Raw genomic sequence first — 121,896 nt, 5'->3', positions numbered from 1 at the left:
ACATTATTTTGGTACTTTATAGTCTGGTAGTTATCTATTATTTATAGATGATTTTCTCAATTATTTCTATTACCACTGACACCATTCCTAATCTTTTCTGCTATAATTTAAAATTTTTAAATACTAAGTTAATCACTTGGCACTGCATGTGAGTATTTTGCATTATTAAAGTCTTTTATACAAATGAGTACTTGAAAACATATTAGACCCATCAGTGAAACATGGATAAACCAAATAGCACTATACATTTAAGTACAGACTTTTTTTTTCCTTAGATTACTGATAACCACAAAACTCTGTCTCCCCAAACTAAGTGCTATAGGCAATTACTATAATGCATACATACATGTCTTTCAAAGTAAAAGTCAAAAAACAACAACAACAACAACAACAACAACAACAAAAAACTGTTAGGCTAATAGTAACAAAGACTTCATTCCAGGATGGATGAGTGAAATGAGGTCCAGGATGGGGACAGGTGTGTGTGTGTGTGTGTGTGTGTGTGTGTGTGTGTGTTAAGAAAGAATTACTATTAACTTTTGAGGGATTAAACCACAGATTTTATACTCTGTATTAACTGAGGTAGTGTTTAAAATGAATGTCTAAAATATGTCAACCCCATCATGAATGAATAAGATTACTAAATTACCTCCTTTGGAGTTTTTAACCACTATTTGGTCTAATATCTCTGACATTTGGTTTCTGGAAGGCAGTTCAATCGTCCAAGACCAAAGACCAAGGTGACAGGCAACCAACGTTCTTAAAAGTACTGTTAACATTTAAATAAACACTTGGGTTCAGTGATAAATTAAAGTGAAAAACCATATTTTATTGTCACTTGGTTTTACGAGAGCAAATCCGAAGAACCACTTCTGAACGCGAGCAGCAGCCTGCAGCCCTTCTCTGCTGTGACGGTGACGCTGCTGCACGGTGCACGCGAGAACGCACCGGACGAAGCGCGGTCAAGAGGCGTTATGAAGGGAGATGAAGTGCTTCATCCCGGATGGAACTTTCAGTGCCAGTAAATTAAAAAAACAGAAACAAAACAAAACGGAACAAAAAACACAGTATCTCTGTGAGTTACGTTTCCTAGTTCACAGGGTTCTTGACAGAGATCTCAAAGAACAAGCCCGTTATAAAAACAATCTGTAATACGGGAAAATATTCATCAAGGTACTGTGTGGCAAAGCTGATGTGTAACTGTAAAAATGGTATAAACAAATGAATTAAAAAAGGGTCCTAATCAGTCCAGCTGGATTTTTTTTTCTATTATATATAGACCTCAAAAAAGATAATCATTTACAAGCATTCTAATGGTGATGGCCATGCTATTTTTATATACAAATTTGCATATATGTTTAATTCCTGTAAAGATTTCCAAACATCTTTAAACATATACAAATTAAACACACAAATAAACAAAACCTTGCCCTCATCAACTTAACAGCTTCACAAATGTGATAAAGGCAATTGTGTTGATAAACTCACCTATCACCGCATTTAGTTTGTGCAAAACAACAACACTGATATAAAAAAATTAAATTACTGCTGCTTTAAAATTTGGTACTTAAGGCTTTTCACTACAATTTTTAATCATAATTAAAGTTGCATTAATGATTTTTTTTTTTTTAAGGAAATATGGCTCTTCTTTTCCCACGGAATGTGTAAATCGGAGGCAAACTTATCTCTTCCTCAGGAAATCCCAAGTGTCAACTTACTGCTTTCTTTTGCTTTAGGTCTCATTTAATAGTGCTCGCTCTGGTTCCTGTTTCAAATGGTGATATGGGAAGTTGATGCAAATGACAAGTCCACTGAAAACATGTGCAATTCTACAAATGGGAAATACTGAATTATAAAATGATGTTTCGATACGAATCAAGAACTGTAGTGAAAAACCTTAATTGGTTCGGATAGCCTATAACAACACACTGCAACAAAAGTGAAGAGACAGAAAACAAACAAACTGTGATGCAAGTTTAGTAACATCAAAATAACTTATACAAGTTCTGGGTTGTTGAGGCTCTTCTTTTGCTTTGAGGTTACAAACCTCTGAAGTAGTGTTACAAACATTAGGAAAGATGCGGAAGGGCCAAAGTTCCCGCTCTAATACCAGCAGTTCTCGCACACCCCACTGTGGTAACGGAGTGCAGCCTCAGAGACACCGATTCCTGGTTTCCACGAATTAGTTAACAAACAAGGCATCTTTAGATTTACCCTAAAAAAAGAATTCAGAAATAACTGTGTGAAGGGTGCTTCTGCATATCCTATTATTGTTCCACTGTGGTTACGCTCTTAAAAGGAAAAAGTAGAAAACCTACGTAGGTATTCAGTGCTTGGCTCTTGCATATAATGGTAACTAAAATTCTTAAAAGTGTGGTAATGAACAGCGAACCCCCAGAGGGCTCAACAGGGACAAGAGGAAGTTGTTCCGGTTGGGGAAGTCCGCAGTTCCAACTGTGTGTGTACCAGTGATCGCTGGAACAGAAGCTACTCCTGTCTTTGCCGCCCGGTCAGCATTTTCTGAGGCTTTTTGTTAGGAACTCGGCAAGTCTGAGTATATATGGCGTCCATCTATGCACGCGATGAGCACCGAGGTCAGGACTCAGCAGCTGTGTCCACTGCAGGTGGCTTTGGTGGTGCTGCCAGCACAGCCTCTGCTTCTTCATGCATCTAGGAGAGAAGTGGTGACTTGCTGGCGTTTCAACAGATACAATCTGTCCTTTAACTTATCCAAACACAGAATTATTCTCGGAAGGTAAACTTCCTAAGTACGAGTGCTACTTACTTGTAAGAACTGTACATCTTGAAATAATTCTTGTATGAACCTCCGACACGGAAGTCTAAATGTGCAGTGTGAGAGCAAATGAGAAACCTCAGAATAAAGGCAGATGTCATCAAATGTTTGAGGATACTTCTCCTTAATTCTAAAACCGAAGAAAAGATGATGGTGGGATAAAAACTGTAAAAACAACTTACCTATTTTTCCGCCAAAATATCACTTTTGAAATGTTTTTCCTCTAGACATTGATTCGATGGCATATTGGCCTAAGAATATAAAATATTAAATATCCCTAGCTCACACTTAAACTAGACATTTTAAGTTTGGGGTTACCAGAAATACTCTTTTTCACTAGCATGAGAAATTGCAAAATTTACTTATCTGCCTAGGATGACTTAACTATTTTCAAAATTAAATTTTTAAATAGAAATAAGTTTTTGGTTAAGTGTCCGACTCTTGATCTCAGCTCAGGGCATGACCTCAGGGTCGTGAGTTCAAGGCCTATGTTGGGCTCCACGTCCAACTTAAAAAAAAAAAAAAAATAGAAAAAAAAATAGAAAGAAGTTTTAAAAGTTAGTTTGAAGTTATTAATATCCTTAACTGGGCTATCTCCTTTTATCTTCCACCTTCTAACAGTGGCTTTTAACTCAGAATCAGGGGTGGGGTATGCGGGGTAATACACAGGCTAAAGACCCGCTAACTGCTAGAGAGTGTGTGGCCGGAAAGTCTGCAGTAGGACCTCTGTGTTACTGTTTTGTTTTTTTTTAATTTTTGAGAGACAGAGTGAGACAAAGTGAGAGTGGGGGAGGGGCAGAGAGAGAGAGGGAGACACAGGATGGGAAGCAGGCTCCAGGCTCGGAGCTGTCAGCACAGAGCCCGACGTGGGGCTCGAACTCACGGACCGTGAGATCATGACCTGAGCCGAAGTCGGACGCTCAACCGACTGAGCCACCCAGGCGCCTCTGTGTTATGTTACTGTTTTTTTAAAGGCCCACAGGAGACTCTGCACTGTGTTTCTTCTGAAGACCACTGCTTTTTAACAGTGCAGATCGAAGATGGTAATGGTTCAATGTAACTTTTCTTTTATCTTGCTGCTCTGCTTTAGAAAAACAATAAAAATTCTGCAACTTGTACTACGAGAAAGAGGAAAAATAGGGGGGAAGAATTAAACCAAGAAAATATCACTTGTTTTTGTATAGGTCCACTTATCTTAAATTGTTCAGTCTCACGATTCCCACCCTTTCTTAAAAATTATTCAAGACCCCAAAAAGCTTATTTTTGTGTGGGTTACAGTCACTGTTAATTACCATATTAGAAATTAAAATTGAGAAGATTTCAAAATATACATTAATTCTTTTAAAAAATAAGCCCATTACCTGTTAACATAAACACGTACGTCTAATAAAAAGTATTTTCCAAAACTAAAAAGTGAGAAGAGTGGTATTGTTTTACATTTTTACAGATCTCTTCAAGTCCAGCTTAACAGAAGATAGATTCACATACCTACTTCTGCATTCCATTTGTTACTGTAATACATTATTTTGTTTGAAGTACACGAAGGAAATCTAGCCTCACACAGATATACCACGCAGAACTATGGATGTAAGCTAATAAGTCTAACTTTTGAAGTGTTTCAAGGATCTTTTTTACCCTAAAGAGCAGAACAGAGAATACTCATGGTTTACTTACGTTAAAAGCCCAGTTTCATGACATTTAGTTGAAACTGAACTACTCAAATTAATGACTAATCTCAGAACTTCTTTGCGAAGGAGTATGCGGCACATTGGTGTATCATCTGGAATTGTTTTAACACCTGAAAAGGCGATTAAAATATTTTATCTTTATCACAATAGAAAATGATTACAACTCATGAAATTTGTTCTTAAACTAAAGATCTAAGACAGAGATAAACTGCGCATAATCTACTGATCGTTCTGGAAATAAAATTCTAATGCAAGAAGCCAACTAAAAGGATACACCTCAGCAGCTGATTCAGGTGACTAAATACAGGTACTGATAAGGACACCTGACTAAAACAGGCTTGCCACAATTTTGAGATAACATCAATTAACATTATTTATCAACAACAACCACAAAACTAAGTATAGTTTTACTAACCGTGTTTGGATTTGAATCTGAAACTTACCTAACAACAATTCTGTGCTTTTGGTGCTGCTGGCTGAGCCTTCTTGAGACACTCCATCACTGCATCCAGAAATCCCTGAAAACTTAGAAGGAACCACTTCTAAGGGATTATGGATAGTCTGCTCACACCAATCAGAATATGGAATGTCTTGAAGGTCTGAAGAAAAAATGAATTATTGCAATTAAAGTATCATTATAATGGCTTAATTCCTATGCTTGCATTATATACCAGAGAGGAGATGATTCCTTTTAATTTCTTTCCAATTTGCAACATTTTCCATAATGATCTTGGAAATAAATTCAGACTGTTCAGATAGTGAAATTTGTTAAATTCTAAAGATTTTATACATAAATTTTCCTAAATTACAAAAATAACATAAAACTATGTGATTAAAGAATTCAAATAAAGACATATATAGAATAAAACATGAAGGTACCTTATCTACTCCCTCACCCATGACTCCCACCCCCAAACTAAATTCCTCCCTAAAGGGAAATATGGTTAAAAAGTTTGACATATATGTATCTTTAAGATCTTTTGCTATTTTAAATTTCTTTTTCTTATTCTTTGGGTGTGGCAAGATTATGCTATACTATTATTCTATGACTTCCTTTCTCCCCATTTAATAATTACCAGTATAAGAATCATACTTCCCTGGGCTTATCATCAGTTCATTCCTTAGAATTAAACTTACTACCCTTCCCATGCATTGCTAAGGTACTCCTAGATGGGATTTTGAAGTCAACCAAACATCTCAGTGTTTCTAAGATGACATTAATTTTTTTATTTAAAATTTTCCTGAGCACTTAAAGTGATTAGGGCAAATGGAAATCAGGAAGTCTTTGGCTATCCTTTTAGGGAGTAACACGGGTCAACCTATAAAATCATACAACCTTCGTACTATAAGACATACTGGAAATTAATTAAGGCTCTCATCTCATGAAAGAAAAGAAATTCAGAGAAAGGAGACACACACTTAGCCAGAAGGTAAGAGCTCTTGACAGATGGTCCAGTAGTCTTTCTACTATAGCATGTTGTCACAGTACAGAAAAAAAGCCCTATTTTTAAAGCCCAGGAAACCAAACCAATGTCAATCTCCCCCTATGGTTTTTTTCCACAAAACAGATATCACCCCCTCCTCTCACCTCTAAGCACTTCCTAAGATTACTATTTACATAATACTAAGCAGAAAATGCTTTGGTTCCTTGGAAAAGAATAGTTATAAATTGGCATAGTTTTAAAATTCTGGTTATTAAGGAAATCATGTGTCTTTCAGGCACTTAAAATAACACATGCTACTTCATCATTCATGGATTTAAAAAGTAAAACTATTGCCAAAAGATTTGAGAACTAAAGATGTACTTAAAAAGCAGCAGTGCCAAAGGCATCCAAATCGGTCAGGAGGAGGTCAAACTTCACTCTTCGCAGATGACATGATGCTCTATGTGGAAAACCCAAAAGATTCCACCAAAAAACTGCTAGAACTGATTCATGAATTCAGCAAAGTTGCAGGATATAAAATCAATGCACAGAAATCGGTTGCATTCCTATTCACCAAGAATGAAGCAACAGAAAGAGAAATCAAGGAATCGATCCCATTTTTATAATTGCACCCAAAACCATAAAATACCTAGGAATAAATCTAACCAAAGAGGTGAAAAATCTATACACTGAAAACTATAGAAAGCTTATGAAAGAAATTGAAGAAGACACAAAAAAATGGGAAAAGATTCCATGCTCCTGGATAGGAAGAACAAATATTGTTAAAATGTCGATACTACCCAAAGCAATCTACATATTCAATGCAATCCCTATCAAAATAACACCAGCATTCTTCACAGAGCTAAAACAAATAATCCTAAAATTTGTATGGAACTAGAAAAGACCCTGAACAGCCAAAGCGATTTTGAAAAAGAAAACCAAAGCAGGAGGCATCACAATCCCAGACTTCAAGCTATACTACAAAGCTATAATCATCAAGGCAGTATGGTACTGGCACAAGAACAGACACTCAGATCAATGGAACAGAATAGAGAACCTAGAAATGGACCCATAAACGTATGGCCAACTCACTTTTGACAAAGCAGGAAAGAATATGCAATGGAATAAACACAGTCTCTTCAGCAAGTGGTGCTGGGAAAAATGGACAGCAACATGCAGAAGAATGAACCTGGACCACTTTCTTACACCATACACAAAAATAAACTCAAAATGGATGAAAGACCTTAATGTAAGACAGGAAGCATCAAAATCCTCGAGGAGAAAGCAGGCAAAAACCTCTTTGACCCTGCTTGCAGCAACTTCTTATGCAACACGTCTCCAGAGGCAAGGGAAACAAAGGCAAAAATGAACTATTGGGACCTCATCAAAATAAAAAGCTTCTGCACAGCAAAGGAAACAATCAGCAAAACTAAAAGGCAACCGACAGAAGAACAGAGGGTTACTGGAGGGGTTGTGGGAGGGGGGATGGGCTAAATGGGTACGGGGCATTAAGGAATCTACTCCTGAAATCATTGTTGCACTATATGCTAACTAGCTTAGATGTAAATTAAAAAAAAAAAAAAAAAAAGCAGTAGTGCTGAATAACCAGGTAAGAGACGAACATGTTATTTTAGACTCAGTTGATGAACTCCCCAGGGACTATGATGACAAAATATTCCAGCACAAGAACAGTAAGAAATTTAAACTATATTCAACTGACATGTTTCTGAAAACTTATAAACTTTTATATATTTCAGCCTTCCCTTTAGCCAGCGATGATGACTCCTAACATGTCTAACCTGTTAGAATCACATCCTATCTCTGAACATGTCATCCGTTCTCATTTAAAAAAAAAACAAACAACTCATTCTTCTAAGTACACTAGAACTATATAATTGCACGAACATCTGTGAAGGTGGCAGAAGCAGAACAGGATGTTAGCAAATACCCTCTTCCAACAGCCTTTCCTTTGAGCTTTACATGTTTGAACAACTGCCAGACCAGATGTTCTAAAGAATGAAATGAGCTCTAGTCTTGATGTTCCTTTAAAATGGTCATTAAATAGTACAGGGATTAGTTTTTAGTTATCTGCCATGGACAATACGGATGTCTTCTTTCTGATATACAAAATCTTCCAGGTGGCCTACAGGAATGCTTCTGAAACTGTACTGTGCACATGAACAACCTGGGAATCTCGTGAAAGTGCAGATTCTATGTGTGGAGTGTGAGTTTCTGCATTTCTGACAAACTCATAGGTGATGCTGATGCTGCTGGTCCTCTGACCATACTCTGGGCAGCAAGAGATCTGCAGGGCCAGGTCTCTGCCTATCTCTCTAGGTCATACATCCTCTTCCATCTTGCTTTCTGAGCTCTATTCACACAGGTGTCTTTTCAGTCCCTCCTACTTCCCACGTACACTCTCATAAGAGAAGACCTTTGCTCTGGCTGTTCACTCTCTCTTCAAATTCTCTATATGCCAGTCTTTACTTTGTTAGCTTCTATTCATTTTTTAGACCACAGCTCAATAATGACTTCTTCAGAAGTCTCCTCTTTGACTTGGTTGTGTTCTACTTGGTTGTATTCCTTTGCTAATACCATGTACCTACCCTTGATGACACTTATTACAAATGCAGTATTGTATTTACATAATCAATTGATCCAGTGACTGATCAGTCAATCCATTCATCCATTTCTTTCCCCCACTGAACTGAAGCTCAGAGAGTGTAAGAACAGTGTGTTATTTTTTGTTTTCCTTCCCTCACAAAAGTTTTCCTGGCATCTAGTTTAATGTCTGGCCCACGGTAGTGGCATAATAAATATTATGTCGAGGGCATGAATGAATAAAAGTTTGGTGACTTTTTAACCATTTGGCCTTCCTCCCTTCATGCTTCGGAGATGGGTATCAGTAACAAACTGCAATCATTTCCCAGTTCAGATTTTTCCCCTGCTGTTCCCTAGAAACACTTCATGTCACTGGCGCACCAGCCGAGAGGCTCTGACAGCTATGCCAAGGTGAGCACCTTTCTGCTTCCAGCAAGTGTTTCACAAGTCCCAAACCCCATGAGGCTCTCTGCCAATCACTCTCCCAGCTATAGGTCACAAAGGGATTAGAATTAGCTGTGACTATCTTCTGACTAGGTAATTGGAGGGCTGGTTTCCCTATTTCTTGTTTGATAAAATTAAGTAGAAAACAGCACAGTAAAATCCATCGTAACTGTTTCATAAGTGTTTGATGAATAAGTTTATAAATGAAGCGGAATTTGCAGAAACTAAAATATCATAAATGATGTAGAGCCAAATGATTTAAAGCCACACTATTTTCTACCGTGTATAATACATCAGAACAATATTGCCCAAACCTCTCACTCACAGGAAATGAGAATAATTACAGCACACTAGGGCCCTGGACGGCGCTGTTCACAGTGGAAAGTGCCTAGGCCAAGGGTTTGTCCAAACCCAGGCCCTAGGGGGCATGGAAACATTAAGGGAATTAATTAACTTAGCATACCCATATCTTATTTATGGTGCATCAGCATGCTGCAACCCATCAGTTGGAAAGCTCTGAATCAGACTATCAAGGAGAAATTTAGAAGAGTAACTCAGAGAACTTTAGTTATGACCAGGTTTTTCTTGAGTGTGGCTAAATGATATTCACCAAGAAAGGATATCTATGGAAACACTTTAAACGCTCATATAAACACATATTAATTTGAAATTGCTAATACAGATGGTCCTCAACTGATGACAGGTCGACTTTATGATGGTGCAAAAATGATACACATTCAGTAGAAAGTGCTTTAAATTTGGAATTTAGATCTTTCCCTGGGCTAGCGATCTGCGGTATGATCCTCTCTCGTGATGCTGGACAGTGACAGCGAGCCACAGCTCTGTCGGCCATGTGATCATGAGAGTAAACAGCTAATACACTACAACCGTCCTGTTCCCACAAAGCCATTCTGTTTCACGTTCAGCAGAGTATTTAATCAATTACATGACGTACTCAACACCTTACTATACAACAGACTTTGTGTTGATGATTCTGCCCAGCTGTAGTCTAATGTAAGTGCTCTGATCATGTTAGACTAGGGGTGCCTGGGTGGCTCAGCAAGAGTTGAATGCCCAACTCTTGATTTAGGCTCAGGTCGTGATCTCGTGGTCGTGGGATTGAGCCCTATGTCAGGCTCTGCACTGGGCGTGGATCCTGCTTGGGATTCTCTCTCTCCCTCTCCCGCTGCCCCTACGCAACAAGCTCTCTCTCGAAAAACAACAAAAACAAAGACAAAAAAACACTTAAACACAGAAAACAAAATAGTGACTGCCAGAGGAGAGATGGTGGGGCCAGGGGTGAAACAGATGCAGAGGATCAAGAGCACACCTATCACGATGAACACTGAGTAATGTACAGAATTGCTGAATCACTATACTGCACACCTGAAACTAACATAACACTGTACACTAACCATACTGGAATTTAAAAATATTGAAAGAAAACCAGAATTGTTGAATAGTTATATTGTACACTTGAAACTAATAGAACACTGTATTTTACTAACATTAGAGAAAAAAAGGGGGTGTGTGGGAGGCTCAGATGGTTAAGCCTCAGACTCTTGATTTCGGCTCAGGTCATGATCTTGCAGTTCTTGGGTTCGAGCCCCATGTCAGGCTCTGTGCTGACAGCGTGAAGCCCGCTTGGGATTCTGTCTTCCTCTCTCTCTGCCTCTCCCCCACTTGGCTCTCTCTTTCCAAAATAAATAAACATTAAAAAAAACCACAACAACAAAGGACAACAGACAGATCACACAAAGAGTCTTATGTGTTGGGCATGAATAGCCAGTTAAAGAACTGTCAACAGACTAATCCCAGAAAACAGTATGAAAGATGAATTGGAAGGGGCCAAAACTGGAGACAGAGACACTAACACTCCAATAGGAAATGATGAGTGACTGAACTAAGGCTAGGGTAGTAAGAATGGAGTAAGAGGGATGGTCATCAGAGCTGGGACATGACTTGTGACTGGAGCAGACTCAGATGACGTGGAAAAGCTTATAATCACTCACCTGAATGACTACATATTGCACTTAGTTGGTTACTGGGCTGGAAACCCAGAATTTCGATACAGACACAATAAAGGCAGTTATCATCTGTATGTTCCTGTAATCCAGTGTCTTCTGTACTTTCTAAAAACAGAGAAGCATCTGAATGGATCGAATTCATTATTTCTGTAAGACTCATCTGTTGTCGTAGCAAGTGAAAAGAGTTTTTTACAAGACCTCCAGTTCCAGATGGAAGACCTGTGCATAAGTAAACATGAAACAGAATCTGATAAAATCAATGACATCTCTTTTAAGGTACCTCAAACTATGTGAATTTTTGAAGAAGAAAAACTAGGGAAGAAAATCCGAAGTCTTTCTATGACTCAAAATCTAATTTGCTTTAAATTAGCAAATTAAAATTAGAAGATATGCTTATATATTAGTTTAATATGAAATTTTAAATAGAAGATGGAAAATTAAAATTATACAATTAAGGCATCATTTCAATTATTCTCAGTATTTCCATAAAGAAATGTAATAATTCTAAGTCTAAAGAGGTAACTGTTTAAAAAGAATCAAGATTATGAAGCTTTAATCTGTGGCTGATATGCATATATTCGTTAAAATCTTACAGTTCATAACAAACAGAGATCACGTAAAATATATTTTCATCTCTTTTCCCCAAACCTGTTTTTTAGACCTTTTGAAAGAATTAGTGTTGCAAGTTTTTCACGCATAATTTTTAAATCAACTGATCCAGTTTTTGTCTTCTTGAGAGGCTTAGTTGGAAGAACACTTTAAGTCCCTCATAAAAATAAAAACATACTGTGGTTTAATTTTAAATTAACGCAATTATTTTGGTATAATTTTTAAGCTGACCCAAAAGTAAGTATATCTGAATTTTTAATGTCATCCTACTAAAAATATTTTTCTTTAGATCAATTTTGTTTTAAAAACAATTTTCTTTTTAATATAAAGAGGAGTCTCAAAAGAACTTAAACCATGCATTACCTCCTGCATCATGGGCAAACACCCTGGCACCTCGATCATCATGTGGAGGTATGTTTTTTGTCTGAAAATAGGGAATATCCTTTACCTAAAATAGATAAATTATGAAGAAGTTCACTTTATGAATATTAGCAAAATTAAATTAAATGCAATTTAAATAGAATTACTATAGCACATGAACCTACCACAAACAGTTCACTAAAGAGGCTTAAATTACCAACATCTGACAAAATAAAATCCTTAAAGTCTTTATTTATTCTTGGTAATTTCAATAAATATTGAATGATTATTTTAGAATTTATCTAAAATGTCTTTAGACTCCTGAGCAAATGCGTCTTCTTCAGTACCATCTACCATGGAGATGTTTGTGAGTATCTGCTGGGATCAGGGCCACCTTATATACTGGGCACATGTGGCCGCCTTATACAGGATACATAGGTTTAAAAAAACCTAGGAATGTACTGTGAAACGTCCACAATGTTACATGTGAAAAAACACACAAGGGTAAGTCAAATGTGACTAAAAAGCAGTTAAAGTTTCACTAAACTTCTATAGAGAATATACTGATAAAGAAATAAAACAAGATGCTGATTTGGTTTGGGAAGAGAAGGAAGGATCATGTTCCGGGACTTGGAAATACTAAGTTAAAAAGTACAGAATAGTAGAGAAAGGTGAAACAGTTTCCATCATGAAACGTCTTTAAACAAAACTTGCCTTAAAAAATGATCTTCCCCTAAAACAGTATTTGCTCGAAGATACAATTTCTAGCAAGGAGTCATAGAATATGAAATAATAGGAAACCAACTAGTAAGAAAACAAGACGACTTATGATACCTGGAATATGTCATTGATGTCTACTGGAAGAGCAAGACCAATATAGTCATCTGAACTACCATATGTTGCACTGGACACCATGGATCTCACTGATGAGGATCGCTGCAGCGTACTTTGATTAATAGGACTCAGTAAGTCTTCTTTATCTAATGACGCATAACTTAAAGCTTTCATGAACCTACAAAACCGTAAAAAAAAATGCACTTGCATTAGTTTCTTGATTTGTAATATTAATCATATATAATTTATATGAAATTATAATTTATTTTTGTAACTTCACAAAAGATAAGTAGCTAGTCAAGTACTAAACAGTGCCATCATTTATTAAGTGCATGAAAACACTTGAAATTATTTAGCTGTTACAAAATGACATACAAAAGATCATCAGTAATGAGACTGTTAGGAAAAACAACTGCTATGGCCTCCCAGGTAAAAGTGTCAAGGTGGGCAATTAGAACTTTCAATATCTAGAAGCAAAACAAAACAAAACAAAACAAATCTTAGAAGTCACAGGTATGATCCAAGGATTATCTTCACAATCCTTTCAAACTACAAACTTTGCTATAAGTTAACTAAGGGCATGTCTATTAACTCCATTTAACATTATTTTTATGAAAAATAAGAATAAACACTTATTGTGTGGCAACAAGATTTATGTAACACAGAAGACAGACACAAAACAGCAATAATGTGATCATCTGTAAATATTACAAGATAGTCTTATTTGAAGCACTGGTATTTCCTCAAAGCACGCCTTACTAGTGATGCCATAATAAATATGGTATGCTGATATTTCCCTAAGATACATCTTTCTCATACAGATTTCTTATTCATGCAACATCCATGCTAAAATATTTAGTAGGTGCCTGCTTTGTTTATACAAGGCACTACACAAGGCTCCATAGTTAATGTACACTGGCATTCGGAAACCCAAGTCATTTAAAATTTAATAATGTAACCTGATATTTAGAAAAAATATTTTATAATGCATACAAAATAAATCCTTCATAAATAGTAGCTATTAAGATTATCATAATAAAAACCACTAATTTCTAATGTCCACTTAAAAACCACTCACAGTTGAAAATGACAAATTTCATAACATAGGTCCGCGGTTTTTAAATTGTATTCTGTTAAACCTCTCTTGCTCCATAAAACTCTTAAAGGAGTACTGCAGATAAAGCAAGGAATTATTGGATCACTTGCCCTCCCAATCCCTATCTCAACTAAGTAGATCCATTTTAATCTATTATCCATATTGGGTTTCCATAGAAATGTTTTTGTGAAGAAAGAGTTTCTCTACCTAAAACGCAACATTTGAAAAGCTTAAAGCCACTGATCTAGTCCAAATTCCATTAGATAAGGCAACTGAGGCCTAGATATTCCAAAATTCATGAACTTTACTACACAGATTCACAACAGTGAGCAACTGAAGTCTGCCTGGTTTCGTTCTGGATTGAGGAAGTTTGCAAAGCTGCTGAATTCCAGGCAGATGAGACATTATAGCATAATTTATGAAACCTTGTTCCTTGTTCAAGTTCATTCACTCAGTGCCAGGATTAGAATTTAGGATTAAGGATTCCTAATCAAGTGTTGTATCATGTCCCAAGGAGACATCTCAGTGAGACATGATTTTTTAAGACTGTTGGATTCGTGCCATCCATTATATCACAGGTATCTACAAGCCTACTTTTTTAATTTTATGAGAAAAAAAACAAAAAACAAAAAACAAAGAATAATAATCCTTCTCAGCCTGGCTTCCAAACTGTTATTTTAAAGTAAACTTGTAGTTATCTTCCATCATTTTCATTTTCTCTGAATGAACTCAATAAAGGAAAGGGGTAGGAACACAATTTTACCCCCATGGAACCTGGTACACAGCAAGTACTCAACACAATTTGAAGAACAAATGAAAGATTTGATGAACACGAAGTTTCGTTATGCTGTCATGCCTTCGTACAAGCTGTTCCTGGCTCTCCTGTTTTTTTCTTGTTTTTATTTATTTCCCTCCCAAGAAATTAAAACACCTATTCATCCTTTATAACACCAATAACCTGACATTTTACTCCAGGAGTAAAATTCCCAAACCACCTTCTCCTGGTCTAATAGAGAATACAGGAAATAAGATTCTAAGAATCCAGACTGGTTTGGAAATAAATGATCTGGGGTAGCTGTCTTTTTCTGGTCTATTCTTATGAATATTTAAGCAGTACAACTTTCTAATCTGTGCTTTCAACAATTTGGATAGAAATGCCTGCTTCAATGACACATAATGAACAGGATGCTTCAGAGTTAATGGTGCTTCGGTTACTGCACTGAGCTGTCAGATGGTGCAACTCTTACTGCTTACTTTGTTGTGCTATGTTTACTGCCCCTGCTTGCTGTGCTGGTCTTTGAGTTTTCAAATACGTTATTGTAATATAAAAGTTTCCTCCTTTGCTATCAATTTTATCAGTTGTCTTTTCCTGTTAAGAGTGTTCCACCAGTCAGAAGCTTTTCATTTTTGCTTCCATAGGCCTGAAAACCTGATATCCCTGCTTGTTAGATTAAGTATCAACACACTCTGAATTTGGGTCAGAGGTACCTTATCTCTTTTGAATAAAATTCATGAACCTCACTGCATAGATTTAGACTAGTAAGCTATTAAGAGATTTTCCTGTGTTTGTTCTGATTGATGAGGTTGCCAAAGCCAGGTGAGTTCCTGGTAGAGGAGACATTACTGCATAATTTATAAAATTCTATCAAATGAAATACAATTTATTACCGCTGCAAAGGAACCCCTTCTACTAAATGCATTAGCATCACTGAAACAAAACTGCTTAATAATATCTTAATGTTCTGAAGAATTTGGCTGTATAAGAGCCAAATGGGTTACGTAAGGAAGTAACTACCCATGATGATGATGATGATAGGTGTCAGGCACTATTCTCAGCACTTGACAAATACTAATCCATTTAAATGAATGTAAATTAATAACCAAAAACTAAGAAAGTTTTTAGAAGTAACTGGCCCAACAACAACAAAGAATGGGTACAAAAATCTTTGCCAACAGTCAAATTTAACATTGCCTATCTTTTAAAGGTAAAATCAAAGCTGTTTATTTTGATCAACTTGATCTAATCCTTAGATATGGCACAGAAACTCCCTACATGTTCTTGAGTGTAGGCAAACTACTACTGCTGAATCCTCAGAGCCAAGGAATTCATTTAATGTTCATTAGGTTCCTACCAAATAATCACAGCTACTTAAGACAAAATGAAAAGAATTTCACTGAAATCTGTCGTTACTTAAAAAAATAATAGTAAGGTCAACTTTTGGAGCCTTAAATTGACCTACCTGAAAAGGTTGTTTGTTATTGTAGGTCTTAAGCTCCTGATTCCCCCGACATGCTTCTTTTTAAAATCGATCCTTGCAGAAGCGAGAAATAAAAAAAAGCTTGTGACTTGTGTGTCCTTGAAAAGCATGTATGTTTATTTTCAGGGCCTAATAGAATTTCTTTTCCCCCCTCGCAGCTGCAAGAATCCATTTCAAATCATATCGGGTAACTAGGAGCTTACAGCCTACCATAGTAAACAATTCTAATAGGTCGGTTCTGAGGCTGATGTAGATGTAAAACCTGCCTAATGCTTTCCATTTAAGCCTGTTAAAATGCAACCGTTATTGTTCATTTTTAAGTGCGTATCTGCTCACCTGCTTGGTGTTAACCTGGATTCAAAGCTGTTGGCCTTCATGGTGATGGTATCAGTAAATAGCACATCTTTTGCTGGAGATGCCAAAGCTTCAGAGTGAGATAAGGATGGATGCATTCTTTGCTGCTGTAATCTTTTCAGTGTAGCGTAGCCAAAGGCGTCTCTAGAACTTGTGTAACTAAAGTTACAATCTGCTAGACTTTTAATTGTAGCAATAGAGGGTGCTTTAAGGGACTGTGCTCTTCTAGGAAGCGTATGAGAAGAACCTGGAGGCACCAGGGACACTGAGTTTGATTTGGAGAGAGATAGATGGTTAGACTGTGGCGTCAGATAGTGGCTTGTCTTAACAGTTTTAGTACTTACCACAGTACTCATACTTCCACAGTCTGTGTCCACAGTCGTAGCATCCACACCTACGGTCTCTCGTGAAGGACTGGAGCTCATTGAACTTATTCCACTTGTTGTAGTGTCTGTATTAAAACTTTGGCTACGTATCTTCATATGTGAGCTTGTTGAACTTTCTACAACTAATCTCTCTCGGCTTGTGTTTTCTCTGTGATTCTCTGTACCAAGACTCTTGGTGAATTTTAAGTCATTCTCTCCAATGCTTGGAGTACTACCAGCGTCTTCAATGTGCTTATTCCCAACGAATGAAGTTTCTAATTGTAATGTTTTCTGTACTGTGGACATGGGTGTGAAATCATCACTATGGTTAAAGTCGACACTAGGCTCCGTAAGTGTTCTGATCCGCCTGTTGTTTGTCTTATTTTCAGATGACAGTTTCCCTCCTTTTGGATCACTGCTACTACGATGTTTTTTATTAGGCAAAGTAAGCGAATTTAAGATACGATTCTTCACAAGTTTACTAGAAGCAAAGAAAGGGAAGGAATTTTTATCCTTTATAGGTCCAGGCCGATCATAAAATGCTGGCTCTGTGTCTTCACTGATGTCAAGAAAAAATGTACTAGTAGAGCTGCTGCCAAACCGGTCGTCCTCCATTATGAACATACCTATGATCAAAGGATTGTTAATAAAAGCACAGAAAAAACAACAAACAAAAGCATAGCAGCTGTTAATGATGTATTTCCAGAATTTTTTGTTTAACAGTCATCTGGGGAAAAAATGTCAAAAATAAAGGGTTAAACTGCTGAGAAGCCACATAAGAACTTCTTGAGACCAAGTGTCTGAACTTGAGTGAGATGTGAAATTATGTCATTATGAGGATCTTCGGTTATTTCCAAAGAAAAATTACAGGATTCATTATGGCACAGTTTACATGAAGTGTGTTCTTGTTTGGCTGTTTATTTTTTTAATGTTTATTTATTTATCTTGAGAGACAGAGAGGGGGAGAGGGGGAAAAAGAGAGAGACAGTGTGCACATGCGTGCACACACAAGCACTGGAGGGGCAGAGAGACAAGGAGAGACAACCCCAAGCAGGCTGAGCTGACTGTGCAGAGCCCAACACAGGGCTCAATCTCATGAACCTATGAGATCATGACCTGAGCCTAAAGAGTCAGACATTTAACCTACTGAGCCACCCAGTTACTCCTGATTGTTTGTTTTAATGGCAGTGAATTTCTTAAATCTCCAAATATTCAGGATAAAATTAGGAGAAAAGAAGGAGGGGCCCCTGGGTGGCTCAGTCGGTTAAGCGTTTGAGTTTGGCTCAGGTCATGATCTCACAGTTTGTGGGATGGAGCCCCATGTCGGGCTCTGCACTGACAGCACAGAGCCTGCTTGGGATTCTCTCTCTTCCTCTCTCTCTGTCCTTCCCTGCTTGCGCGCACGTGCTCTCTCTCTCTCAAAATAAATAAACATTAAAAAATAAAAAAGATTTGACCGTGGACGTTCACTCAGTTGGTATAGATTCCTGTTAGTTTATTCTTCAAATTACAATAGAAATGAATTCCTAGTCTTAAAATATACTTCCAAGGAACCAAGTCACAGCATTTTATTTTTTTATTTAAGTCACAGTATTTAAAAAAAAAAATTTTTTTTTTAATGTTTGTTTATTTTTGAGAGACAGAGCATGAGCAGGGGAAGGGCAGAGAGAGAGGGAGACACAGAATCCGGAGCAGGCTCCAGGCTCTGAGCTGTCAGCACAGAGCTTGACGAGGGGCTTAAACCCACAAACCGTGAGATCACGCATGACCTGAGCTGAAATCGGACACTTAATCTGACTGAGCCACCCAGGCACCCCTAAGTCACAGCATTTTAAATTCATGTTTAAACCAATTAGGCTTATTGTTTTCTTTTAGGCACTAAGGGACTCATCTAAATTCAGTGTCTAATTCTAGTAAAAGACTCAATCTGGGTGTCTAATGACATCTATGACATTTTATCCTATTTTTATTTTTAACTTTTTGTTGAGTAATTATAAACTACTTCAAATATATTTTGAAAGAAAGCAAAAAGAAACCCTAAATTTGCATATTATATTTCCATATTTTGTTGATTCTAAGATGCACATTTTTCACACTTAATACCTCTAAAATCAGACTGCATCTTGCAATCAGTGGTATGTCCTAGCTTAATAGCAGCATTTTTTTTTCTTTTTTTTTTTAGTGGTATACTAAAATACTGGTGCATCTTACAATTCATAGAATCTTAGACCTGGTGAACCGTGGTTTGACAAATGTTGCAGTATTTTCTTAAAAAGAACGTCTTAAATTTTGTATGCCTAACAGCATTTAGCACAGGGATTAAAACCACATACCGTTTTTTCTTTGATTTTGACACTCTATCTTTTAATAATTTCACTATTTAGTTTAAAATATACCTCCTCTCTCAAAAATGAACATGTGAATATAATATCTCTTAACAGATACATGCTTGTTCAATAATCTCTATATCTGAAAAATGAGTGAACAAAGCATGTAAACAAAGAAGGTAAGTGAATAAATAATTTACTTGTTAGATTTTAGAATAAGCAAAAACGAGAATGATTCTTCTGGCACACAGCTTATTTCTTTAACTTTATAAGTAGGATTTCCCAAAAGCTATTTAGAAGGCAAAGAGAGAGAACAATGTAGGCTGGGGGCTATCCTCTCTGTTATGAGAAGAGAATATATTCTCCAAGACCCCATTAGTGCCAAATTATCTTAGAAAAAAGTAAATTAGGAATATAACAAATATATTTAAATTGTGACATTACAGATGCAAATGTTAATTTTAGCTACCTTCATGTAAGCTTGTCAACAATACTCACTTGATGGTGCAGATTCGCTTTCACTATTATGTCTAGAGCTGGTTGACTCAGAGTTCAAACTCAGAGTGCTTGGGATAGATGAGAGTTCATTACAGAGTTGTTCTACATCATCTGGAACCACTGGCCACAGATGTTTGCGACTGTGCCTTACAGAATCCCAGTTGTGACATTTCAGAATATCACAGCCTTGTTTGGTTTTGGCTATGAGGCCAAGCACATATACACAGGTCCTGTATGTAAAAGATGTAGTAATGAACTGTTTAGATTTCCAAACTGAGATTTCTTAAAGCAACCAAAAAATATTAGTTTGCTATATGTACATTTGAATTTTTTTTAAAGTCATTAAAAATTGTGGAAAAAATGTATTTAGATGAGTTAGGAGTAACTTAGAAGCAGTAAATGACATGAAAACCTTTCTTTTTTAATGTTTATTTATTTTTGAGAGAGAGACAGAGAGAGTGTGAGCATGAGCGGGGGAGGAGCAGAGAGAGAGGGAGACACACAATCATAAGCAGCCTCCAGGCTCTGAGCTGTCAGCACAGAGCCTGACATGGGACTAGAACCCACCAACCGTGAGATCATGACCTGAGCCGAAGTCAGACGCTCAACCGACTGAGCCACCCAGGAGCCCTCTAAAACCTTTCTAATATAGATCGTAATTTCAGTGAAGTAATTTGAAAGAACGTAATGTAATCTTAGGAAAAAATGACATATTCTACCTTTTCTGGGATCAATCTAGAACATTTGGGCTATTGAACTACTGCAATATTTGAACATATGCTACACCGTGACTGTTTATTTGCCAGTTACTAAACTTCAACATTATAATAATAAAAATGGAATTATAACATTAAGCAAGGAGGAGCTCCTTAAGATGTTTAAGTTAGTGCATTTAAAAATCTTTTTTTGTTTAAAAAATTTTTTAAAGTTGGGGCGCCTGGGTGGCGCAGTCAGTTAAGCGTCCGACTTCAGCCAGGTCACGATCTCGCGGTCCGTGAGTTCGAGCCCCGCGTCAGGCTCTGGGCTGATGGCTCAGAGCCTGGAGCCTGTTTCCGATTCTGTGTCTCCCTCTCTCTCTGCCCCTCCCCCGTTCATGCTCTGTCTCTCTCTGTCTCAAAAATAAATAAACGTTGAAAAAAAAAAATTAAAAAAAAAAATTTTTTTTAAAGCTTATTTATTTATTTATTTTGAAAGAGAGTGCACGTAGGGAAGAGGTGGGGGGGGGTGGGGTGTGGAGTGAGCCTGACGTGGGGCTCAAACTCATGAACCACGAGATCATGACCTGAGCCAAAGTCAGACGCTTAACTGAGCCGCCCAGGCACCCCAAAATCTTTTTTTTGTTTTAAAGTAAACTCTACTCCCGATGTGGGGCTCAAACTCATCACCCTGAGACCAAAAGTCACATGCTCTACTGACTGAGCCAGCCAGGTGCCTCCCCCACACTTTCTTTGTTTTTACCTTATATCATTAAGACTTTCAGTAAATTAACAGTTCTAATGGACTAAATCATAAAATAGTCTTCCCTCACAGCCATTTGTTAACAATAACATATATATATACAATAGAAAGATCTATGAGTGAAATAACATACCCTCTGACTGAAAGAACCTCACACTGCTTTGCAAGTTTTAGTATATCTGGAATCACATTTTCTTCCTGTAGCAAATTGAGACCCCAATTTGACGAGCCAATATTTCCCTGAAAGAAAAGAAGTCACTTATATCAAATCGATTTAGAAGAGTAACTCTTTCAAGAAATTTGGAAAGCTACTAAAAACAAAAAATTAACCCCATCTTGGAGAAAAAATGTGAAAAAAAACCTCAAATAAGGAACTTCAGAAATCAGTGTTCCATTTGTCTCAGCAAGAAAACTAAGAGTTTAATCATCTATCTTCCAGCCTAAAAATATTTAAAATGGGCAGAAACAATCTGGGTCTTAGAACATTAATCTCAGAACAAGTTCCAAATCAAATGATTTTTTTTATTATTATTAATGGGAAAATTAGAAATATCTTAAAATGATGAAGATCTTATAGAAGTGTTTATTACAAACCAAGGCCCAAAGAGATGCTTTCAGTTTTTTAATTTCTTCCCACTTATCCAAATCTGGTGTACGAACATTATGACAGAGTTCAGTAATAATATTCTGGAGAAAGAAAGAAAAAAACATAGGAGTAACAATATGTTTTTAATGTATTTTCTTACTGCATCTTAAAACCTATCATTTAAGGTTTGCATTTAGTAACTTTTGTATATTTAAAATTCTAAAATAATTTTATGCAAAATTTCTTAAGCAGCATTAGTACAGGGGCTCTGAGTTCATATTCTAGAGTTAGCACTTACTAGCTATGTGGCTTTGAGCAAGTTATCTAATCTCCCAATGCCTTATTTCCTAATCTCTAAAATAGAGATCTGTCTCATAAGGCTTAATGACTTAATTATCACATATAAAGTGCTTAACAAAGTATTTGGTATCTAGTATTATAAAAATGTTAGCCATAATTATCATTTTTTAAAATAGAAAATAATATTCGTGAATTAAAAACACTAATATAAAGATATGTGCCCCAGAAGTCTTCATAGACATAATATAAAAATAGGACACTACAGAGTATATTTATGCAAAACTTTTGGTCCTGAGATGAACACAAATACAAAAATGAACATAAACTGCTAGATTACTATTGTTCAGAAGACACACAGGCAAATACTTATAGATCTATTTCTAAAATAAGTAAAAGGTTACATTTATTGAAAACACCTAGTAGCAAGACATATTCACAGCCATAAATTTGGTGCGCTAAGCATGAAAGAATAACTGCTTGACTAATCCGGTTACATTTCATGAAGTACAGGGGAACAGGGAAGTACAGACAGGAACTTCCAGTCTGCTGCTCACCAAAGATAACTAAATCTGTATCAGGTTCAGTTTAACTTCCCAACAAGAATGACAAAATTCACTTTTTCAGTATGTTTTTGCTGAAGAGAGAAACTTCCCCAACTGTAAAGGACGAAACTCAGACTTTCAGTGGGTTACTTACTCTATGTAACCAATTTGCTATGCAAAAGGTAACACCTACCTCCGGGAAAGGAAAGGCATGCAAGGCAGTAATATGTCTAAGGATTACAAACACAGAATGCCTACATCAGTTATAAGACAGATGGCTTTTAAAGCAATTATGCCACTAACTTTAAGGCTTTTCAGAAGTTTTTGCAAAGATACTACTTCAGCAATATTAAGATTGTTTCCTACCACTGTAGCTATTTCAAATGATCAAATTATGTTTTTACCTGTACTTCCAACAAATGACAGCCTGTTTTGTGGTGTACCAGTTGTCCATACAGGTGTACAGGCAGGTAGACATGAGGACGCTGTAATCTAGTATAACAAAGAATATTGATATGCCTATCGGCTCACTTACAATATGCTAATTAAAACAAGAACTACTAATAAAGTACTAGATACTTTAACAAAGCACTACTTTAAAGTATTAATACTTTATTAGTACTACTACTAACGCACTAGATAAAGATATAATTTCTCGGCATACAAAAAAATATGAAGGTGGAGGAGCATGAGGATTTCTCTAGAAAATTAAGTTTAGCTGGCCTCAAACTAACAGACTAGGGTAAGAGCATGAAGGGTATATGAATTAGATCAGTAAGGTATTCAGCATGTTAAGAGTGACACGGGAGGGGCGCCTGGGTGGCGCAGTCGGTTAAGCGTCCGACTTCAGCCAGGTCACGATCTCGCGGTCCGTGAGTTCGAGCCCCGCGTCAGGCTCTGGGCTGATGGCTCGGAGCCTGGAGCCTGTTTCCGATTCTGTGTCTCCCTCTCTCTCTGCCCCTCCCCGTTCATGCTCTGTCTCTCTCTGTCCCAAAATAAATAAAAAGCGTTGAAAAAAAAAAATTAAAAAAAAAAAAAAAGAGTGACACGGGAATTTTTCAGCCATCAATGCCATGCTTAAGATTTTTTTATGTCAGTGCAGGAAGTAAAATTTCCAAGTACTCAGAACACTTTAAACAATAGAGAGTTATTACAAACTGGCTTTAATTTTTTTTTTTTTTTTTTTTTTTTTTTTTTGAGGACCAGCAATAAATTATTCCATGAAGTAGTCTGTACCTTTGGTTACTTCGACGAACATAGTTATCACCATCAACTGGCTTTCGGTAAGTAGTAAGTGCTTCATTAAGTTGTTCTTCAATCAAGTCAACATATTTTGAATTATATTCCTAGAAGATATTGTTTTAGTTGTATATAGTATCATAACAACATTCACTACATTCATAATATGTTAGGTACCTAGCAAATCTTGGAAGCATAAATATGAGAAAAATGAACATCTGTTCAGGAAATTTAAGAAATTTTAAAAAGGGTAAAACCAAGTATTATGAATGCAAATGTTCTACCATACCCCAAAGCTTTCTGCTTATACTTTTTTTTTTTCAGTCTATTTATTTTGAGAGAGAGAGAGAGAGAGAGAGAGAGTGAGTGAGTGAGTGAGTGAGTAAGCAGGGGAAGGGAGAGAGACGGAGTGAGAGGATCCCAACCAGCCTCCATACTGGCAGCTCAGAGCCCAAATGGGGCTCAATCTCATGATGCTGAGATCATGACCTGAGCTGAAATCAAGAGTTGGATGCTTAACTGACTGAGCCACCCAGGTGCCCTCTGCTTATACTTTTATCCCCATCTGCAATTAATATTTTAGAGTCCATATAAGTAAGTTAATAATTTTGTTTTTTATCTTATTTAAATTACTTTCCCCATTAAATATGAATAAACAAAAAACTAGCCTCTTAATATTAAACCCTGAAGGTATTCACTAGAAATTTAAAAAGGGAAATTAAACCATTAATTTAGTGCCTTTCGGTAAAACATATCCCTTTCCCCACTGATTTAAATCAAGTCAAATGTATAAATTTTTCCAACTAAAACTTGGAAAACTTCTAGTTAACTTCTTTAAACTGAGAGTCAGTCACTTGCATCTTTATTTCAAGAGATCACTTTAAACTGGTTAGAAGGAATGGGTAGGACCTCTCTGGAAGGCAATTTGGCAGTATGTATCACAAATTTTAATTCACATACTTTTGACTCAACAACTATACTTTCAGAAATGTATCTTAAAGGGGCACCTCGGTGGCTCAGTCAGTTAAGCATCTGACTCTTGATTTTGGCTCAAGTCATGATCTCACGGTTCATGAGACTGAACCCTGTGTTGGGTTCTGTGCTGATACCGTGGAGACTACTTGGGATTCTCTCTCTCCACCCCCCTTCCTCCTCCCCCCCCATGCACGTGTACTCTCACTCAAAATAAATTAATAAAAAAAAGCATATCCTATAGATAATACTTGTACAAGTATGCAAAGATATATGCAAAAATATCCAACAAACACTGTTTACAAAACAAAAAACATTGGAAACAATGTCAATACAGGAGTGGTTATCAAGGTACATTCACAGAAAGCACTATGGAGCCATTAAAAAGAATGAGCTAGGGGCGCCTGGATGGCTCAGTTGGTTAAGTGTCTAACTTCAGCTCAGGTCGTGATCTCATGGCTCGTGAGTTCAAGCCCTGGGTTGAGCTCTGTGCTGATGGCTCGAAGCCTGGAGCCTGCTTCAGATTCTGTCTCCCTCTTTCTCTCTCTCTCTCAAATATAAATAAACATTAAAAAAAAAAATGAGCTAGATTTATTTACATGTGTAGCTCTGAAAAGATGGCAGATATACTGCTAAGGGAAAACTTAAATAGCTTTATCTATACTTGTAAATAGAATTCATTTGTATTTTTAATTTAAAAATTTTAAGGTTTATTTATTTTGAGACAGAGACAGTGCAAGTAGGGGAACGGCAGAGAGAGAACTCGAGAGAGAGAGAGAGAGAGAGAGAGAGAGAGAAAGGAAGGTAGGTAGGTAGGTAGGAAGAAGCCCAAGCAGGCTCCGCACTGTCAGTGCAGAGCCTGACATAGGGCTCAAACCCACAAAACTGTGAGATCGTGACCTAAACTGAAACCAAGAGTCAGACACCTAACCAGCTGAATCACCCAGGCACCATTCATTTGTATTTTTTAAATAAAGAATACGTACTTATAAATGTACAGAACATCTCTGAATGCACACAAACTGGTGACAGATATTACCTTCAGAAATGACAGAATAAGGGCACAGGGAGATATTTTTCATTCAAAACCATTTTAGACAACTTGAATTTGGTGAGTTACTACCTTCACTCTCTACTTACAGCCTCTAAAAACTTTGTTTTTATGTTTTTCCTTAGGTTCCATATTTATTTTGTAACAGTAATACAAGGTTTTGATTATACCATACCATTATAGAACACCATCATTATTATTACTGCTACTATTACCACTATACTCTTATCATGCTCCCCTGTATATATGAAAATCTCAGTGCAAAAAAGTCTACTTAAGGCAGCTATTCTGAGCTTTATGCGGGAGTAGTTATATTCATGTGGTTAATCTTTTGACCAGGGCACTCATTTGGAAAACACTAGCAAAGGTCAGGGGTATGGTTTATAGCTGTGAAACGCACTGAATTTCTGATGTGGGTCATCTTGAGGATTCTGTCCAAAAGGACCTATCTGGAGGGCAAGAAAACCCCAATTGAGGGGTGGACCTCTAGCTACTAGGAGGCAACAGAAGTAGGCTGCCAGAGGAGCCTACTGCCCTAGTCAAGAGAACTGCAAAGGAGAGATCCATAGTGGAGAGGTCTTGGAGAAATTCAAGAAAGTAACTCTCAAGTAAAAGAACTAACATTTGAAATCTGTCACACTCAAAGCTAAATACCCCAGATAACAACTGTACCAACTGAGTAAGTCTGTTCTTGGCCCCATGCAACCTTCTTCCTCCTCCTGCTCCAAAGGTGAAGAGGCCCAAACGGGAGAGGAGCACACAGAGTGATGAGATTAACCAGATCCTCCCTCTATTGTAGATTTCTAAGTCTGTATTAGGTCTGGGTGTTAGGGAGAAGTTTTAAACTGAAAGAATTTTGGGGGCATCTGGGTGGCTCATGGCTTAGTTGGTTAAGCATCCGACTTTGGCTCAGGTCACGATCTCATGGTTCATGGATTCGCGTCCCATGTCGGGTTCTGTGCTGACAGCTCAGAGCCTGGAGCCTGCTTCTTTGGATTCTGTGTCTCCCCCTCCCTCTGCCCCTCCCCTGCTTGTGCTCTCTCTCTCTCTCTCAAAAATAAACATTAAAAAAAAATTAAACTGAATGAATTTTTAATATTATACTGTCCTGGATGTTTGATTACTTTGAAAAAGAGACAGACTTAGTTCATGTTGGCATGCCATAAGCTACTGGGAGGAAACCAAAAATAGTGGAAAAGAGTATGGGTTTGGAATCAAAAAGTATCACTGCTCTGCTATTTTCATGCTCTGTGACCTGGGATAAACTACTCCTCTGGGATAAAATTTACTCTTCTTAGCCTCCAAATTTTCATTCACAAAACAGAAATAATAAAATATATTTCACAGGGTTGCTGTGATTAAAGCAAGGATTAAAGGAGGTAACATCTGAAAAGCACTAAGCTCCATGGTAGGCAATCAGTAAGTTAGTTTTCTTCTCTTTCTCTCTTAATTAATTTGAGAGGACTATGTTGTCTTTATTTTTACATCGCCCATTTACTGCCTAATGAACTGTAATTGCAATTCAGGATGTGTTTGTAATTTTCTAATGAAAATGTTCTAGCGAAATTCACCAATGACCTAACTGTCAAATTCAACAGCCTGTTTTCTACTATTCATCTTATGCGACCTCTTTAACAAATATGTATCACCGGCCTCTCCTTCCTGAAGCATCCGTTAGTGACAACATTCTCTATGACAATTTTCTCAGTGTCTTTGTCCTTCTATTCCCCTCATTAAAACAGAGTGTTCGCTAGGGAGCAATTTCCACTTTTCTTTCTTTTTTTATTCTTTACATTTTCCCTGGTGATCTCACTCATTTCAGATTTCAGAAGACTCCCAAATTGTCATCTTCAGCACATATCTGAGTTCTTGATCCCCAATTCCAAACATTTTCTGGATACCATAACTTGGTCATTCCACAGAGCAATACCAATTCAACATATTCAAAATTCATTATCCTCACCCTGCAAGCCACTTCTGTAATCACAATCTCTTTTTTTTTTTAAATTTTTTTTTTTCAATGTTTATTTATTTTTGGGACAGAGAGAGACAGAGCATGAACGGGGGAGGGGCAGAGAGAGAGGGAGACACAGAATCGGAAACAGGCTCCAGGCTCTGAGCCATCAGCCCAGAGCCTGACGCGGGGCTCGAACTCCCGGACCGCAAGATCGTGACCTGGCTGAAGTCGGACGCTTAACCGACTGCGCCACCCAGGCGCCCCTGTAATCACAATCTCTTAATGGTGATCCACTGCATGCTCAGTCATTGAAATCAGAAACTTTTAAGAGTCAGATGGACTCTTTATTCATTATATACAATCAGTCAACAAATCCTACCCATCTTATTTCAAAAATGCTCAGAAAATATACCCTGCCTATCCAATCTCAGCACTACTGGAGTTCACATTCTTACCAATTCTTGCTTCTAAACTGGTCTCAATATTTCTAGGCTTTACCTTTGATGATCAAACTTCTGCCTCTACCCTGCGACCTGTCATGTTTCTAAAGCACAGGCCTGATTATGATTAGTCTTTAAACACCTATAATAATCCCCCCACTTCCAATAAAACTGAAATACCTTAATATGACATAATGTGGTTAGTAAGGCCTATAATCTAGTTCTAATTTACCATTCCAGCCTCATCTTGCCAGTCCACACTTATCCTAGCCCCAATTACACTGGAATACAGATAGCTTTCTTCATAAATCTGAAGTGTCTATAATCTATATAGATCTATTCTGCTCCCTCAGCCTAGAATACCCTTCTTCCTACTTATCTACCTACCTCCTCCTCAAGACCATTCCAAATATCATATGCTTTCCTGAGCCCACCCAACATTGCTTTCACTAATTCTAATCCCTAAGGCAGAATCATTTGTGTTTCCTTATACACTGCACATGCCTTTGTGATTGCAGTTATATTTTATACCTACTATTTGAAAGTACCGTACCAGATATGCTAAGCAATTTTCTAACACTGTAATTTGTGTAATAAGGTGACCGATTTTACTATGGTAATTTGTTTAAATAACTTCTATTTATGAACTAGAACTATCATATCTTACCTCAATTCTCCAATTCATCAATTACTAACGACTTCATGCCTAAAGTATGTTTTATAATTATAGAGTTTTTTAAATGAGAGCTTCTTGTGAAATATGGTTCAATATAGACAATGTAAATGATTGACATGATGAAAAATCTAAAAATTATTTACATTTGGATTGATTACCCATGGGATTCTAAAATGCTTTGACAATTTATAATGTTTCAAACAAAACAACCACAGTGACAACGAACTAAAGAAAAGCTAGTAAGTTCTCTAATAACTTCAAATTATTCCCTCCTTCCTAGGTTTCCCCATTATCTAAAACAGCAGTAAGTCTGTTCTCAGATTACGTAAAAGTAGCACCCTAAAACGAAGTTAACTTAGATTATTATATCTGCTTGGTAGAACTGTTTTCTTCCTTCATTTAGGAAAACTGTTTTAGTCGTAGCTTCAAAGGGCTATCTAAGGGACCCAAGAATAAGAATAAAAGATTTATATCAGTAGATTGTATCAATTAAACCAAAAACAAAATTTCAACAGAATGTACACAAAATCAATAGTTCACTATAAAATGACTGCTCTCTAGCTTTAAAAAAATGGATAAATATAAATACAAGTAATTATACAGAATTTAAGACCTGACTTCATATGAATGTTTAAGTATTTGACCTCTTTCGTTTCAAAACACTGATATGAAAAATCCTCTAAATTCATAAATCTATTTCCTAGTATAAAAACATACCAATTAAAGCTTATTCAACAGAGAGTTACCTTGTGCCATTTTTCCAACTGTTTTGCTACATAACCCCTTTCATTCAGATAGGAAAATCCTTTTGGAATGGAAAGAAATCTGTAAATTAAAACAAGCAATAGTTTAACACAAAGTCTTACTACAAGTGTTTAAAGGAGCTAAGATATCTTAAACAATACTATATTTAAGAAGCTAAAAGACTTTAGGAATAGCTCCTTCCTGAAAGTAAAAGGTCAACTATACTATAATTTCAAATAAAAATAAATTTTCATAATCTTGGTAAAACATATGAATCCAATCACAGTAAAGAAAATGTCATGAAAATCATGAGAAGACACAGAAATGTAAAAGAAACATTAAGGAAAACAATGAAAAGACAGAGTTTCAGTATTAAAGGATGTCTAAGATTCTAAAATCGACCTCTTTCAGTAGTTAATACTAAACTCTTTAGAGTGCTTCCTGTTTGGATTTGAACTGAGCTTTAAAATACACCGCTAGAGAGAATACAACAAAAACACAACTAGAAGAAAAATTTACTTAATATTTACCTCAGGAGGAGAAGCAAACCCTTGTCCCCAAGGTGAGATAAAGCTGGCTTCATCTGAATAAGAGCATGAAGATTGGCCTAAAAGAAGTATTAGGCAAATTAACAATTGCAAAAGACAGTAAATTCTCCATTTCCAAAACGCCTGTGTTAAGTACATTATAATTTACATAATTTTCTACTAAAATGGAATATTTTAATAATTAAAATTAATTTAAAATAATTGAATAAAAATTCATGTCTAAGTATTCTATTATAAAATAATGAACCTTCACCTTGTCTTCACATGCTTCATCCAGAATATCAAGAGCTTCAGAAGAAATTGTTTTGTTTTTATCGTGTAGCTGGGTCACTAGTAATTCAATTCCCCAATTATTGAAGAACTCAACATTAGCTCTCAATAATACTCTTAAATGTTTTGTTGCATACAGCCTACAGGCCTACAAAGATAAATGAAAATAAAAAAATAAATTAAAAAAAAACAAACCATGGATCGTCAATTTGGGCTTTGTTTGGCAGTTTTGCTACTTGAAAATGGCAGGAAAATTGGAATTGATGGTCTAGTCCTTGATATATTTTTTTAGACTAGTAAATCAAATACTTTTGTCTCAATCTAGCTGCTTCTTCCCCTTTATAGAAAAAAAATGGGTACTACACATAGTTCCTTGAAGGAACTACTATTTTAAAGTAAACTCAAATTCCATCCCATATTCTTAGAATTAATAATTAATTCTGCTTGGCTAAAATTTATGAGTTATTGAATTAATTGATTATAAAAATATAGTTTTATTGCCTGTGTTACACTCACATCAGTAGCTGCAGTAAGGATTTTGGAAAGGATGACTCTTGCCAATCCATCTCTGCTATAATCCAAGCTAGAAACAGTCAGTTTCAGCAAGTGATCTTGATTTTTCAAGGAACAGAGGTTAAGGAGACTAAAAAAAAAAAAAAAAAAAAAGATGAAAATATAAATAAGCATTTCTACAAAAAAGCATTTAATGATAAATATCACATAAAAAGGAATAACAAAGCAGCAAGATAACTCTATTTTTTTTTGTATTTTAATAAAACTTACTAAATACATGTACACAGAATAAAAAGCATACCATTTCTGAGTGCATTAAAAATAAAGTTCAGGTATATTTTGAAACAGAACTAGGGATATTCACCACTGAAATACGCTGCATTTTTCCAGCATTTTGACTCCATGAGGGTGGCAAGAAAGTGTTCCAATAAATAAAAAGTAGTGTTGACTAAGGGTAGTCAATAAACCATTATTCTGAAGACTTCGTTCAGGTTTCATTCCAGACGAGGCATTGAGCCACTGAACAATATCCTTTACTAGATCTTCTAAGTATCCTTGCCCATCCTAAAAGAAAATACATTGTGTTATTATTAGAAAAGCACTTTTGCTTATAATTAGAAAAATTAACTGTAATCAAGTCCAAAAAATTTAGAGATAATGATGAAGTTACTAACAACAGTTACCAATCACTGAGTACTTCTTCATTTCACAATGGGGTATGAAGATGAAGATGATATTATCTTCCACTTAACAAGGAAGAAAACAGGTTTTCTAGAAGGCACGTAACTCGTCCAAAGTCACATAACTAGCTAGTGGCAAAGTCAGGATTCAAATCTAGGTCTGGGCTCATTCTGTATGCTACTAAACACAACTTATGCATACTCAGAAATAAAAGGAAGAGGGTTAATTCAATGAAAAACATTTGCCCAGGATAATATTCAAAATGCTCATTACCTCTTCGGACTCAAGAAGAAATTCTGTAAATTGACAACCCACAACTGTGAGCTGCTTAGACTTGGCAAAATCCAGATCCAGGTTGGCATACAATTTACTGCTGGGCTTGTAGAAGTAAAGTAGTCTTCGCACAAACCTAAGACCAAAATAAAATTAGCAACAAAGTAAGAAGCCAAACAATTACTTAGTCATAGCTTATCATACAAGATTTTGAGTATGTTTTGTGTTTAAACCACTATAGTAAATGGCAAGGAACAAACATATTTGGTACATTACACACACGCATGCGCGCACACACACACACACACACCAATAAAAAAACAAAAACCAACCAAAAAAAACACCTTAGTTATCAAGAACAGTTTGTGAAATAATTTTATGGTGAGATGCCTGAAAGATATAGTAGAGAGCAAAGATGCTAGCCGGAAAAATGCAGATATAACTAGCTAGAAGATAAGGCTAGATATATATGAAGAAGCCACCTGAATATAAGCTTTCTTCTGTATTTTGTGACGATCTCTGTTCCATGACTCTATAAAATAATCTTACACTAGATAATTGTAAGCAAAATGTATCATACTACAATTCTGTCAGTTTTTCACAATTAGACAAAAGGTCAAGCATAAAAGTTGCAGGTAAAATTCAGGCAACTTAATTTATAAAGCAATGAATACAATTAGTGATCTTTCAGCTTTATAACTTTCAACATTATGGTCTAAGCTTCCATCTAACTTAGTTCAATATAACTTCATGCACTACAATTCAGTCCAATAAAGGTGCCAAACTCAGGATTTGGAGAAACAAAGTTGAATGAGACTTCATCTTTGTTCTCAAGCAGTATGAGAAGTTAGTGCTATGCTTCTTTATTCCAGTGTAAATTTATATGTTTCATATATATTCCACATATAGATATTAAGTTAAGCATTATGAGTAGATGAATACAACCAAATAATAATTAAGGACATGAACTTTTCAAAAACATGAAGGCCATTTTATTAAATGAGATCAGTACTGGTGGTTGATGAGTCTAAACTCAGGATAACACAAATGCACAGGGTACCAGAGAGCAGCACATAGCTTAAGTACTGCATATGCCACAAACATTAGCTTGTTTTATAAAAAGTGTGGAGAGCATCAACTTGGTTAAGGGGAATGTAAAAAGGAGGACGTATGAATAACCCTCCAAAGCCAGATGCAAATGCACGTAGCAGCAGAACAGTAAAAATGGCCATCATTTTGAGAGGGAAACACTATGTCCTTATTATGTCATCCTCACACATTAGGGTTAAGATTACCATATGGTTGATATTACCCCAATCTGAGAAAATTTTATCTGAAGTACATCAAGTGTTCTAAAACTAAAACCAAAATATAAATAACTAGAAAAAGAATTAGCTGATGATTTTGGGTTATAAGACTAAAACTCAAAAATGTATACATGTACCTACTAAATACCAACCACTAAAATGTATGTATGTATCTTTAAAATACCAATTATTACTTTTCATGGGTATTAGGCATAATATAATTCAAATCTAAGTTCTTTCGATTTAAATGCAAAACAGTTGTTACATACCTGTGCAACTGTTCATCTTTATAGTTTCTTAGATTTACATTTGGCCACTAGAAAAACATAATATGTTATATCATATATGTATTTATCAATTCCCAAACATTTAATTGTGATGAATTACAATGAATAATAAAATGAAGCCAATCAAGCCATGACCAAGAAGTATCCTGCCATACCTTAAGAATGGTCCCTATAAGATTCCAATTCCATTCAAGATTCTCTTTATGTTGAAGGACTTGGCTATCTCTAAGGTTCATTAAAAGAGCTTCCTCTGTATCCTAAGACCATCAGAAAGTAATAAGGAAAATTAAAGCAAATTATCTTCACATTGAGAAGACTAAGTTCAAATTTTAAAAATAAAAAGATTTTTCATTTAAGGATGAATTGTGAAGGCTTTTTAACTTTAAAAAGTTATAAAAACATAGCTCTAAACTACCTGGTCATTATAAAACTGAAATGCCATTTGAAGATCCATAAGCATGAATAAAACTGCAAACTCAAGCAAGTATATGCACATTAAAATCCATCAGCTAAAAAATTAGGAAACTAAGTTAAAACCTGCGGTATTTCATGTCAGTACCTTAAGAACAAATATATCTTTCTGGACTCGGAGATACTGATCCCGTTTCTGGTGTGTTGCAATTGCTTTCTGAATAATGTGATCTAAATGGAGGCTGTAAGGCTTAGGTCCTCGTTTCTTCATTTCATGGAAGCGTTTTAAACAGTTCAAGGCTGCACTGGCTCGCCTAATGAAAAAAAACTGAATTAGTTCTGTAGCAAAGTTAGCATTATGCTATCTATCTACTGAGAGAGAGAGAGAGAGAGAGAGAGAGAGGTTCTTAAGCAGGCTCCATGCCCAGCGCAGAGCCCGTTGCAGGGCTCAATCCCACAGCCCTGGGATCATGACCTGAGCTGAAATCAAGAGTCAGATGCTCAAGTGACTAAGCCACCCAGGTGCCCCAAAGCTAGCATAATTTTAAAGAGATCAATCTGGTAAATTATTCTAGTAAAATATATAAATTCAAGGCCAGAGATTGTTACTAAAAAGTAAATCATTTAATCAAATTTGGAACCACAAAGAAAAAAAATATCAAGAACACTGCTGATTTGTATGAAGAAACACAAATTATTTAGAGCCAACTAAATATGTGTTTACTAATCATTTTTCCTGTGGCGGTGGGCACTTTTTATATTATTGGTTTTAAGAACTACAAAGTCTGAAATCTAGTGTTCTCTATTTTCTTATAAAAGTTTAAAAAACTCGCTTTTCACATGTAAATCCTTAATACATCTGAAACTGATTTTTATTTATGGTATGACACTGGAATATTTCATTTCTACTCCCTGTGGATAATCGATGATTCCAGTATCAACCTGTACAGTCTCTACTTCCCCCATTGATCTACAACTGTAAATGGTATCCTTTCACATATTGTTTTTAATTCCTTGTTTGTGGTACATAAAAGCACAGTTCTCAAGAATCTGGTGGCAATCAAGTCTCAACTACAGAAGTTCTGGTAAATACAAATCAGATTTAAATTTAAAAACCTTGAGATGTGTTCAGATTAGCAAGTATTTAGAAGTAAAGAGAGCTTGCTGAGCTAAGAAAAACAAAAACAAAAGCCATTATAAGACTGTTATTACTGAAATTTTGAAGGTAAATTTGAATTCTTCATAAACCCTAAAATTCATGGCCATAATCTAACCCAGAGAGTTTAGGTCTACCAGGCTTTGGGAAATACATTTTTCCATCATGTTAACTACTAAAATAAAAACTGAAAGGGGAGCCCTGGCTGGCTCAGTCAGTACAGCATACTGCTCTTGATCTCAGGGTCATGAGTTCGAACCCCACATTGGATGTAGAGATTGTTTACATTAATACATTTAACAAAGAAAAAAGTTGAAAGCTATCAGTACTAATGGAAACCTAGAGTTAGAATTGAGACAGATGATCCCTATGGCTTTTAGGGATCTTCAGTGTACTAAGTAATAGTATATTCATAGGTAAAATTAAAATTAATAAGTAAATACATTATTTATTTATAGTGAGGCCCGTATATGTACTTTTGAATTTAAAAAACTTTTTTTTTTTTTTTGAGAGACAGAGAGGGTACAAATGAGCAAGGGGCAGAGAGAGAGAGAGAGAGAGAGAGAGAGAGAGAGAGAAGCAGGGCTCACCCAGGGCTTGTGTTTTACCCAAAGCAGGGCACGAGCTGAGCCCGAAGTGGGGTTTGTGCTCACCCAAAGCGGGGCTCATGTGTTACCCAATGCAGGGCTTGAGCTCACCTGATGTGGGGCTCAAACTCAGCAACTATGAGATCATGACCTGAGCCAAAGTCAGATGCCTAACAACTGAGCCACCCAGGCACCCAAAAGCTAACTTTGAAGAAATGTGGAACTGTTAATAAAAATTCATAGTTCTGAATAGCTAATGAACTGCATTTTACTAACGTTACCAAAAAAAGTCCAAATATATAGATTTCTCTGATAATAGGCAGAATAAAAAAAAAAAAAAAAAGGAAAAAACACCCCTGCTTAGACATAATCTTAACTAAATGAAAAGATTCCTACTAGCACTTTCCAATCAAGCTTCTTCATCTTTACCTTTTAAATTATATGTTATTATTAGCACTGAAATTCCACCAGAGCTACAGCTGTATTACCATACTCTAGGTTAAAAATTCTGTTTGTAGTATCTACTTCAGTATTAAGAGTTTAGTTTACTTCAATGCCTACAGTATGAGTTACTAAATTTCAACATTTTTAATTACACACATAAAAGAATACATTGTTAATATTTGTGCTTTGTTAACTTGAAATATTTTAGACATTAAAAAAAGAGCCTGAATTGCTGCTGAAAACATAAACAGTCAAAAAAATTCTCAACCAACAATTTTAATGATGAAGTAGATGGATGTCCTTGTCCAGAAATATGCTAGAAAAACCTGATTTTACTAAACTATAATACTTGGTAGCCTAAAATACAAATTATTAAATAATACTATTAATTTTCCTTTACCTATGAGGCTTCCCTAAAAAAACAATTTAAAAAAACCTAAAAAATTTTAAAAAGAAGAGAAGGTCATCTAAGTGGGTATTAATATCAGACACAATCTTTGCTACAGAGCTCTGATACTTACAGTCTCTTTTCCTTGGGGATATCAAAAGATGCGGCCATATTCATTAGGGTTGGCAGGCAGTGCAAATGATGGCTATGTGAATGAGGAAGAATTGTATTTGCCTAAAATGAAACATAACATTTTTTAAGAGTTGATAAGTAGAAATATTTTACTCTAGAATATCCATAGATAAAATACTAAAGGCTTTACTCATGAAATTAACTTAATGACTTTCCAGTACACTTATTTATAATTTTTTATCTTATCTACTTTCAACAAGGATGAGACAGAATAAAGATACAGACTCACATTAATAAAACTCCAAATTTTATAGATCCTATATTATAACTTTATAATTTTTAAGCAGTAATCAATTAAATTCAATTCTTAAATGATTTAAAAGGATTACATATCAAAACTTAGATCCAGTGCTATAATTAATCCTGCTTTCTAAACAAAACCCACCACTCAATTTGCTTTCTATCAATGAAGAAAGATAATAAACAATGAACTAACACCAATATACTTAAAATGACCAGCTTTTATATTTCAAGGGAATCATAGAACTCTGGTCAGGGAGGAAAGGAACAGATGAAATTTATTTTTAAAAAATCCTTCATTTAAAAGCAACTAATTCTAGATATTGATAACCTTATAGAAAATGATATACTAAGAATTAAAATAAAAATCAGATCTGACAAACCTGTAATATTACTTAATTCCTCCATGGATAGGCTGAATGAGAATGCAGCACAGGGCTGAACAACTCCCTGATAAACAAGACAGTTCTTTTTTTTTTTTAGTTTTATTTTTTTTTTTTTAACGTTTTATTTATTTTTGAGACAGGGAGAGACACAGCATGAACAGGGGAGGGTCAGAGAGAGGGAGACACAGAATCTGAAACAGGCTCCAGGCTCTGAGCTGTCAATACAGAGCCCAATGCGGGGCTCGAACTCACGGACTGCAGCAAGATCATGACCTGAGCCGAAGTCGGCCGCTTAACCGACTGAGCCACCCAGGCGCCCCAACAAGACAGTTCTTAAACTCTGTTAAATTCTCTTTATCTCACTCACAGAGCCCAGCTGCTATGTGGAAAAAAAAAAATACAAAACACTAGGGGTGGGGGAGGACTGAAACAACAGAAATAAAAAGTATTCTGCCAATAAGAGAAAACCATAACATAATTTTAAAAGATCTGCCACAGGGTTACTTCTTCCTTAATGAATTGAAAGTGGTTCCTTTTATTTAGCATTCTATTAACAAATAGGTGACCTAGAAACAGGAATTTCTATCTTGCAAACAATCAGTTCTCCCATTCCTTGATTTGCTGGGACTAGAGAATGGTCAGATCACTTTATTAGCTCCTTTTTTCCAGAAGTTACTGATGTCACAAAAATCAAGGAAAAAAAAAAAAAAAAAAAGATTCTCACCCTCTAAACCTCAACCCACAAGTGTGCAGAGAAAAATGTGTTCATACAAGGGAGTTCTATTTAGAAAATTTTCACAAAGTTTTCTAAAATTGAGGCACTATTTGCAACAATGTGGATGGAACTGGAGGGTATTATGCTAAGTGAAATAAGTCAGAGAAAGAAAGATATCATATGTTTTCACTCATATGTGGAATCTGAGAAACTTGACGGAAGACCATGAGAGAAGGGAAGGGAAAAAAATTGTTAGAGGGAGGCAAATCATGAGACTCTTAAATACAGAGAACTGAGGGTTGATGGGGCGAGAGGGGAGTGTGGGGAAAATGGGTAATGGGCATGGAGGAGGGTACTTGTTAGGATGAGCACGGGTGTCGAATGTAAGCGATGAATCATGGGAATCTACTCCCAAAGCTAAGAGCACACTGTATATGCTGCATGTTAGGCTAACTCGACACAAGAAATATTTTAAAAATATAATGAATAAAATTCAGGCACTGATTGCCATATTATTTCTACTGCTACCTGATAAAAATATCTAGTTTTGTAATTTCTTGCTTATTAGGCAGAATATCTTTCTGAGATACATTAAGATTTATAGGACTCAAAATGTCAGTATCAAAAGTGAGTATAAAAATCAATATTCAGTACTTATTAAAATCTTTTTATTTTTAATGTTTTTTATTTATTTTTGAGACAGAGACAGAACATGAGCAGGGGAGGGGCAGAAAGAGAGGGAGACACAGAATCTGAAATAGGCTCCAGGCTCCAAGCTGTCAGCACAGAGCACGATGCGGAGCTCGAAGTCACAGACCGTGAGATCATGACCTGAGCCGAAGTCGGACGCTCAACAGACTGAGCCACCCAGACGTCCCAATATTCAGTACTTTTTAATTTTTACATTTGTTCCATTTATAAAACTAGCCTATACATAAATACACACACACACACACACACACACACACACACATAGATAAATACAAGGCATCAAGGCTCTTTGCAATGTAAAGACAAATAAAAAATGAACTTTACTTTTTGAGGTACTACAAAGTAACATTATTAAAATAACCTTTTTATAAATTAAAACAGTAAATGGTATGAAACATAATCAGGAGTTGTGAACTTACCATATGGAGAAGCTCTCCTAAGAGGATGGTAGCTCTAACTGAGATATGGTCATCACTGTTTGTTATCACTTCAACCAAGCCCTTTGAAAATAAGAAAGAAAATATTATAGTTGCAAAATAGTATCTAGGAAGAAATGTATGCATCGTATATGCCTGTTGCTCTGAAAGAACTCTGTCAGAGAAAATTTTAAAAAATAAAATAAAGTTAAGGTTTATTAAGTCTTGCCTCTAGAAGTCCATTACGAATAAATGCAGAGAGTATCAGTGCCAAGTAATTATCCATGAGGTCTGGCCTAGAAATAAACACAGCACAGAAACAGTTTAAATACTGTTCAATATATTACATAATTGAACATAAAAACAGTAACTAATAAATTTGAACTATTTCTCAAAATTCTACCTGGATCTGGCACGATGAGGAAGAATAGTTTTTGCCTCGGCTGCTACAAAGCCATCTGAAAGCCTCCAACTGTCTTGGAATCTGCCTGGATCTAAATGGTTAAAACCAGGTGGTTAGAAAAAAATGAAAAAAATCACTAAAACATATCAGTTAACCATCAGCTAGTCAGGCTATAAATAATGTTTTAAAATGTTAGTTAAATAAATAGACTGAAAAGGCATACAGAAAAAACTGATTTCTTGATGTACACAGATCTAAACTTCTTTCATTTTGGGACTTAGGAATCACTTGGCTAAAACGAAATGAGAATAAGATAATCTAATCTGAGAATGACATCAGTTTCTTATCTCCTCTCTTCCTTTCAAATTTGTCCATCTTTCTATTAATTTCACTGTTCATATGCAACAGCTAGGGTCATGGGAAAAAATTTTTAATTTCTTATTTTTAGAAATTTATTTGACATTTTATTTTCATATCAATTCCATGATGATGCAATAAGAAGATGATATTTAATATTTAGTTCACTATTTTGCTTCTAAAGGACTCTGCCTCTATCAGATAAATCATTTAAAAAATTACAATATAGGAACAGATACAAATGTACTTCGATACTTACCTACACTAAGCAGTGCTTCTATGAATTCTTCAGTCACAACAGGTAGAGGAAGACGAAATATATCATAGAGTACTTCAAGCAGACCTCGCTACAAGTGCAAATAAATACAGTCCATTTATTTTTATGGAATGAATCATTTAAATTAAGAAACTAAAAAATTGAAAAAAGATTTTTTTAAATGTCCTATTCACAGAATAAATTACTGATAAAGACAAAACTACTGTCTATAAGTTAGAAAATTACCAAAAAAAAAAGAAAATTACCATATCAGGCCTATATTACACAAGAGATAACTACAGCATGCTTACTATATACACGATTTAATCTTTCCAATAAATCTTTTATTATCCCCATTGTAGTAGATATGGAGAAATAGATTTACAGGTTAAAAGTAATCTGCCCAAGGTCATGGAGCTATCAATAGTAAAATCAGGAGTCAAATCTGAGTTGGCCAGACTCCCAAAACCATGTTCTTTCACCATCTGCTAAGTAAGCAGTCAAGTGAATTGCCCTAACCTTTAGCTCCCTGCTTATAGGTCTTTCCATCTACAATCACATCCTTCCACTTCCGTTCTAAATGCTTTTCACTTCACATTAAGCAAGGCACCATTGGCTAATATTTTCTAATATTTTTAAACTCCAGGTTTGGTTCAAACAAAGAAAAACAAGAAAAGGGCAAATTTATTCTTTTGAACACAATTAAAACAAAAACATTTAAGTGGAGAAGGAAGAATCACCAAAGAATTTTTTTCCTCCAACTTCAATTTGTTTCAGCTGTTTAATATAAATTGTTATGCATTAATAATTTAGGAATATATCTAATAAGCATATAAATATTAAACTAATTTTAAACAAAAACCGCCACTCATACACATTATGAAAACATAAGTTAGAAGGCATAAGATACATAAATACTGTATTTAGTTTTTACTAAATATATTTCTGTACTGCTTGAACCTTTTATGAGAATGCCCTTCCACATTGTTTGCATTTTTTAATGAATAAAGTACAATTGATTTCATATTTTAATCCAGTTTTTAATACAGCCACAGTTCCTAACAACATCAGTATTTCAAATTTTTCACATTATCCTTAGGGTTCAACTAAGCAGTATACATTTATTCATGTATTTGTTTAAAAAATTTTTTTAATGTTTATTCATTTTTGGAGAGAGAGACAGAGCATTAACAGGGGAGGGGCAGAGACACAGAGGGAGACATAGAATCTGAAGCAGGCTCCAGGCTCCGAGCTGTCAGCACAAAGCCCAACACGGGTTAGAACTCAAGAACCATGAGATCATGACCTGAGCTGAAGTTGGACGTTTAACTGAGCCACCAGGGACCCCTATTCATGTGTTTTTTTAAATGACCTATGATATAGAATAAGGAAAAGGCAACACCTGAAATAGATTTTTTTTTTTTTTTGAACAAATAGTCTCCTCTGTTAAAAGCCTAGGAATAAAACAATTAGAGTAACTTTTACCTACCCTTATTTCCATATTTGGTATACAAAGTACTCCAATTAGAGACTGGATCCCAGAGTTTCCAGGTTTGCATAAATTAATAATACCTACAAAGGATAAAAAGGGAAATTACTGATTTGAATTTCAAAAAAAATCTATAGTATTCATAATATAAAATCTGCAGTATCTTTCCAAATAATTTCCAAAACTGTGCTATTATTTGGTTATCAGAAGTAACATTTCCCTGTTGACTAGAGATTATTAGTAACTTTATCATTTAAATTCCTTCTTCTATTTGTTTCATACCCAAAAATGTTCATGAATCTGTCTACTACTCCTGTTTACTGATGACTGGTTTTCAGAAAGTAATACCAGAGAGAGTAAGACAACATTCTGTCTTTCTTATATAATACCTTCTTAACCTAAAATGGAGTGAAAAACTTGCTTGGCTTTGTCTTTTAAAAGTTTAATTCTAAAATTTATTGAATGCACAAAAGGCTGTACCTGACAGACTTCAATTAATCTTTATAGATCAAAATTTTAAGTGAAATAATTAAATCAAACAATTTTAAGCACATTATTATGTCACAAAGGAAGTTATGTGAAGAGCCAATAAACACGGACAAAATATTCAATATTCAGTCATTGGGGAAATCCAAATAACATTCCCAATGAGATACCACTATACACCCATCAGAACGGCTAAAATTAAAGACAACACGAAATGCTGGCAAGGATGCAGAGCAACTGGAACTCTCATACACTGACGATGGGGGTACAAAATGGTGTAAGTATGCTGAGAAAAAGTCTGTCAGTTTCTTACAAAAAAAACTAAACATGCATAAACATTGTGACCCAGAAATTCTGTTTGGGTATTTACCCAGAACAAATGAAAGCTCATGTCCACAGAAAGACTTTTTAATTGCTCTGGTAATCATTAGCACACTGACTTACAAATAGACCATTTTAATAATTTTGTACAAATCCCTCTGACTCTAATAATAATGTATAAAGTTAAGACTAGGTTAACATCTAAATCAGATGATGCAATAGTAATTTAACATATGAAAAAATAATCAAGTTTTTCTTACTGGATGTTAAAGCAGCAGAGTAACTTACCTGCCCATGACCGGAATGTTGCTATGATTCCCATTTTACTGGCTAGAAACCTCGCTTCTCTGTCTTCTCTGTTTGAAAGTGGAGCAGAGACCCAAGAAATTAAATGTTAAAATAAAAAAGTGTGATTTTTTTCTACTGTATTAGAAATAAACCTATCATTAACATTTAAATGTTCACACAGGAAATAACACATTAAAAAAAAAAATCTACCTCAAAGAAAATTACCCAATTATATACTGACTCCCACCCCAATTTAAAATTCCCAACATATTGGTTTAAAATAAGTTATAAATTCCACTTTTAATTTAGTTCGACTTTTTCTACTCTTTCTGAAAACTATTCTTAGATACCTCATTAACACCTTTAATTGAGCACTAGAGGGGTGCCTGGGTGGCTCAGTCAGTTAAGCGTCCGTCTTCGGCTCAGATCATGATCTTGCGGTTCGTGAGTTCAAGCCCGCGTCGGGCTCTGTGCTGAGAGCTCAGAGCCTGGAGCCTGCTTCAGATTCCGTGTTTTCCTCTCCCTCTGCCCCTCCCCTGATCACACTCTGTCTCTGTCTCTCAATAATAAACGTTAAAAAAAAAAAAAAATTTGAGCACTAGAAGCAGCAACACCCTATTTAATAAGTATCTCTGTCAGAAGGCTTAGCAAAGAAAATTACCTTTTACTTTTGCCACATGTAATCCTTTAAGTATTTATTTATTTAACCTCTACTCCTAACGTGGGGCTTGAACTCAAGACCCCAAGATCAAGAATCACATGATCTTCCGATGGAGCCAGCCAGGTGCCCCAACGTGTATTCTCTTTACTTGAAACTTCTTGCCCAAATTTATTTGAACATTTCTAACAAGCAAGCCCAACAACCCATATATGCACTGATATTATTAAAAAACTAGATATTAATATCAACAGCTGCTTTCTTCTCTTAAAATTGTATATCCAAACTGTCTCACTTGTTCTTTCCCATACAATAGTTCATGACCGCTAATTAAGCAATATAACTATTTACATTCATTATATATTTTCCATGTATGGCTTATGGCCAGTTTCAATACTTAATAGCAATCTTACACTATTTATGCCACCTCAACCCCACCTCTATTCTGTGTCTGTTTTTTTCTGTGCTATCTTTTTTCTTTCCTAATAAAATCCTTAAACAGGTCTGAGAATACAGACATTGAGAACTTAGAAAGCAAAAACAGAGGGGATTGAAAAAAAAGACAGAAAATCAAGTTAAAAGAATGGTGAGTAATCAGAGTCTACAAAAGAGGAATGAAACACTTAACAATAAACACAAACAAACCACCCTAAGCTTGGCAGCATCAAATAAATGAGAATGCAACAGAAACTGAAATGAGGAGATGAGATGGTGAAAGAAATGAGAACTGGACAACTATGGGATAAAGCTGGTGCTCCTTCTCTTAAAAATGTTAGTGACAAGGGAGCCTGAATGGCTTTGTTGGTTAAGTGTCTGACTCTTGGTTTCAGCTTAGGTCATGATCTCAGGGTTCCTGAGTTTGAGCTCAGTGTCAGGCTTAGCTAACAGTGCAGACCCTGCTTGGGATCCTCTGTCTCTCTAGAGGATCTCTGTCTTGGGATCTCTGTCTCTCGAGAGGAAGAGCAAGCGAGAGAGGGGCCCTGCTCATGCATTCTCTCTCAACAAACAAACAAACAAACATTTAAAAAAATGTGAATGACACACCTATAGTGACTGCCTGGTAATCCATTCTTTAACATATTCAATAAATTTGTAGCATTTTTTTTAAAAAATCACTCATTTCCTTGTTTCCTGGCCATAATGTACCTATACTCTAGGAAATACCCATACTCTAGGAACTTAATGAATATGTAGAACCAAACAGGTAAGGATGGATTTTGGTGGAATGTACTTTTCCCTCTCCAACTCTAAAAAAATACCCAGGCTCATCTCTCATTCATCCTGGTAGATAGAACTCTAAAAACGTCCTCCAACCCCTGAAGATTCTATGCCTTAATCCCTCGACACTGTGAATATGGTATCACTGCCACGTTGTGACTAATTTATGTTATACAGCCTGGCAGATCATCTGGTAGTCTTGATCTAATTGGAGAGCTTTCACCAGCTGGTGGTAGAAGAGAAAGTCAGAGAGATTCAAAGTAAAGGGTTCCAGGAATTTTTTTCTGTTTGAAGACAGAGGGAGCCATGTGCCAAAGAAAGAGAGTGGCTTTCAGAAGCTGAGAGTAGGCCCAGCTGACAGCAAGGAAACCGAGAACTCAGTTTTACAATAGCAAGGAAGTAAATTCTGCCAACAACCTGAATGAGCTTGGAAATGGATTTTTCATCAGAATCCCCAGATAAGAGTTGTGCAGACTTATGACCTACTGAGCTATGAGTTAATAAACTGATGTTATTTTAAGCTGTTACATTCATAGTAATTTGTCATGTAGCAATAGAAAGTGTATTTCTCCCATCAAGAAGGACAATGTTAAGTATCATAAGGAAAAGCCAAGAAAGGGGCTAAAAGAATCCCAATCCATAAGGAGTAAGGTTTGAGAAGTCTTAGAGAACATCTTTTTTGATTTCTTAGCTCAGATCATGAAATGTTAGGGTGTGATGAGTCCACAGGGATAGAAGTGATTAAAGATCTAAAACCACTATTTCATAAAAATGAAAAAAAAAAATCTCCGTTTCGTAATATTCTAAAACTTAAGAATTTTAAGTTGTATACTATCTATCAAGTAAGTGCTTATTTATGTCTGCAATCAAACAATTCTACTAGAAAAACACTTCATAATATATTTATTGTAATTATGCCCTCTGCAAAATCTTCACAGATAATACAGTAATACATTGATAATACACTGATTCCCTGAATCAATTTACAGTTATCTCAGAATACCTAGTGAACATGTGCTTTTCTCTCCAAAAAAAACTCTGAAAATTACCCTATTTCTAGAAAACAACCTTTTCTCTCTCTCCTTTTATTTCCTTACTAACTTTACTTTCAAAATTCTACAGAGTATATCTTTCTGCTTACTCAGTTTGTTAGGGTAGCTCTTCATTCTATTCCCTTTCATTTTTCATTCTTTTAGTCTCTCAGTGCAATTATGCTAAAAATACATACAAGAGAAAAACAAAGATCTAGGTTTCTACCACAGCCCATCTTGTATTTTTTTCATTAAGAGCTTAATTCCAAGTCTTTAAATTTCTCATAGCTTATTTTTAATTTTTTAAACCACAGTTAATTATATTATGAGAACTATAACATAACTCCATGAAACAGGAAATTTATTTAAATTTACATGTTCTGGCTCTACAAGCAATCAGGCAAATCTAAAAGCTTTAACAGCAACACACTTCCTTGTAAGTTATTAGGAACCAGTGGTACTTACTTGAGTTGTCCTTCAGCTGTATCTGGACTATGTCTGTAGTGAAAATCGGTATAGGGTGCTAAAATTCGCTAATAAAAATAAAGGAGAAAAAGAAGAAGAAAAATGGTCCTTATCATAAAATGCATTCTTCCTGTAATAAGTTAAAGTTAATTTCACTTATCTATATCTTTGATTGGGTATACTATTTGAGAGACTTATTTCTCCAAATTCATCATTAAGGAATATACTTGAGTGATTTTTTTCATGTACCAATCGAATTTTTTAACTTTTAAATTGAGGTGTAACTAAGCACAAACTAAGCACATTCCTATAACTGGCACCAGAGGAAGAAAACATTAGCATCCTTAAAGTCTCCTTATTCCTTCTTTCGACTCAGTCACTACCTACCCCCAGATTATTATCCTGACTTTTAAAACTATGACTTAGTTTTGCTTCTTTTTGAACATTATTAAGTGGTTTTATTTTATAAATTCATTCTTCTTTTCACGCTAGTATAAAAAAATCCAAGTTATTTTGGTATATTGCTCTTGTATTCAGCAATCTTGCTAAACTCACTCATTTTAAACTTTTAACCACTGTATCAGGTTTACCATCCCTCCCATTGTGCCTCCTGCATTACTGTGGTCTAATTTTTAATATTAAACAGAATTTAAAATACATAAGACATTAGGGGCGCCTGGGTGGCGCAGTCGGTTAAGCGTCCGACTTCAGCCAGGTCACGATCTCGCGGTCCGTGAGTTCGAGCCCCGCGTCAGGCTCTGGGCTGATGGCTCAGAGCCTGGAGCCTGTTTCCGATTCTGTGTCTCCCTCTCTCTCTGCCCCTCCCCCGTTCATGCTCTGTCTCTCTCTGTCCCAAAAATAAATAAACGTTGAAAAAAAAATTTATAAAAAAAAAAAAAAAATACATAAGACATTATTAAAATGACTTTTGCCAATCGGTATTCTTTTATATTTAGTCACCTCTGTGCCTTTTCTATCATGCATCATTCCTTCCAACATTTCCTTATCTGTCTTAGATCATTTTCCTTCTGAGGACTCCCCTTACTCTTCCATTCTTTGTGTGTCTCATTTTTTAAACAATAAATATTTATGATCTCATATGGTTTCTGTGAGTCAGGAATCTACTAGAGGCTTAGGTATGCAGTTATGGTTTAGGGTCCCTCACAAGACTACAGTCAAAATACTGTCAAAACTAGAGTCACCTGAAGACTGTTTCAAGATGGTTCACTCACAATGTGCTAGTTAGTTGGCAACAGAGCTCAGCTCCTCCCACACGTACCTCTCCCCTTGGGCTGTTATAGTGTCTTCCAGACATAAGGGCAAATAATCCAAGAAAGCGTACTGTTTCTTTACATTCTCTTTGGTCTTTTCTTCATTTTTCTTAGCCTCAAACATCTGTATTTTCCCTTTGTTTTTGAAAGACATTTTCTTTGGGTTAGGCTGGCGTTTCTTTCTTTGGGTATTCTAAAGATACCATTTTACCATCTCCTAGTTTCCATGATTTCTGTTGGGAATCAGCTATCAGCTATTACGTTCCTTTGAAAGTGATGTCTTTTCGTTTTTTCTTTTCCCCCTGGAGCTGCTTTCAAGATTTTTATTTATCTTGGTTTTCAACAATCTTACCATGATGTGCATACATGTTGTTTTCTTCGTATTTCCTTATTTGGAGTTTTCTAAGCTTTGTGAACATGAAGCTTTATCACTTTTAGAAACAAGTTCTGGCCACTGTCTCTTTAGATATTTGCTTCTGCCCATTTTCTCTTTCTTCTCTAAAGACAAAGTTCTGTTTTATCACTTTTGTTGTGTTCTGTTCATTTCCTTCTTGTCCCCGCTCTGTGCTTTACCCTGGATATTTTTATTGACTTTTCCTCCAATTTAATAATAATATCTTCTTGTCCAAAATGAATTTTTCATTGAGTTCAGAATTTCAGGTATTCTATTTTTCAGTACGAGAACTTCCATTGAATTCATTTGTATATTCCAATTATCTGGTGAAATTCTCCATTATTTCATCTATTTTCTTCCTTCATTTTCCTGAACAAATTACTCATGGTTGTTTTAAAATCTTTTCCCTCTACCTGCACTATCTGGATCACCTGTGGGCATGTTTCTCTTTTGGGTTTTTAGTCATATGGTTGTATCTTTTTGCATGACACTCAAATTAATAAGTGAATGTCAGGCACTGTGAATATTATAAAAGGTCTAAGCGATGTTATCTCAACCAGAGGTGGTTTATCCTTTCCTCTGTTAGGTAGATTAATGGGGGCTGGTGGTGATCATCTTATCCTTATCACCAACCGAGTTAAATTGAGACTACCTTGTAATTCTGAGACTAAGTATACCTTTGGTTTTCCTATGTTCCTGAAGTATGATATTCCGGTGCTTTCAACAGAGCTTAACCACTATTTCTCTCCTCAGCAATAAGAGACTAGGGATCTTTTCTACATATTTCCTAAGTTTCGAACTTAGATCTTTAGCTATCCACCCAGAATGGCTTCAGAATTTGGGAAGTGTCAAGAACAGGAAATCAGCCATGAAAGATCCAATTCTGTCACCTTAGTACCACACAAATGCCAAAAGCTCTTTTGGTTTTCTGATCCCAGCAAAGGCCTACCTGGATTTTCAGCTTCTAATTATATATTAATAAGTGGCCCCAAGAAAAAAAGTAGTTGCGTATAACCAGTGTAAATTCACGACTTTTAGGCCTTCCAACTTTTGCCCACGGCTCCTCCTACAGGCCATCTGCAATTGCATGCACTGGGGGCTGCAGCATATTCCACCATGCTTTCCTCAGGACTGGACATCACAGCCTTTGCCCTGCACAGTCTTGTTTCAGCAAATGTCTAAAGGGGTAAATCAGACGTGGTCTGAGGAATTTTCCTGTTTCTAGGCTTGTCACTCCATACCTGCATGACTGCCAAGTAAGTCTGGTCTTCTACCAGGCCCACGTCATGTTCTTAGCCGTTAGCCTAGGCCCCAAATCTGCAAATGCCCCAAAGGCACCTCTAGGTGCTCAGGGCAACTCTCAAAGAATCTTCCTTGTCTAGAATTTTACTGCTTACACAGCTCTATACTGCTTTAAATATATGACTTTCCTAATTATTCAGCTTTTCTAGTTTCCATAACAGATGCTATGAGCTATCCCATTCTACTCTGAAGTAGGAGTTTAAAAAATACATTTTTTAAAATTTACTATAAAAAAATTACAATTAATTTACAACCCTGATAGACTGTCTATTCTGATAACACTATTATATTAAATCCATACATTTTTCTGTCTGAGGCTAAAACGTATCCCAGATAGTAGAAATAAATGCCAGGGTAAATTTAAAAAGGGATTTTTAAGAGGAGGAAGATTTGGGGCTAACAATAGAGACGGTAGCAATGAAAACAGTTCTTCTGTATGCAGTAAATGGAAATCAAAGTATCAAATTAGAATCACATTTTGTAACATATAATTAATAAAAGTGAGGACAATATTCTCTTGGCACACTATATAATGATGATGAATAATATCCAGGGTAACCAATATTCGGTGAATATTTACTATGTGCTAGGTATTAAATAAAACATTTTATGTACATTAGAATCAACATATATAAAGTACCCAGAAATACTGTCTAACTCATTATAAGCATTACATGAGTGTCGGCTGGTGTTACTACCACTACTATTATTATAGTATTTACTGTTCACAATAAATCTTTTGAGTTGAAAACCATGACCTTCATTTTACCTAAGCAAAAATGGGCCCAAGAAAGGCTTATAACTTAGCCAAAGTCATAAATCTAATAGGTCACTGAGCAAAAAAATCAAAACCAGATCTGTATAGTACAAAGTCTATGCTCCAAATTACTATGCTATTCTGGGGAAATCTTGTTAAAGGAAAAAAGAACTAACATTTGTGGTTTTAAAGAAGTATATACAAGCAAAGACACTAGTGTACTTAAATGTCTGCCATATTCTTTTGAGGGTTTTTTTTTTCACTTCAGTCTTTGCTAATCTGTTTTATAATTACATAGGAATAATAAACAGGCCTATTATATTACCTTCCTTTACTATAATTGTCTCACCAATGCTAAAATTATAGTTTTTCTACTTGGTTAAAAAAAAAAACAGGCTAAACATATCAAAAGTGCTAGTTTATTCCCATTGGACTCCCATTAATAATGAACATATTTGAAATCACTTAACTAAGGAGAATATTGTACTTAAATATGTTAGTTAATTATAAAGGCTGTCACTTTTATAATCTCAAATATTTCTACTAGCCCTAATAAAACCAGACTACAAGATTTAAGACAACTTTCATAAAATAATTTAGACAGATACATGACAGAACAATACATCTTTTATACCTTGCATAATTTCATACCCAAATATTAAATTGTAAAGTATTTTAAAAACAAAGATTCGTACTCTATTTCTTTGAGTTGCTAACAAGTATTTCCAAGTTCAGAGAATTTTAGCATGGGTTAACAAATAAGTAGTATATAATTAGCAGGAGTTATTCACACAACGTACTAAAGTTCTTAAAAAGAAATGGTTCTCTTAAACAAATGTGTATGTAACCTGACTTGTGCTCAAATTTGATTAATAAAGTTTTCACAGATAATAAAAAAAAAACAACTTCACTTTACATGTTGATGAAATATTCTTGAGAAGACTATTTTCAATTCAGTCCAAACTGAATGAGTTATAAAATACTGCTGGGGATAAGCCAGTCTTCATTAATTTAGGTTTGGTAATTAATGCTGTGCTGCATCTGTTAACTTAAAAATTTCAAAGTATGTACTTAAAGTCATATCTTAAAACTAGAAAAGGATATTAAAGTTCCTACCTCTAATTCTACATCAGCTCGCACATATTGTCGGGTCTTTGGATGATTAAGGAGGTGCAAAATTGTAGTAATGAGGGCCTCATTTATTCGACTTAATTGGCAATCGATCACATTTTTCAAGATGGTGTTTAGTCCACCTCGAAGGGCCACCACCTCTGGATTCTGAAGTGCTAAAATAAAAAAGAAAAACTTAATAAATTTACGTAGGAGATAAATAATAAAAAGTAATAAATCGGGGATTTTATTTTGAAACTTAATTTCCTTTCTTACTTGAAAAACTTTCTAGTCAAAGACATTTAAAACATGAATAATATATATCTAATAAGAGTCACTGAATATACCTCCCCAAACCCTGAATTTTTTTAACATCTCTGAATTGCTTTTTTTGTGTCCTTTGTCCATATTTTACTGGAATAGTTCTTCTTCCATACCAATTGCAAGAAATTATTCAACCAATTTCAAACCTTTTATCTGTTTTGCAATTTAACTTCAGATTTTAAGCTCAGAAACAGCTCCCTTAAAAGATCAGGCATTTTCTGATCATGTGCGTACATATGTGTTTTAAATGAGTTCATTGACCACCATTTCAGTTTTCAATCTGTCAGGAAATTGAGTTTTGCATTGATAGCTCAATTTTTTTCAAATGTTTAATCAATTATCCCAGCATGTTTCCCAACCTGATTTTTATCCTTCTGATACACTAAAATTTTCTATTTACCAGAGTCTGCAACTCAATTCTTTTTCCTTTTTTCTCTCTTAATAATTTAGCTTAATAGCTTTTTAAAAAATAAATTAAAAATAAAAACCTTTCCATTCTCTTCCATTTATTGTCTCTCAAAAATGTTTACATGGTTGGATCTCTCCGGTTTATTCTAGCTTAATTTTAGAATTAGGTTTCTTCTATTTTTTCTAAATTGAGGCATAATTACATACAGTAAAATCCACAGATCTTAATGCTACAGTTCAACAAATTTTGAGTAATTTTTATTCTCGTTACCAACATCCAATCAAGATACACAAATTTCATCATCCTAGAAAGTTCCCTAACACCACCCCTTCCACTACACAGACAACCAATGTTCTCATTTCAACCCATATAGGTTAGTTGTATATTATTGAGAATCAATTGGATAAATTCAAAAGTCAAAAGTAACCCCCCACACACACACACAAGTCTTCCATATTTCTTACTAAGTTTATTTGTTATATACAGTTTTCTTTTCTACTTTGGAAATAGTATCTTTTTCTATTATACTTACTGATTATTGCAGAAACACAAATCTATCAAATCTATACTGTCACATGTTGCCACTGTATTGAATTACTAAAGTTCTGTTTTTCAGCTGATTGAGTTTTCCAGATATATCATCTACAAAGAGTATCTTCTTTCCAACACATAAACTTCATTTATTATTTAAACTTACTAACTTGGCTGAAAGTTTTTAGCAATACAAATTAGGATTTAACGTTTGTAGTATTTATAGAGATCCACCATTAAAAATAATACAGAATGTTGGGGTGCCTGGGTGGCTCAGTTGGTTAAGCGTCAGACTTCGCTTAGGTCATGATCTCACAGCTTGTGGGTTCAAGCCCTGCATCGGTCTCTGTGCTGACAGCTCAGAGCCTGGATCCTGCTTCAGATTCTGTGTCTCTTCTTTCTACCCTTCCCCTGCTCACGCGTGCGCTTGCTCTCTCACAATAAATATTAAAAGAAATTTTTTTAAAGAATATAGAATGTTGATCTGAGATAAATATTTTAGAATGTAAACAAAGGAGGCTTCTAATTATTTTACTTTATGTATGTGTATAGGTATGTGTGTGTATACGTGTATCTATGTGTATATGTATATAAAATGATAGTTTCATTAAAAAATTGGTAGGTTTCCATATTTTAATACTTTCATTTATATTATACTATATAAGAACTCTCTCTGTTCCTTGAAACAATTTTTTTAAGACAAAACTACCTGAATGAGTCTTTTTGGAGGCAATTATTTCATCAAGTACTTTTATGGTTTTTGATCTATTTTCTATTTTTAGTTGATTGAAATCCATTCATTTCAAATATACATAAAAATTATCTCATAATTAAAAAGCTCCTATTTTCTTCTTCATTTGTATATTAATCTTTTGTTTCTATGTTTTTCAAACAATAGTGTGTATATGTTTGTGTACCTGTGTATGTTTCTCTTCCAATTAACAGATTTTTTTAATGTTTATTTACTTTGAGAGAGAGAGAGAGAGAGGGAGCGAGAGCGAGCAAGAGCACGTGCACGCAAGCAGGGAAGGGGCAGAGATAGAGAATCCCAAGCAGGCTCCGCATTGTCAGTGCAGAGCTGGGGGCAGGGCTCGGATATCACCATCCATGAGATCATGACCTGAGCCAAAATCAAGAGTCCGACACTTAATTGACTGAGCCACTCAGATGCCCCTGACATAGATTGTTTAAATAATTTTTTTCTTTATTTTTTTTTTCAACATTTATTTATTTTTGGGACAGAGAGAGACAGAGCATGAATGGGGGAGGGGCAGAGAGAGAGGGAGACACAGAATCGGAAACAGGCTCCAGGCTCTGAGCCATCAGCCCAGAGCCTGACGCGGGGCTCGAACTCACGGACCGCGCGAGATCGTGACCTGAACTGAAGTCGGATGCTTAACCGACTGCGCCACCCGGGCACTCCAATAATTTTTTTCTTTAATTAAGACTCTTCATTGTTGCTTTTCTCCTGCTTACCTTAAAATTGATTTTCTTTCCTTCTTTTTCTATTTCTTGGGCTCACGTACTCATTTTCAATGCTTTTTGCTTAATTATAAAAGCATCTTACAGTAAGTTAACTCTAACTATAGCTTTCCCAAGCATCCCATACACTGACATGTCAAATTTTCATTATTTTCAAAATGTCATTAATTAGGGAGTGCCTGGGTGGCTCAGGCAGTTGAGCATCAGACTCTCGATTTCAGCTCAGGTCATGATCTCATGGTTCATGGGATCAACCCTGCACTGAGCTCCGAGCTGGCAGTTGCCTGGGATTCTCTCTCTCTCTCTCTCTCTCTGCCCCTCCCCCAGTTACACACTCTCTCTTAAAATTAGACTTTTTTTAAAAAGTACTTAATTTAAAAAAAGTCCTTAATTAAATTTCTGACTGTCGTATTTTTCTTACTTTTATGTTTTTTTGAAAGAGTGTGTGTGCAAGTGGGGGAGGCGCAGAGGAAGAAAGAGAATCTTAAGCAGGCTCCACGCCCACTGTTGAGCACCCCCAAGGCTCGGCTCAACCGCACAACCATGAGATGACCTGAACCAAAATCAAGAGTCCAACACTTAACTGACTGAGCCACCCAGGGGCCCCCTGACTTTGTCTTTAAATTCACAGGTATTGTGAATGTATTTCTAAATCTTCAATAATAGGGTCTGATTCTCTTATTTAGTTTAAATTCTGTCATTAATTTATTACACCAAGAGTGAATGTTAACCTATACCAGCTCTAATTTTGGTGGGGAAAAAAATTATCTTACCATTTAAAACTGTATTTTTTGGTTTGAAGTGAGGCTGAACTTTTTTTTTTTTTCAATATATGAAATTTATTGTCAAATTGGTTTCCATACAATACCCAGTGCTCATCCCAAAAGGTGCCCTCCTCAATACCCATCACCCACCCTCCCCTCCCTCCCACCCCCCATCAACCCTCAGTTTGTTCTCAGTTTTTAACAGTCTCTTATGCTTTGGCTCTCTCCCACTCTAACCTCTTTTTTTTTTTTCCTTCCCCTCCCCCATGGGTTTCTGTTAAGTTTCTCAGGATCCACATAAGAGTGAAAACATATGGTATCTGTCTTTCTCTGTATGACTTATTTCACTTAGCATCACACTCTCCAGTTCCATCCACGTTGCTACAAAGGGCCATATTAAGTTCTTTCTCATTGCCCTGTAGTACTCCATTGTGTATATAAACCACAATTTCCTTATCCATTCATCAGTTGATGGACATTTAGGCTCTTTCCATAATTTGGCTATTGTTGAGAGTGCTATAAACATTGGGGTACAAGTGCCCCTATGCATCAGTACTCCTGTATCCCTTGGGTAAATTCCTAGCAGAGGCTGAACTTTTTAAATATGTTTATTAGCCATGTATTTCTTTGAGAATTATTTATTTTTGCTACTGATCTGTATATGAGTAAGTTATTTGCCAATCATGTCTGTACCATTTCTTTCTTTCTTTCTTTGTTCTAGTACTGCATGTTTTCTTGTCTCCTTACAATCAAATCTATAGCTGCTGAAATCTGTTTGATTTTTTTTGATAATTCAAGACTCCTCTTCCTTACAATGATCAGATAAATATTCATCCATTTTTTACCCCGTTTTTCCCCCATTTAACTCTTTAATGCTTCTGCATTTAGATTCTTCTTCCTTCTTTAATGTATGATGGAGTTTGTTGTTTTAACTCACATCAAGATACAGTGTGGTTAACTAATGTCTGAGACCCAGACTTTAAAGGATTTTATTCTAATTACTGGAATTTGGACAATTCCTAAAATCCGATAAGCTAAATTTTTCATATCTTTGTATCAATGACTAAGATTTCATGTATGAAAGGCATTTGAAGAATATCATATTCTTATATTCTTTCTAAAACACTACATTTGTTGGGGCGCCTGGGTGGCTCAGTCGGTTAAGCGGCCGACTTCGGCTCAGGTCATGATCTCGCGGTCCGTGAGTTCGAGCCCCGCGTCGGGCTCTGTGCTGACAGCTCAGGGCCTGGAGCCTGTTTTGGATTCTGTGTCTCCCTCTCTCTGACCCTCCCCCGTTCATGCTCTCTCTCTCTCTGTCTCAAAAATAAATAAACGTTAAAAAAAAAAATTTTAAAAAAAATAATAATAAAATACTACATTTGTATTACTTGAAGAAAATTCTGACCCAGTTCACATTTAAAAATGTTACATTCTTATATATATACTTTCTAAAACGCCTCATTTGTATTACTTGAAGACAATTCTGACCTAGTTCACAGATAATGGCAATGCATGCTCGGACCATTCTGTCTCTTTCTTGAAGTCCGTCATTTCCAACTGCTATTAATGAGTTGGCCACAGAGCTAGGAAACAAGGAAGCATTCACAGTAATCATCTGGAACAGGGAGGAATCAGAAAAAGAAGTTATTTATTTCATAACACATGTTTAAAACCTACTATGTTCAGATTGAGGTGTTCACAACCATAGAATATTTATAAGATCCAAGCATCAATTTTAATCTTCTTCTTCATGGGTACATTTCAAAGGATTACTAGATCTAATAATTAATGCAACAGATATTAATAATCATTACTATGGAAAAATGTTGGCTTTTTTTCCCTAATAGTTCAGACTATGAATCAGTTAACTGACAGGATGTAATGTTTCTGAGATTCTAAGCTCCTGTGGAGTAGGCACTGTATTTTACACAACATTTCAGAACCCAGACGAAGGAAATCAGTGGTAAACAGTTGTCAACACACTGCTGTACTATAACATTCCTGACTTCCCCTCATATAATCACCACCAAGGTATGTTCCACCAATTTACCTCATTATGCATACTCTTTCTCCCACCAAACTCTAATTTTTCACTTTACTGCCAAAGATGCCTAATAATCTCCCTGTCTCTACCCATCACTTGTTGCTATGCAAACGGCAAAGTTAGTAATCCATAATCGATCTTTAATACTTCAAGAATTATGATGCAAATAGTATGTATCTGGTGACAAAACTTTTTGGATGAATCTTCCTTTAAATGAAAAGTTTAACTGGAATACTGAAAATAGATTTGGAATCTATTCCAAATTTGCAATACTGAAAATAGATGACATATTTCCAGTTTGGAAATCAGAAAGAAAATAAATTATGTAGTTAATTACTGTTTAATAAATAAAGACTATTTGGTAGATGAACTATTTCAAAATAACAGGTCCCTGGAGTGGGAATAATTAATCTGTACTAGATGTTATTGGATTTATAATCCTGTGTATCAAGGGCAAGTGATTTGCCTAAATGAATCCCTTTCAATTGTAAAAAATCTGTGATACGTTAATCTCTTATTACATGAATAAAGAAATAATACATGAAAAAAATTGATGGCTTCATTGCGGCTTCAATTAGGCAATGAGTAGAATTTCAATTGGATAAAGAATAAGAACAGCTGAAAAGCAGGAAAATTATATAGAAAATGAGTGAGACAAAACCCAGGGAAGATTTCCTGGATGGGGCGGGGGGAATATCAAGAGACATTGAAAATGAACCAGCAAACAAAAAATCTTCCAAATGAATGAGACAGGTGAAAGAGAAGGAAAAATAACATGGATATTCCTTAATTATTCATGGAACAAGGTATCCTAAAACAACAAATGTTTCTTGCTTTTCTTTAAAAATAAAGAAGATTAATACTTATACAGAAAATTTTTAAACTTTTAAAATGCATATAAAAAACGACAGTGACCTAACCATTGTAATATTAATATTAATTTCTACTAAGTCAGTTGCCAAGATGTTGCTGGAAAAAAAAGAAATACGTACTTTGGTTGTTAAAATTACCAAGGAAATTACAGTTCCTCTAACCAATACTGGCCACTATTCACTCAGCAAGTATATTTTCCTTTTAACTCTACCTGCTTTTAGCTAAACCAAGGAGGACCCCTGAGCCATCATTCTTCCTCTGAGCCTGTATCCTACCACCAGGTATAAGCAATTTTCCTGCTCTTGGATTCACCAATGATATCTGCCTTAAATAACTCTGTTATTTCAGAACAGAAGAAAATAGTATTTTTCTTATAGCCTTACTAAATTGTAAAGGGTATGTTTACTTTTACTGGGCTGTTTTATAAACTAAATTGTAACGTGCCAAAACCTTTTACAAAACTGAAATAAGATATTTACTGAATAATTCAGAGAAGCTGAATTTAACTGTTTGAATCTACCTGGAATTGTCTTTTCTTCTGAATGCAATTTTTAGAGCAGCAATTCCCAAAGAATGGTCCAGAAAACTAGGTCTCTAGGATATTTTCAGAGATTCTGTGAAGTTAAAACTATTTTCATAATAATACAAAGACCTTATTTGTCTTTTTTACTCTCCATCTCTCACAAGTATATACTGAAGCTTCCAGAGGCTCCATAGAATGTGAAATCACAACAGATTGAGTGCAGAGGCAAATATGACAATCTAGCTACTACCTTCTAGCAAGACAAACATTTAAGAGATTTTCAAAGATCTCAAGTAATGCCACTATGTTCACTAAGTTTCTTTTTGGAAAATATGGTTATTTTTATAAAAATGTTTATATGTGATGGGCTTATTTTTAATATGCTTATATTTTAATTGCTCATGCATAATTCCTAGTATGACAAATATTGACATATATCAACTCAAATAACCAAAGTTATTTTTGTTCTTCAGAAACAAATTTGGTTTTCTTGAATTCTCAAAATCATGGCAGAAGGAGAGACTGTATGAGTAAGTAAAAACCATACATCTAATTTTTAAATTTAAATTTGAAGAGTCAAATCACAGTCCCAATGCAATAGTTCACCTGTAACAAAAATATTGTAATCTATCTTCAATATCACTCTTACTAGAATTGTGAATTTTTTTTAAGACACTCATCCATTTACTTCTTCCTTACTATGCTCACCTGTGGGTACCATTACTAACTACAAGCTGGACAATTGGAAGAAAAAGGAGAAAGAGGAGATCTAGTTAATGTACAAATTTTATGTTGCACTGAATTCAAAGGTGGGTAAAGAGGAGAAGGGTTAAAATTTTTAATGTTTTAAAAATAACTGAAATAATTTTAGATGTTTTTACATTAAAACAACTATATACTGCATGAGTCTCATAAATGTTTAGGATAAAACATAGTACCTAGGATGAAACATGAAAAATTCTTACATAAGCTGATTTCTAACCAAGTTAAAACTCTTAGTTCATGGTGTTCTTCTGCCATTAGGGTATCACATTAAATAACAATAAAAATTCCTTGAAAACCTCTTATTAGAAGTGTTACAGATTATCCTTAACATTATTGCAGAATTTAGATTTTGACCTTTTATCCTGTAACATGGTCTGAACTGCTTATTGTAACTGCCTATGGATTGTATCCAAATTCATCTCCAAAACAACCAGCTTGTAACTAGTTGTGACATGCATTTAAATGGTATTAATTCTAAGCATACAAGTAACAAAAATCAGAGTGGGGAACAAGTAATTCTCTTTCTCCAATAACATATCAAAGCAGTAATTTCATTTACATGTCTATTACAGGAAGAAATACAGTAGTTCCTCCCTACCCCCTTATCCATGGGGGATATGTTCCAAGACCCCCAGGGGATGACTGAAACCACAGATGGTACTGAATTTTATAAGTAAACTATACTAAAAGCCTACTTTTGACTGGAAGTCTTACATAGTCAATCAACACATATTTTGTATGTTATATGTATTATATACTGTGTTCTTACAATAACATAAGCTAGAGCAAAGACACTGTTAAGAAAATCATAAGGAAAAGATAATGCATTTATAGTTCTGTACTGTATTTATCGAAAAAATCCATATGTATACATATATTGTCTGTGTGTGTGTGTGTGTGTGTGTGTGTGTGTGTGTGTGAACCCACGAAGCTTAAACCCGTGTTGTTCAAGGGTCAAGTATACTGTTTTTTACTGTACCTACATACCTATGATGAAGTTTAAATCATAAATTAGGCACAACAAGAGATTAGCAACAATAACTAGCAATAAAATAGAACAATTATAACAATATATTGTAATAAAATTTATGACTGTGGTCTCTCTCTCAAAATATCTTATTGGACTGTACTCCCCCTTCTTGTGGTGATGTAAGATGATAAAATGCCTATGTGAGGACGTGTGTGAGGTGATGCTCTAGGTACTGTGACATAACATTAGGCTACCACAGACCTCCTGACCATATGGCAGAAGGCAAACCAAGCTTGACCTCGGGTAATCAAAACTGCAAATAAGGGGGGACTGATGTATTCTTTACAATGAACATTTTATCAAAAAATACTGTGCTAGCTGTACCCGATCACATAATCACACAAAATATTTATGCTTACCTCTAGGTTTAATAGGCCTATTTACCTCATATAAGTTTAACCAAGCAAAAATGTTTAATGAGAATTTAGCCTTTTTTCTAGAAAGATTTCATAAAACAGTCTAAATCTAAAAATGTAAAATATTTAGCATGAAAACCAAAACTCTGCCTTTTCTCTCAGACATAGAGCATACCTTTCTGACTAATCGAAGTGCTTGTGTCCTCTCTACCTCGTTGCTCTGCTGTATGTCAATGCACCTAAATAATACACAAAATATTTAATTATTGATAAAAAGTCTTAGTAAACAGTTTTTTGTATAATACCACCAGATCAGACCCACCTTCATAATGTTATATGGTATTTTAAATTTTAACACATGTGATTTTTCAGTACCAGCAGATATTTAGTTAACTTACATCTCTCTAGCGATATTTGTTATAATAGAGCATTTCAAAACTACTTCATTTAAAACTCCAGAAAAGAAGAATATAGTAAATAATTTACAGAATTATGTACATCGATAGAGAAATAATGAACTTATAAAAAAGCTAAGTATCAGAAATCTACTGAAAAGATTATTCATCTATCTTTGATAAAATTCACAATTTTATAAAAACTGTGAAGGAAAAACTTTTCCAGCTTATGTTTTAGTTTAAATGTGATTTTTAACCAGAGCCTACATTTTATATATTATGACTAAGTTAAAAGTCATATACTAGCCACAGGAATTCTATTTTTCCAAATATAATTTAATATCTAAGTGCACTTCAAAACTTAATGCTCAATCAGATATCACTTATCTAACATTTCTCTGTAAAATTTATTAAATTACTCAATTTCTTAAGAGTCATTGGTTTATGTAGCAGAATAACTCATTTTTATTTATGTTTAGGTAGTTCACTATTCTAATCAATACATATAGATAGTTTGCTACTGAAAAAGCATTTCTTCTATCTGAATACAATTAAATCTAAGACAATTTTATTAAAAAGTAAATAAACACAGAATCTCATTTCTGGCCACAACAAAGTAGCTGGATCAGACCAACCCTCCAGCCAAAAACAACTATAAAGATTAAGTAAAATACTTCCTTAAAAAAGTATTTTAAAATACTTTTAAAATGTTAAAAGGGCAATGGATGATAATCTCTGAAAAGAGATGGACAAGCTCCACATCCAACCAGGCTTTGTCCCGAGAGGCACGTGTCAATCCCCACTTTTAGGGAAATAGAGTCCTAGCAGAAAACAAAAGTCTTGCAACACTGGAGTGACAGGTTGAACTTTGGTGCAGCCAATGTGGCTGTGACTTAAGGGGAAAAATCCCAGAGGAAAGAAAACATAGGAAAGTGAATGCAAATCTTCATGCAACCTCCTCTCCAAGGCACCTATAATTCCTATGTTGTGCGGAAGCAGGGTAAAAATCCAAGAAACCAAACAAAAAGCTACTGCTGCAAAGCTAAGGAATTAAGCAGAAATTTAAGCAGGTGCATAATACTCTACAATAGATAGTAGGACTCAAGGCTGGTCAAGGTGAAGAGGTTCTGCTAAACATCTACAACTATTACTTGAGATCCCAAATATAGCCACTCCATAGAGCAAAGGCAAAGCTAAAAGTAAACTTTAATGAAATCAGTGTGATAAGCCAACATTCTAGAATAAAGCTCAAGTGTCTTAAGAGGAAAACAGCATGATCCAAAGGCAGATATCCTGAATACATAATTTTTACATTCAATCATATAATAATATGAAGTATGCTTTAAAACAAAACAAAAGGCCAAGTCACCAAAATCCAAGAAAAGAAAATTACAACCAAAATAGAACACTGGTGATTCACATATTGTTGTTGTCCTAAGAAGGCTATAGATGCCTATGATAAATATGGTCAAAGTAAATAGAAGGAAACATGGAGAAATAAAGCAGCGACCTAGAATCTTTAAATAAGAGTAAAACAAATCATAGAAATACAGTAACAGAAATTAAAAATTCAAGAGACTGATGTACTAGCAGGACAGAGTTAAAAAACAAACAAACAAACAAAACAGGTGAGTAGAAAGTAACCACACTAAAGCACAGACATTTACCACAGAAGTTGAAAATACAGTAAGGACATCAGAGACCTGTGGCACAGTGAACAGATCCAACACTTCTCCCAGACATGGGAGAAGAAAGAACAGAAGAGAAGAAAACCTTTTAAATAGCCAGAGAAAAAGATGTATCACTTACAAAATATCAACAAGAGACTACTTACTGTTCAAGTTAAAAAAAAAATCCAGAAGACAGTAACTTATTTAAAGTATTGAAAAGAGGAACCAGTCACAAAAATAGCCTTCAAATATGAAGGCAAAAAGAGAAACATTTACAGACAAATAAAAGATGAGAGAGAATTCATCTCAAGAAGACCTGCATTACAAGAAACAGTAAAGGAAATTCATCAAACAGAAAGTGATGCAAGATGAATGAAAATGTGCAAATACAAGAAAAAATGACATCAGAATGAGTAAATAATGTAGGTAAATGTCAACAGTTCCAGTTTAAAACAGTAGGATTTTGTAGGGTTACAAATATATGTAGGAATAAAAACTATAACAGCAATACAAAGAGCAGAAGGGAGATGATATAAACCATTAGAGGTTTCCTGCATTGTTCTGGTTGTAATAAAACGCTAAACCTGAATATCAAGGATATGAGTTGTAATCTCTAGGGCAACTGCTAAGCGAAGACTTTATAACCAAGATATTAATAGAAGAGGAAAAGAAATTGTGCGCTATTGCAAAAGAAACAAAAAGGAGGAACACAAAAACAAAGAGCCAGTGTGACAAACTCAACATAGCAAACAAACTCAAATGTATGAGAAAATTAACACCAAGAAAAACTCATAAATAAATATATATTTATATAATTACATTGCATAAAGTCCACAGACCATGCATATTAAAATACACTAGACAGTCTAGATGTTCCAATTAGAAGACAAAGATAAGATAATCAAACTAGATTTAAAAACAAACAAAAAACCTATATGGTGTTTACAGGTGAGAAAATTTAAATGTAAAGACAAAAATAACAGAAAGTAAAAGGATGGTAAAGGATATATCTTGCAAACCCTAAATCAAAGTGAGGATAGCCATATTACTATGAGGTAACATGAACCCTCATAAAAGATGTACTCCTAGGAATAAAGAGGGACATTTCATAACTATAAAAGTATTAGCCCAATGTGAAGGTTTAACAATTCTAAATATGAATGGTTCAAAATATATAAATGATTGGCAAAAGGAGGAGAAAATCTGAATAGTACTATAAGTGTTAAAGAAATTGAATCTGTAATCTTAAAACTACTTAAAGAAAACCCTCTGCCTAGATTCACTGGTAAATTCTGGGGGAAAAAAACCAACAACAATAACAGTATCCACCTTACATAAAGTCTTCTAGGGAACATAAAAATAGGGCAACGCTTCCCTAGTTGTTTTACAAAGCAAAAAACAAAAAACAACTTCTTGGTTCCAAAACTAAACCAGGACATTAGAAGAATGGAAAAATATAAGCCAATACCATTCATGAACTTAACTACAAAAATCTTCCACAAAATATTATCAAACCAAATTCAGTTAATATTTAAAAAGGACAAAACACACAACGAACATGTGGTGTTTACTTCAGGAATGCAAACAAGGAATATAAAAGTCCATGAAAAGCCTACAGCAAGTATCACAAATAATGGCAAAATACTGAATACTTTCAACCTGAGTTCAGAAGCAAAATAAAGTTGTCCATTATCACTATTTCTAGTCAGTGCAATAAGGCAAGAAAAAGAAAGATACTAAACTTAGAAAGGGAGAAATAAAACAGTCACCATTTGCAATTAATGATTACATACATAGAAACTGTAAGATAATTTTGACAACAATTAGAATTGAAAAACTGAATCTAGCAAGATCACTAAAGGAAGTTGACTATCCAAACCCAAACCCAAAAACTCACAATTATTTTTCATATATTAGCAGCAAAAAATATGAGAAAGAAAAAATTTAACTTACATTAACACTATCATTAAAAAGTACCTTAGAATAAACATAACAAATATGTGCAAGACCTCTGCACAGAAAACTACAAAATACTGTTGAGAGACATTACAGTTCCAAGTAAATGAAAGTTTAGAGTATGCAATATTAAGATATCAATTCACCCCAAATTAATCTAAAACTTCAGTGCAATTACCACTAAAATCCTAGAATGTTTTAAGGAAATGGACAAGTTGGTTCTAAAATTTATATGAAAATACAGGACATAAAATAGCCAACACAGTCTTGAAGAAAAGTTGGAGGACTTACACCAACAGATATTAACACATATCAAGCTGCAGTCATTAAAACAGTGAGAAACAGGGGCAAGAACAGACAGACAGACTAACTAAAGAGACTAGGGAATGTAAAAACAGATCCGTAACTATCAGTTATCTGGTTTACAACAGAAGTGTCACTACTCTAGACAAGAGAAGAAAATCTCTTTAATAAATGCTGCTAAAATGTACTGCATATCCATAAAAATGAATCATGACCTGACGCCTAATTAAACATACAAAGGAATAAAACCTTTCGGGGAAAACATAGCATAGTATCTTCTAAGAGTACAAGAACATTAACTATAAAATCAGATTCTATTATTTAGGAAGAGACAAAAGGCAAAACAGACGGACTTGGAGAAGATACTGTCAATACATACTCCTGCTGAAAGGAATCATATCCAGAACATCAAGAACTCCTATATAATGAGACAGACAATTCAATATACAATTCAATATACAAATGAACAAAAGACAAGGATGCCCAAATAGCCAACAAACAAATGAAAGGTGCTTAACATCATTCCTCATTAGGGAAATGCAAACTAAAACCACAAGGAAACTCGGGGCGCCTGGGTGGCTCAGTTAGTTAAGCGTCTGACTCTTGATTTCGGCTCAGGTCATGATCTCATGGTTCAGGAGTTTGAGCTCTGTATCAGGCTCTGCACTGACAGAGCCTTTCTCTCTAAAAAACTAAATAAACTAAAAAAACAAACAAACAAACAAACAAACAAAAAACCCCAAAAAACAAAACCCACAAGGAAACTCAAAATGAACTCTACACCAGAAAGTCTAGAAGTAAAAACTGAAAGCAAGTGCTGATGAAAATGTTGAGAGACTGGAACTTTCCAACATCATTGGTAGGAATATAAACCAGTTCAATCACTATGGAAAAATGGCAGTATTTAGGAAAGCTAACTAGACATAAACCTATGATCCAGCAGTTCCTACACATACCTAAGAGAAAGTAGTGCATATGTCCACCTATAAGAATGTTCAGGCGCTCAACAGGTTAAGCGCCCAACTCTTGATTTCACCTCAGGTCCCGATCTCACGGTTCCTGAGATCAAGCCCTGCATGGGGCTCTGGGCTGACAGCATGGAGCCTGCGGAACCTGTTTGGGATTCTCTCTCTCCCTCTCTCTGCCTCTCCCCCGTGCAAGCATGTGCTTTCTCTCTCTCTCAAAAACAAAACAAACAAAAAAGAAGAAAAAGAATGTTCAGGGCAGCTTTACCCAAAATAGCCAAATACTGATAACAACCCAGAAAATCACCAATAGAATGGAAAAAATGAACTACAGTCTATTCATAACATGAAATATTACACAGCCTTTAAAATAAAAACCAACCTGGATAAATCTCACAAGTAACACTGAGGAAAGAAAAGAGTAACTATGTAATTTTCCAATATATGATGCTCAAGAACAGGGAAAACTGGTTTACAATGAGAAAAAGCACAATAATGTTTAGTATTGGTTGCAGACAAAAGGGAACCTGACTGGGATGCTGAAAATATTCTCTTATTTAGGATAATGGGGTACTAGTTTGTATATATTTATAAAAATTACCAGGTTTTACACTAAAAATTTGTACACTTCATGATATGCATGTTAAAACTTAATACATAATTAAAAAAGAAAAAACACAGCTCTCGTAAAATTACCTTGCTATTAAGTAGTCCACTTTCAATTTTAGCACCTTCTGCAGAATACTGGAGTCTTGGATGAGATATCGAAGAGCTCGCAGCCCTGCTGCCCGCACTTCTTTTGCTTCATTCAATAAAGCTAACCGCAAACTGCAGGAAAACAAAAAAGTTTTGCTGCATGAGTTTCAAATACACATAAAACTATGGTACCAAATTCTTCCTTAATTTGAAATAAGCAAAACTACCAGTCATTTTACATATATAAAAATCATTCACTGTAATATGGAACTTCAGTAATCTGTGCTGCTTGGTATATTCTTAAAAATCAAGAAAATGTTATTTTGTCCTACTTTCTGTAGTTTTATATAAGCAATGGGAAATTAAATATGCTTTTTTCAAGGTATATCACATACACCTCTACAATTATTCCTCTCTGCCTACCTGGTTCCACCCCTCTCAAGGAATCATTGGCTTAGGGGTACCTGGGTGGCAGAGTTGGTTACGCATCTGACTCTTGATCTTGGCTCAGGTCACGATCTCACAGTTTGTGAGCTCATGCAGCACACTGGCTCTGTGCTGATGGTGCTGAGCCTACCTGGGATTCTGTTTCTCCTCCTCTCTGCCCCTCCCCCGCTCATGCATGTGTGCACTCACTGTCTTTCTCTCTCGAAGCAAATAAATAAACTTAAAAAAAAAGAATCACTGGTTTAAACCAATAAATACTTTATGGCAGTAGGCACAGACTATATATATGTTTTAATTCCTAAGCACACCAAAAAGATGGCTCTTGAGATTATAACATTATGTCTCTGTCAGTGGGCTTGAGAAAATAAAGTCTACCATCAGCACACTCTATCTTAAGGGAGGTCTAGAGATAACTGTACAGGTTCTTCTTGTTCTTAGGAATTAAGAGCTCTTGTTCTATGAATTTCAGATTTAATTTAGGAGCTTAAATAGTAGAAATCCATGTATTTTCCATCATTAGCTTTGATTAATTACATTTGATAATTAAAAAGTATCAGTAAGAACAACAGGATAACAATTAAAAAGTACTGGAGATCCGGGGCACCTGGGTGGCTCAGTCGGTTGAGCCTCCGACTTCGGCTCAGGTCATGATCTCAGTTTGTGAGTTCGAGCCCCGCACTGGGCTCTGCACTGACACCTCAGAGCCTGGAGCCTGTTTCAGATTCTGTGTCTCCCTCTCCCTGCCCCTTTCCCGCTCATGCTCTGTCTCTTTCTGTCTCTCAAAAATGAATAAAAGTTAAAAAAAAATTTTTTTTTAAGTACTGGAGATCATAAATTTTTCTAATGTTCAAACAACTGTTTCCACAAAATTAAATATAAGGTGTCATACTATCTTTTTGGTTTAGAATTAGTAAAATTGGAATTACTAAAATCCAGAGAGGTGAAGGAGAGAACTAAACTATACTTACCAAATTATGATATCCTCATAGTTAAAACCCAATTTTTCTTCACTATGGCCAATATCACAAAGAAGCTGTCAGAAAACAAAAGTATGTGAATGTGTTATGTATTTTTGTCTATTTACGTATACATTCCCTTTTAGACTGAAAAATATAGTATTTATCTCCAACAAATATCAGAAAATATATGATTTTATTACTGTTCAAGTATGCATATTTATTTCTACTGCATTACTGTGTTTTTATTTGACCTGCCAGTTTTAGGTTTCTTTAACCCTCCTTTTTGTTTTCATTTGAATCAACCAATTATGCTTTATTATTCTTTATCCCCCCTCAATAAGTTTACAGTTTTAAAACTATCTTTTGATGGTTACCATTGAGATTACAATGTGCATTGTTAACTAGTAACAGTCTAACAGATATTATTACTTTACCATGTCCTCAACAATGCTAGACTCTTAAAACACTTGAACTTCATTTACTACCCTCACCTTTCACTTTACTGTTGTTTTTTCTACCGATGTTTCAAGCCCCATAACACATTACGGTTATTTTTACTTTCAGTTAATATTTAGTCAATATCAATTTATATTTGCCAACAATTTCACCTTTTCCATTATTCTTCATCTCAGTGTTATCTTAACAGGATATTCTTCCTTCTGTCTAAAGAATCCTCAGTTTGTTGTTGACTTGTTTTATTGGGTGTTTTTATTTACTTAATTTTTAGCCAAGGTTGCTGGTAACAGATTCTTTAAACTTTTGTTTACATGGAAATTTTTTTTTTCACTTTATTTTTTGGAGGATTATCTTCCTGGATTTATAGATTTATGGGTTAGCTGCTATTTTCTTAAAAGCTTCAAGATGGTTTCTATTATCCCTATTGAAAAGTCTGTTATCAGTCTTACTATTGGCTCTTTTGAAGATTTTTTTTCTCTTTGTTTTTCAGCAATCTTAGTGTTCAGGTGTGGTTTTCTCTGTATCTACCCTGCTTAGGAAAACAGAAATTCCCAAATCTCTGGTTTGATATATTTTAATTAGCTTTAGAAAATTTTGTACATGATCTCTTCAAAATTACTTATTGCCCAATTCCCTCTCTTCTCTTTCTGGTAATTCAAATGTCAGATCTTTTGGTGTGTACTGCAAATCTCTAAAACCTGTTTTCTATTTTCTCCATTCTCTTATCTCAGTGCTTTGGCTAGATATTTTCTATTTATCTATCTTCTGATCTGGCTAATCTTCTACCACACCCGTCTATTGAGTTCTTGACTTTTAGACACTGTCTTACCATTCTTGAATCTTCATCTAACTTTACACATATCAATAATAAAAAAAAAAATCTTCATTTTCACCTATTCTCTCCATATTTCCTCTATTTCCTTGACATGTAAATAATAATTTAAATATTTGAAGTGCTTATTATATAAATGTATGTGAATGATGTAGATTGCCTGTAGATCCGTTTCTACTATGTTCTTCCTTTCATTGTAGTCATGCAGTCCTGTCTCTTGGTATACCCTGCAATCTTTGTATATAAAAACTTGTACAGACTCCTGATAATATCTTTCTCCACAGAGGGTTTATCCTCTTTGTTAAGTCACTGGACAAAACTAAGTACAGAAAAGTTGCTGCTCTGTTAAGTTTCAATCTACCTCTGGTTTTCCCTTTTCCTCCCCACTCCCCAGGTTTTAACTGAAACCTATTTTCAACTGAAACCTAAGTTTCAACTGAAACTTATTTATTGTTGAGGGAATTAGTCCCAAGAGGATGACATACCTATTTCTGTCTGACAAAAACACTACAAGCTCCATCCTTATTTTCAAACATTCTTTTGCTTTAGATTTTTAGGTTTCCCATCTCAGATAGTCCCAGGATTCAACAAATGTACTGAGACAAGAATCTCCTTCTAGTAGATTGCCCCTAGGTCTCCACCAAAAGTCTGTGCTGTTTTTTCTGCTGAGTACTCCTGGGCCTAAGGTCTGAGTCCCTAGCTCTCTGCCCACACTCTAGCCAGTATCTCCTGGCAAAAGTTGTTGGAGAAGTAAACTCACCTCCACAAGCTTCTCCCTTCTCCAAAGCTGTGGCTCCTATATTTCTTTTTGACTGAGCAGTTTCCTGCTATACCTTCAAACAGGCTTCCCTTGTTTTCATTAAGAACACTGATCTAATACTAACTACTTCCCTCCCACCTGGATGGTATATACCACTTTAGTCTGAGTTTTGAAAACTGACTTACCTAAAAGTTACATAGAAGTTTCTCAAGTTATTTGGAGGGCCTAACTCAAATGAATTCAAGAGATTGATCATTTAATTAACACTGAAGAAACAGAAGGGATTCCAAGTGCTATTATTCTCCCTCAGTATGAAGTTATGAACATCTTAACCATACAGAATAAACCAACCAAAGTGGTGGCCATCACATTGGTCTCTGTGAAAGGAATGGACCCAAGAACGTATTTTAAAAGGCACAAAACTGTAGAAATACAAAGCTAATCCTATCTTATTGGTAGGCTCCTTATAAAATTTCCTATCCAGTTTCTTCTTTAGAAGGAAAAAAAAAAAAAGGCAAAAAAGAAATGTTCCAAATAGAAGAAGGAAGAGACTAGGAATAGAGTAGCTATAAGATAACGCAATATTTTCACAGCAGGGAAGGACACTACACAAATGATCACTTTGTGTGGTAAGGAAATGCTGTGTAAATAAGCAAATAGGCAAAACAAGCTGAAAAGTTTTTGTTCACAGGTCTTTATCCAAAATGTTTATATTATAAAATCCTCAAAATTCTGAAATATGATGAACAAAGAAGCTACAGACCTTCAAACGGCATGAAATTTTGTCATTTTTATTGCATTTTGTTGCGATGTTAAAAGTACTAAAAAATGGGAGGATGAGGACATCTTTATACATAGATACAGATTTAAAATACAATGTAAGATTTCCTAAGCTTTGAGACAAAAGAGAGGAAAATTTATATATCTCTAAAAAGCCAACTGTATACCTAAAAGTTAAATGACATATTAGTCAAAAATATTTGTAAAACTATGATAAGCAAAAGGTTAAGGGCTTGTATTGGTTTGCTAGGGCTGCTATAACAAATACCACAGACCAGGTGGCTCAAACACAGAAACTTATTTACTCATGATTCTGGAGGCTAGAACATCAATGTATCTTGACAGATTCTTTGTTTTGAGGTCCTCTCTCCTTGGTTCTCTCTGTCTTCATATGGTTGTTCCTCTGTGTATATCTTTGTACTAATCTCCTTGTTTTATCAGGACACTGGTCATATTGCACTGGAGATCACCCATATTACCTAATTTTACCTCAACTGCCTCTTTAAGGGCCGTATCTCCAAATGCATAAACATTTTGAGGTACTGAGGGTGAAGGTTTCAACGAATGAATTTTCGGAATACATAATTCCGCCCTTAACATTCTAGCCTCACATAGCAAAGTAATATAAGCAGGCTCTTATAATGTGAAAGGCCTAAACAAGTTGGGGAAAGATCACTGAGAAGAGGCCAAGAAAAAGTAAAAAGAATTTAATAACATGACGTATTTCCTGTTTCCTAAATTCTGAACCAAATACACTGAAAAGTGCCGTTTGAAACAAAGTTTACCAAACTAGCAAGAAATTCCTTTTTAACATGATTATTCCAAATAAGATAATACATTGTCAGCATTATAAACTGAAATTATAAACCGAAAACATTTTATAAAATAAATTGGAAAAATGCAGGGCACTTGGGTGGCTCAGTTGGTTGAGAATACGACTCAAATTCCACTCAGATCATGATCTCAAGGTTTGTGGGCTCATGTCAGGCTCTGCCCTAATGGCCTGTTTGGGATTCTCTTCCTCCCTCTCTTTCTGACCCTCCCCTGCTCCTGCATGCTCTCTCGTGCATGTTCACTCTCTCAAAAAATAAACAAGTGAACATTTTTTAAAAATTGGAAAAATGTACTATGGTCAGGATCTGCTTTTGGTGATTTATATGAACAAACTAATCTAAAATGTAAAGTGGTTCAAGCATAAGAGGCTCATGACATTATTTACAATGGTAAAGAACTGGAAACAAAATATTCATAAAGGAGGAAACTTACACAACCTATTAATATTATATAATATTTAAACATAAGGAAAAACATGCATAATGTACCCTGGTAAGATGGAAAAAATTCTAAAAGATGTATTTTTTTTAAGATACATATTTAAAAAGTCTATACCATCAATATTTTAACACCAAAAATGAAAATGCAATCATAGGTAATTTATTTTCCTCTCTATGCTTTTCTGTATTTTAGAAATGTTAATATATATTGAATATGTATTACATAATCTAGGGATGGTTAACTATATAAAGAATTCATGAATAGGAACAGAAATAACATTTATTGACTATTAATCTTGTTAACCCTAGAAAATAATATTTTTGTAAATGAAGACAAATGAGGCTTGAAGATAGTAGGTAATATGACTTCCCAAGGCCAAAAAACTATTAAGTGGTAAAGCCAGAAATCTGACCAAGCCAGTCGGGGTCCAGAGTCCACTGTGAAAAATGTTACTACAATTTTGTATTAAAATTAGTCACACAGGGACAAAGGAGGAGGGGAGACTGGATATAAAAAATAAAGAAATAACTGAATATTACCATCTTTATTTCATATCTCCAGCCTCAAAAATGGTATGACTCAAAAGTCTGGAGAACTGTACTCTGGTCATAAACGCATAAAACAAGTAAGTGAAATTAACTATTATTTTTTCCAAAACAGCTAACTAAAAACACACATAAAAACTGCCCATTTCAAAGGATTGAAACACACATAAAAACTACACTTAACACTATTAAACATAAGTTAGTATTTGAGATTTCCAGGTATTTGAGATTACTAGCATTGTCACTGTATGGTACCATACATTATTTAAAAAAAAAAACAAAAAACAACTGCTTATCATAGTATTATGCTCACTTAAACCTTGGACATATTCCAACTCAAACAATAGAAAAATGAAGCTTACAAGTTGTTTATATCAACATATATAAAATATTGTTTTTAAAATGGGAAAAATGTTACTTTCTTAAACTGATTTGTTTATCTCAATTCCTAAAAAGGCAGTAATTCCATTTTTTTTCTGCTACAGTAGCAATGGATGTTAACAAAATACTTTGAAATCCTAGAAATAAAGTAAACAAAGTCTTGTCAAGGGTTGGTAGAGTATTTAAGTAGCTTAAGTATGCACTTGGTTCTCATTTTTTGTACTATCTTTTTCACACTTGCCAGGTATCCTTGTAGAAAACTATAGATTCAGAGAAACACAATTCCCAAATTACTCACCTTTTAGACACAAAATATATGACTGTCCATCAATTCTAACATCTGTTAGAGTTAGCAGTTTTGATGAAAAATTAAAAAAAAAACCTCTCAAAGTTATTATTATGATCTCCAAAAACCACAACTTGAAAAGTATTTTGAAAGGACTATCATTTCCTGCTATCTAGTATCACTGCAAGATAAAAATTTCAACTGCAAGAAACATTTCTTTTTCTTTTCTTTTTTTTTAACTGCAAGACATACTTCTGAGAAAAATGTCCACTCAGTTGGAAACTAGAATATCACAAGTAAAAACTAAAAAGAACAATTTATAACAAAACAGCATATTTGTCATTTTCAGTGCCTAATTCCCAAAGATAGTAATAAATGTTAGGGTGATGCTTTCAATGTGGTTAATTAATGTTTTTGTTTCCAGAATTATAGAAGAGGATCTTCTTAATTAGTCTTAAATGAAAATATCCTTTTTGAATTAGAATTATCCCAAGTAAAGACTAAGCTTTCTATATATAAATAATTCACATAAGAATAAGAAATCACAGAAGACACTGGTAAGATTTCGGAATTTTTAATTATCAAAAAAAATATACTTTCACTTCCCATCACCAAGAGTTCACCTATTAGAAGTTTCAAAATATTAGGAATAAACTATTCTAGTATAAAATTCTTATAGTGACTGACTCACTACTTTACTAATAATCTCCTAATTTAAATAACCAAACCCTAAAGTACAAATTAAACCCCTTAAGTCTTACTCTAGGAATAGGCCAAAAACAGCAAGAAGAACCCTAAACTGGTGCGTTTAAACAATGAGAATCTTATCCTGCTTCAACAACTGATTGAATTACTAATTAATCTTCTGTCATTAAGTAGTAGTTTGTCCACTACTATCTTAGCCATTTCTGGTAATTTCTTGTCTCCTGTATAAGTTATTAAAATGTAACACTGCCTTCTCTATCACGTAAGTGTGTTAAGAATAAAATCATGAATTATGCTTAGAAATCACTGAAGACCTTTCAAAATATAAGAATCCGTATCCTAACAGATACTGATGCAAAATGCAAAATTATTAGACATCACACTTTTCACTGGGTTTCTGTTGCTCCCATCCCATGTGTTTTTATGACTATCGGTTACGATGCCTAGCTGAATGTGACCAAAATGAGAGAACGTATAGTAGACGATAAGAGAGGGCTACCCTCTCCTTTTAGGAGAGCTGTAAAGATGATGTATCTTAGCCAAATGATAGGTGTTTCAGAATGAAGCTAACTTTAAAAAAAAGAGAGAGCTGTGAAATGGGAGAGACAGAATGCAATTAACATTTTTTCAGCCCTTGAATTGTTTTGTTTGAAATTAGGACACAGCATTTGGTTTTCCTCATCGTGAGAGCAAATAACTTTTTTTTAACTCTAGCTCTGTTGGATTAAGTTTGTTGAATTTGTTTCTTATAAGGCTTTCTTATAAAAACTGAGATATCCAAAAGGAGCAATCAACAATATTATATTCTGACAAAGGTAAAATAGAAGTCTAAACTATCTCTAGGTAATTAAAATATCTGAGATGCTTATTAAAAGTACAATTTTTAAAAAAGATAATGATCAATTAAAACAGGGCAGTTAAATGCTATGTTATTCCCATTTTACTCATATTGCTCTGAAGGTTAAATGCATAGTTCTCCCAAATAAGCAACAGATCGAGTAATCCAAATATATATGTATATATTATCACAGATAAGATTTCCACAGCGTGGTCTTTTCTGAGTGCTTTTTTTTTTTTTTTTTTAGAGAGAGAGTGCATGCATGAGCAAGGGAGAGGGGTTAGGGGGAGAGACAGAGAGAGAAAATCTTAAGCAGGCTCCATGCTCAGCATGGAGCCCAATGCAGGGCTCAATCCCATGACCCTGGGATCGAGACCCAAGTCAAAATTAGTCACTCAACTGACTGAGCCACCCAGACACCCACAGAACGCACTGTAAAAGCTGGTTTTAAAATAAGAAATACAAAGGCTTTGGCTAAGTAATCACACTTCAAAAATTCTATTCAGCACAAGGAAGTACACAAGTGTTACTATACATGATTTAAAATAGCAAAAAGGGAAAATATTTTTTAATGATGGAATGATCAAATTATGGTATATGTTTGTATGTATGTGTATGAATATACATATTTGTATACATATACATATATTTTGTGACTATATCTACACATATATATATATCTACACACATACATGCAGTTATAAAAACGTAGATCTATATTTATAAAAAGGAAAGGATTCTATGATATATTGGAAAGTAGAAAAAAGCAAACTATAAATCAACATATGTCATGATCTTGTTTGAAAAAAAAACCTTTGTGCATACATATATAATAAGTGGTAAATAAACTGAGCACTATATTAAACACAACTTTTTGTTTCACTCATTTAATTCTCACAACTCAATGAAATAAACACACACACACACACACACACACACACACACACAATCATATCAGAGAAGGGTAAATACTTCCTAGTGGTTACCTGTAGAGAATGGTATTTTTGTCACAGTGGTGAGGAAGATGGGAAGGGTATCTGAGAGAAGACTTTCACTTTTTACCATATATTGTTCTGTGCTGTTTTAATTTTTTATATTTAGCTTATACTATTTTTGAAGTTTTTTTTAAAAACAGTACCAAATAAAGACTCCTTTGGAACTTTCAATATGAATAGGAGATGAAATATAGGAAAAGAGAACTTTTAGAATGTAAAGACCTGAAATAGTTTCATCTTTAAACAGGTCTTTAGATTATAAGCATGTTGTCAGTTTTAAAAATAGGATACTGAGATTATATTCATCAGCAGTCTGTTATACACACTACTTTATCTAGTGCAATGATGTCAGAAGGCAAGCACGGGTGTGTGACATTCACATGGTTACAGGATCACATCACTAGCACCCTCTCTTCATGCCTTAAAAGGAAGTTTATTTCTGCAGATGAGGTCTACTCTCTAAAAGATTTTAGCCCCACTGATCTACTAAATTAAGTTAATCCTAACAGCAAGCTTCTACTTCATAACAAAACAACTAGTAGCACGACAAAAACTCATATTTAAAATGCAAAATCTTCTCAATGTAATATAAAACCTTTAATTAAACACTTGTTATATACCAGGCTTTGGAGTAAAAATGAAGAGTAGAAAAATAAATACTACATGTGATTTGTGCTTAAGAAACTCAGTTTAATAAGACAGTAACCCACAACAAATAATAACAAAAGAACAGATAAAATTTAGTAGACACACATAATCTGTTATGGGAACACAGAGAAGGGGGACCAACCAACTCCCAACTAGTCTAAGTGGCATCATAATTATTTTTCTTATTTACTTATTCTATAAAGATATTCATAGAGATTTCTCAGAATTTCTAACCATACAAGGAAATGTACTTACAGATTTTACAGAAATACCAGCTATGTAAATGTTTACGAACTTAGCTCTCCAACAAAATGGAATTCAAAGGCATATTATATTATGATTAAATTTACAGTAAGCATTTATTTTGCACAGGGTGCTTGAAGAAATTTTATAATAAAATCTACAGCCATTTATTTACAGTGGTGGTTCTTAACCAGGGGCAATTCTGTTCCCAAGGAAATATTTGGCAGTGTCTGGAGACATTTTTATTTGTCACAGCTGGTGGAGGTGTGCTACTGGCATCCAGGGGATAGAAGCAGGGATGCTGTTAAACATACTACAATGAAGAAGACAGCCTCCCAAAACAAATAATTATCTGGCCCAATATGTCGGAATTACTGAGGTCAAAAAAACCCTGTTACAGTAACAGCTTACCAATCTGCAATTTGTAAACTCTTAAGCAGACTCATGTCCTTAGAGTCAGCCAAAAAAAAAACAAAAACAAAAAACAAAAAAACAACTATAAAAATGGCAAAAAATACAAAAGCAAACAAAAACAAAGGCACTACCTGTTACGAAGTACATATTGTGTGCCAGGCATTGAACTGAGACCTTGCCTCTTTACCTGAGTAAAGAAATCTGCCCGAGACTGCCTTGCTAGTTAGGGTCAGAGCTAGGCTGTAAGTCTCTATCTATTTGATCTAAAGCTCATGTTTTTCCCATTGTTATCATAGGGCAGAAAACTGATTTTATCAAGTCCAGCGTTCGTGGACTTTACTAATGGGAGAGCCCCTCAGACCCCAACTCAAGGTTTAGTGCCTCATATTGTAGACAAATTCTAGTAAGTCTGGTTTTCTGGTTTTAAATCCATAAATAATTTATAATAGCAAATAGAAGGTTGCTATAAGCTAGCACAAGGGCCAGACGGAAATGTGAAAATTACAAAGAGAGGATATAGCAAAACAAAAAACAAGAATACAAGAAGCCCCAAAGCCTAGGGCCTTTATTAAGGAGATAAATCATTCTGTTATCTACAGTGGTACAATGGGGGAAGAGACAGGGAAAGGAGAGAGAAATGAGGGAAAGAGACAGAGGGAAGGGGGTAGAGAAAGGTGAAAAGAGAGGTGACAAAGGGAAAGAAGGAAAGAAAGAGAACAGAGAAGGAGAGAGTGAAGGGAAGACAGGGGAAAAGAGACTGGGAGAACACATACCAAGGAAAGACCAAGTAAAGAAAACAACTTAGTGAAATACTGTGGGTAAAATTCAAAGATACAGAAACAGTGAAATGGAAAAGGGAAGAAGGGAGAGGGCAAGTGACCTTAACCCAGAGGACCTGAGATTGAGACAGAAATAAATGGAAAACAGAGAAAGGAAAAAGGTGTCCAACAGATTCCTAAAATTAATGCTTTAACTACTATTCCAAAAAGCCTATATATGTACTGTCCATTATGGTTGGTATTTACTAGCCACAGGTTGCTATGAGCACTGTAAATGTGGCTAGTCTGAATTAAGATGTACTACATGAATATACATATTTGATTTCAAATATTTTGCATAAAAATATTAATAAACATTTCATCATTAATGTTTTATACTAATTATATCAAATGCAATAATCTGGATATACTGGATTAAAGAAAATGTATTGTTAAAAATAATTTCACACGCTTCTTTTTCCTTTTTTGGTGTGGTACTAGAAAATGTTAAATTATATTTGTGGTTCGCATTATAAATTCTACTGGATGATGCTGCTCTAGATTTTTAAGATTGCCTTAAGATCCATACTAGTGCCAGAGTGAAAAAAAAAAAAGAAATCACTGCCATCCTTACATCCATTCCCAACTTTCAGAATCCCAGCTGGCAAAAGATGTGGAACTACGTATCAAGATGTCAACCTGATTATGACAGGAACCATGAGTTCAAACAGGACATAAATCTATATGAAATTTGTTTTAAATGGTTAAATCTAGGCAAATGGTTAAGACTTATTCAAGATGAGTGAAGAATGTGAGATAAAACTGGGAAATTTAATAGAAGGGAGTGAAACCAGGAGATACCATTACAATCTTGAAAGAACTTTGGGTCTAAAAGACTTGACATTAGCTGATGAGCACACTGAAGAATGCATTTGAATATTTTCATTACATGCATTAAAAAATGAAAACATACCTAGGGATATTTTTGAAAACTCTTTCTCAAGCACTTATTCAATATTTTTGGAAGTTGCTTTAAAAATATTACGTTCTGGGGTGCCTGAGTGGCTCAGTCAGTGAAGCATCCGACTCTTGATTTTCAGCCCAGGTCATGATCACGGTTCGTGAGTTCACACCCTGCATCGGGCTCCGTGCAGACAGTGCGGAGCCTGCTTGGGATATTCTCTCTCTCTCTCTCAAAAATAAATAAACAGGGGCACCTGGGAAGCTCAGTTGGCTAAGCATCCAACTTTGGCTCAGGTCACGATCTCGTGGTTCATGAGTTCAAGCCCTGCGTCGGGCTCCATGCTGACAGCTCGGAGCCTAGAGCCCACTTCGGATTCTGTGTCTCCCTCTCTCTCTGCTCCTCCCCTGCTTGCTTGCACTCTGTTTCTCACTCTCTCTCAAAAATAAATAAACATTTAAAAATTTTTTTTAAATACATAAACAAATTAACTTTCTTGCCCCTCATATAATTTTCTCATGTTATATAAAAATACGTGCCAGGGGCGCCTGGTTAAGCTGCTGACTTTGGCTCGTGTCATGGTCTCGCAGTCTGTGAGTTTGAGCCCCGCATTGGGTTCTGTGCTGACAGCTCAGAGCCTGGAGCCTGCTTTAGATTCTGTGTCTTCCTCTCTCTCTCTGCCCCTCCCCTACTCATGCTGTCTCTGTCTCTCAAAAATGAATGTTACAAAAAAATAATAGTAATAAAAAAAATACATGCCAGAATATTCCAAACTTCACAAAAGAAAAATTAGCATGTATGTGCTTACTTCTCTAACTATGAAAAAAAATCTGCTCTATATAGAGCATTATTTCACATCACCATACTGAAAAAACAATTTTGGTACACAGTGACTATATTTTATCCGTTTATACCTGTGAAATAAAGTCCAAGCCATATCCAATTATTAATTAAACATTTTGGAAAGATTAAAACAGTGCCACTCAAACTTTAATGTACACACAATCTATTTGAGAATCTTTATTAAAATGGAGATTCTGGTTCAGTAGGTCTAGGGTGGAGCTAAGCAGTACATTTCAAACAAGCTTCAAGGTGATGCCAATGCTGCTGGTCTGTGGGTCACACTTTGAGTAGTACGGGGCTAACATATATAATTATTCCCAAATTTAAAATGTAGCAGAACAATGTATATTTAGTAAACTAAAAAAAATAGTAATTTTTCCCAAAGGAACCATTCTGTTTCCTATTTATGGCATCACCTCAAATAACAGGCATTTTAGTGTTTCCAAGAGTTGGTTGTCCAGAATTACTTCAAAAACCTACCATCGATCAAAGTCAAGAATTCTTGGATTCTAACAAAGATCAAGTCAGTATTTATTGGGGATGAGGGCCCCTATGTTTATCCTAGGCTCTAATTGAGATCCAGAAAATGGACATAGAATATCAGGGAAAAGAGAGAGGAAGTTTTATTATTTCTCTAGAAATTATGGTTGTGCCTATGAAATGCCACACACACACACATATACTTATTAATTATAAACATTTATCATATATTATCACATAAAAATGAGTTATTATTAAAAAGGCAAAAGAAACACACGTGAAAAATCCTGAAGACTGGAAGATGGACTTCTTAGTGACTGTTTTCTTTATTCTTTTCTGAACCTACCAAATTTTCTACAAGCAGCACATAATACTTCCATTATTCAAATACACTGTAATTAGTAACACATAACAAAATCCATGAGCAGCAGCAGAGGAAAGCACTAATATTGGGTGATTCCCCAAGAATTTGTTAATGGTAGTTAAAAAGCATCGGAAATAAGTATAAGGAACAGAATTTTAGATGATCATATTAATAAAGACTCAAGTTACTTACCTTAGTAAAGTTATTCAGATGGCCTAGTTTTCTCATATTTGATACTCCTTGCAATTTGGCCACATTTTGGAGAATCTCCCTTAAGTTGTCAGAAGGTTCTAGAAGAAAAGATAAGAGAATTTAACATAATTTTAAAAGAGTATTTTCCCAACCAAACACGTAAAACATGCAGTATTAAAATTCCACAACTTTGGCTCTTGGCTTAAAGTCTTACTCTCTATCTCAAATCCATCTACTTAGATGACTTCAGAGTCCATGTGGATGACTCATTAAATGACCTTCATGCCTCTACTCCATTCATACCTACGGTCCAACTCTGTGTATCTTCACCTGGAATTATTCATAACTACTAAATCTTAAATTTCAGCATCCCAACTATCACTTTTGGCTACAACATACAACAGACACCAAAAAAATACTGTCCTATTCAAATCAACCAAAAAACTGAACAAGATATATGAAACTACAGTTCTCAAAACATGGGACATCAGGAAGTAAAGAACAGTGATCCCTGAGAGATGAGAAACACACAAGTGTGCCCTACAATTGCCCCAGCTTACTGTCTTAAGAAAGTTTCCAGGCCGGGGTGCATGGGTGGCTCAGTGGGTTAAGCATCCGGTCTTGATTTCAGCTCTGGTCAAGATCTTGCTGTTCATGAAGTTGAGCCCCATGCTGGGCTCTGCGCTGATGGTGTGGAGCCTGTTTGGGATTCCCTCTCTCCCTCTCTCTCTGCCCCTCCACTGCTCGTGCTCGCTTGCTCGTTCTTTCTCTCTCTCAAAATAAACATTTAAAAAAAGTTTCCAGGCCTTGCTGCTGAGAGGAGAAATCCAGGCAAGTATTCTAAGCTTTAAAGACAGAGCTCAGAATCCAAGGAAACCAAAAAGAATTAGAAAACAGGGCCTGACACAGAGAGAAACTCTGAAGATCGGCAAAGGAACCCCTGAGGTAGTAGGTATAGCAGTGACTGCTGCATGTGTGTGAAGAAATTACTACTCAAAAGAATTAAAGGGAAGGGACCTTGCATGCACACATGACAGGGAGCAGTGCCTGTTCCTAACAGCCAGACTGAGAATCTTTATGGTTCACGTGCAGTGGTTAGAAAAGTCTTGGCTATGTAGTAGGGAACAATCAGATAATAGACTAAACACTTCTTTTATCCCACATAACAAATCTTCGAAGCTAGACTTGAAAGAATTAAACTATTTCCAAATAATTAAACTGTCTCAAACCAGAACTCAAGATTGATAAGAATTAGAAAAAATATGAAGCACCTAACAAGGAAAAATTTACAAGGTTTAACAGTCAGTCAAAATTGATCAGACACTCAAAGAAGCAGGAAAATATGACCTATCATAGGCAGAAAAATTAATCAACACAAAATGACCCAGAACTGACAGAGATGTTAGAATTAGCAGAAAAGAACATTAAAACAATTTTTATAACTATAGTGTACATGTGCAAAAACTTAAGGAGAAGCATGAAAGGTGTAAAAATCACTCAAATTGAATTTCTGAAGATGAAAAGTAAGTCTAAATGAAAATATGTCTGATGAAAATAAATACATAATAACTTATAGATGGCAAGAACTGTCAACTTGAAATTATCCAAAATGTAATACAGAGAAAAAAGAAATAAATGAAAGAACATCAGTGAACTGAAGGACTTCAAGTAACACAATTACAAAATATCTAACTGGAGTCCTCAAGGAAAGAAATGGGGGATAGAAAAGTTATTTGAAGAAATAATGGGTGAAAACTTTCCAAATTTGATGAAAATAAGCCAATAAACTCAAGAAGTTCAACCAATCTCAAGCACAAAACAGGAAGAAAACTAGACCACAGCACATCATAATCATTGCTCAAAACCACTGGCAGAGAAAATCTTAAAAGGAACCAGATTAAAAAAGACAAGTTACATGAAGAGGAGCAAAAAAGACTTCTCATGGGAAACAAGGCAAATGAGAAGACAGTAGAGTAACATCTTCAAAATACTGGGGGGGGAAATGCTTTAAATATGTAAAAAACATTTTTAGCTCACTTGCTTTACAAAAACAGGCAACGGCCAAATACGGCCCCATGGTTGGTAGTCCACCAACCAACTGGAATAGAGTGTCAATTTCCTCAGGTTGCTTGCTACAAGCTATTTTTCTATGAATATATTCATCATCCCATTTGTTTAAACAAAAGCACAATCTACAGAAGAAAAAAAAAGAGCATCACATCGCTGATTTTTAAGAGCCATTATGACTGCCTTTGAGATTTTTATCTGTTAACACAACACCAAAGAACTATTTGTTTTGAATTACTGTTTTCCTCAGCAAATGAAACTGCATTGTCTTATTTTACATTTAGCTTGCATCTGCCTACTTTCCTCCATTCTGTTATACTGGGTGTTAGCCATGACAACCACAAATTGGTTAGTGCCAAACCACTAAGCACACTACAAATCCCAGCTATTTCCAAGCACTTTAAAATTGCTACATACGGAGATCATTCATTTGATTTTAGAGCATCTCCTACAAATTTTGGATACTTTTTTTTTAAATTCCAATATAATTCAATCTAATTTTAGCTAGTTTAGTATACGTCTTTATAATTAGTGATTCTTTGAGGTTATCTTAAAAGTGGAATGAAAACAGCTCCCCACTGGGTAGAATCAGATCTACTAAAAAGAATTGCAAGCGACTGTGAATAAGTCAATGGTTAGTATTTAGTAGTATCTTTTCATTATTATAAATGGTACCTGGAGAGTTTAGGAAAAAATTGTAAGCCAATTGTATTAAAATGATTTAACTACATTTGAGAACTTTATACAAATATAATAACAACCCTCAAGGTAATTTAGAACCTAGAGCAGTTTGCAAAATCAGAGTTAAGATCATTAAAGCCAGTGTGAAATTCACCTAATGGAAACATATAATCTAACCAGTTCACATCAATTTATAATTAGGTTTTCAGGCACCAAACAAAGCTTCACTGAAGTGACTATACAGTTACTACTATGTAATGAGCTGACAGGACCCACAGTTAAGACCATCAATCTGGAAAGATACGTTCTTCACAAAAGCTTGTGGATTTCTAATTATTACCTATTTTCTAGGTACAAACCTGAGACATTTTTCAAAAACCACAATCTTGCTACAAAAATAGAATCTCTTATCTGAGTTCATTCATTCAACAAATATTATTTAAACATCTATTACAGTCAAGTACTATTTTAGGTAGTGAAAATACATCCGTGAGGAAGAGCGATCCCTTTTTAATGAAAACTGACAACAGCAACAAAAAAAAATCTCCATGCACGCAATGTAAAAATTGACAGGTGGTGAGAAGTCAACACTGGATCAAATGTTTACCAAATGAATAATGATATAAATAATGATATAAAATGAACCTAACACACTAATAATATAGATATTACAGATCAAAATGAACTAGCCTTTCTCCTTCCTCACTGCTTTCTTTTACATAATTAATTCCCAGGAACCCCAACTGCAGACAACTTTCAAAGTTTCTTCATAACATATTTGCTGAAAAACAGAAGCTGTTTCCTCCCAGATACTATGCTACTTCCCAAACCAATTCAAAATAGTTTTGGGGCATTTCAGATAAAACACCATGTAATGTCATGTGCTAGAACTTTCTCATAGAAAGATCAGGTTAGGGGCACCTGGGTGGCCCAGGTGGTTGAACGTCTGTCCAACTCTTGATTTTCACTCAGGTTGTGATCCCAGGGATTTGGGATCAATCCCCCTGTCAGGCTGAGCGTGGAGCTTGCTTAAAATATTCTCTCTCTCTCTCTCTCTCTCTCTCTGCTTAACATATTCTCTCTCTGTCTCTTTCCCCCTCTGCCCCTCTCCCCAGCTCACTGCATCTCTCTCTCTAAAATTAGAAGGAGGAGGAGGAAGAGGAGGACAGGGAAGGGGAACGGGAAGGAAAAATATCAAGTTAAAGTTCCGCCCGGAAATTAAATGAGAAAATCCCTGGTTTCTTCCTTACCTGCCAGATCAGGAATCTGCAAACTTTTTCTGTAAAGATCCAGACAGTATTTTAAACTTTGCAGGCCATAAAGTCTCTGTTGCAACTACTCAACTCTGCTGTTGTACCAAGAAAGCAATTGTAGAAAATACATGAATGAATGAATGTGTTTATTTCAAGAAAGCGAACTTGGCTCACATAATTTGGTGCTGTAATTTGGCAACTCCTGTGCTAGATAGTCAGAACTTAACACTAGAAAGAATAATGAGCAAGCTGAGATCAATGTGTTGCTTCATTGGGGATTGGGGAAGATGGAGAAGAAGCAAAAAGAAATTTAAGGAGTTTACCTCTTTTTATTTATTCCTACTCTCACTTAATGTTTCCAATTTAACTTCTCCAAAACTACCTACTGATAACAGTGCTATGTGAGAAGTATAAAGAACAAGTGAGATAATTTACTAGTATATTCCCAGAAGCCTTGATGTTTAGGAAACCCACAGCAGTGTAAGGGGGAAAAAATGTGGCTAGCTGACAATGATGACAAACCATTCAAAAGCAAGGAAGCAAAACATAAAAAAAAAAAAAAAATTAGTAGAATTACAGTGGCTCTTTTCCTCTTATTGTGTAACTGGTAAGTCTTATGAGTGTTCCTGACAAATCTCTCTGGAGGTAATGAAATGACTGCATTCAACTCTAAGTATCCAGCAATTTAGTATTATATAAACCCATATACATAGAGATACATATATACAGAAAAATAAACAAATCTTTTACCTATATCTATATATCTACTGACAGGTATATACACAATCATTCCCTTCCAGTTCAATTCTCCATACAGGTACACATGTATGTACATGCACAAATGTATATGTATTTACGTGTGAATAAACATGCATTTATTTTTAAGTGTTTTCAATATTTACTTTGAAACATGCTGCAATAAACTTTATATACATATATCTTTACCTGTCAGTAAATACACAACATAAAACTGATTTTTAATTTAGGTTTGGGGCACCTGGGTGGCTCAGCTGGTTAAGTGTTGACTTGCTCAGATCATGATCTTGTGGTTGGTGGGTTTCAGCCCCACGTGGGGCTGTGCGCTGACAGCTGAGAGCCTGGAGCCTGCTTGGGATTCTGTGTCTCCCTCTCTCTCTCTGCCCCTCCCCCCCCGCCCCCGCTCACACTCTCTCTCCCTCTCAAAAAAATAAACACTAAAAAAATTTAAATAGGGGCGCCTGTGTGGCTCAGTCAGTTAAGCGTCCAACTTTGGCTCAGGTCATGATCTCACGGTCCGTGGGTTCAAGCCCCGCGTCGGGCTCTGTGCTGACAGCTCAGAGCCTAGAGCCTGCTTCAGATTCTGTGTCTCCCTCTCTCTCTACCCCTCTTCAGCTCACACACACTCTCTCTCTCTCTCTCAAAAACAAATAAACTTAAAAATAAATAAATAAAATTAAATTAAAAATTTTTAAATAAATTTAGGTTCAAATGCACAGTAAATTAATGACCAAAAACTACTGGCATCCAGCTATTTGGGTAAAGAACAACTATGGAATAAAAAAGAACTAGATTCAACTCCAATTTATTCACCTACAAACCATGTAGGCTAAATTACTTAATCTCATGGGCATCCATTTTTTCCTATGTATAGTGAAAATACTAATTACCTACCTTGAAAGCATTGTTACAAGAAGTGAGGTGCTTAGCAGTGTCTAGCCCATAACAAACACTTAAGAAACATAGCAACTATAACTGAAAGTTACTATTTTTTCAGTAAAAACAATTTTTATGGGTCATACGAAAATTATGCAGTTAGCCCAAGCAAATGTTTAACTTGCACATTAGCGTGTCTAAATTAACGAACTTTTGTTTTATGTTTTAGAGCATTAATTTTATGATCCAAGATTTGCTCATTTTTAAAGTGGAAACTTATTTTATTTGCCTTCTTGAAATATCAAACGGGGCACCTGGGTGGCTCAATCGGTTGAGCAACCGACTTCGGCTCAGGTCATGATCTCACGGTTTGTGAGTTCGAGCCCCACATCGGGCTCTGTGCTGACAGCTCAGAGCCCGGAGCCTGCTTTTGATTCTGTGTCTCCCTCTCTCTGTCCCTCCCCCACTCATGCTCTATCTCTCTCTATCTCAGAAATAAATAAACATTAAAAAAAATTATAAAAAAGAAAATATCAAACAGGAATTAGAAGTGGGAGCAGAGTAAAACAATATTCTCTGTGATTTATTTGTGAATACACATGAAAAATGCTAATAAGCAAATAGCTAGAAAAGTTAGGTGCATAAGAATTTAATATAACAAAATTAAACATGACTATATGAATCTTTTATGTACTTAATATCTTTATTATTATCTATGATTATTGAAAGCAGACATAATGATTAAAAATAATGGGAATTAGTATAGTTGGTATTTTGCAAAAGCCAAGGGCAAATCTGTCCCCCTCCACTAGCCAAGACACTGGGAGTATATCTTCTCACCCCTACCCACAGGTCCAAAAGTTGAGGAAGAACTGCTTCAAGTTCTCTAACATTTCCTGTAACTCTAACAATTATTAATATCAAAGAGATAGAATTTAGTAGGGAAAGGATATATTCTGCTAACAGCATCCTGGGAAAAGGACCTTCCTTTTACCTGTACTGCAGAGGAACTCAGAACTTCCCAAAAGAGCCTATTGAACCTTTGGATACTTTTTCTTATACCAATGACAAAATATGCCCCTTTCGAACTTTCATCATTTGTTCTGGTATAACCGTATGGAATGCAAAACAAGTACTACTGTCTTTCACATACTGAAAACAATCATATTTCCTCTCTGTAGCAGATAATAATCTTTTAATCACTGACATATTTTGAATATAAAAACTGTAGTAGAGATGTGCAAGGAAAATCTATCAATTACTACTGCCAATAAATCAGTTTAATTATAATCTTAACTGTCAAGTTTATCATACTAAAAACTGAAAGTTTTCACTTAGGGCTATTTTACAAGTATGATAGACACGAAGCACCTCTTGAAAGGGAATGATTTGGACAGGGGCAGGAGTACAGTGGTCAGCAAGATGACACTAGGTTTCTTTAGCCTGGCCTGGACTGGCCCTTGTCTACCCAACTTGGGGAAAAATCCTTCTCCCTCTCAAAGTCTGGCTCAGATGTATAAAGATTTTCCCTAACCTAAAGCTCCCTTCTTTATGTTCCCATGACACATTCTTCATACCACTATCGCAGCAGTTACGGCAGCCTATCTATATCTGATCTGTCTGGCTTCCAATTTACACCTATTGTTCTACTATAATTATCAATACCACCTCCTTTCACTCTGTAAAGGATCCTATGTTATATTATAAATGATATGATTACTGTAATTATAAACTTCAACTATTGTTAATAGGATTTCCTTACAACTAGATCTGTCCTCTATTTCTCTTTCCAAGAGAGTAGAATAGTTTTGCTGGGTTCTTGTTCCGGTGTCCTACTTGTACCGTGATGGCAGGAAAAGCAAAGGTGACTTCTTCTGCTGTAACATTCTGAGATGGTCTTCCCAATGGCCCAGGGATTCAGATCTCTTTCCCTCCACTTCAATTCTGGATTGTCAAGTTACCTCACCTCACACTTTTCTCTTCCTATTTATTCAAAAATACATCTTCCTTTCTATAATTCCAAAAAAGAATTGCTCATTTTGAATGATTTCAAGGGGAAAAGATTTATATTTTATTGAAGGAGAAGGGAGGTTCTTGTTGAAGGTTATCATTGCTACCATTGACTTGATAAATTAAATACATGACATCTACCAGTTCACTGATGTGATTGGTTTATAATGTTAGGAACAAAAACCATGTTTTTGTTGGTTTCTTACACGTTTAATTGGTTTATTACAAGCATGTTATAACTGTAAGATATAGGCCAGGATTGATTAAGGTATAGAACATGAAAAAGTCGGCTAGAAAGTGTCAAATGATTCATTTGAACAGAACTTCTATTAAAAGATATATGAATATATAATCTTAATAATTAGAATTATATATTCTACAGGCTTTATTTCAAATCATTCTTTGAATAAACTATAAATAAAATTAATATAAATCACTTAAATTATTTTTAAGTTAAACTTTAAATAATAGCCTATTCTTCCAAAAGTTCCCAAAGAAAAAAAATTCTAATATTAAGATTATATAATGGGAATAATATAGCAGGAGCACAGGCTTCTCCTTTAGATTACATTTAGCCATTTTATTACTTACATAATTAAAAATATAAATGTATTCCATAAAGCATAGCTTTGACCTATCCTGGAAGTAGTTCTGTATGTAGATTTCTAAGTTTCATTCAATTGTACATTTCAGTGATCACTATATGCCATATACTGTGCCAACTGCTGGGTGAGGAATGTTAATAAACATAAGATATAAGATATGGTCTCAGCCCTAGAGACCAAAATTAAATGAGAAAATAAAGTAATATAACACAGAGGTTGGTAAAGTAATATAACACAGAGGTTGGTAATAAATATTATGGGAACAAAAGAAGGGTGCCTGACAGGCTTCACTGGACGGTGAGACAAGTGAGGACAGGAAACCTATCTTTCACACATGCAACCCTGGCCTCTGACACAATCCCAGACACATGGTGGGTTTTCGATAAACACTGGTTGAAAGAAAGACTGAAAAAGGCAGACGGATGGCAAAAAGTAGTATGTGAGGGGTGCCTGGGTGGCTCAGTCAGTTGGGCATCTGACTTCAGCTCAGGTCATGATCCCACAGTCCGTGAGTTCGAGCCCCGTGTCAGGCTCTGTGCTGACAGCTCAGAGCCTGGAGCCTGCTTCAGATTTTGTGTCTCCCTCTCTCTCTGCCCCTCCCCTGCTCATGCTCTGTCTCTGTCTCAAAAATAAATAAAAACATTAAAAAAAATTTTTTAAAGTAGTATGTGAACAACATGGAAACATGAAGAAGTGCTATTTTCCTCAAGGAACAGCAAGAAATTCTATACTCCCAGAAAACAAGATGATCGGGAAGAATAAGGGAAAGTGAAGATGCATTACAATGGCCTGTTGAAATATACTAAGAAACTTAGATACCTTTGGACAAAGGGTATTTACTAAGAAAAACACTTATGCAAGTAGATGGCATATCAGCTCTGTGTTTTAGAAAGACAACTTTGGGAAACAGACTGTAGGAAGGAGAAAGGCAAGTATAAACAGAGGTTACAAATTCTTCCATGCAAGAAACTTCATCAGTAATGAATCAGATGGTCAGAAAGGTAGAGAATTAGAGACAGGAGGAAAGGTAGAGGAAGGAGCTAAGAATAAATCCAGGTTTCTCAAGTGGGTAACCTAGAAAATCCTAGAGCAAGTGCAGATTTAGGGAATAATTTTTTACCATTTGTAGTAATAAGTGTATGCACCAAAAACAAGCAACAACAACAAAAAATACCTCATAATGTTGTATGTTAAAATGATGAAGCAAAATAACTGGCTATTTGGCCTGCATACAAAAGAGACTTACAGGCCAATGGTTTTCAAACTTGTGTTCTAAGAAATACATGAGTTATAATAGGAAACACTGATTCCAGAGCCAAGTATGCCTAGAAAGGGACCCACAGTAATGTGCATTTACAAGAGGTATCCCAATGATCCTTATACACACTACAACATGCTAGAAAGACTGCCAGAATGTTATGTGACTCGATTCTGATACCTTTTGGATTATTTGATCTGAACTCTAAGAGATAAAAAGCTACTTTATGAAATATGCTTCTGTATCATTTTCAAATAAGAATGTTACAATATGAAACAAACAACACCCCCCCAGACAAAACAAATTACTAATACATATAGAGAACATGCAATATCATACTATATTTTTACATGAATAATCTCTTTTAATGTCCACACCAACCAGATAAGGTAGGTTACTATTATAACATCTTCACGGTAAGAAATGAGTCTTAAAGAGACAGTAGTTGCCTCAAGTTACATAAATACCAGAACTGACAATAGAATTTGAACCTAAGCAATCTAATGTCTGCCCTTATTCCACAGTATACATACAATCACTCTACAGTCATTATACTGCCTTTTATAGGATAATGTCTGTTCAGTATACATAGCAGTTTGTAATTACACATTTATTTATCTGACTGATACTTATCTCCCCACACTCTAAGTCTGCTTTAGTTCACCACTGTGTCATCCTAATACCTAGAACAATGGTTGACACACTAGTAACCACTTAGAAAAAATTACTGAATATACTGTTCAGAAAAAAATTCATAAAAACTTTAAAATATACCAAGCTCTGTTTCTTGATCTACGTACTAGTTTCACAAGTGTGTCAATCTGTGAAAATTCACTGAGCAATACACACGTAATGTATCTATTCTCTCTCAGTATAATTTAACAAAGTTAAAAAATAAAAATAAAAACAAAAACAGATTTGTTATATTATCAGATATCACAGACTACATTTATTCTCCATTAACAGTAAACAGGAATTTGTTACCTTGATTTTTCACAATCTGCCATTTATAACAAAAGAAGTCCTCATGTCAGAACTGTGAATATTAAAATGCAAGAATTTACAAGGTAATACTATCTTATGATTAACTGTAGCAACAGCTATAGTACAGATGTTTGTAAAAGAGGAACAAATAAAGAAGATCATGTTGCTTTAAAACATAGCTATTTTACAACTCTGAGGACAAAAAAAAAAAAAAAAAAAAAGGAAGTTATTCCCTTTAACCTAACCAAAATATCTTGCTATTGCTCTGAAGAGGAATCTGTAAGAATCTATTTAATACAATTGACAAGGTAACTATCTTTTTTGCCCATTCAAATTTGTCAAATACAAATGTTTTAAATGACATTGCCTAGGAATACAAAAACAAAGAAAAAGGTAGATATTCAAGCCTGTTCTCTCCCTTCAGAAAAATCACCTTCCTGGTTCTCCTCTGCTCTTCTCCCCACACTTCCAAACACTGTATTTATATTCATGGCAGTGTTAGAAATCACACTCTGGGATGCAATAGTTGGATAAACATCTAAAGCCTAACTATTTACCTTCCCTAGTAGTCCTCTAATCATTCCATCATTATCTATTTTTACATGGTAAATGATTTGTGAATTTATAAAGATTTTCCCGTAAAGACGATTCAGGTGTTTGAGGTAAAAAAAAAAAAAAAAAAAAAAAAAAAAAGGAGAAAGGCTGCTTGACAGGGAAAAGAAAAAAAAAAAGTATGATGTGCTTTCTTAGAGTTCATCTCTTTCCCTTCCTCACAATAAAATTCCACATCAGTGGAATACTTGGGTTTATAACACAGTAATGAGGTATGTGTGGAAGAGAACTGTAACCATATTCCCAAAGCACTTTACTTTGTGCACAAGTACAAAGTATACACAAGTATATACCATGCACAGAAGACATTCACCAGTCTACAGAAGTGGCTGTCATTCAAAGATTTCTGTCGTGACATTTACTTTAATGTCATTTTTTTGTCAGAAAAATATGAAAAATACTGTCTGCAATAGAGCATTTTCTAAGATAGTAAAACTAAAAGCAATAACTATATTAAAAATACAATCACTGGATGTTGTACTGTAATTTCTATGTCTTAATTTACTATATTTACAAAGATATTTGTAAAATTATTAGATTTCCACAGTACCCTAATGAGGAAATCTTTTATTATATGAGAAAGATCCTGTTTGTCTTTGAAACAATTCACTATGTAAATAAGCCTGTAAAAGAATAGAACAGCCGGGCCTAAGGCGTAGACAATTAATTGTGATATACACCCAGCCTATTAGAATTATTTAGAAGTTAGTTGTACATTTTGCTTGTACGGCTACTTTCATGTTTCTATTTTTCTCTACAAAACATGACTATTTATAGTTTCAGAGCAATTGTCTGACAGGTGGCTTCTATGAATGTAATGAAGGGCTTCTTCACTCTCAGAAACTGATAAAGGAGCAAAAGGGTAAAAATTCACTTTGGCTGCAGGACATTTTAGTGTGGGTTAGAAATCTATTGCAGTGTTATTACCTAACATTTCCATTTGTATTCCTGATTCTCCATTTTATCTCATTCTAGTATTTCTACCATTAGTTACTATTTCTCATTCATCTCTTTCACTAACTCTTTTAACCTATCTTCAAACAAAACAAAACATGCTTCTGCCACTCTTCCATTTTTGAAGTAACATAACTTCTTTTAACATATCTCTGAACTTCAAGTTAATTTATTCTTACCTCATTATCTCCTAAACATCATCAATCTAGGTCAGTGTTCCACTAAAAGTTGTTCTCAAGTTTACTACTTGCCCTAATGCAAGGGTTTTTTCTCAGCTCTTCAAACTCCTTGACTTTTCCATTACAGTACTGGCCAATATGATAGCCAAATCTACCTTCTGTCCCTTGGTTTCTATAATTATACTGTCTTGGCCCTCCTTCATAACTATTTCTCACTGCTCCTTGTGTGTCCCTTTGTCTGTATTCTTCCTCCTGCTTCATATCCTTTAACATGACCTAAAGTTGTATCCTTTGCCCTCTGGTTTCTCTTTTCATCGTCTCCCTAACTATAACAAACTCAGTTTTCATTTTTTTTTTTTTTACTTAATATGAAATTTATTGTCAAATTGGTTTCATACAACACCCAGTGCTCAGTTTTCATTTTTTAAGTAAACAATGCCCCAAATTTTCAATTCTAGATTTCATCTTCAAATAGAGCACCATAGCTCAGTCTCTGGTGGTCTGTCTACCTCAAATTCATTATGTCCAATAATCAAATTAATTTAAACATCAAAAAAGAAAAAACAAAAAACTTCCCCAAATTTCCTTTTTCAGGAAACAGTAATAGTCTTAACTAGGAAGTTATACCCAGGTAGTTACCAAATATCTTAAGTGTATGTATCTTAAGCATCTCTTATAGAGACTATCTCCCAACAGACTCCTGTTTTCATATACTACTAAGTTCTGAATCAGTGATTTGCAGATATTGCCATATTTAGCAGTATGTTTTTATGGTTAAGTAAAATCATTTCTATACACCAAACAAGACACAACTCACCTAAAATTATGAAAACAAAAACATACTGGCTAATCTGGAGTCCCATGCATGAAAAGAAACACATGAAAAATTAACCTTTTCATCAACATTGATGAATGATAATTTTAGGGGGCCTTGGTGGCTCAGTTGGTTAAGTGTCAGACTCCTGGGGTGCCTGGGTGGCTCAGTCGGTTGAGCGTCTGACTTCAGCTCAGGTCATGATCTCACCACTTGTGGGTTCGAGCCCCGCGTCGGGCTCTGTGCTGTTAGCTCAGAGCCTGCTTCGGATTCTGTGTCTCCCTCTCTCTCTGTCCCTCCCCTGCTCATGCTTTGTCTCTGTCTCAAAAATAAATTAATAAAAACATTAAAAAAAAAAAAAGTGTCAGACTCCTGATTTCAGCTCAGGTCATGATCTCGCGGTTCATGAGTTCAAGTCCCACATCAGGTTCTGCGGTGACCGTGAGGAGCCTGCTTTGGATTCTCTCTCTGCCCACATACACTCTCTCTCTCTCAAAATAAATACATAAACTTAAAAAAAAAAAAAGTTTAAAAACTGATCATTTTAATCAGGCAAAAATAAAACACATAATTAATGTGTATAAGTGTAAACAAGTCCTCTAATTACAAGTTTTCTACTTGTTATTCTTCCCTACGTTGCACTTGAACATTCATAAAAAATTACATAATACCAATAATCAAAATCTAAAAGCAAATTTACAAAGTCTCTTTGAATTAACCTTTCAAAGCTTTGACCTACTATAAATGAAACCAGTATACTGTATCTCTTTGGTTACATCTTGCATGAACAGGAGGTTTGAATATGATCTACTAACTGCTAATTCTTTTTATATTTATTTATGCATTCTGATAATGCTTTTGAGACATCTGTTTTCCATATTTCCACTAAAGGACCACAATGTTTCACTTGAAAACCTGGGGTCAGATAAAGTTAGGAATTCAAATATTTTTATTTTAAAATGTAGTATTTACCAGAGATGCACTATCCCCGGAAAGGTCAGAGGCAACATTGCCTACTCCCCCACGGTAGGATTTTTTAGGTGAAAGATGTGAGCAGACACGCTGAGATAATACAAATTCTGGTCAGGTATTGTTGTCAAATGAGTTTAGGTCAGGTTAGGTTTCCTCAGGTCAAGTTATTCATGAAAATGAAAATAGTTTTCACTTTGAGAATTTTTGGCTTTTCAAAGTTGTGGCTAAGAGACTGTAGCACTGTACAATACTACCAACATTCCAGACCCTGCACTCTTTTCTACAAGTTACTGCCACTATCACTTTTTCCATCTTCCCAACAACACAAAATTGTGGTAATACTGATGTATAAATTTTCTCTTTACTCAAGTTTGATAAAGTTGAACGAGAAATAAACCATATTACTCCAGAAATAACTACTTTTGGTCAGCACAGGGAATTTAACCCCAGAAAAAAAAGAAAAATCCTACTATTCAAAATAAAAACTTGTTGTTTAGGATAAAAATACAAATGAAAAGAAGGACTTCTAGCCTTCAGAGCAACTACCTGGTTATTGAAGTGTATCTGTGAACTACCGACACGTGTACTACCTGAATGCTGTTAGAAATGCAGAATGTTGGGCCCTCCTATACCTACTGAATCTGACTCTTCATTGAAACAAAACCCTTAGGTGCTTCATTTGTACATTTACACAGAAAAAAGTGAACCTAGCAGGCCTGACTGCTTTTCTTTAAAAGCACTGCTGACCTTCCAAAGTTGGCCCTTGGCTGGCATCTGGAAACAAATGTGGGGAAGGTTCCCACCACCCTACCTGATAAGAGTGGCTCACTGGGCCTAAACTGTTTACACAAGCAATATGGTTTATGCTGAATACCTGCTTTCCTTCTGTGGGTCTGCAATGTTGCTGCGTGCCAGGCAGAAGGTGCCTACTTGACAAGTCCTCAAAAAACCCTGGGTATCTAACAAACTCCCTGGTGGACAATATTTCACTTGCTCTCATAATTTGCTGCTGCAGAGAATGACTTCACCAGAAGATACTAGAAGCTTGTACCTGGTTTCTCCTAACTTTACCCAATGTAGTTTTTCCATTTGCTGATTTTGCTTTGGATCCTTTTGCCATAATGAGCTCTAGCAAATTATGAAATCTGTGAGTGATCTTGAGGACCTCCAATACAACATTAAAGTTTGAGAAACACTGCTCTAGAGCTTAAGTGCAGGACTTGAGGACGATGGCTTACCCTTGGGCCAGTGAAAGATAAGAAATCCATCTTGTACAAAATCAGATCTTAGAAAAGACTACTCTCCTATGGGGGTGCCTGGATGGCTCAGTCAGTTAATCATCTAACTCTTGATTTTGGCTCAGGTCATGATCTCACAGTTCGTGAGTTCAAGCCCCACATCAGGCTCCGTGCTGACAGCACACAGCCTGCTTGGGATTCTCTCTCCCTCTCTTCCTGCCCCTCCCTCTCTCTGTCTCTCAAAATAAATAAACGTTAAAAACAAAAAAAAAAGACTACTTCCCTAGGAAAAAGTGTGTATTGGAAGAACACGCAACCAACAGAGATAGATAGCAAAAAAAAAAACCCACCTCTGGGTAAACATAGCGTATGTTTTGAAAACAAAGATTTCTCTTGAGATTTTGAAGCCGCTGTACAAAGCTCTGGAACTTAGAGAGATGTACTTCTGCATTGTCCAAAAAAATCCCAACATGAGAATTTAAAAAAAATTTTTTTTTTTCAACGTTTATTTATTTTCGGGACAGAGAGAGACAGAGCATGAACAGGGGAGGGGCAGAGAGAGAGGGAGACACAGAATCGGAAACAGGCTCCAGGCTCTGAGCCATCAGCCCAGAGCCCGACGCGGGGCTCGAACTCACGGACCGCGAGATCGTGACCTGGCTGAAGTCGGACGCTTAACCGACTGCGCCACCCAGGCGCCCCGAGAATTTTAATTTAAAGTAGCCCCTTGTTGAATATACAATGGGAAAAAAACAGTCTCTTCAACAAATGGTGTTGGGAAAACTGGACAGCTACCTATGAAAGAATGAAACTGAACCACTTTATTTCACCGTACACAAAAATAAACTCAAAATGGATTAAAGACCTAAATGTGAGGCCTGAAACCATAAAAATCCTTGAAAAGAACACATGCAATAACATCTCTGACAATGGCCATAGCAATATTTTTCTAGATATGTCTCCTGAGGCAAGGAAAATAAAAGCAAAAGAGACTATTGGGACTACATCAAAATAAAATGTTTCTGCACAGCAAAGGAAACAATCAACAAAACTAAAAGACAACCTACTGGATGGGAGAAGATATTTGCAAAGGGCATATCCAATAAAGGGTTAGTATCCAAAATATATAAAGAACTGATACAACTTAACACCAAAAAACCAAATAATTCCAATTAAAAAATGGACAGAAGACATGAACAGACATTTCTCCAAAGAAGACACACAGATGGCCAACAGACACATGAAAAGATGCTCAAAATCATTCATTACCAGGGAAATGCAAATCAAAACTACAATGAGATCACCTCACACTTGTCAGAATGGCTAAAATAAAAAACACAGGAAAAAAAGTGTTGGCGAGGATGTGGAGAAAAAGAAACCCTCTTGCACTATTGGTAGGAATGCAAACTGGTACATCCACTGTGGAAAACAGCAGGGAGGTTCCTCAAAAAATTAAAAATAGAACCACCGTATGATTTAGTAATCATACTACTGGGTATTTACTCAGAAAATGCAAAAACACTAATTCAAAGGAAAATATACACCCTTATGCTTATTGCAGAATTATTTATAATAGCCATACTATGGAAACAGCCCAAGAGTCCACTGATAGGTAAATGGATAAAGAAGACAGAAGATATATATATATATGTATGTGTATTGATATAATGGAATACATATGTGTGTATATATAATGGAATATTATTCAGCCATTAAAAATGAAATCTTGTCATTTGCAACAACATGGCTAGAGCTAGAGAATATAATGCTAAAGTGAAATAAGTCAGTCAGAGAAAATTACCATATGTTCTCACTCATGTGGAATTTAAGAAACAAAACAAATGAGGGGCTCCTGGGTAGCTTCATCAGTTAAGAATCCAATTCTTGATTTTGGTTCAAGTCATGAGCTCACAGTTGTTGAGTTTGAGCTGCATAGAGTCTGCTTGGGATTCTGTCTCCCTCTTTCTACCCATCCCCCCATAAATAAACATAAAAAAGGAAACAAGGGGCGCCTGGGTGGCTCAGTCGGTTAAGCAGCCGACTTCGGCTCAGGTCATGATCTCGCCATCTGTGAGTTCGAGCCCCGCGTCGGGCTCTGTGCTGACAGCTCAGAGCCTGGAGCCTGTTTCAGATTCTGTGTCTCCCTCTCTCTGACCCTCCCCCATTCATGCTCTGTCTCTCTCTGTCTCAAAAATAAATAAACGTTAAAAAAAAAATTAAAAAAAAAAAAAAGGAAACAAAACAAAGGAGCAAAGGAAAATAGAGAGAGAGAGAGAGAGAGAGAAAAACCAAGGAACAGACTCTTACCCATGGAAAACAAACTGATAGTTACCAGAGAGGAGGAGGGTCACAGAGTACACTTGTGTAACATCATGAAAAAAATAAAATTTTTAAAAATTTGAATGAAATAAACTAGTCCTTGGTCTCCTGTATTCCCAGGCAACAGCCAAAGCAAACCCAACCATCAACCAGCCCCATAACCCAACCACCCAACCAGGTAATCACCATCTGCCTGGGTAACTTAACAAATTTAAGTGCACAAGCAAAAATCACAAACACAGAAGGAAACCTGAAAATAAGCTATTATAAACAGAAACAAACAGCAAAACAATATAAAAAGACTTAAAATGTTAGAATTATCATATACATACTAACAATGAAATAATAATGTTTTATATATCTAAAGCACGGGGCAGGGGGTACTGGCAAATTTGTTCCATAAAGGGTCAACTGCAAATATTTTAAGCTTTGAAGGCCACTCGATCTCTGTCACAACTGCTTAATTCAGCAGTTGTAGTATCAAAGCAGCCACAGAGCATGACTATATCATGCAGCATTTGCAAACCATATTTGCAAGATTTGCAAGCCATAACTTACAAGCCTCAAATTAAAAAAAAAAAGGATTGAAAATACAAGATTCAAGAGAGAACTTATTAAAAATAGTTAAACATCCAAGCAGAATTTCTTGACATAATTATCATGATTAAAATAAAAATTCAATGGGGAGAATAAACAATAAACACAACTGAGGGGAGAATTAATTAACTGAAAGACACATCTTAAGACATGATACCGAATGTGGCCCCTAAGAGAAAAGGAGAGGAAATACATGAAAAAGCTTAAAAAAACAAGATAATGCGAATGCCTAACATGCATTTAATAAGAGTTCCTAAAGGAAATAAGAGAAACATGCAGGAGATGCAAAAAGTCAAATATTGAGAATTTTTCAGAATTGTTCAAAGACATGAAATTCTTAGAATCAGGATGCCCAATAAATCTTAAAGTAGGATGCAAATAGCCACGTAAACGTATTTCATTAAAAGTATTTCAAGTCAAAGCAAAAAACTGCTAATACTGAAAAAAGACAAAGTATCAAGAAATAAAAGCAACTTGATGAACAGTGTACTTTTTTTTTTACATATTAAAAAAACTAATCAAAAGTGTATGAACCTTGTATGAAACCTAACTTAAAATGTTACCAGTACGATAATTTACCTGTACAATAATCAGGAAATTTGAACATTAACTGAATATTAGATGAGATACAGAAACTACTGTTAATTTACTTAGTTGTATTAATGGTACTATAGTTACAGATTTTAAAGTCCCTATTCCTTAGAGATACATACTGACATATTTACAAATTAAATATTATATGCCTGGGATTTGTTTCAAAATTATCCACTAGCAGGGCGCCTGGGTGGCTCAGTCGGTTAAGCGACTGACTTCGGCTCAGGTCATGATCTCACGGTCCATGAGTTCAAGCCCCACGTCGGGCTCTGTGATGACAGCTCAGAGCCTGGAGCCTGCTTCAGATTCTGTGTCTGCCTCTCTCTCTGACCCTCCCCCATTCATGCTCTGTCTCTCCCTGTCTCAAAAATAAATAAACATTAAAAAAAAAAAAAAAAAAACCTTTAAAATTATCCACTAGGGAAGGAGGAGGATATACAGCTGAAATAAGATTGGTTTACAATGGTTGAAATGGAGTGAGCAATTCATGAGGGTTCCTATACTTTTGTCTCTACTTATGTCTATATTTAATAATTTTCATAACATCGTATTTTTAATAAAAATCTAATAATCCCAAGTGTTGACAAAAGTAGACTCAGGAGCAATTCTTACATATTGCTACTCTGAGGATATAGATACAGGAGATAATAGAGATATACAGAGATATATAAGCAGTGATTCTACTACATCAAGTTCTATTAACTCAGAGAAATTTAAGTATTGAGTACCACAATTCATGTATAAGACTATGTATAAAATCAGGGGCACTTGGGTGGCTCAGCCGGTAAGCGTCTGACTTCAGCTCAGGTCATGGTCTCATTGTTTGTGCGTTCGAGCCTCGTGTCAGGCTCTGTGCTGACAGCTCAGAGCCTGGAACCTGCTTTGGATTCTGTGTCTCCCTCCCTCTCTCTGCTCCTCCCCCACTCACACACTGTCTCTCTCTCAAAAATAAATAAACATTAAAAAAAAAATTTTTTTAAAGACTATGTGTAAAATCATTGTCTATAATTGTTCATAATAGCAAGGAACTACAAACAACCTAAATGTCCATGATCAAAAGAATGGATAAATAACTATTATTAATTTAATAACACTCACCCTCTGGATTTTTATCTAAGCACTTGACAGACACGAAGCTAAAGTCTTTGAACAAATTTTCTCATTTAATACTTACAATAATCTTGCAAGATGCACAATATCATATCCCTTCCCATGTATGAGAAAATTTAGGCTCAGAAAATTAAACAGCATGTCAAAGATTTCCCTGCGTATTATGGAGCAAGAATTTGAATCCAGGTCTTCCCTACTACAAACACAATTTTCATTTCACAGTAATAATTAGGAATGTATATTTTCAAAAAAAGAAACAATGTTAATCTTATAAGCAAAACAGCTTAAACTGATATTAGAAAAAATACAGTAACACAAAAGTAAACATTAGTTAGTTCAGATCTGTACAAATTACCAATAAGGTTGGGAATAATGTTATTTCACATAATTTACAATTCTTATTTTATGTGTGTGCATGTGTGTAAGCATACAATAAAAACAATTGTGGGGGGGTGTTTCTGACCAGTTTATCTCAAACAATTTCATAAGTCTCCTCAAAGTACAGTAACAGCTGATCTACCTTTATATAGAGAAAGCCCTCTTCTTTTTTAAAAAGTCTCACTACATTAAGTCATCTTGAAAGTTTCCACCAACTTTAAACTCTAGGTTTAGAGTTCAGCTTATTCAGCTTCAGTTTTAAGCTTCCACACCATTAAACTTCAACTACACTAGTTCCTAACCCATGAAGTCTTTCTTTAGTGGAAAGTTTGGCTTACTAAAAATGCTCAGTTCAGGATCAAGGGATAAATAACAAATGAAGAAATCACAGTATCAGTTAAGAATCACATGCATGGTACTTCTAGCGATTAAACTGACATAGCATGTAAAAGTGTTCAATTGAGTGTTAATTAGGATTACACTCAAATACTCAAATAAACACTCAATTATTTTTTAAAGGCAGATCACTCATCAAAATTTTTCATAATATTTCTCTTAATTTATTTTAGGCTATTACCATGGCTTGCTCCAATACTTTCTCTGGGAAATGCTAACAGTAAAAAACAATAATACAACTTAATAACAGTTAAGTCCTCCTCCTCTATTTGCTAAAAATGAAAAACGTCCCTCAATCAACAAACCAAAACCCAGACATTGTATAATCATATTTGTTATGGCAAAACACGTTTCAAGTCTAGTGTCAACCCTAGGGTTGCCAGGAATACTACACTGAGGATTGTGCAGTCTCAGTAGTCCTCACGGGAAAGAATGCCATGATCCCTGAGCAACTTCTGCCATAGCACACACATTCATTTGCCAACCTTAAAGTAGGGTTTTACTTTGCCAAAGGCACAAATGTAGTTATTCCATAATTTCTTTTAAAAACATTCAGGGGGCGCCTGGGTGGCTCTGTCGGCTAAGCATCCAACTTAAGATTTTGGCTCAGATCATGATCTCAGTGAGATCTGCCCCCTCCCCTCTCCCTCCCTCTCTCTCTCTCTCTCTCTCTCTCTCTCCCCCCCCCCCCTTTCTCTCACTCTCTCTCAAAAAAAAAAAAAAATCAGGACTCAGAACTCTACCTGGCAAATAAAAAAATATTTATTAAATAAATAAATGTTCCCGCACAGGGGCGCCTGGCTGGCTCATTCATAACAGCACGTGACTCGTGACTCTTGACTTTGGCGTCATGAGTTTGAGCCCCACGTTGCATGTATAGATTACTAAAAAATAACAATAATAACTGTTCATGCACACAATTAAAAAGCAAAATTAGGGTCCCCTGGGTGACTCAGTCACTTAAGCTTCTGACTTTGGCTTAGGTCTTGATCTCACGGTTCATGACTTCAAGCCCTGCACTGGCCTCTACTGTCAGTATGGAGCCTGCTTCAGATCCCTGCCCCCCTCTCTGTCTGCCCCCTCCCCTGCTGGTCCTCTCTCTCTCAAAATAAATAAACTAAAAAAAAAAAAAAAGCAAAATTGGGTAAAAAGTAAGGATTTTTAGCTTGAACAACCAGCTGAAACAGCTGAAAATCTAGATGCTAAAAGACAGCTTATTGCAGGGACCAAAGTTACTTTAAAAAAAAAAAAAAAGGACAATTTTAAAAATACATAAATAAAAGTTATGATGTAAGACAAGATTTCCCCCCAAAATTTACCTGCTATCCTGCTTATTTCTCAGAGCCCATATTCAGAATAAAAATTTAAAACACATTAAAGAGAATAAAGGTAAAATTAACTTCTCCCAAAAATAAAATTAACTTCTCCCATTCCTCTATTTTCCTTACTTTTTATACTTCCAATCATAGATTCAACACCTAAAGAAAACATCTAGCAGCAGCACCAGGAAAGTGAAATGAACGGAATCATATTTTACAGAGGTTACGCAAGCCTAATAACTCCCTTCTCAATCTAATTTGTCAATCAAGCTTAACTATCCAACCAGTCTACATTTTTTTGAATGACGAGCAACTAATTTTAAGAGCAAGATCTGATTTATCTTGTAATCTCCATCTTGAAACTTCAGAAAACTTATCAGAATAAAGTACTCTGCCTATGATATACAGTCAATAATTACCTGAATAAATGAATACATTTCTATTCACAGTCACAAAGAACTGTCATTATTAATGACAACTCAGACATTATTTGCTACCTCAAAATACTAAAGTGATTAGGGTTGGACATGTGTCCAACAGCCTATTGAAATAGGTCACAAAAAAGTGACCTATTTAGTGCAATCATCATTTCTGCAATGTAGGTTTGGTGGCCTTCTCTTGAATACTGAAGTTTCACGTGATTCAAACTGGATATAAAGTGAAAGGATTAATTCACTCACTTATTCATTCAATTAACATTGATTTAGTGGCATGTGTCATGCATAGCCTTCTCCAGGGACCTCAGTCCATTATCCAGAAAACAGCCAGAGTGATCCTTCTAAATCAGGTAACGTCACTCCCCTGCTTAAAACCTTCTAATAGCTTCCCTTTACAAGCATACCACAATCTCCCAAGTTATTACTTGCCTGCCTCTCTACTCTCCTACTCCCCACTCTTCCTCTCATTCATTCAGCACTAGCCATTATTTGTTCTTTCCTTATTTCTGGGCCTTTGTACCGTATGTTCTTCGACTTGGAAGAAGCAGACCCCATAGATCTTCACTTGGTGCTTCCTTGTTAGTCCTAAATCAACTAAGTATCATTGCTTCAGAGAAGCTTTTTCCGACAATCCTCCCAACCACCACTCAACTCTCTTTCAAATATCCAACTGTACATTATTCAGAACATTTATTAGTAATTAACATTCTATGTTCACGTGTGTGTCTGCATTCTCCCCACTGGAATATAATCTCCTCAAGGGCAGAGACTCAATCTCTGTTACCACTGAATCACCAGGAAAGGAATGGTACCCTGAACATAGGAAAGGTCAATAAATACTTGTCAACTGTGACTGAGGAAGGCACAATATTATAAACAAGGTAACACAGAAAGTTCTATATACTATAAAAGCCCAAAGAAGGAAGATACTGAACCCTGCTTTGGAAATTAAAATTAACTCTGTAGAAAACTTGTTGCTAGCTACAGTAAAGAGAGTAGGTTAGATAAGGACAGAACTAGAATAGAGAGACTAGTTATGAAGCCAATGCATTCCTCCAGGAAAGTAAATGGGGGCCTGAATAAACGTATGGCAGCAGAAATAAAAATAACAGATTTCACAGGTATTTCAGAAACAAAATCATTATCATCTGGTCGCAGATTTGATGTGTAGAATAAGGACAAGGAATGAGGCTAGGATGTCTCCTGGGTGTCTGCTTTGGCCCCATTAAAGTACTGCTCTTAACCCAGATGAGAAATATAGAAAGATTTTTGTAATAAGATAATTATTAAGTTTGAAACATAGTGATAGAAGTGACTACATGGCCGAGATACTGAGTGAGCAATATGGAGCCTTCACACTAAAATATAAACTTGACATCATTTATTCAGCTAATAAATATTTAATCAAGTACATAGAATGTGCTGGGGTTGTTCTAGGCACTGAGGATACCATGGTGAATGACAAAAGTGTCCTCACAAAACTTATACTCTAAAAGAAAAACAAACAATACTGTAATAGCAGTAGTGACAAAGGCAATGGAAGAGGAAACAATATAAAAGAATCGAAAGTGGCAGAGATGGGGGCTACCTGCAATAGAATGATCAGAGCAGGCCTCACTGATAAACTGATACTTGAGCAGAGAATTAGGTGAAGTAAGGGAGCAAGCCTACAAATATTGGGGGAAGAACAATTCAGACAGAATGTAACAGAGGTACAAAGATTCTGGCTCTAAAAAGAGAGTATGAGTAGGAGTGGATGGCAAGGAGACTGTTTTGCCAAATAGAGTAAAAGTATTAGGAAATGAGAATGTATGCAGAGGTAGCCAGAGACCAGATTACAATGGGAGTCATCACATAGAGTGGTAGCATATTTTTTAGAAAAATTTTCTTGTCATACACATTCCAGTATTTAATACAGTGCTGAGAATATAGCAGGTGCTCAGTGACTTCTTTCCAAATTAGTGAAAAAAAAAAAAATCAATGTATTAATGAATCCCCATTTTGTTTGAGCCCAATTTATAGCTGATCAGTTCCCAACCTCCAATTCATCCCCAAAGGATAAATCAAATAGCAATTTAAAGGACTATATTATAAGTTTTAGCAATCTTCAGAAGCACAATTCTTAAAATGTTTTGAACAGTGACATCATCACTAGAACAAGTATATATTCTTCCAAGGGGACTGCTTAAAGGAAACATCTAATTCAAAGTATATGATTTTTAGATTATCTGCTAAACCAACACATTATTTGATAACTTCACATTTTGTAATGTTTTAATAATCATTTTAGACCAAGCTCTGATCGTGCTGGACAGCCAACAGTTTACTGTATTACTTCAGTTCTATTCTAGGAAAAATCATTTAAAACAGTTGGAAAGTAAATGATGTACCGTATGTACAAGAGCAGTAACATAATCCTGAAAAACATGGCTAAAAATATAGATTTACTGCATTTTGTCATTCTTAATTGATAGAATCAAACAATCACTCACAACTGACCATTAAAATCAAGTATCCTTCTGATAGCAAATAATCCACACTCAGTGAACTAAACAGTCTAGATTCAGAATCAGCAAGGATCTTCCAAGGCTATTAAATGTTCCTGCCTTCAGGGAATTCCAAACTCATTGTTTTCCATACTTTCAGAGTAGATACATGAAAATTTAAAACATTTTGAATATTTAAAAGAAAGTGAATACTAATATTTTTTAAATTATCAACATTTAGAAAATGCACTTTATCAGAAACTTCTCCACCTCCAGTATAGTGAATACTTGTTTCACTTTCACATTTACTCTTGTTCTTGCATACTGAAATAAGTAAAATGTTCTTTATTCTACTAACCTATGCTTAGCACATATTGCTAAGTTGCTTTCAAGTGTTTAATCAATTTCCTATGCAATACTCAGTTCTAATTTCTTGGAGACAAGCATCAATAGATGAGCAGTGAAATTTTTTTCTATCAAAGCATCACCAACTCTCAGGGGAAAATAATCCCCAAAATCTAATGAAGGATTAAGTAAAAACAAAAACAAAAAATTCTTTAACAATTAAAATTTATTTTAAAGCAAAGAACATAAAACACTATCAGATACAGCAAAAAAAAAAAAAAAAAAAAAAAAAGTCCATTACTATGGCATGTCCTATTACATTAAAGAGTCACCAGAAGAAAGACTAGAAATAGAAAAAGAAACAGAAACCAGTGAGAGAAACTGAAAAATACTAAGGGAAAGACAGAAAAACAATCACATAAAGACACTTTATAACTGTCAGTGAGGTAGGTCCTAGACACTCTCACTTAGTCTCATCAAGTTCTAATAAATCTACTAAAAAATTCAATCACATTATTGCTCCTTCATGTGGGAAACCTGGAGAAGAATCAGACAGAGTTCTAAGGGTCTCTTTTGAGCTCTTAAGAAAGAGAATCAGAAAAGACATTTAAACACTTATGCTCTTTGAAGAAGCATCTCTTTATTGCATACTCTAACAACTTGTCAACTTTGATGAATACCTGAAACTGCATGTTGTAAATCTAACACATTAACACACTGATATTTCCATATAAGAATATTACTGAAGTGAGGACCAAAAAGTGTTTATTATCCTCCCTTTTTCCCTGTAGAAATACCAAACCAATTTCAGTAATCATCCCACCAATTTTATTAGGTCAATGCAAAACTTTTATTGAGTTGAAATTCTAATTTTTCCAAATTTTTTCTCACCTGTAGCTTTGAGCAGCTTATTTTGATCTCATTATACTTTTTCTTAGAATAATCCTTAAGAAAAAAACAAAACACAAAAAATTCACCTATGTGTTAACTGGCTACAAACTATTGAAGCAAAAAGTCAGTCTAAAGAGGCAAAAGACTGAGATATTCAGAAAATGATTTTAATTTTTTAAGGAAAGTTGGAATTAATCTCATTATTCCAAACCCTGTCCACTCACATAAATCCACTCCCCTTTCAAAAGGAAAGAATCCATCCACATCATGACATACCTGATATACACTTTATATACAACATGGTGATGTAACACCATCATATGCCCATTGATCACTGGGCATATGAAATCAGATACAAGAGTACATACTGTATGGATGTATTACAGAAAGTTCAGAAACAGGCAAAACTAGTCTATGGTGTTAGAAGTCAAAATAGTGGTATCCTTCATGGGGGGAAGTAGTGCCTGGAAAGAGACACAATGAGAGCTTCTGAGGTATTGCAATATTCTGATTCTTGATTGGGGTTCTGATCATCCATATGTTCAATTTGTCAAAATGTACTGGACTATACAATTATGACAAACATTTTTTGGATCCATGTTTTCTTTAAATAAAAAACAGGGGCGCCTGGGTGGCTCAGTCAGTTAAGTACTTGACTTCAGCCCAAGTCATGATCTCATGGTTTATGAGTTTGAGCTGCGCGTTGGGCTCTGTGCTGGCAGCTCAGAGCCTGCAGCCTGCTTCTGATGGTCTGTCTCCCTCTCTTTCTGCCCCTCCCCCTGCTCATACTTTGTCTTTCTCTCTTTCTCTCAAAAAAAAAAAAAAACCCTAAAAATTTTTCAAAAAATAAACTAAAAAATTTAGTAATATTTACTGCTCTCAATATATTAGGCATTTTAACATGTAAAAAGAGGGTCTAACATCTCCATGTAGTTTTCAAGGCCCTCAATAACTTACCCCTACTTTACAAATCCGGTATGAATACTAAAATTCTATATCCTTATTCATCTCGCAGTAAAATTTTTAATGTCTTTATTCACACTCCATTCCTCTTGATTTAACCACATCCTGCTCATTCAAAGCTGTAACAGTGTCCCACTTTCTTTTATTTTTTTCCCAGCTCATACCTCTCTCTCCCTTCTCTCATCTCCCCTGCTTTAAATTACCACTAAAGAACACCCAATATCTATTTATTTATATCTATGTGCCAAAATTATAGTAAATATTTTATAAACATTTCATTCATTTCTCAAATAAGTGTTATTCCAGCAGAGATGAGAAAACATGCTCAGAGACGGCAACTTGTCCAAACTCAAAAAAATTTCTAAGAGGCAGGATCAAGATTCAAATCCAGATCTGTCTGACTCTAAAGGCCATGTTCATAGCTACAGAGCTAGACTGTCTCTATATTATGCAATTAGCACATTATTTAATGTTATTTTGTTCATATTAGTCATATTTTGTACCTTAATGTCTATCTTTATATAATCCTACCATCCATATTGTATACATATATTCTAACTCTATCAAGTCATACCTTACCTGCTTTAAACCATGCTATGAGGCAATGCTATCTGGAAAACAACCGGGATGTAAAAGTAAGCACTCCGAAAAATGGCAATGAAGACTCAAAGTATGTATCTTCAACAGGTTTAGTCATTACAGGTAACATATATTATTGTCAGTAGGGCTCCTTAATTCTTCATAATCACAACATATTTATATTTGTTTTCCATATAATATTAATAACTCCAGTTAGTTTCTATTTTACTGCACTGTAAAAGTAAAAAAATAAAGGACTGCTAAATGTAAGAATGATAGTTGCAATGTAAAGTGATAGCTGAGTACAAGGACACAGCACATAAGATCAAAAAGAGCAGTCCAATGTCATACAAGGTATTAATAAATTGCCCCCTCCACCTCCCACACAATAATCGACATTCATTATGATGACCCCAGCTAAAGATAAAAAGTTAAAATATAGTTGATATATCCTTCTTAAGAAAGGGGAGAAGTACATAATAGTTACAGAAATAATTTTATCCAAAATGGTTAAAATGTACATTTTAGAGCTCAGCCAATAGCCTGCTTGAGGGCTCCAAATTGACATTACTACAATATATAGCATACTTATTTAGCCACTAGTTATTCCAGCAATATCATTTATCTTCTATTGTCCTTGTTTTTAAAAAGATTATAAAGGGTTAAATGCATAGGTTTTAGAATCAAAAATAGTGAATGGGATCTGAATCCTACCTCTCTCTTTTACTGGCAGTTATGACCTGGGGCTAGTTAGGCATCCTCTGGGCCCCACTTTCTTCATCAGTGATATAAGGATATTAAGAGATATGTTTTAGAAATGTAGGAAGACTAGGGGCGCCTGAGTAGCTTAGTCGGTTGAACGTCCAACTTTGGTTCAGGTCATAATCTCCCAGTCCCTGTGTTCGAGCCCCGCATTGGGCTCTGTGCTGACAGCTCAGAGCCTGGATCCTGCTTCGGATTCTGTGTCCCCCTCTCTCTCTGCTCCTCCCCCGCTCCAGTCTGTCTGTCTATCTCTCTCAAAAAGAAATAAACATTAAAAAATTAAAAAAAAAAAAAAGAACTGTAGGAAGACAACATTAGATAATTTAAGTAATGTTTTTAACAGTTTCTAGCATATAGTAAAGTTCCAAATATGGTGGTGGCTATTTTTTTTTGTAATCAAAGACCATGTCTTAAAAAGCTAGCAACCAGCACAATGCTGGACACACAAGCAGTACTCATTAGTAGTTGGTGATTGGGCTGTATCACAGAAAAGAGTTAAGAGTCTAATAGCGCATGGCAGCATCCAACCTGAGTACACCTACTACTTTTATGTGTAAATACTTAGAAAATAAAAAATGAAGGAACTAGGATCGATCACTGAAAAACGATTCCTTTATTAAATTTTGGCTAATTTCATAAGAATTCCATTAACAAACATGGCTGCTCAGCAAAGAAATAAACAACACTGAATAAGATACCTATAAGTGAAAGGTTTGAATAATGATGGATGACATTTGTCAGATAGCAGAGAGAAGATTCCTATTTTGAATGAGAGAGAGCTAATAAAATAAAAGTAGCTTCCAATATAGTTAAAATAAACATAATGTGTATATACACACACCTCCCCCAAATCCACTCATATTCCAGTACCCCAAGTGAACATTTACTCTCATTACTTATTTTAAAAACAATTACACTTTTTCTCTACCATACCTTTACAATATAGAAACAATTACTGATATAAATGAAATTTTTTTCCTAGAACTCAAAAATAAGTCTAAACTTTTAAAATAAAACAACTATTAGAAGAATAATAACAAGAAAAGACAACTGCTACAGTTTATCCAAATCCCTTACTCTTCTCCTTTATTATTTCCTTTTGAAGCATAATCAGCATCCTTTTAAATTTCTTCCATTAATGTATATTTCTTCCAATAATGTATATTTCTATATTCAAAACAATGCTGAAACATGAACATAGAACACTGAATTCTCCCATGACAAAGGAGAAAAAGGCTATTTTAAGGTTCTTATTAAAATATATAAAGTGATTTAAACATTTTTAAGGCTATGCTAATCTAAAATTTAACTCACTAAAAAGCTGTAAAAACTGATGTTGAGAATTATCCTCATATGACTCACGAAATCTTACAGAAGAATTAATCTGACCTGTTTGGACCAAGTTATGTATGCCATTCAAAAATAACACTGGAAATACAAGCTACAGCAATAAAATAAAACCACAAGTCATTCAAATTAAAGTAGAAAACAGCTATTTGTATTCAAATAGTCCATTATCATGATTTTATACTAATCATGTGACAGATATGATTAAAAACTTATCCACAACACATGTAAATAAAATGTTCCACAATATTCTACCAGCCACCTGGTCACGCACGCAGAAACTGCCATATAGCTAAATGTTAAGAGTTCACAGCTCACCTACCTCCAACCACTGGAGTCTTCTCTCTTTCTGCAACTCTATTCCCCTCAGTTTTTTTTCTTTTTCCTTTCTCTCTCTCTCTCTTTTTTTTTTTTTTTTCCTTGGGGGAGGGGGCTGGTGGTGACGGTAGTGGTGTGGTGAAGTTTAGGGAGTGTATTACACAGAATTATGAGTGGAGAAAAAGCAGGGCAATTAAAAGTTTTAGTATATGAGGATGAACATTAAGCATGGAAATAATTAGTATACTATCTTAAGATGTGATTTCTCAAAGTATGAAACTACATGTGTGTGTATATATATACATATGTATACATATATATACATATACATATATACATATAAAAACATCTAAAAGCAGTTAAATACACTTTTATCTGGTAAGTTGTTCCTTCTAAGTAACTGAAAGTAAATTACTTGGTAGTCTTCTTTGTTTACAGCTCTATGTCTCTTCACTCCTTATTCATTACAAGAAACACATGAAATTACACTAGATTCTGAACAAAACTACTAAAATCCCTGCAAGTGGCAATGCAACTCTCATTTTGCTGCTTTAGTAAAAGCAATAATTTCCCCAGTACACCCTTTACCCAAATAACTAGAGGCCTGGGTAGGGTGTCTGGATTTAGCAATGAAACATTCCACGCTTTTCATTTCAAATATTCTATCTCACTGTAAGGCCAAACGTTTAATTCTGAGATCAAAAAAATGGTCATTTTAGTGTGGAAAATAACGAAAATAATACCCATCTCATTTATAATCTCTATCTCCATATTGCATACATCTAGAAGTTTGGTAACAAATTTACAGAGCCCTTTGAACATGCAGTATTAATTAACGATGGGGAAAGGAAACACATATACTACAAAACAATGGAAGAAAAAAAATCATTTATATTTGGATTTAGAGTAACAGCCAAGCATTTATATACTCATAGTCACAAGCACACAATTATTTCACAATATGCCTATAAGCTCTCAGTCCAGTCCCAAACTACCTTCAAAGTCAAAAGAGCCCTACTTTGAAATGTAATCAATCTTGAATAATTAAGACATTTACATACAGAACTCATCACCAACTTTTTCTCAACATTACCTTCAAATAACTGAATAATATTCCAGGAATGTGTTAGTTCACAAAATTAAGTTACAATTTTTAAAACACTGATCCAAAGTTCTACCTATTCAAATGCTACCCTTTTAAGCAAAGGTCTTATAGGTGTCAAGACTATTGTGAGGTCTTTCCTCTAAGCTATTCCTTACCTGTCTCCCATTTTTTTCTGAATTCCTCCAGATTCTGATTCCTTTATAAGGACAACTGACAGGCTCTTCAAATATTATTATCTTATATTATGCCCTGATATAGGTATATCCCAAACGTAATATAAACTTGAAGCCAAGAATTGGCCTTCCTGATTCACGGTAACACTTACTAACACAATTATATAATATACTGATCAAAAATATGCTGACTGACATTAACAAACCACTATAAATCTAAATCTTCAACATAGTGGGGTAAAAAAATGGCCAAGTAATTAAAAGAGCCAAATTTTTAAAAATCCAGGTAATTAAAAAACTATTTTTGTATTTCTTAATAAACTCAACTGAATCCATAAATAAGATATTTTGAAGTCTCAGCATATCCTCAATTTCATTGTACTTTATAGAAATTTCATCATTACCAGGTGCTCTGCTCAGTTTATGCAATCTGTCTGGACCAGACTTAATAATAAGAATGAATTTTAAGAAGATACTTAGGTTTAGGTTCTCTTTCAATCCTGTGACTTTGGACATATATTTAGCTAGTTTCACACAATTATTTTCAACTTAGTTTGGCATCTGCATAATATTTAAAGTATATTCATTGCAGAGATAAAATAAAAGTAGCTCATCAGTTTTAACCTGGCCACACTAACAAAAAAGCACAGATAATACAAAACAATGGATGATCCAAAAAGCATTAACAGTCAACTCTCAATTATTCATATGTGGATTACCTAATATATATTTTAGCCTATTTATGTTTGCTATTCTAATAGTATTTGCTCATGAAATAAAAATTGATGCTAATCATTCACATAAAAGACACACCAATCTACTGCAGGGGAGGAAAGCATACAAAATCTTCCCAAACCACATATAAATAATGCTATTTAGATTATGTAATTTAGCACTCTTTCATCATTATTCACCTTTTTATTAAGTGCAGGTAAATGAGAGTGGACTGTATTTAGCTTGGTGATAGTCAGAGGTACAGATACACAGGCATGCAAACCATTCACTCACCCCACTGTGCTTTTCACAGCCCTATTTTCAGTAGCCTGAGACCTGGGAGGGGGAGGAGGCAAGTCACTGCAGATGATCACTTAAAAGGAAATTGAGAGTTGACTATAATTTACATTTAAAGTACTATGAAATACCATCACTCCTACATGTATTCATTGCCGTTCATGGGAATACTTCTCACAGTGATTTAACAAGGCTATAATGCTTTCTTTTAACCTTTCAATATCCCAGAAACGTGATAGCTGAGAATCACAAAGACGGAAGTGACACTATTAAACATGTAACTTAGTATGCGTTTTAGAAATTCAGGAAACTGAAGCCCAGAGAGGTTAAATAGCAAGCCAATATCCTCAGATTAAGTAAAACTGAGTATTCCAGACGTCAACTTCAATGCCACAGTTTCACCGCCTCTTCAACCAAAACTCTCCTCTTGGCTTCAGAGATCATAGTCTTGCTAGTTTTCTTCTCTTCTGTTGGCCACCTTTTTGTCATTGACTCCTACACTATGACAGACACTCTCATCAGCTCATCCTCTAATACTCAAGTCCTTAGCTCTAACTACATTTACATTCTTCTTCTCTCAATGACCTATGCAGGAAACAATCAGATCACAACTTCAGAACCATTCTGGTACTCACAGCTACCTTTTATACATCTTTCATAGACTTAATCACCTGATATTCAAGTGTAAAGCTGAACTCATTATCATCCCTCCAAAATGAGTTTCTTCATTTCATGGCACCCTCAATCTCACTGTTCCTCAGGACTACAAACTTAAAATGTTTTTACTTCTACTCTCCTTAATACGGTACTACTCCATTTCCCATCTCTCTCTCCATTCTGCCATTCAATAAATACTTCAGTTATTATTATATGATAGATGCTGGGAAAGCTTAAGATCTGGTGAGGGAACAAGTGGACAAAGAACTTAAGGCAATGGGAAGAGATATTTAGAAAGGAATAAACACAGATGTGGCAAAGTAGAGGAGGAAGCAATGAATTCCCACTGGAATGATTTTTAGCAGTAGCACGTGACCCAGACCTTAAAAAATTAGGATTTCAATAAAGAGTGCTGAAAATGAAATTCTAGGCAGAGGAAACAACCTACCCAAGGTCAAGTCAATAGAACTGTATGCCAAGTACAAGGAATAAATTATTTTTTACTAAAGCAGATTCTCAACCAGGAGTATAACACTATCTGCACAGGGAAAGAACAAGAATGGGGAGGAAGGTGCTTTAGAGTAGCAAACTCTCATCCTCTTTGAGAAGCACTGTGTGTAAAGAAGAGAGTGTATTACAACAGATAAACTATGCACAGAGGTTGACAGAATAATACGATTAAGACAGTACAGAAGATAACAATTCTGAAATAAATCATAAAAGGCCTTCAATGCCAAGCTAAGAAATCTGGACTTGATTCTGGGAGCAAAACTGAGGCAGTGAAGTGTAAGTGGTTTTTTGTTTGTTTGTTTTTGTTTTTTACTTAAGGGAATGATGATAAGATCAGATCTATATTTCAGAAAAATAATCTTGGCGATCATATAGTAGAGAAAGTGAAAAAAGATTCGAGAAGATTTTACATCATCCAAATGAGATAATAAAGATGTGAACTAAACCAATGACAATGGAATATGAAGAGACTAGATTCATTAGATATTTCAGAAGCAAACTGGAGGACCATGGCAACTGAACAATAAGCAGTAGGTCTCTAGCTTGGTTATTAGGAAGGATGGTGGTGGTAAATAGAAAGGGAAATGGGAATATGCAAAGTCTTACACATTGGGCCTTTTAGAGGAGTACTAGACAAAAAATGCTAATATGTTTTGCAAGCTTAAGATAAAGGGTCTGAATAAAAATATAGTTAACATAACCATCTCAACTCTTGGATTTTTTTTCAACTCATGGATTTTTGAAGCCATCAGTTAAAAGACTGTTCAGGGACTCAGCATTATAGGAGACAAGAAGATCAAGGACAGAACCTTAGGGTTCACTTGCTTACGGAGCTGCAAAACCAGTCAGTGAACAGAGAAGGAGCAGCATGAGAGGTAGGAAAAGAAGTAGGAGAATATTTCACAAAAGTCAAGTGAAGAAATAGTTGCAAGAATAGCAACAGTGTGGTGGCTACAAGTGCATGATCTGAAGTTAGTCACTCACTAACCCTAAGATCCTGACTGAGTTACTTACCTAAATTTCAGACCTTCAGAATTTTAAAGGCTATATCTTCCACTATAGGGATAAAAAGAATACTTCAAACAGTTATTAAGGATTAAGTGAGATAACATATTTTAGTGCCTGGAACAAAACTATTAATACAGTAGTAGCACTAAAATAGAATGGGGAACTTAAAAATGCCAATGAATTTTGCATGAGATTACCAGCATCCTTCAAAAACCTATTTTCAGTACAGGGGGAAAGCTGTGCTTAGAAGACTATAGTGTTAAGGAAGAAAGCTACAGAGTGATGATAAACCGTTCTTTCTATAGAACCTATCGAAAAACAACTGTTTTGTAATCTTTGTCTTTATCTTTCCACACCTCCCACCACCATCCCATGCCTGGTTTAGTACCTGACCCATATGAAGGATACAAGAAATGATTACTGAACATGACAAAAATTAGCCAATAGGAAGGAAGAAATGAAAAAGCAAAGGATCTTAGTTCTACAAAGAATCTTAGAGAAACAGTATCAGGAGCATAAAATGCCTTTCCAGGTTAGCCTTAGAAAGGAACAGAGATGCTTTATTCCCTGACTCAGGGAAACTGAAGTATGTATGAAATATAAAAAGTTGGCTCAGTAAGTAGAGCATGCAACTCTTGATCTGGGGGTCATGAATTTGAGCCCCAGGTTAGGCACAAAGATTACCTTAAAAAATAAATAAAGGAGAGAAGAAAACGGAATTAACATTAGACAGCTTCTACCTTCTTAACAAAGAAATGTTAAGTACTCTGCACAAAGTAAGAGAACTCCACAGTCTGAACTCTGAAGAAAACAAATTAGTTGGTAACTGCATTTCAAAATATATTCACCTTCATTTGTCTCCAACACCCTCGTCTAGTCTCCCACCATTTCTTAGATTACATCAGCAGCTTCCTAGGCAGCTCCTCTTCACGCAGACTTTACCCTCCCCAAGGTGTGGTATATTCTCTTGAGAGCCCACGTTTCCTTTCACTATGTTCCTCACTATTCTTATAAGTCAACCACTCTGTCAAGCTTCTCTAATCCTCTAACCATCAAACAGTTCATCATTTTCTTCTCAAGGCTACTTCTAGTCCTTGTGCAGTCTGATTACTTAACTCATCGTTCCATATTGCAGGCACTTTATTATGTCTATTCCAGTAAACTCCTAAAAAGAATAACATCTTCCTTATCTTCATTCCTTCAGCACTTAATTCAGCATTTAGGATATAATGGCCATTCATCCAATGTTTGTTTTGTCTAACTGAAGTCAGCAATTAAACAACATAAGTAATCTGCTGTCTAGAAAAAATCAGGAAACAAAAAGTACTGTTCAAATCTGCATCATTCAGATAACCTTCCTACTTTTCTAAGTATTAAACAGCAACTAAGACCATTTTTTTCTTCTTACTAATGGAAAAGTAAAAGCGTTGGATAATCAAAAAATATAAAACTCAATACTTTTAAATAAATTATATTCTAATAGTTACATTAGAATACAGGTTTGTCCACGTCCTTAAATTCACTCTGAACATAATGATTAAATTACTGTATAGTAAGAAGGACGTACACAGGAAGAATACTCTGTGTCTTTTCAAGTTATTCAGTAGCATAAGAGATAACACTACTGGACTGATAAAAAAAAAAAAAAAAAAACAACAACAGGCTATCCTTGCAGTGGAAGTGACTAAGGGAAGCATTTTGGTTTCAAAATAGATATTGGCATGCAAAACAGAGAGAGTATTTAAATGATATCAATAGCAAATATCAGGGACTTTCACAAATTAAGTAGAGTAGTTGTTTGAACAAAACTGAAAGCAACAATTACCAATATGTTTACTGTGAGATCTACTGCAATGAAGTTCCTAAACTAGATCAAAATTAACCCATCAACAATTTTTAGTTGACACATACTATGTATGAAGGAACTACAGCACTAATAACCAATACCAAAACCAAAGTGCCATATAACTCTCCTGAGCCTCAAAAAGCTTGCAAGACTAGTTAAAATATTATTACTAAGAAATTTTCTGAAGTCAGAGAAAAAATTCTAAGGTTCTATAAAATAAAATATTACATTTTACCTTAACTGCACATAATAGATTACTCTTTGCTTAGACCTAATTTACTGGTAATCTCACAGATTATTTCTTTACAGTAACTATATTCAAAAACTCTACTTCAGACAGACTATACCCAATTAATAGTAAGTCTCAAAAAAAATGAAAGCCTCAATACCATAATTCCTTATTAACAAGTTTATGATGTTCAAAACAATTCTGAAATATTTTAAATGTGATATAATTTTGATTCCATAGTGTAGGAAGACAACTAACATTTAGTTAACATCACTCACAAAAGTATCAGCTCCTGTGCTGAGTATTTTAAGCACTAGTTCTCATATTCTGAATAAGCCTTTGAAGTTATCTCTCTTGGATATGAAGAAACCAAGAATCAAGCAAGGTCAAATAACTTGCCTCAAATCACCTATTAGATATTCCAGCTAAGATTATAATCCAGAACTATTTGACTTTACAGTCTCATCTCTTTTCACTACATACTGATGGTTCCTTTTGGAATAACAATGAACTGTGTGAGACAGCTAAACAAAGAATTTCTCAAAGGTTACATAAAAACAATTAAAAAGAGAGCAAACACTGCCTTCACATTAAAAACAAGTAGTTCTGGTTACCCAAACTTAACCTAAAACATACAGTAATCCAATCCACAAACAGCCGCCCTTCAGCTGCAACTCAGACTGCCTATAGTTCTCAAATTATTACTAAAGTATAATTCCTCCTGAACTTTCTTCACATTAGATCCACGAGACATCTTTAGATCCACAAATCTTCTTTTAACAATGACATGACTGTCAGAATAGCAGTTTCTTGAACAATAGCTTCCCTATATAATGAATCTGAGATTACTTTTTTTATTCTAAACTTCCTTAGGATTTAGGAATAAATCTCATATAACCTCTCTTACTTGCATACGCCTTTTGCAATCAGGTTCAACTGGCTGTGTATATTTCAAACTGAAGTATATTTTGTCAAGGCAAGCAGAAATAGCATTTTCTACTTTTTGCATTATCTTGAAAATACCTATTGACATAGGTGTTCACTAATTGTCCAGAGAGCATAACATTTTAAATGGCAAACATACAGAGTTATCTGTGTACTTGAGTAAGACTGAAGTAAATCAAAGGTATCAAATTTGCACATAAGCTCTTATACAAACTAAACTTCTGATACCAGCCACAGAAATCACTATACACAGAAGTTCTGCAAACTCAATTTAAAGCACAAATACAATTTATTTCTAGTACCACATCCAAACAGGTTTTTAATGAGAACATTAAGACAGAAGATCTATCTAATAAATGCTCTTTTCACCTCCATCTAAACACATATGCTCATGTAGAAATTAAATCAATAAAGTATACCTGTTACAGAACTCAAATGCTAATGTTAAGCCCTGTAGGAATTTTGTTGTTAAGAAATTTACTAGAAAATCTTTTCCCACATATATTTTCAGATTTTCCAAGTGTGTTTGTTATATATACAGTCAAGTTTCCAAACTGTTACACAAAAGTCAAAAGCTTTACATCTTTCTACACTAACACTCAAACCCAATTCGCTGGGGAAAAAATGTTCCAATTTAGTGCATTAGTAGAAATCTTTCTGCCTGTTCACACCAGTGCCTAGTTCACCCAAAACAAAGTCCCTGAACTTTCAGAATAAAATATTCTTACAAAAATGCACTCTTGTAGCTAAATGAAAAGTAGACGTTTAGTTAATAAGTTATCTTACACTTTGACATACAAAATAAAACAAATTAGACAATGCCTTAAATACCAGAGATGAGCCTCAACAAGGAGCCCGCGTCTGACAAATACTTTAGATAAGTCACTACGTCAAATAGAACGTAGGTTAAATTTTTTATTTTTTATAGAATGTTTATGACTTTTCTTTTTAACATCCTAAAATGTTTTTCGGATCTCAAAAAAGGAAACTGACTCTGTACAGCTGAACCACTTTACACGCTATGCTACAGCCGGTGTGAAATATGACTTCTTCGGAATCAGCAGACCAGATCCTGTTTACCGTGGAAGAAAAAAGAAAAACCGTGTATATAACTACTAAATCTTCAGCCAGGTATTGTCGAATAAAGTCCAGTACGGTGCCTAACAGAAGATACACTGGCCAGCAGCAGGATTAGGTTCTTAAAAATACAACTGGGGTTCGCCCAGTTCCGAAGGTGTAAACAAACCCATCGCCACTGCAGAAGGTAAACAATGAACCTGCAGCGAGGGTGAGGGGGCGGTCTTTGCCAACTACAGTCCCAGCCGCCCGGGAAAGGGAAACGGGAATGAACTACAGCGTAAACCAGACACTTAGCCACAGTCACTGACTCTAGGTTTCACTACCGAGTTATCAATGCTCCGGGTCCCCCAGAGCGGTGGGCAAAGAGAAAAGCAGTCACGCAGGCAGCAGAACCCAGCAGGTCCGGCTTCGGCTCTGGGGGACGGGTAGGGCAGGATGTGGTCGCTCTTCCCTCAGACATCCTCCGGCAACCTAAATAACAGCCTCTACCTCCCGCCGGCCGCCTCCGGGCGAATGGTTGCACGAGCTCCGGGATGGGAGTTAAACGCTCCCTCGGGGGTCCAGGCAACCCAGAGGGTCACCGACTCCGCCGAGTCCCGCTCGGCGTTCCCCGGCACCCGCCGCACCCAGAGGCCCGGAGAAGGGCGCGGGGCGAGGAAAGCGGGCATCGGGAAGGGGGATGGGTCCCGGGAGGCGGCCCCGGGCTCCGCTCCTGCGGGCCAGCAGGCGGGGCTCGGGCTCTGCCTCCCGCACCCCCGCGGGTCCCGTGCGGGGCCCGCCCCTGCCCCCTGCCCCCGGGCCCCAGCTCCTCCCCAGCAGCGCGCCCTCGCCGGCGCCCGCGGCGCCCCACGTTACCTCGGGTCAGATCCAGCGGGACGTTCTCCTCGCCGCTGTCATTCCGCCCTGCACGAAACAGACACACAGCTCCAATTAGGATTCGTTCGCAGGCCAGCGGCGGCAGCCCTGGCTCCGGCCAGCGCCCCTAATCGCTCCGCCTGCCCAGGGCCGGGGGAGGCAAGGGCCAGGGGTCGCGGGCCCCAGGCGGCGGGGGGTGAGGGTTGCAGCGGGCTTACCTCGTATTCGGAGGTTCTTTAGCGAGCGGCCGCGGCCGATCGCCGCCATATTGACGGGTTTCAGTCACAACACCGGAAACCTCGCCCAATCGCGCGAGAACCCCTTCCCCTCCCCGCGCGCCGCGCCCGCCCCCCGCGGCATCTCCCCCGCCCCTCCGCGGCGGCAGGCGGCGGGTGGTGCCGACTGAGCCCCGGGCGTGGAGGGAGCGCGGGGCCAAGCTGGGGTCTCTTGTGCAGCTCGCGGCGCGCGCACACGTCCGTCCACCGGAGTGCGCGAGGTCGCGGCGACGCGCGTGGCCCTCCGAGAGCATGTCGGCTGGGAGATGGCATTTCCCACGAGGGGAATCCCATTGATGAGAGTTTGCAGCGTGGAGGATGCTTCCCCTCCAGTGCTGCGGAAACTGTAATCAGAGCCGGGGCGAGCTGGGAGGAGGCCGGGATGCGGCCGACCGGCCACCTGCGGAAACCATCCTGCCTGATTCTCCTGCTTGCTTTCAAGCCCCCTTCCTTATTCATCAGTTAAAACGATGTTTACTTAAAAGAAAGAAAGAAAACAACAACGCTGCGCGCAGTTTTAACGTAACTCAAATCCCTTCCTAGAAGTCGCTTTGCTCCAACCAAGTTCACATGTAACAAAGTTTGTTTTCCACCCTAGCTCTGACCACCGTGCTAAGCAGCCTTGCACTTGATCTTCAAAACCACACTCAGCCAGGAGAACTCCTCTGAGAGGAAGTGGTCTGGTGGACGTTTTGTTTTTGACCGCCTAGCACAGACCAGGAGAAGGGGATTAAGAAGCCAAGGACTGCAGGGTGGTCGTCTGGGGCGGTGGGTGGGATGGTTCCCGCGCACGCGCGGGCGCCGGGAGGCCCGGGGAGAGGGTTTCCTCTGCCTGGAACCAAGCAGACGCAGCTGAGGGCTGTGTCGGGTTTTCTGTCTGTGTAGCTTCTGAACACTGACTAATGTAGATGTTGTGGATTAACATGTTTTATACATAGACCTAATAATTATTAGCTGTAGAGATCTCAGTTCTAGAAACTTTTCCCAGCTAGTATATATACACCCAGCCCCTGACCCAGCAACTTTAAACTCTTTAGTAGACTAAAGAGAGGGTGAGTGTTGTCCCCTCCTGTTCCTCTATTTGTCTTTCTACGTGAGACTAGAAGTTAAACAGTGGAGATCTTGCTTTAACCACATCTCTTCTGACACTTAATGCAGTGGCCAGGATAAATAAGCGTTAAATAAATAATCGGCATTGTTCCAATGCCCTCTTTAATGTGAAAAAAAAGCAATATTGGAGATATAATTGCCGTTGTCAGTAATACTGATCAATTGGAAACACAATTGACCACAGGTAGAGATTATGCAAATCATTACAACCATCAAATGATATAGGTCTGGTATATTTATAGAAAATAATGTTCATGATTTTAAATCAAGCAAGAGATTACAAAGTTCCCTTTTTATAAGCGTTTAAAATACATATCAAATTAAAATTATACATTATAAATTATTTTACATATATGTGTACATAGAAAAGAGTCTGAGAAGATATACATCAAAATGTTTTTTTTTCCCTTTCAGTTGTGGAATTACACATATGGTTTCTGTTCTTGTTTGCTGTCTATACTCTTTAAACGTCCTATAGTTAATATATGTCTAGTGTAAAATAAGTAAGAGTTATAAAAAGAAAAATAAAAGCAGCATAGAGTAACATCATCAAGAAAAAAAAAGAGAAACACTACTTCCTTGGGATACTATTCTGTCTGTATTTTCCTGCCTTCCCCCCTCCCCGCCCCCCTTATTAGGTCTGCAATCAGATATCTGTTCCTGATGTTGCCCTTGTATTCAAGGATGCAACACAATTAAAGTACTTTTTAAAAATGTCTCCTGACTCAACCAGTAGTAATTTTGATAACAACATACTTGCTCTTGCTTT

The 121,896-nt window shown here is 35.6% G+C and overlaps 1 protein-coding gene across 8 annotated transcripts; it reads right to left on the bottom strand.

Moving 5' to 3' along the window:
* Positions 1-808: 808 nt before the first annotated feature.
* Positions 809-120,046, bottom strand: RICTOR (RPTOR independent companion of MTOR complex 2). Of its 8 annotated transcripts, none has more exons than XM_030330811.1 (39): positions 119,961-120,046; positions 119,743-119,790; positions 80,224-80,321; positions 67,477-67,541; positions 66,062-66,193; positions 60,252-60,315; positions 55,974-56,100; positions 50,982-51,151; positions 46,142-46,209; positions 42,770-42,837; positions 41,675-41,757; positions 40,189-40,276; positions 39,573-39,663; positions 39,399-39,465; positions 39,173-39,253; positions 36,643-36,743; positions 34,083-34,248; positions 33,679-33,780; positions 33,506-33,552; positions 31,930-32,065; positions 31,340-31,539; positions 30,979-31,105; positions 30,446-30,610; positions 30,175-30,251; positions 29,647-29,725; positions 23,802-23,911; positions 22,970-23,057; positions 21,732-21,824; positions 21,271-21,377; positions 19,680-19,909; positions 16,472-17,480; positions 16,118-16,189; positions 12,782-12,959; positions 11,951-12,035; positions 10,964-11,197; positions 4,926-5,081; positions 4,469-4,592; positions 2,786-2,924; positions 809-2,670 (listed from the first exon to the last, which is right to left on the bottom strand). In XM_030330811.1, the coding sequence occupies exons 1-39, from the start codon at positions 120,007-120,009 to the stop codon at positions 2,596-2,598; spliced, it is 5,199 nt and encodes a 1,732-aa protein (XP_030186671.1). In that variant the 5' UTR covers positions 120,010-120,046; the 3' UTR covers positions 809-2,595. The 8 variants fall into 8 exon arrangements, with proteins under 8 accessions (XP_030186671.1, XP_030186688.1, XP_030186679.1 ...); XM_030330828.1 differs by having other exon boundaries at positions 10,964-11,083; XM_030330819.1 differs by lacking the exon at positions 16,118-16,189.
* Between the last annotated feature and the right edge of the window lie 1,850 nt (positions 120,047-121,896).

The sequence above is a fragment of the Lynx canadensis genome, chromosome A1, assembly GCF_007474595.2.
Source record: "Lynx canadensis isolate LIC74 chromosome A1, mLynCan4.pri.v2, whole genome shotgun sequence".
NCBI classification, from domain to species: Eukaryota; Metazoa; Chordata; class Mammalia; order Carnivora; family Felidae; genus Lynx; species Lynx canadensis.
Note: the sequence above shows the minus strand (reverse complement) of the source record. Positions and strands in the feature narration are given on the sequence as shown.

Bases quoted from the DNA above. Each gene is read 5' to 3' on its own strand.
- RICTOR (XM_030330811.1), bottom strand. From the start codon at position 120,009: ATGGCGGCGATCGGCCGCGGCCGCTCGCTAAAGAACCTCCGAATACGA. The intron at 30,611-30,978 runs GTGAGTGTAACA...TTATCTTTGTAG, and splicing joins TCCTTACTGCAGCTACTGAT to GCCTGTAGGCTGTATGCAAC. The intron at 17,481-19,679 runs GTGAGTATTGTT...CTTTGATCATAG, and splicing joins AAGCGAATCTGCACCATCAA to GTATGTTCATAATGGAGGAC.